This window comes from Lupinus angustifolius, chromosome LG15 (genome assembly GCF_001865875.1).
Source record: "Lupinus angustifolius cultivar Tanjil chromosome LG15, LupAngTanjil_v1.0, whole genome shotgun sequence".
NCBI lineage: Eukaryota > Viridiplantae > Streptophyta > Magnoliopsida > Fabales > Fabaceae > Lupinus > Lupinus angustifolius.
In genome coordinates, this window is record NC_032023.1 from 20099800 (window position 1) to 20238800 (window position 139001).

The following is a 139001-nucleotide window of genomic DNA, read 5'->3' on the forward strand; positions in this document are numbered from 1 at the left end:
GTATGGCTTGCTGCTTTATTGAGGATTTTTCTTTCTAATACTTAACTTAACGCATTAGGGAAACTCAGATTCTGTCGATGCAAAGAGGTGCACTTGGTTCCATGCCTGAAACAATTGATTTTCATAGTAGTTCTACATCAAGTAATGCTACTATGGATCAGCAGATTTTCTGGAATAATGTGCAGAATACTGCTGAAAATCAAATGCCTGAATATATCCTTTCTCCCAGTGATATTAACTCAGTTTATGTCAATTCTATAAACCATGAATGGCAAAATTTAAGTGAATGGAACCTAGGTGAGCCTAGTTCCAGTAATACACCGAATGAGATTAACAGTAATGAACAGAAAAGAGAGCTTGGATGGTCTTCACCATTGAATGCTGGTGCATTATCTGATCCAAGGCTAGAAGAAAGGCACCTTGAACCAACCAATGCTCTTTCGCTGGATAATGTCAATACAGGTCCCATATATATGTGTAGCTCCAATTCTCATTTAATCTCCCGGAATCTCAACTCAAATTCAGATATAGCAGATAATGGCAGCGATAATAGTCAACATCTGGATCAGCCTAACTTGCCCAAGTCTAGTAGATCAGTGAATGAACATATTCCACCTAGTAATGGCTTTTTGGCAGAAGATACAGACGGCAGGCCAGGTTGTTCTCTAGACACTCGTCGTGTATCTTGTAAAAGAAAGGCTGTTGAAGGAAATGCTGGACAATCTTCAGACGTTGGAAATTCTAGCTACACTCAGCATGGGGATGGTAGTGCTTGGCACCCTTTTCCCACCCAGGATAACGCTCAGAACAGTTTAAGGATGGCTATTTCAGCAGAACAGCTAAACGCAAGACTTGGCTTAGGCATGGGGGATGGAGCCTCTGAAAGTGTTCCCGGTTCATATGTTGCAGGAAGCTCAGAGAGTTTGCACAGGAATTTTCGTTTGAGGATAAATCCTTCAAACCCACAAAATTCCGTTCCTCCTGCTGCATTTATAGCTGAGAATGTGATTAGGCATTCTGGTGCTTTATCCTCTTCGACATCACAAAGGTTTCATTCTGTTGATAGTTCTCTGTACTTGAGGACAGCACCGCCGATTGATAATGTGATTCCTCCAAGCCAGCCACCTGTAATCCAGGCTCCTGCGTTGCCAAGGAATAGGCAATCATATAGATGGAATGGTGGTTCTAGTTCAAGAAACATCCTTTCATCAAACTCAATTATATGTCCAGACTGGGATAATCTACCACAAGAGGGTGCAAGCTTTGGAAGTATGTCTAGAAATGCTGTAGAACACCCAGTGTTTACACCTGCAACTGATTTAAGAAATTTGGCTCAACACCCAGCAATTAGAGGTTCAAGTTCAAGTATTGCAAATTTAAGCATTCCCGGGAATGTTGCTTCTTCTTCGCCAACTGCATTGAATTCAGCTACCAATCCTTCATCTGCTTCAACCTGGGCTTCGCGTCCTAATCCTCCACAGCATCCCCGAAGGTCATCTGACTATGTCCGTCGGTCCTTGTTTCCTCCTGCTTCTGAGGCTACTGGAGGTCCAAGCAGTAACCCTTCTTCCTTGCGCCCTGGTCCTTTTACATCTGAGCCGAGGGTGCTATCATCTGGGGCAAACCCGAGATCAGCTTTGTGGTTAGAAAGGCGAGGAGGTGATAGTGAGTTTGGAATACCCCCTTCTTTACGAACTCTGGCTGTCGCAAGTGAAGGAAGTAGTAGAATTGTATCCGAGGTCCGTGTCTCGTCTCTTGCATTTCAATAATCATCTTAGTTTTTACTACTACAAAACTTTAATGGTTTAGCGAGTGTATTAAGTGTATGATGGCATATAGCCTCTATGTGATTAACTCCATTTTCTTTCAAATTCAAGCATTTGTTCCATAAATTATTTAAGTGGAAACTCACCTATTTAAAAATTGTACTTTCAATTCCAACACATTTGGTTCACACTTCACACTATGATCATTCCTGATTATTTTAATTCAACCCCTAGTTGTTATTTCTTATGAACCTTGCCTGAACTTTCTATTGTTTTTGTTCTAAAAATGTGAACAATTGTTTGAGCTTCGAGGCACATGGCTGGATATGGTAGAGTTTTGAATATATGTATATAACTGTTATTAATGGTTTCTGTCAAGCAAACTAGATCTGAGTAAATTTGGTTGGAATTTACTGCTATGGCTTGTTGCTCTTGCTGAATCATCACACTATATCTGATTGCATCACTTTGGCTTTAACAGTCTAGTGACTCTAGTCTCAATCCTCCAAGGGTGTTGAACCTCAATAACTAAGCGTCTAAGCCTATAATGCTATAAGTGAAGTCTAAATAATGAAGTCGGGTCTATAAATATTTAACATAAAGCCACTGTCCAAAACCTTCCTCACAGACCATGGAATACTAAAAGATACAAGTAGCATGAGCGAAGAGGATTAAAATATTTTGGTGGCTAATAAACCACTATTACAACTTATGTTATCATGTAATCTTTAAGCCAGTTCTTCTTGCTCCCTTCTCCAAACAATGCTTTAACTACCACTTATTGTAATACTCTTGAAAGTTACATTATTTTATTTGTTCTCATTTTTTATAGGCATTTTATTTGCTCTCATGAATTGTTCTCCTTCAAATGACCTTTTATTTTTGGTGCAGCTCCGCAATGCTTTGGGTCGTATACGTCGGGCTAGGAACCTCCAATTTGAGGTTAGTTATTCAAAATTTAATTACGATTAAAATCAGTATTGCCATGATGGCTTCAAAGCTGGATCAGTTCTGATTCAGTTCTAATGCAAAAGATATTATTATTACTTGTGGATGTCTAACAGTAAGGGTTGAGTGAATGATGTTGATCGTAATTCTGTTTCCCGAAGATATATCCTGTTTACTTTTCAAGTATACTCTACTATAGAGCAATACTTAGTAAGAATCTTATGCGTTATATTTTGAGAAAATTGTCCTGCATCATAGAGATTAGAGTTATATGGAACTTTAAGTGTGTAAATCTATATCCTAAATAGAAGTTGAATTTTATCTATATTTTGATAGTATCACTTAAATAATTCTAGGGGTTGGTGATGCCTGTACATATATCCTATCATACCTGTTTTCTAAATTTGTATATGGTAGAATCTAATCCTGTGATTTTAATTTTAGGGCATTCAACTAATGTTTGGGCTGTGTTGCGAGAGGCCCTTTCTAAGCCGTTTCTTGTACTTTATTTTTTCAACTCGTGGGGGAGTGGGCTAAACTCCATTTTATGTAGTATCTGTATGGAAGTCTATCGAAATTTTTAACTTGTGCTGAGGGGGATCCCTTGCATTCATCCCTGGATGAGAATAGCGTAGGGTGGACTTGAAAGTTATAGTTTTCAGTGGTTTTCCACTGGTTTTGGGAACTCCTTCTGCAATCAACTTCAGACCCCCTATCCTCATATTAAAAAAAATCAGAATTTGAAGTTAGCCAAATATATGAATCTTTGTATATGAATTTAGATTGGCTATTTGCTATTTTGACTTAATATGCTGGTGGATATGGTGTAAGATCCATGCTTTCATTTTGTCACAGGATGTTATGATCCTTGACCAATCAGTATTTTCTAGAAGGGCTGATATTCACGACAGACACCGGGATATGCGACTTGATGTAGATAACATGTCTTATGAGGTAAAATCTCATTTCTAAGTTAGGGTACATAGATTAGTATGAATATATCCATACTAGTTTGTTCATTTTATCCCTTGCATACTTTTCAAATTGATGCTTCCTTTTAATGTTTCTTATATATTGTAACATTTATGATTATATAGGAGTTATTAGCTTTGGAAGAGCGCATTGGAAATGTAAGTACTGGATTGAGTGAGGAAACCATATTGAAACTTTTGAAACAGAAAAAGTATGTAGCTGAAACAGGATCTCAGCTAGATGCAGAACCCTGTTGTGTTTGTCAGGTAAATCTCACTAGCTGAATTCTGACCCTTACATGCATGTGCATGTGCACAACATGGGTCTTATGTCTTGAATCATGTTGTATATGCAGGAAAATTATGGTGATGGAGATGATATTGGTACACTCAATTGTGGGCACGATTTCCATAGCAACTGTATTAAACAGTGGCTGATGCATAAGAATATGTGCCCTATTTGTAAGACAACAGGCTTAGCAACATGAGATTATATAAAGAAAAATGGCACAATTTATTTAAACCATAAAAATAGCATACCTTGTTTTTCTATCTGTAGTTTAGTAAATTGCTCCTTAAACTGTAGCTGATTCTGACTAAAACTCCCTCTGCCCTTCCCCTAATTTATAATTATCATTTTGTTTATTTATCTAAGCCAATGGTTACTTGGTTTATATGATTCAAGTAACAATTATAATAAATTATTATTCTAAAGTAACAATCATGGGTATTGAAAACTGGTTGTGCTTGTCACGTAGGGAAGTGCTGTGTAGTGGTATCAAAGTTGTGTTATGATTAAGACAACAAGATCAAAGTTTTCATTGTACTCATTTTCATCTTTGAATCTCAACTATCAAATTTTTTAATTAATAAATCAATGATAGCAAAAGAATATTTCTTTATAAAACTATCTGTCTAAAAACTAACTTTGAAACCAACTTTATTTGCAATATGAGAAATTTGTATTTGAAGTTGCTTATTTCAACTATGCTAGAAAACTTTACATCTTCATGGTGCTGAATATTCCATGCCAATTGTTACAATGAATTAGATTACGTGACATAATGTATGACTTAAGTGAGAATAATGTTAGCATTAGCAGAAATGTTAACAGAAAATATAGCAGCAATTTTAGGCTCAATAATTTATAGACAACAAGAAATGAAAAAAGAATTCCTCAGCAAACTGAAGCAGGTGCATCATGATGAGTATAAATGCATTCGATTCTCATTTCTTTGGCACCATTTGTGTATCATAAAGCCTCCCAAGTTTCTATTAACCTTGTGAACGTTTTCCTTCAGCCAAGAATACACGCATTGCTCGTCCTTCTAGTTCCTGAAGTTTATAAAGAATCAATAAAATCATAATTTCATGATTGCACAAGGAGCAGTGTAGCAACACATTCTTTTATACTCATTCCAAATTTAGTGAGTGTTAAGTAAATTCCAACCAATAATAAGGAATGGATTGAATAGAGTGTACAATAGATGCACAATCAGTATACCACATCATTCAAGGATGCAAGAGCAGATTCCATTTCGGCTTTTGTCGAAAAGCAAACAAAGCCATAACCTCGCGATCTTCCGGTTTCACCATCATATAAGACCCTAGCCCCAACCACATTTCCATATTCTCATTGTCATCTACATTCTCTTCAACATCAACCTCAGCAGCCACAACTAGTTCCTGTTCTGCAACAAGTGCAGAAATTCTAGGCAAGCACAAGAATTCTAGTTTTGGTTTGGTGTAACTATGTGGAGAATATTGGTGAATCTTTTTCCTAATCATGCCATAGAAAGTGATGACAAATAGGAAAGTGAATATGCTTCGTCCATCATTATAACAATCAATTCTGCAATCTATTATTTTTATTATAATTATTCTCACCTCCTTCTCCACTTCCACCATATCTCCCACTGCAAAAAAATCCACCTCATCAATCTTAGTCCTCTCATATTCATGCCCCCTTTACCTTTTTTCCTCCCAAAATCTTCTTTATCTCTCATTCTTATCTTTATCAAAAGTTCATCTTATTAGAGTCAATATACCTTTTTAGGAAGGAAAGTACATAAAAACAAATGAAAAAAAGTAAAAGCTTTACTCTTTAAATGTAATGTCATACACTTTCACCTTTAAATGTAGAAACTAGGAACTTATCTCTACGGTACTAGTACTAGAAATGATTTTTTTCTTTTCTATTTATTAGGATACATAACTAAATTAGTTTTTAAATTTTGGGACTTACTACGATTATTAAAGACCTGCTTAAAAGTTAGTTTGAAAGCTGAATTTTGAAGAGAAAAGATGAGAAATGAAAGGTTTAAGGGTCATAAAATATACTCGTGAGATAATTCTCAAATCTTTCATTTCCTTTTTTTCCCCCCTAATTTTAACTTTCAAACAAACTGTAACTCTTAAGAAATTACTTACCCAAGTGATTTCCACATTGAATTCAAACTTTGTCCTTATGATATATAGGGTGATGTCACCAGGCTTCTCTAGGGTATGCTTCCTTCCACTTTGTATCACTGCTTCCTTTTTAATTTTCATACGTACTGCTTTGTTAATTTACTTTGGACTCTCCAATATGTATCTTTTTTCTTTTGCAGTTAAAGTTATTATTCCTTCTTTAACCTGAACCATGTAGCTAGTTATGCCCACACCTTCAGCTTTTGATGGATATTGCGCTCTTATGCAAAGCTTCCACCCCACGTAAATGGAACATTTGTTTTTTTGCCACCTATATTTTAAAAGATTTAATATATATACACTGACGTGTTTTTGATACTGTCAGCGAATCTCCACCATTCATACGTTAATTACCATTGACTTTTAAACAAAATTTTTATAAATCAATGGTAGATAATGTGCTGAGAGAGTAAAAAACTTTACACTGTCAGTGCATAGATGTTAAATTTTTATGCATAAATGGTACCTCGAGTATTCGTACGTGCATGTCCTTATCCTTTTTCTCCGTCTTATACTGTCAATTTGAGAATGACATGATTAATTTTCGTTTGCTTCTTGAAGTTGCACCTAGGGAAATAGTTAACTTGTATACTTAAATAATAACAATAAGCATCGGGCATTAGGTTTTATTTCAATTCTTCGATTAACTCAATTACATATACTTAAAATAGAAAAAAACTTAATGTATTAAATTAACAATGTATCCTTTCTTTACAAATTATTGTCTAAACAACTTATAGTTGTTTATGTTTATGGTGTTGAAGGATGCATAATCACAACTTAAGGACTGAAATTTATTTAAGAAAATGTTCAATGGAGAATTGAAGTATTGTAGTATTTTCCATTTTGGTTTTTGCAGTGTTGAGTAATGAGTAGTTTTTAGTTGTCATTTGTATATGATAACTTTAAGATTAAACTATAGGTTAATATTTTATATTTTAGATTGAGTGCCCTAGTGTTAATTGTAGATTGTTTGTACAATTAAACTATTTTGATTTTCTCTTATGTAATGAACTATATATATATATATAGTGTTGTGGAAAAAATAAGGTTGTAATTTGGATTGAAACATGTTTTTTTTATTCAATCCGATTGGTCCAATCTGACCCTTTATTTACTTGGTTGGATTTGACTTAAGGGCTAATATTGATGTCGCTCGATCCAACCTACTATACATTATGTAATTTATAAGCGGGGAAGAGAATTTTGAAAGAATAATCGCATTTGAGGGAAAACTTGAATTCCTGGTTGATCGAATAAGACTAGCATCACTATCGATCACTTAGCAAAAAGAATTTTATATCAGACATAATTGACTCAGCCAAAAGTGTTACTTTTTTCGGTGGAAAATTGGGTGGCAACTATATTTCTAGCATCACATAATGTTGGGTTTATTCAATAAAGTAATATGAGAGGATAAGTGAAATAGATATAAGTGGAAAAAATTAATGGCTAATAACTAAGGTTTTAATTTAAGTTGTAACTTTCTACTTTTTTTCATGTCTCTATAACAATAGAAATTCTCGGTAGTTGAAAATTTTCTACTCGCAGTTGGGTCCAATAAAATGTGAGTAATTCAATCATGTTTATTTTCTAAAGAAATAAAGAGGATATCAAAAATAAATTGTGGGCCATCAGTATGTATTTCATACTCAAAACAAACATATATTATGTTTTAAAAAGGATAAGTAATTAAGATAAGAGATTCAGGGAACTATTTATATAGTTCGAATCTATCGAACAAGGCTAATGATTTTCCGATCACAACATAATAATGGGATTGATTTGGTGATTCATTTTTTAAGTACTTCACCAAAATTTGATGATCATAATATAATGAGATGGGTTGGTGAGTGAGTTGTTACAATGAAGAATTAGAGATCAATTGTCTAAGAAACTTTGTTTCTTCCTATTTTTATTCAATCAAATTACATCAATTAACATAATTATATTTTTATGATTTTTTTATTTAATTGAATGACACATTATAATTGGTAAAGGCATCATTGATGAAACGGGTGCCATAAAACATGCAATAATCATGCATCATTGGCTGGCATCAGAAAAAAATGCCACTTTAAGCAAATGCCACTTTACAAAGTTATGGACATGAAAGAAGTGGGTCTTTCAACTACATGCATGCAATGATAACGTGGTGGACCATAACATATGAAGGAGCTTGAATATGTCATAGAAATCCCTTGGATTGAGGAAGATATATATGTGTGTTTGTGTATGTAGCAACCTTCAAACTGAGGAATATGGAATGTGGATGTGGAATTTACCATTCCCCTTTTATCCTATGCTTTTTTTTCTTGGCTAATCAACTTTATTTTTGTTTTTTCTCTTGATCAACCACAGTATGAAAAGAAGAAAAGGGGGTGGAGAAGGAGAAAAAGAATGTGACGTGCATGTGATTCAAGAGACTTTATGTTCCCCGTTATTTCCCACCCCTCTGCTTAACAACATTTTTTATCTGCAAAAACACAATTTTATTAAAGATATACATGAATGTAGTAAATATTACAAAAGACAAACAAAGATAAGAAAGTAAAAAAAAAAGGAAGTGCAAGGTCTGAAGGGGACGGAGGTTAAAACTAATTTAGAAGACAAACGCAAGGATTGATAACCCAGACGGGATAGGACATTGCTAATATGTTATTTTTCCGATAATTCAAAGCTAAGATTTTACTTTTGTTGCCTCTCACTTGCTACATGATCTAGAAGATAATATCTTTCCTAGCAAGTTAGATTGATCAAATTATTGTGAGCCAAATCATACTTCACAACTTCTGACGATTTTGTTGATTGGTATAATCATGAGAATAATAAAATTGTTTGTAACAATACAAATATTCAACCACTTCTATATTAGTTGCCAACTAAATAGGAAAATGTACTGTACACGAAGAGAAAAGGTGATAAGCAAATTCTGGTTGGAGTTTGTGTATTAATTGTAGCGGAAAAATATAATTGGGTCCCATAATTAGACATGCCAGGTCAGCCATGCATTTATGCATGCCAATGTGCTTTAATCATCAATCAAATTTAAAAGCTTGATTCAAACAGTGAACTTCTTATGCCTAACATCACATCACATGGATTATCTAACGCATCATTTTGCTTTTGTTCTAATATAATGAGAAAATTGAGTGTTTGGTTAGGTTGGTAGAATGTTCATATAATTCTAGTTCTATTCTTTAGTACGGAGAAAGAATATCTCATAATCTCACGTAATAGAATGATTTTTTTGGGTATAGAAGGATCTTTTTTATTTCACGTAGAAGTCGTATGGATCCATGAATTTAGGGTGCATCTGTTTCAAATTTATATAATCATCAGTAATCACTATTAAAATATTAATGACAAGTTGAAACTATTTCTCACATTTTTAATTGCACATTATAATAAAAACAAAAAAAATTAACTTAAATACAAAAAAAAACATTGTAATTATACAAAATTATATATATATATATATATATATATATATATATATAAATTGAATAATTAGTTGTATAAAATAGAAATTGTGGGTGACTCTTTAGTTTATTACTATTTAGATTATTTAGCATATTATGAATAAAATCATTTTTGAAGACTTGCGGTTAAACTATCTCTTGCAATGTCAATTCTAAAGATTTAATGGATAGAGACATCACTTGTTCACATAATTTTTTTATTTCTTCATTAGTAAAGTTTAATTGATGATCAAAACAAAAACTGAGTGGACATCCACAAAGTCCTTCTACACACTAGTTATGATAAATAATTTCACCCTACGATTCATATTCATATGTATAGCCCCTCATGACCCTCCAATCAAAGGAATATTGTATGAAACTGAATCCTTAAAGGGACTTTGATTATTTGAACTTTTTTTTAGGCACCTTCTTATTTACTATTAAAACAACGTTTATAAGTTATGGCAATTGACGCTCTAAATTGTGTAGGTATATTCTCAACTAATTAATCATAATTTTATTTTATAAAATTGCAATTAATCAATAAAGAATATATTTTGAAAGTGCTTACACCCCTAACGAATCTCTAGCTGTCTCTCTTTGGCATCCTCTATTTTTCTATTTTAACATGCATGTAAATATCTCTATATAAAAAATATGTTTTTTATGGAGATTGAAGAAGGGTCAGTGAATCGGACAAAAGAGACAGAAGAAAAACCTTGGTAGTTTTGTCGTATAGAAAATATAACTTTTTTTAGTTTTTAAGCGTATCTCTATATTTCTTCATTAACATAACATGTTGAGTAGCTTAAGATATGATCTGATACAATCAACGTTTTAGTGTGCAGAATTAAAGATTTAAATATGATGCATTTATTGTTTATCCATATTCGGTGGGGTTTCTGAAGTTGTGACTCCTTGAAATTCCCATTGAAGTTTTGTCCAATAATAACAAAATTGATTTTATTGAAAGGTACAGGGGTGGCCATGTGAAAGGAGGTGGGTTACTTCACTTTCACTGTGTTTTAGAAATTAGAATAGAATCTTCTGGTTCTTCAGCCAGAGAAGAGAGAGGCTTCTCAGTTTATTTGTCTGTTACGTGAATTTTGTTGGCAGCAATAAGTAAAAATAAAGATAGATATTATGGGAAAATGTAAATATTGTGTGACTCAAATAAAGATAGAATAATATTTGTTATTGCGAGAAAAAAATATATTATTCTTATTTTATGAAAAGTTATATTAAATTATAAAATAAGGTAGGAGACTCAAATAAGAATGAAGATTTTATTTGGTGTGTTAGAGATGTTGTAGTGACAAACATGTACATCTCTTGTTTTTCAATTGCAATCCTATTATTATTTGAATCTAAATTTTTTAATGGAAATTACATTTACCCTAAAAATTTAGTTTAATTATATTCATTAACTTTATATCTTAAACAAAACTCACTACATGGATGCATGTGTAATTAATGCATATAAACTAAATATTTATCTAATAGTTAAACAAAGAATCGTAATATTAGTAGTTTGTTAGGTCTAGGACACATGTATTATTTTTCAAAAGCAAACATATTTGAGCATGCAATATTCATAACCAGATAAATTAAAGCACACAATCTTAGTTAAGTTTTTTTATACATGATCATATTATGTGGGTAGTTTTACTAGACATCATGAATCATTTGAATATCAATATAATTTTTTACTATAGTAAATTTTGGATATCATAGTTGATTCTCCATATATTTATGATCATTTCTAATCAGTTATATCTAATCAATATTTGGTCAAATCTGCTTATAACCTTTTCTTTTAGCATCATCAACAACTTTCAACTCATAATATTAACCATCTTTGTGTGCTTTGGAAGTCAAAAACTCCCTTAAAAGTAAAAGCCTCTGCCTGGAGACTTTTTCATGATCGGATTCCCACTGTCGACGCTCTTCTCAAGAGGGGAGTCTCTATAACACCTGGAGCAGGAATCTTATGCCCTTTTTGCAATGACCAAGCTGAAACTACTCAATATATTTTCTCCTCTTGTAACTTTACCTATTCGGTTTGACAGCTTCTTTATAATTGGTTGAAAATTCACACAACTCTTCCTCTTCATCCCATTCATCATTTTAATAATCATATAGGCATAATATCACACAGGCGTTATTTGAATTGTTGGAATATCATTTGGTTAGCTACCATTTGGGCTATCTGGAGGTTTAGGAATGACTTTATTTTTAATTCTCTTCAACCCTCTCTTGAGAAAATTCTTGAATTCGCTAGGGTTAATTCTTGGTTTTGGATCAATGGAAAGATGGGCAAAGATCATATCACTTTTTCGGACGGGATAGCAAATCCTATTTCTTTTCTTGATACTGTGTTATAATGGCTTTTAGCCTTTTTCTTTCTTTCTTTTTTTCTCTTCTTTTTCTCTTATAATTATCTCTTCTTTTAATAAATCCTTCCCTTTTGCCCGATCAAAAAAAATCTTATTTATATATAACTAAGTAATTTATATAAAAAAATCAAAGATCTAGAAATGTTGTCACATGTTTGATGTAACATTACTGTAAACCATGATCATCCCAACGAGAGTATAAAATTTAAATGCAAGAACCCTAGCAAAAGTCCAAGAAGGATACATGTTCGTCTTACTAACTTATGAACCCTTTTTTCTGAACAAAAACCAGCAAATTAAATACATGCTTTACCATCAAAAGCTTCTCTTACTAAATAAAGGGTCAACACTAGACAAAATTCAAGGGACAAGAAGATTGATTAATCTAGATGCTTAATATTGACTGTAAAAACATGACAGCAAATACAACTTTCCATGTCTGTGAAATTCTTAATTTACCCGGTCCCGTTCTAAAGATATTGTCAGATTCTATTTAATTAGAAACGCAAACACTGTGAACACGTTAAATGATTTGATATATTTCTTGGTTGTGGTTCAGCAAGCTCAGTGAGATAAAAAAAATGATATACAAATTTCCACAGTTCCCATAAATAAGCATGTAACATGAAAAAGGGAACAAGGTGGTGGTAATAATTATATGGTATGATAGAGAAAAAAACAAAAGAAGAATCACGAGAGTTGTAAATACTCACAGATTCATGAAAGTAAAAACTAAAAAAGAGTAGTACATACACTACTGTGTCCATGTCAGGCACTGCTGCAATAATGCAGAAGAGTACAGCAAAAGAATCAGGAAGCATTGGAATTAAAGAAAAGGTCACAAAGCAACAGAAGAAGAAACAATAAGAAATAAGGGTGGCATGATTGTTTAAAACTTATCAGATAGTAGTTATCACATTGGTTTTGAACTTTTCATCCATTTCCTTCTCTTCTTTTTTCTTTGCATCAAAACTTGGGGGAAGAACGAGAAACCACTCATTCTCTATTCTCATTTGATTATTGGGACTTGAAGTTTGCCAGCTTTATTAATTAGCTGCAACTGTAACATTTTCTTTTTCCATATTTTAACCCTCACTCTAAAAAATTCAGAATATACTAGACACATGAAATAGATTTATATCTAAAGCTTAGACTTGTTCTGTTTTCAACTCAATATTTTTACATTATTTTTCACAGTGTTATTTTTATTTTAGAACTTTTATTCTTAAATAAAAATATTTTGTTGTTGTTATTAGTCAAAATAAAATAAGGAGAAAAATAGATGTAGAAAAAAGATAGATCTTGTGGGTCTCTAATAAAAATAAAAATGATGTTGTTATTATGAGAAAAAAGTAGATATTTTTCTTATTTAATGGTAATTTATAATAAATTATAAAATAATATATTTGACCCAAATAAAAATAAAAATGTTTGTGATTACTCTTAGTTAATCCAATTGTATATCACTATATTTCTTTACCGTACAAAAATAATCACAAATCTCTAACAATAACAAAATTTGGTATTCATAATAAGAATGATATGTTTCCTTGCACTAAATCTTTTAGGTGTATTTAATGATTGAAGTTATAGTTCAGAAATTCGCATTACAATTGTTGTAAGATTATACATTGTATAATTAATTCTTCAAAGAATTAGGTAATTCTAAATTTATTATTCGAATTTTTTTGTTGACAAAAGTAATATTATTAAATGCATTAAAAATGTAAAGTTAGTCCAAGAGCTTGATGGTTATTAAAGGATAAATACAAAACATTGTAAGGAATTTGAGACATAATTTGAGCAAGTTATTGAGGCCTTACCCTTTTGTTCATTGACCCATAAGGAAGATTTTACCCTCACGATTTCTAAGATTTGATGAAGAGAAGAGTATATTAATCAATTAAATATAATATTATTTCTAAATAACCAAATAACTAATATTGTTGCTCACCAAAGGAAGGTTAGGCATGTTATAGTTTGCCAAATCATGAGGCAGATAATGAGTACTAAATCACTTCCCAAAATCATAGCTTCCTTTGAATTGTTTTCAGTGAAGTACATTCTTCTTTTCCTTTTAAGATATTAATTATTTAATAGGGTACTTAACTACTGTTTAAGGAACACAAAAATTCAAAGTCAATTTAAAAAAATTGTACATTTAACAATTAAGATATACAATTTTTTGGTTTTTCAACAAAACTTTATAATAAAATACATAGTTATTAAAACCGTATCGTACCGGCCGGTTCAACCGGAAAACCGGTGAACCGGCCGGTTTATACACATATTTTTTTTTTTAAAAAAAAACTTAAAAACTTAAAAATTCATTAGAAGGTAACGCATCTTTCCAACCATTCTTCAACCCTTCAAGGCACATACTCCCAAGACATACTTAGATTACACATTTTGGTTCCTTACGTGACATTTGTGTAATCTTGAAGTACTGTAGGATTTTGTAGAAAAGTATAATATTCATATGAGACAACTTTGACTCATTGGTGTTAAATGTTAAAACTCCAAATTTATTTGTTTTGTAGAATGAGTTGTAAACTTATGTCATTTATTTATATTTTGCGGTTATTAAGTGATACTTTTGGTTTGATATATGTTTTTTAATTTAGACTTTGAATTTGTTAAAAACTTAAAGTTTTTTATTTAAGTGAATTTTGAGTACATTATAAATATTAATTATAAATTTGAGCTACCTATTTGGAATATTTTTTTGTTATAGGTTTATATATATATATAAATATAAGTAGGTATGTCCGGTTTATCCGACATGCGGTTTAATTACTGAACCACTGTACCACTATACCAGTACCCTGACCGGTTTGATAGTCGGTACGGTTTTAACAACACTGATAAAATAGTTTTCAACAATGCCTTGAGTATTATAAATAACAAAATCGTTAATTAATTAGTACTACTAATCTACTATACTCACGTTGATCCATGAGGATAGCGATGAAAAATGTAAAGTGAGAAATAATTACGATTTTGGTGGGGAACAGGGACACTTTTGCTTTGTTTTTCAAAAATTGGAATCATACATATTAAGAAAATAATTAGTCATCATTTTCCCACTTTTACTTTCACTTATTATTATCACATAATGGACGCGCTTCACATCTTAATAATTATTTGGATCCTCCACTATACTTTGCCATGGTTTTCAAGCAACTTTTTTTTACCAAATCCGATTAGACCATTTTATTTATGTCATAGAAATTGATGAAAGAAATTAACATGGTTATTTTAGGTTATTGTGATTAAAATTAGGTCTATTTTTACAAAGGTATTATTCATAATTATGCAACACTTGTTATCTTTTTGTTGATAGAAAATACAATTAAATGGGAATATTTTAGTAACAAATTTAACTTAAGTTATTCGAATAATAAGGTAACTTCAGATACCAAATACCTTACATGTATTATCTTGCTTATTAGAGTTCCCGTTTTTTCCTGAAAAGGTTGGTGCACGAGTAGGTCATGCATGCTGTGTGTGGGGATAAAAGCATAAAAACCAAAAGTAAAAGAAATCTTTTGTTTTGGGGCCATTATTATACAAAGTGTAATGGAAAAGCTGTTAAAAGTTTCCCAGTTATTTATGGGAACTTTTAGAGCCAATAATTCAATCACCTGAACACGGATGGAGATTTCGCCTATCTATTGCTATCCCCAAACCAATCAAAATATATTAATTAATTGAGAAAAATAAATATAAAAAATATAAATTAATATTTTATATTATTTTTAAAAAAACTATTAGTTGAAGACGTGATTTTTTTGGGAAAGAGACTTGAACATATCAGTAAAAAGAAGCCGAGCTGTTTATGGGTCTAAGTTGGAGCTAGAGGTACGAAGCTACGAAATAAACGGTGGAGCTGTGTTTATGGGTCTAAGTTGGAGCTGTTTATGGGTCTAAGTTATGAGCCTTCATTGCATTATTTCACTCATATTTCTCCATTTCTTTTTAATTAGTTTCAATTTAATAAATGATGTTATTTTAATCAATTTTTATATGATTTAGTAATTTCTTAAACTTTATTTATAACCTTAAACATCAAAAAATAAGAATGAAGAGAGTAATACACATCATTTATTGGAAATTTGATGTATAACTTATGTTTGAAAATGATTAATATGATTGATTGTGTGAAATAATACTGAGATATTTTAGTCAAAAGATATGATGTTTTTATATCATTTAATTATTTTTTTATCAACATCAATAACTCTAAACATTAACTTTTAAGTAATGGAGGAAGTAGTTAATTAGTTTTTTTTGGTATTATCAATAGTATCTTTCACTCTTTTATGTAAAGAATTAATTTCAGGATTCGTGGTTGTCCCTTCCAATAATGAAGTAATTAATTATGTGGAAAACAATGGATAAATAGTAGTTATTAGTTAAAACGGAAAACATATATTAATATTTTGAGTTTAATATTTATATACTAAGAATGTAAAAATTTATACACAGTTAATTCATTAGTCACTATTTATTTACATTATTTAAAAACTCTTACACTATTACTATATACATCTATTTCTCTAATAATATTTTTATATATTATCATTGTATCATCTAAAATTTATATTTAATCATCATTAAACCTTCAAAAATTATAAATGAATATATATTTTTATACCGAAAATATGCATAAATATTTCTTAAAAAAATTGCAAACAGAAAAAGGTAATTTTTTTCAATTTTGTACTCATTTATTGCGTTCCTTTTTTCTCTCACTTCCATTGTATCAAAAGATGCGTACGTCTCTACCACACACTTTTGAAGTTTGAAATAGTATACAATGTTGTTGTTATATGAAAAAGAAGGACGGAGAAGAAGAAAAAGGTTAAGAAAGATTATGATAGAAGCAACGGAAGGAAGAAATGTAGTCACCTAGAACAGTCTTTAATTCCTAGCACATAGTTTGATGTGTCCTTTACCCTTGTTGTATCTGATGGAGATTTGCAATAGAAAGATGTTAGGGATTCGAAATTAGTTACTGTTTTGATGTTGACAATAAATAACAAGAAGAAAGCTACAAAAGGGAAAATACCTCGATTACATAATTATTTAGTCATTATTGAAACCAAAAAGAGAGTCTTGTTATTATAGATCAATTCACAATTAAAATCGTGGAGAAAAAGACTGTAGTAGAGTTGAAGAAGGGTGGAATGGTCAATTTGTAGAGGATTGAAACATAGAAGCATTGCTGTGCAGCTTCATCGTCACTCTTGTGTGTGAATTGTAGGTATTTGCAGGTTATGATTCTCACGAAGAAGTACATCAAAAGTAAAGGAAAAAATAATATAATATGACATTTTTCCTTTAACATACAATAATATGATATATATCTTATTGAAGCTAAGTGTAAAATTAACAATTTTGATTTATTGACGGGATGAATGTCAGAACTGAGAAGCCTCCTGTATAACAAACACATATGCACACACAGAAAGAGAGAGTCACGGGTTTGTCTTGAAAGGCTCTTATTTTACAGTCCTAGAGACCTAGACAGACAGACACATATTCTCTCTTGGAACATGTTTTTTTTATTTATGTTCTCTATTATACTTCTACGGTCTCCCTATTTATAAATCACATTTTTTTAGAAAAATATTATTTTAAATATAAATAGTTATGTAATATACTAATATGTATATAAATAGTATTAAATAATTCATATCACATATCCCTTTAATAATTATATTATATATTCGAATCAACATTTCACTTTTCCTTAAATCGATGTATATGTAATTTTGAAATGTTTAGATAATTATTATAAACTTGAGAATAATAGCTATTTCTATTCATTTCTTTAATTTGCGTAAATTAGATAAAAATGATTTATAATTAAAGATATTGGGATTAATACTTTGCTTATGTTTCCTCATTCCTACTCTTAAAGTGGATATAGGGTAGAAATGAGGATCATATGTCCAAAAAAATTATACTCTCATGTCCTAAGCTAATTACATTTCATTAAGTAATGTAAAAAATATTTTATATTTTATGATTTTTTTTTAATTAAATGTCACTTTTTACTTTGATTGTGACACAAATGAAATACTAAAAGTTGGATTTTTAGTAGACTATTATCTTAAGACTTGAATCAATTCTAGAAATTATTTATTAACAATAAAATAACAATGATTTATTTTAAGTGTAGCTCTTAAATAGATATATATCACACTGAGTACTTGCTGTTATCCAACACAGTATAACACATACATTATATTCGAAAGGTGAAAATAGATTTTCCAAAATATAAATGTTCCTGAAGCTACCAGACAATGTCCTTCCACCCTATGAGACTAACTAAAGCCGAAATATGAAAATGTAAATAACATAAACATTTTTCTAAAAAAAGAGCATAACCAAACGGCATTATACATGGACAAATTAAAACAGCAGTACTAGTGTACTAATAATTTCAATTCTCTCTCTTCTCCACCAACCATATTTTTATCCCACACCAAACCATTCTCATTTTCACTCACACCTCTCACTTATTCTCTCCTTGGAATTAAGCAGCAATAGTAGTAGTAGTGAATCTGAATGGCTCTTCTTCTAGACAACAACAATAACTGTGAAGATATTTTACTCTCTCTTGATTCACACAAATCAGTTCCTGCACCCTTCCTCACCAAAACATACAACCTCGTCGATGACCCAAACACCGATCATGTTGTCTCTTGGGGCGAAAACGACACCACCTTCGTCGTTTGGCGCCCCTCTGATTTCTCTAGAGACCTTCTTCCTAACTATTTCAAACACAACAACTTCTCTAGCTTTGTTCGACAACTCAATACTTATGTAAGTTAAATACAAAACAACAACTTCTACCTTTTTTTTTTTCTTCTTCTTTGTTCTACTTTATAGTTTCTAACTTTTTATTTTGTTTCAAATATCATATAAACTAGGGTTTTAGAAAGATTGTACCAGACAGATGGGAATTTGCTAATGAATTATTCAAGAAAGGAGAGAAACACTTGCTATGTGAGATCCATAGAAGAAAAACAACGATGCCTCAACAAGTATCAATGAATCATCACCATGATTCTTCACTAGGAATCGATGTTCCTTCTTTCTTTCCCTTCACGAGTAGAGTCAGTATCTCTCCGCCCTATGACTCAGATGAACAACCCAATTGGTGTGACTCTCCGCCGCCCACTTCAGTCATGAACGGTGGCGCTGCTAACTACAACACTTCCGTTACGGCTTTGTCGGAGGATAATGAAAGACTGAGGAGGAGCAACAATATGCTGATGTCAGAGCTTGCAAACATGAAGAAGCTTTATAACGATATTATCTACTTTGTTCAGAACCATGTCAAGCCTGTGGCTCCTAGCAATTCTTATTCACCTTCTTCTTTCATATTTTGTAATGCACCACAACAACAACCATCGTCTAATGTTTCAATGGTGCAAAGGCCAATGAACCAGATTTTGGGTTATTATTCTACTACTACTAACCCTAAGCAATCATTTCAACCACAACATCAAGCACGTGTTCTTAACTCTCCCCCCAACACTTCGATGAGCTCAGTGACTGTTCTTGAAGGGCATAGTAGTAATACCTGCATGACAAAGCTTTTTGGAGTGTCACTACAGTCCAAGAAAAGGGTGCACCCAGAATATGGATCTAATAATTTCACTAACTCAGAGACCAACAAGGCTCGTTTGGTTTTGGAAAAAGATGACTTGGGCTTGAATCTCATGCCTCCTAATTTCTCTTATAAGTAGTTTAGTACTTAGTGCATCAATTGATTACTTCTTTTACTGGCTTTATTTATTTCTTTTTTTAGTATGTGAAATTTTGAGTCTGAAGAAGGCACAGATATTGCTTGAAACATCAAAACATGTGTGTGAGTGGTTTTGAATATTTGTGATTTTGTGTACATATAACTTAGCGTCGATTTTTATTTTATCTTTCTTGTTCCCTACGCTGATGATGGTGTAGGTGGGTTTTGGTTAGATTAAAGATGATGAATTTAATAGTAAACTTTAAATACTACAACTCCTCTTTCTGATAAAGTAGTTTTTCTCATTGTCATACTCATTGATGCATTTAATTGCTCTGAATTTTGTGGGATCATTCTTTTCGTTCTCTTCATCTTTTTTTGCTGTTTATGATCTCTGCATGCTTCAGTTGCATTAATGCAAGCTCAATTGAAATAGAGAGAGTATAATGCATAATGCTTCAAAAACCGATGAAAAGACGAGTGATGGTAAATTAGACTCATATTATAATGTAGCTGACAGCACATGACAGATTCATTTCATAAAAAATCCCATTATTAGAAGTGAGGATGGTTAACATAGTACTAAGTAAATATTGTTTAACCTTATCTTTTGATGTTTTGGTTGAGATAGGGTATAGTACTATGATTTCTGCAAAAAGAAGGTCATCATAGCGATTCATGGTGCCAGGTTAATAAATCTTCTTACAATTATATGAATTGTCAGTAGTGCATAGATGTAGGAATAAAATATTCAAAACAGTGAGGAAGTTTTATTCAATGAAAGGGAAATGTGAGTGAAACTGACTAAAAATGCAGTTTGAAATGTTGCTATCAAGGTTTCTTCTATGCCTTCTTCTCCTGAGGACAATAAACCTTGACCTTTCCCTACTTTATCACAGTAACGTTTTCAAACCACTCTCTACTTTGTGGCTAGTATTTATTTTTATTTTTTCACCCTTCTGTTTCTTGCAGAGTGTGATTCTTGAACGGTTGATAAACACAGAAAAATATATGTGCCTTTCCCTGCAGGTTCACGAGTCTTTGCTTTTTTGGGTTGAGTCTTGTTATTTTGTCCCATTATAAGGGTAAAGTGTTCCCATAAAGTTTGTCTATATGCATTTTCATATGCTAAATTATTCATGCGGAACTGTGGAGCATTAAAATGACAGAAACTGTGAGAGACATCAGAGAAAGCAAGATAAGAAAGATCTATTTTTGGGGTCTCTAGAGCAATAAAGAGGGGTTAAAGTTAAGAGGAATATAAAAATAATATAAAGCTGGCATATATAATTTGGTCTCATAAGAACCAAAAGGGTAAAAACAAAAAGACTTTCAAAAAGAAAAACCCCTAAAACCCTAGTTTAGACATGTGTACTTTTCTTCCATCTTTTGTTTGTGACCTTCGAATCATTTTTTTTAGATCATGTAGTTTGATGAGAGTTACACTTTTAGTAAATGCATTTACTTGTAGTCTTTTTTCACTTTCTAATCATTCTATTACTATTATAATATTTTGTATATTCAATTATATCTTTTATAAGATTATCTTTTGCTGATAAAAAAGTGTTAGAACTTAGAACGTATAGAAGCGTATAGGGGTGTGAATATCAAGTAAGATTTTGGAGAAGAGAAACTTGGTTATGGCCTTATGGGTTTCAAAAGACCCTTCGGGCTTAAGACTTTAGAGTATTTAAGATTGAGCTTTGCTAAATGCGAAACAGCAATAGTGAACCAGTCACAAAAATGAGATTATATCTGCTGTCTCACACTTTATATCACTCCATATGTAAATTTTAACTGTGTGGGATAACAGATCTGTACCCCACAAAAACGGGTTTCAGCTCATCTTTATTAGACCCAAAAAAGTTGTGGTTTGTGATTACCGTCAATAAGAAAATTTCTAATTAAGTTGACAGATTAATATTTATATTTTATCTCATAATTTTAAAAAATTACTCTTACTGCAACTTCTCACACATATGTTCACGTGTTTGCTTGTCCTAGTAAAAATTTGAAAATATTTCTTAAAAATATGTAAAAGAAAAACTTGGGAGTAACTTCTTACTAACATTAAGGTGACATATATAATTTAAAGTGTGAAATATCGCATTATAATATATATTATATAATTTGTAAGCTGATCTGAAAATATATTGTCTCATTCCTTTTTAAGTGTTTCTTTAGCAAAAACAAACATGTTCATATTTATATATCTCTTTATAAAATTAAGATAATACAGTAGTTAATACTTTATAATTATTATAAAGAGTAACTAATAGAACTAGAATAGGAAATACCACATAAACTGGGCGGGAATGATATACCAATTATCTTTACCCTAAAAAATAAGTACATATAAATAAGATGTTGAATTAGTAATATAAAGACATCAGAAAAAGTTATACATCTTAAAATAGATTCATTCCTTAATCATAGAATAAGGAATACATACAAAAAAAAAAAGATTGAATCCTAAATGGGGAATGGAAAGGAAAACGGGCCTTAACTGGGTGAGAATTGGGCCAGGCTTGAAATGCATCGGGCTTTCAATACCTCAAGCCCAATAATATTATTCTATTCGAGTTTGGCTGTGAGAACCTGAAAAAGAAGTGAGAAACATAGAAGTGAAGAAACCATGGAAGGTTATCGATTAATGGAAGAAAGTGAAATAGACGAACGGTCAATCCCTAACGCAGACGGAAACGAACAAGGATTTGCGAATTTCGATCAGCACCGAGAGTTCGATGAATCACCATACGAAATTCTCCAAAATAGTAAAGTTTCCGTTGAGAACATAATCTCTGAGATGCTCTCTATTAAAAGAGAGCGTAAATCCAAATCACAACTTCCAGAACTCGTTACCGAAATGTTCCTCCACTTCATCACTCTCCGCCAGGTCCTTATCATTTCTTCTTCTTTCGTTCTTTGGTTTATATGCAAAATTGTAATTAACAATTCATTTATGTTTTCAGGTGAATAGGTCTATTCTGATTGAGGAGGACCGTGTGAAAATGGAAACTGAGCGAGCGAAAGCACAAGTGGATTTTACGACTTTGCAGCTTCATAACCTTATGTATGAGAAAAGTCACTACGTTAAAGCTATAAAGGCTTGTAATGATTTCAAGTCCAAGTATTCTGACCTTGAACTTGTACCTGAGGATCAATTTTTCCGTGAGGCTCCCCAGGATACTAAGGATTCTATTTTGTCCAACGACATTGCTCATGATTTCATGCTTAAGAGACTCACTTTTGAGCTATTCGAGGTTAAAATTTCATCTACTGTATTTCACAGTGTGCAATTAGTTTTAGGTGGATTAGGAAATGACACAATATGTGAGAAAAAGTGTGCATTCCTCTTTATGTATGTAATGTTTGGCAAATTGATCAAAGATGACGAGCATAGAGAGGAACGAGACATTAATGAAGTTAATTTTGTTTTTAACATGTTTTGTTCTGTTCTATATGTAAAATGCTCCAAACATAGAATGTAGCACATACGTTGTATTTCTCACGGCTGTCAAGTAGCGAATGCTATCGTTGTGTGCCCTTGCTCTTGACAAAATGTTTTGTATTGATAAACTAGAAGTTGCTTCAGTTATAGTAAGTATGCTTATGATTCTTATTTATAATTTTGTAACAGCGCAAAGAGCTGTGCAAGCTTCATGAAAAGTTGCAACAGAAGAAGAAAATCCTTTTGGAGACTATTGCTAACCGAAAGAAGTTCCTGTCAAGTCTCCCTTCGCATCTTAAGTCTCTCAAGAAAGCATCCTTGCCAGTACAAAATCAACTAGGAGTTCTGCATTGTAAGAAACTAAAGCAGCATCATTCAGCAGAGTTGCTTCCACCAGCTCTTTACGTGATTTACTCTCAGTTGTTGGCTCAAAAGGAGGCCTTTGGACAACCCATTGACCTGGAGATCATAGGAAGCCTAAAAGATGCTCAAACCTTTTCTTGTATTCAAGCTCACAAGGACACTGGTAGTTCAGTGTTGATATGTCAATTTTAACATTCTTTGGATGGGTTTCTATGTTAGTAATACTGTTACAGCTGCAACTGTATTTTGTCTAATGACATAGGATTACGAAAATTATCTTTATTACTCCAACGTATCATTGAGGACAATGTTAGGTACTGAAAATTATAGTTAAATTTAACTTTTAATATTAACATTAGGATAACAAGTAAAAGATAGAAGGTTTATTACTTTATTACCAGTATTAAAGTACTTGCATGAGTGTCATGTTTTTTCATGTTCTTCAGTTCATGTTTCTTTGCCTCAGTTAAATGTATGATTAAATATTTTTCTTCTTTATACGCCCATACCTCACATAGCTTTAGAACTGCTTGAGAATTTGAATATTTCAAGCCTGAAGCCATCTTCAAATTAATTTCTCTATGTTTTCCTATCCAAAATACAAAAGTTTGTGGATTTACTGTGTTTCAATTTTATTACTCAGGTACTCCCACTAACGTGGATAGTTCCAAATTGGAAGATGATGCTCCTGATGAAGAGGAAGGTGATCAGAGACAGAGAAAAAGGCCAAGGCGGGTTCAAGGACAGGAGAGTGTTGATCAAGCAGGAGTATTCCAAGTTCACCCACTTAAAATCACTCTCCATGTGTATGATGATGAGGCTTCTAATACCATGCCTTCAAAACTCATTACTCTTAAGTTTGAGTACTTGGTAAATCTGAACGTTGTATGTGTTGGAACAGAAGAATCCAATGATGGTTCCAAGAATGATATCTTATGCAATTTATTCCCCAATGATACGGGACTCGAGCTTCCTCGCCAGGTTTGGGTGTTTTCTTTACTATCTATTGGCTTATTCTTCATTTATCTATATACATTGTTTATTTATCCCTCCAACTTTTTATTTATGTGCCGTTTCTTTTTATTTGAATGGTGGTGCAGTCAGCCAAACTCGTTGTTGGGGATGCAGAAGTGTTTGATAGCCAAAGAACATCACGTCCTTACAAATGGGCTCAACACCTGGCAGGAATTGATTTCCTGCCTGAGGTGTCTCCATTGCTTCTTACTGGTCGTGAAACTTCAGACAATGGTGAAGCCGTCAGGAGTGAAGATGTTATATCTGGTCTTTCATTATATCGTCAGCAGAACCGAGTCCAGACATTTTTGCAGAGAATTCGCTCAAGGAGAAAAGCTCAGCCGGCTCTTCTGTGAGTCACCACTGTACTAAGATTAAAGTTGTAGAATATGAAGATCCCTTCTTGTAATTCAATGAAGATAAATATCATAATTTGATCAACCCAAATTTTGCATTTGGGCGTTGCTCTGGTGTGGCTGGCATCTTCTTACTATTGTTTCTTTGCCTCCATCCATATGAATTTTTGTAGTGTGTATCTATGTTTAAGGCTATTGTTTTCAGTCCAGGTGGTGAGATTCCATTCTAGTTTTGAGGCTCTCCAATTATGTTGCTTATCGATCTGGTTGGGCATGCTTAAGTTCAAAATTGTGGAATTGCTTCACTGCCTTAGGAACAGGTAGATTCTCTTACAAAGCTTGAGTAGCCTCTTCTGTCCTTCAAAAGTGTTCCATGGGTTTAGCACACTCCTTTGTGCAATTTGAATGGTTGGTCAGCTATAAGAACCTTACCTGTAAAGATGAGCATGTGATAGGGTAGGCATAGGGTAGTAGAAAAGAGGTTTGTTGTTAGGAGTTGTTTGAATTAAATAAAGAGGGAATACCTATAATACCCTTATTAGTTAGTTAGATTAGTGTATTAGTTGTATAAATAGAGGATGGAAAGCTTGTAAGAGTAGTTTTTGGAGAAGTTGTAATTGGGAACTGATTTAGGAAATCAGTTAGGGAAGTTACTCTCTTGTGGAAGGAGTTCTTCATCATTGTATACACATTTTCAGCAACAATACAAGTTACTGAACAAGATCACATTGATCTTGCATCTATTCTTCTATTTTCTGTTTGTACATTCTGATTTGATACCAGTTCTAACAGCATGCTCCGGAACCAATGGATGTTGATGTAATTGAATGTTCTGGTGCTACAAAGCAAGAACTGGAGAGAGTATAACAGAAGATGGGGAGGTTCCAACTTTGCGTCCTAACATGTCTATGTTTGACCACTCGAAGCAACTGAGCTTAATTTCTAAACTTATTTCTCCTCCGCTCAATAATGTTAGATCACAAAGTTTTAAAAAGTCTGATGATAATTCTGACTCATTGCTTACCGAAAGTGATCTTGATGAGCCAGCACAAATTGAACAAGAAGATGAACATATATCTAATTAGTGTGTCCATATTGAGAAACTGAATTTCCACTTAAGATGTTAGTGTGTCAATATTGAGAACATGGCAATTTAGAAGTTGGCCCAACGATTGCTTGTCTCATAAATAACTGTTGTGGGTAGTAGTGGATGAAAGGAAAAAGGCATACAATGGAAAATAACTTGTCAACCTCTCACCGAATCAAATTCAGTGCAATGGCTATTGCCTACTGCACAATAGGACCAAACACTGGCCCCAAAAGAAAATAAAACATGGTACTTTGGAACATATTCTCATTGTGTTGTGCTAACCCTCACTAACACGATGCTCAAAAGTGAAGCAAGGTATTCAAACTATGTTCTAATCTAGTAATCTGTAAACTACAAGCACCTCAACCTACACAGGAATGCGTTTTTATATATACATAGATTTTAGATGTTGAATAATGATCCAGTTTTCAATCTACCATGGACCAGTTAGTGTTCTTCTTAAGCATTTCCTCTTGACTTCTCGCTGCAAATCTATCATTTCCATAACCTGTGTCATTATAAAATGCCAGAAAATTCAGTATTAAGTTGGCATCAATCTCTGTAACCCCTTGCATGAAATACTTTGAATTACATATTAAGGGAGTACAAAAAGAGTAAATTGTGTATTGAGTCGAAGCATATTACAGTAACAACAGGTAGAAGATGTAAAATTGAAGTAGCCTACACTTCAAGTATCACAATTTATTGTAGGAAGAATAGAGATACTAAAGCAGGTTTGAATTTAAAGAAGCAACACAAGTAAGACACAATTTCTATTAGCAGAGAACTTCAAGCAAAATCTTCCTCAGTTAAATCTCATTTTACTGTAAGCAGTTGATTGTATAGTATATTTTATGTGCCAAAATTGCTCTTAGTTAAGTATTACAAAATAGCATTCTATGTTTAGATGGTTAAAAAAATGATACATGACACAGCTGACCAAATAGTCATGAAGTGGAGCATAAGGACATGGCTCTCAATCCTGGGAAATGTTGTGACTTGTATAGTTAAGATTGATACAAATACATGCAATTACAATGACTTCAAACAAAGAGAAGGGAAAAGAACACAGTAAAAAGAATGAACCAAAGCTTAACTTACTTGATTTTTCTGAATTTCCATGATTTCTTCCTGCAGTATCCAAATAATTGTTGTCAATTATGAATTTAATGTAAGTGAAATTAAGCCATTTATGTTCATTTTTGCCTACATCTGTATGCAAGATACGAGAATACCAAAATTACCTGCTTTTTCTGAAGTTCTTGGTTCTCTTCTTTTAACTTTGCAATTTCTGCTTCCAACTCCATGGTATAAGCCTGAAAATAAGTGGAAAACAAAGTTTGAGACTGAACTTACAACACATATGTGAACACATTTTACAAAATTCCCATATGAGGTTCCTTCCCACATTATGCAACCACTAAAGTCACTTTAGGTGAAAAATATTAACTTATTATATGCTTTCGTCGATTTTATGATGATGCACAACTGTTAAGTATGTTTCCAAAATCAGATTTTCCATTACCTTGCAATACCCTGGACCTTTACTACTTCTCGTAACTGTAACTTTCTTAAAACTTTTCAACTTTCATCAGGTCAGATCCTATCATATTACCATTTTGCTGGATAACCTTGTATGGTATATACATCATGTTCACAGATGATACAATCAAATTGTCAATGGCTTGGTACTTTTGGTAGTATTACTAAGAGTAAAGCAACAACATGACGAAAATCATCATCATATACTTTTGATTCTTGAAATCGTTGCACATGTCACTATATCGTATTATTAGCACGGGTAATAAAATATACAATGTTCAGTGGTGGAGGTTGCAGTAGTAAAGATACAAGTTCGAGTTTTGATACACTTAGGGAACATGGCAACTAATATAAGGTAGATGTATTGTCTCAAAGTATGGTTTGAACATGTAGTTGTATTGTCTCGAAGTACCAGGACAAATTACCCATTACTTTTCAACAAAAGTTTCTTTTCCTATAAAAAAAGTACTAGTTCTTCTTAAAAATTGTTTTCCTTATGAATTAAAGTAGAGAGAAAATAAAGGTTTTGCTTGCATTCAAGTGCTTATGTTGAATAAGAGATGCAGGGATCTATCAGTACAAAATTTCCACGAGCTATTAATAGCAAGTCTACAAATCTTGAGCTTAAGTAATTTAAATAATCTGGCATAACTTTAAACTTAAGCTTGTTTATTTAGCTAAACAAATGAGCTTGATTGAAATTTTAAAAGTCAAACTCCGAATAATCTCAGAACAGTAATGATAATAAAAAAATACCAAGTTGAAGAACAAAAAATTACCTGCTTGCGAGCCCTTGATCTAGCAGCGGACTCTCTATTCTTTATCATTCTTCTCTGCCTCCTCTCAATCACTTTCTCTACAGCTCCACCGTTCTTCCTCCCTCGCAGACCACCATTAAATACATAAGGAACCGGTGACACCGAAGAAGTATCGCCATTGCTCTTTCCAATTTTATCACTGGTAGCTGGAGATCCAATAGGCACATGAACAGGACCAGGTTGCAAACCAACCATACCCTGCACAAGATTACCACCACCATTGATTCCTTGTTCTGCAGAAAGTCCCACAATTCCACCTCGCATTCCTTGAGTACTAGCCAGTGGCATCTGAGTAGCAAAACCCATAGGAAAAATTTGCTGCTGATGCTGCTGAGAATGTGAATTCTGCTGCATCTGTTGCTGTTGTTGATTTGATGATCTAACACCATTAACACTCAAAGGCAAATTAGTACTAGGAGACTGAAGGCGCGCCACCATTGAATTTGGATCATTATTATTCACACCACCACCACCACCAATCCTATTAGTATTATTACTCGTCAATCCGTTAACCTTATTCAGCTGCTGATGATAACCCATCCCCATTCCTAAGCCACCAAAAACACTATCATTCTGTTTTGCATTGAATTGTTGAGCATCTTCTCTAACAACACCAGCTCTCACCAAAAACTCCTCCAAAGTCATTTCCCCCAAAGTAGGCTGCTTTTCGGGCTGAGCCAAATTGGGAACCGCGCTTCCGCTACTGCCACCATAATCCTTTGAAATATCTTTCCAAACATCATCCACAGTTTTTTGGCTAAGGGTCCTTGGTAGAGTCAAAGACCCTTGCTTTTGCAAATGAGCAACACCAACACCACCAAGTGTACCGGTACCCGATTGAATCGCGGTGGCGGATCCCGTTGTTTGAACCTCCTCAGCAGTCCAAATATTCTTGAGCAACTCATCCATGTTCATTGACCCAAAATCCTTACCTGAACCACCCATAGTGGTCATGAACTCATCAAAGGTTAACGAGTACACAGAGGATTGCCGTGAAAGATAATTTCCCGGCGCCGGCGGCCTCCCCCCGGCGCCGTTATCGGAGCCACCGGGGTCGTTTCCGAAGCCCTTGAAGTTCATCTGAAGAGAAACACAATCAGAAGGTGAAATCAATGTTACAGTACAAAACAACAGAACCCCAATTTACAACGAAGCACAAATCTGAATTCCCAACTCTCAAAAATCGAACTTTGGAACAAAGATCCGATTTTTAATTCTGATTCTTATTCACTGTACTAGAAAGCTTTTTTAAAATTAAAAAAATATATATTCTGGAACAGAACTAATTGAATTTATGCTGAGCGTACAAGAATAATCAAGTAGAAAAAAAGGTTCAATTTTGACTATACATGTAAAAATTGTGATTACTTAACTATGAAACATCCTAGCTAACATAATTATAAAGTCTAGTTAAAATTGTGCACCAACTCTAACACTACAAATCAGATAGGCCTGAAATAATGTTCACAGTGAAAATAATTACTGATTTGCTTTTTAGTTTAAAGATTCAAAAAATGTCAACAAAAATAGTGTAGAAATATAAAGAAAGGGAGTGAAAAAAAGTTGAAAATAATAAGAGGAATCTGAAAGGGAAGAGATTTAACCTGTGGAGTTTGTTTTTATGGTAAAAGATGTTTAAATGGGAGGATGTATGGTATTCCTATTTCTTCTTGTTGTTGTTCTGTTAGAAAAGGGTGTGGCTGAATGCGCCAAGTGTCCAATGTCTACTTTTTTGCTTTCCCTTTTTTCAATATATATCATTACTGTCCACTTATGAGAGGAGAGAAGCTTCAGCTTTGACATTATATCTGAAAGTTTGTGTGAATAGTGTGTGTTTGATATAGTTTGTGGGAAAGTCGTGGACTAGGAATACGACTTTTCTAATACATTTTTTTTCTTCATAGAAGTCGTGTTTGTCTCAACGAGTTCCATTTTTTTTAGAAGTCGTGTACTTTAAACACGACTTCTATTGTACATTAATAACAAAATTATTCTCTACCCTAATGCTTCTTGGTTTACATAGTAACCTAGGGGTTATGTAAATCAACAACCATTAAGCTAAAGAGTATTTTTGTTATTAATATAGAATGAAAATTGTGTTTATGGTACACGACTTCTAAAAAAGTGAAACTCGTGGATAGGAAACACTACTTTCATGGAGGAGAGAGAATGTGTAAGAGTCTTGTGCTTTATATGCACGAGATTATAGGGAAGTCGCATTTCTGATCCATGACTTCCCCAAACTCGTGGATCTAATCTATAAGTTCCTAAAAACTATATCACTTCCATAAATATTTTGAAACATATATCAAACGTGTGATAGTGTAGTTTAGGAAACAAATTATATTACAACTTTTATTTCTATTATTATTATTATTATATTTCAAAATTATAATATTTAATTAAAATTTGAGAGAGACGTCGCAATTAATTTGTCGATATACCATAGAAAAAAAATAGGACCACATTAAAAAAAATATTGAGTATCAATCTAGTACTTTTGCCAAGAAAAAGTCTCACATCATCGTAATAAAGCAACCTAAAATTCCATAACTATAAAAAAAATGACATACATTATTTATAAATTAACACAAATCAATTTTACTTAATTTGAAAGCAACACGTGGAAGAATTTGTAGACAGTTTTATTATTTAATCAAAAGTTGGAATGAATTGAAAACTTAAAATAAATTGGGTTGAGAAAATAAAAATAAATAATTATTGTATATCAAATAATTTAATTGTATAATATTTTTATATATGATATTTTTTGGACTTGATTATTATTATATAATGATGACTTGAACTCAATATATTTTTATGTGATTGTCTTTTTAATGAATTGCTATATTTTTCTCACTTCAAGTCAAACCCTTAATTCAATTAAATATTAAATATATGATAGTATAAAATAAGGATTATTGCAACCAATAAATTAAGTAACTTTATGCATAGAGTAATAATAAAGAACAACACAACAATTTTTAGAAGAACAAAAACAATAGTACATTTATCATATAGAGATTAAATTAGTTTTGACATAAAAAAATATTTGGATTCCATTAATCATAGATTTTGTGTTGTGCATTTGTGTACATTTTCATAGGCCGGCCTTGTGAATATGACATATTACACAATTAAATAAGTGTAACTTACCCATATTGCACAAGGTAAAAAAAAATGAAAATGAAGTATAGTCAAACACGCTTCTATATCAGATTTTACTTTCTTTTTTATAAAAAAATAAGAAGTAAAAACGCAAAAGAATACACATCCCTGAGACTAAAAACTCTAATCTTATTATTCCGCTCTAGTCCCATAAAGGATATAATATTATTATTTTTCTATAAATCATATCTTATCATCTTACAGGTAAATAGTTAATTGTTTTGGAATGCTTGTGTATATACTAAGACTTTACACCCTTAAATAAATGTCATTGATAAATGATATAATATTTAATTAGGAGAAAGACACAGAATCATGGAAAGAAAGTATGGCAGTGCCGACTTGGAGACGTGTAGCAAAGCAGGACTGAAAAACTGAAAAAGGTATGGAGATAGAAAAAAACTTATATCGATACATATTTAACACGTCGTATTTAGAGATAAATGTAATTATATTTTTCAATATTATTATTTATAATTAAATTTTAATTGAACTTAAATTCTTAATGTGTTGACAAAGTTTTATTAGTTATGTCTACATATATATCTCTACGTAAGTCTTTCGAGTATGACGTCACAGCAGCCAATGAAATTATGGTTTGTGTGAGAATGAGAACCGTACACGTTTCTTTTAAAGGCATGGTCAGCCACAATGCTCCATTACTAATATAATATAATATGCTCCATCCACTCAACCCATTTCAATATTAACAATTCATAAAGGGTAAGGCCACCTGCTACATCTTCTTCTTGTTACAAATGTCAATTTATCTCCCTTACTGCACGTGATAGTTTTTTCTCTTTAATGTCGATTGTTTGAAAATACAATTTGTGTTTGTCAGAGAAAGTACTTTCTCACATGTTGATCCTACATAATGTAAGTAGGATTATGAATTGCCGCAGAAGTAATTGTGTAACTAATTAATTGGACTAAAGTCATTTTATAAGGTTATTTACTAGAACAAAAATGATGTCATAATACTTCCCTGTGACTCAAGTAAATTCCTTTTGGATAATATACTTTTATCTTTTATAGATTGTAAGAGATTTATCCCTTGCTATGGAAAAATATGTTAATTCGACAATAATAGTTTATCCAAGAGATTTATTCACAAAATAATGGAATATGTTATTTTCTATCCTTATCTTTTAGAATTATGAATAGTCCAAATATAATCTAGTATTTAATGTTCAAAACATTTAGTTTAACCTTTCAAAAGATAAGGTTTACATTGTTGGTTTTCCAAATCCTTAACGTGTTCTGCAGCCTTCGGATGAGAATTTGTTGTCCTCAAGTCTGTCCCAAACCAATCACAATAAAACAAAAATAAAGAAAATTATAAATATTTAATTTTTTAACTGATATGACATATTGTTATTGGTTTGGACAAACTTTACAATATGTTTTAGGACAACAAAACCAGCCTATTCCAAGTCCTTGAAAGAGCTTATTTTACAAGCTCTTGACATTATGCTAATTTCAAAGGTTTGAGCTACATTCCCACATTTATAAGCTAATTTTGGAGAGACATTTATCATACCCGATAGAGATGCTTTTCATACAAGCTGACACAGATGAAAAATGTTGGTAGTAATGTTTATCTTCTAAAAAATAAGATGCATCGTAATCTCAAATTTAGGTATTGGATGGTGATATATTGTCATTGGTGGGGGTTGCTATATCGAATTACGTATTGAATCCAACTTTACTTAAAGATAAGCACCTTTCTTATTTACGCGTGGAGGCCAATAATAATATCAACAACATTATATTATCTAATAAAGATTTATATTATAATCACTGTATTATTTACAAAATATTAGTATTACCTTTTTTTTTTGAAGAGTTAATAGTGATAAATATTATAGTAAATGAGGTGTAGAATTCATTGGACATGCAGAGTAATAATATTATAGTAAATATTATTAGTATGCCCATGCAGATGGTAAATAATTGGACACATGATCTTAATAATAATGAACTCATAAATATCTTGTTATATCATGGAATGACATAATATTTCAAAGGAAAACTATACACAATGCATTATAAATTTTAAAAAAATAGAAATAAAATATATATAAAAATCCTTAAAGAAATTAAAATAACGTGTGGCAAAATTTGATGAAAAGAGGATTTGAAAGAATTCCCTAACTTGACATTTTTTTGGCGAAAATATATAATATGAGTTGATTAGTTTGGATATTATTACTTGTTTTTAAATAAATTGATTTCATTTTTTATAAATAAATGTGAAACATTAAATTTTATATTAGAAGGTGGGCACGTTCAACATTTCGTTAGATTTGGATTTCCAACACTGATTACTCGATTTGTATTCTTTAAACAATATTTTTATATTATAAAAATAACCTAACATCGAAACATAATAATTTAGCATATCTTATGAGAAATATTTTATGTAAAACTTTTTGGGTTGAGAAAATAGTTGTCTTATTCCACATATAATATAACTGGCATCTCGTATATCTTCATTAGAGAAAGAGACTAGTTGATCTCATATCACCTCAATATTAAATCAAATTTGTTGTTTCGGAGAGGGAAGCAGAATATTTTTCTAGTACCACCAATTTATCCTTTTACAATTTAGATAAGAAATTAATCTCTTTCAAGATATCACGACCGAAACAATAGAATATATTTCTTCATCATGTTTGATGTGTTCACTTATTTCAATAGAATATACTTCTAGAAAGGTCCATAAAATTGGGAGTACAGCTCAACACTATTTGGACCAATGGAGAAGAAATGATAAGAACTAGATGAACTACTATAACAGGTGTCCGATGCAGAATGGAAAGACAAAAGGTGTCAAATATAGTAATGTTTCCAATACCACTTCCTATGAGGGAATCAAATCTTTATAAAACAGTACTATTATTATGAAATATGAATATGTCAGTTTGTCGGGGCCAACAAAATGGGAGGACACGTACACGTGTCCAACCCATAATATAATACACCTTGCTAAAAGTGCGCGCCACATGCATTAATCTCACTCTATGTATCAATAAATTGGTTATGATATATGTATCACGTAGCTCTTTATATATAGTGGGTATATTATGTAATGTTCATTCATTTATAATACTTATGTTTAATTCACTTGAAACGTTAATATTTCGTTCTCTTTGCAAGCAATTTTTCAATTATGAGTAATTAGTGAATTAATATGTATCTTATTTATAGAAAAAAATGTATATTCATTTAATGACTGAAGCTATGTGAAATGGTAATGGGTATGTAAATAGAGCAAACTTGAGAACTGAACTTTTCCCTCAAATTGAAAATTAATTGAAGTGAAAGGCACAATATTATTGAGATCTATATACACAATCTACATTCTCAAATTTTTAAATTACATTGTCAACAGCAGAATGGAAATCACTTCCCTTTCTTTAGCCTAAAAAATAACAAGGGATGAGTGGATCTGATAAGACTCAAGAATCAAACCCAGACTGCTAATGCTTTATTGGATTGATGACAATTAAAATGCTGTATGTACACCAAGAAAACACTTGAAACAATGAACTACAACACCAAAAGTTATAACTATTGGACTCAACAAAAAGAGATAGTCATATTGGAAAAAGCTTTCTGCAAATAAAATCAGTAAGCCTTCCCTGTCTAAAAAAGTGGTTTTGGGAATAGAGAGTAGTCATATTAGGTGTATTCGAGAGTGATTCTTACATGCAGTAAAATATCTTATAATAAAGAATGAACTGAGCTGTTTTATCCTGGGGACGGCGTATTTGATAGTCTGCTTGCACAATTTTAGTCGTACTACGAAACGTCTTAAAGAGATCGATTTGGTCGTGACTTAGCTAGTAAAGATTATCTCATGTCATTCTGAATTGTTGCGAACTATGGAGGCAACATAGACTAACTAGTAGTAACTAGAAAGTTGCATTTTTTTTTGTTCCCTCTTCCCTATCTGATGAAATGCTAGGCAATTAAACCTCCATTTGACATTTTGATCAAAGAAAAAGGACTGCCATAATGGATTCATTCATAATCTTATAATGTCTGATGTGTTCACTTATCTAACATTCCAAAAGAAAAAAGAACTTAGATTTTCCTTAACTCCCAAGTATATAATATGAATGGTTGAGAAGTAGAATGGAAATGGAAAGATAGAATAGAACTACTGCATCGGGTTGTAAATAGGAGCATGCTGCAGTGGTGTTATGGATAGTGAAATCATGTCTAAAAATATTGTCTCAATTATTCAACATGCTTTACTTTTCTTGAATTGAATCATGATATGTTGCCAGTAAAGCAAAAGAGGATACACTTTTTTTATTTGGTTTCCCACATGTATCCTTGCACTCGCAGTCGCACTAGAGTCAATCATGTTCCGAGCCCGTAACACATGCACATGAGGCTAACTCTCTCGCGGGGAATATTTTTTCGTCCGCAAGAGGGGTACACTTTAACCCAATAGTTGTTGGGCTGTTTAGCCAACTCAGAAATTTCTTCTACAACACTGGGCTTGAATGCATATTCTTGTCTTATCTATTTTTACATGTAAAAATAAAAACTTTTGGTAAGAAAAAAAAGTTTCACTTCCACATTCCTTTGATTTCCAATCCCAAATTCCAAAACCCCGATTCTCATTCGATCAGATTACTCCGTTGAGCATTGCTTCTCGCTAAACTCCGTTTTCTGAAATTTTCAGAGTTGAGAAAATGGCGCCATTTTTGTCCAGAGCACTATGGTCTTTATCAAGAGGGAAAAGTTGTGTGAGCCAATTGATTAGGCATAACAAAAACAGTGGGTGCCAATGCCTTACCACTATTTCCAAAAGAGACACTCATCAGATTCAGATTCAGATTCAGATTCAGCCCTTTGGTTCTTCACCCTTTATGAGAGGATTATGTAATATTAATAATTACAATTATAATTATGTTCAAACGAGGAAGTTCCTTGGATATGGAGATGGTGAAGAAGGTGTTCTCACTAGAAATTATGAGGAGAAACGCGTTTTGGGGTAATACCTTTTTTCTATGATTCCCATTGTGTGCTTATTTCTTTCTATTCGCATTGCTTCACTTATGATTTATGAAGGTTTCCCCAATTTAAGTTTTTTTTACGCATAATAATTACTTCGTTAGAATAACCCATTATCTCCGTAGACTAGTTTTTTTGATATAAACAAGGATATCCCCTCGACTTATGCGTAAAGACTAATCCTTTCGGAGTGGTTATCCCTATCAAGCGCCCGGTAGACTTGTTTCACTAGCTTATCCCGATAGACTTGTTGAAATAAGCCGAAAAAAAGGTGTAAGCTATTACCATCAACTTAATTTCATAAGTTATTCTTATAGGCCCAGATAAGCTATACTCTTCCAAATGCCAGGTAATGTGTTCCATCACCTATTTTTTCTTAATGAAACTCTACAGTTTCAATAGGTAGTGCTGTCTATTGTTGAATCTCTTCCATCATAACTTTTGTTAGCCTAGCCTTCTTGCGTGTTTTATTCCTCTCTTTATGGAAATAGTTATTATTTTCTGTTGTCTGGGTTTGTATCAGTTTTAACTGGTAAAGCTCCTATATTTCAATTCCATATAAGCAACACAATGAATTTGAACATATGAAATACTTTGGATGAACATAGGCATAAGAATCATCATTTGATCCTGGGGCTTGTAGGCATTGCTGTCAATAAATGTATTTACACATTTTCATTTTTGTATGCGGAATCTGAAAGGGAAGAGATTTAACCTGTGGAGTTTGTTTTTATGGTAAAAGATGTTTAAATGGGAGGATGTATGGTATTCCTATTTCTTCTTGTTGTTGTTCTGTTAGAAAAGGGTGTGGCTGAATGCGCCAAGTGTCCAATGTCTACTTTTTTGCTTTCCCTTTTTTCAATATATATCATTACTGTCCACTTATGAGAGGAGAGAAGCTTCAGCTTTGACATTATATCTGAAAGTTTGTGTGAATAGTGTGTGTTTGATATAGTTTGTGGGAAAGTCGTGGACTAGGAATACGACTTTTCTAATACATTTTTTTTCTTCATAGAAGTCGTGTTTGTCTCAACGAGTTCCATTTTTTTTAGAAGTCGTGTACTTTAAACACGACTTCTATTGTACATTAATAACAAAATTATTCTCTACCCTAATGCTTCTTGGTTTACATAGTAACCTAGGGGTTATGTAAATCAACAACCATTAAGCTAAAGAGTATTTTTGTTATTAATATAGAATGAAAATTGTGTTTATGGTACACGACTTCTAAAAAAGTGAAACTCGTGGATAGGAAACACTACTTTCATGGAGGAGAGAGAATGTGTAAGAGTCTTGTGCTTTATATGCACGAGATTATAGGGAAGTCGCATTTCTGATCCATGACTTCCCCAAACTCGTGGATCTAATCTATAAGTTCCTAAAAACTATATCACTTCCATAAATATTTTGAAACATATATCAAACGTGTGATAGTGTAGTTTAGGAAACAAATTATATTACAACTTTTATTTCTATTATTATTATTATTATATTTCAAAATTATAATATTTAATTAAAATTTGAGAGAGACGTCGCAATTAATTTGTCGATATACCATAGAAAAAAAATAGGACCACATTAAAAAAAATATTGAGTATCAATCTAGTACTTTTGCCAAGAAAAAGTCTCACATCATCGTAATAAAGCAACCTAAAATTCCATAACTATAAAAAAAATGACATACATTATTTATAAATTAACACAAATCAATTTTACTTAATTTGAAAGCAACACGTGGAAGAATTTGTAGACAGTTTTATTATTTAATCAAAAGTTGGAATGAATTGAAAACTTAAAATAAATTGGGTTGAGAAAATAAAAATAAATAATTATTGTATATCAAATAATTTAATTGTATAATATTTTTATATATGATATTTTTTGGACTTGATTATTATTATATAATGATGACTTGAACTCAATATATTTTTATGTGATTGTCTTTTTAATGAATTGCTATATTTTTCTCACTTCAAGTCAAACCCTTAATTCAATTAAATATTAAATATATGATAGTATAAAATAAGGATTATTGCAACCAATAAATTAAGTAACTTTATGCATAGAGTAATAATAAAGAACAACACAACAATTTTTAGAAGAACAAAAACAATAGTACATTTATCATATAGAGATTAAATTAGTTTTGACATAAAAAAATATTTGGATTCCATTAATCATAGATTTTGTGTTGTGCATTTGTGTACATTTTCATAGGCCGGCCTTGTGAATATGACATATTACACAATTAAATAAGTGTAACTTACCCATATTGCACAAGGTAAAAAAAAATGAAAATGAAGTATAGTCAAACACGCTTCTATATCAGATTTTACTTTCTTTTTTATAAAAAAATAAGAAGTAAAAACGCAAAAGAATACACATCCCTGAGACTAAAAACTCTAATCTTATTATTCCGCTCTAGTCCCATAAAGGATATAATATTATTATTTTTCTATAAATCATATCTTATCATCTTACAGGTAAATAGTTAATTGTTTTGGAATGCTTGTGTATATACTAAGACTTTACACCCTTAAATAAATGTCATTGATAAATGATATAATATTTAATTAGGAGAAAGACACAGAATCATGGAAAGAAAGTATGGCAGTGCCGACTTGGAGACGTGTAGCAAAGCAGGACTGAAAAACTGAAAAAGGTATGGAGATAGAAAAAAACTTATATCGATACATATTTAACACGTCGTATTTAGAGATAAATGTAATTATATTTTTCAATATTATTATTTATAATTAAATTTTAATTGAACTTAAATTCTTAATGTGTTGACAAAGTTTTATTAGTTATGTCTACATATATATCTCTACGTAAGTCTTTCGAGTATGACGTCACAGCAGCCAATGAAATTATGGTTTGTGTGAGAATGAGAACCGTACACGTTTCTTTTAAAGGCATGGTCAGCCACAATGCTCCATTACTAATATAATATAATATGCTCCATCCACTCAACCCATTTCAATATTAACAATTCATAAAGGGTAAGGCCACCTGCTACATCTTCTTCTTGTTACAAATGTCAATTTATCTCCCTTACTGCACGTGATAGTTTTTTCTCTTTAATGTCGATTGTTTGAAAATACAATTTGTGTTTGTCAGAGAAAGTACTTTCTCACATGTTGATCCTACATAATGTAAGTAGGATTATGAATTGCCGCAGAAGTAATTGTGTAACTAATTAATTGGACTAAAGTCATTTTATAAGGTTATTTACTAGAACAAAAATGATGTCATAATACTTCCCTGTGACTCAAGTAAATTCCTTTTGGATAATATACTTTTATCTTTTATAGATTGTAAGAGATTTATCCCTTGCTATGGAAAAATATGTTAATTCGACAATAATAGTTTATCCAAGAGATTTATTCACAAAATAATGGAATATGTTATTTTCTATCCTTATCTTTTAGAATTATGAATAGTCCAAATATAATCTAGTATTTAATGTTCAAAACATTTAGTTTAACCTTTCAAAAGATAAGGTTTACATTGTTGGTTTTCCAAATCCTTAACGTGTTCTGCAGCCTTCGGATGAGAATTTGTTGTCCTCAAGTCTGTCCCAAACCAATCACAATAAAACAAAAATAAAGAAAATTATAAATATTTAATTTTTTAACTGATATGACATATTGTTATTGGTTTGGACAAACTTTACAATATGTTTTAGGACAACAAAACCAGCCTATTCCAAGTCCTTGAAAGAGCTTATTTTACAAGCTCTTGACATTATGCTAATTTCAAAGGTTTGAGCTACATTCCCACATTTATAAGCTAATTTTGGAGAGACATTTATCATACCCGATAGAGATGCTTTTCATACAAGCTGACACAGATGAAAAATGTTGGTAGTAATGTTTATCTTCTAAAAAATAAGATGCATCGTAATCTCAAATTTAGGTATTGGATGGTGATATATTGTCATTGGTGGGGGTTGCTATATCGAATTACGTATTGAATCCAACTTTACTTAAAGATAAGCACCTTTCTTATTTACGCGTGGAGGCCAATAATAATATCAACAACATTATATTATCTAATAAAGATTTATATTATAATCACTGTATTATTTACAAAATATTAGTATTACCTTTTTTTTTTGAAGAGTTAATAGTGATAAATATTATAGTAAATGAGGTGTAGAATTCATTGGACATGCAGAGTAATAATATTATAGTAAATATTATTAGTATGCCCATGCAGATGGTAAATAATTGGACACATGATCTTAATAATAATGAACTCATAAATATCTTGTTATATCATGGAATGACATAATATTTCAAAGGAAAACTATACACAATGCATTATAAATTTTAAAAAAATAGAAATAAAATATATATAAAAATCCTTAAAGAAATTAAAATAACGTGTGGCAAAATTTGATGAAAAGAGGATTTGAAAGAATTCCCTAACTTGACATTTTTTTGGCGAAAATATATAATATGAGTTGATTAGTTTGGATATTATTACTTGTTTTTAAATAAATTGATTTCATTTTTTATAAATAAATGTGAAACATTAAATTTTATATTAGAAGGTGGGCACGTTCAACATTTCGTTAGATTTGGATTTCCAACACTGATTACTCGATTTGTATTCTTTAAACAATATTTTTATATTATAAAAATAACCTAACATCGAAACATAATAATTTAGCATATCTTATGAGAAATATTTTATGTAAAACTTTTTGGGTTGAGAAAATAGTTGTCTTATTCCACATATAATATAACTGGCATCTCGTATATCTTCATTAGAGAAAGAGACTAGTTGATCTCATATCACCTCAATATTAAATCAAATTTGTTGTTTCGGAGAGGGAAGCAGAATATTTTTCTAGTACCACCAATTTATCCTTTTACAATTTAGATAAGAAATTAATCTCTTTCAAGATATCACGACCGAAACAATAGAATATATTTCTTCATCATGTTTGATGTGTTCACTTATTTCAATAGAATATACTTCTAGAAAGGTCCATAAAATTGGGAGTACAGCTCAACACTATTTGGACCAATGGAGAAGAAATGATAAGAACTAGATGAACTACTATAACAGGTGTCCGATGCAGAATGGAAAGACAAAAGGTGTCAAATATAGTAATGTTTCCAATACCACTTCCTATGAGGGAATCAAATCTTTATAAAACAGTACTATTATTATGAAATATGAATATGTCAGTTTGTCGGGGCCAACAAAATGGGAGGACACGTACACGTGTCCAACCCATAATATAATACACCTTGCTAAAAGTGCGCGCCACATGCATTAATCTCACTCTATGTATCAATAAATTGGTTATGATATATGTATCACGTAGCTCTTTATATATAGTGGGTATATTATGTAATGTTCATTCATTTATAATACTTATGTTTAATTCACTTGAAACGTTAATATTTCGTTCTCTTTGCAAGCAATTTTTCAATTATGAGTAATTAGTGAATTAATATGTATCTTATTTATAGAAAAAAATGTATATTCATTTAATGACTGAAGCTATGTGAAATGGTAATGGGTATGTAAATAGAGCAAACTTGAGAACTGAACTTTTCCCTCAAATTGAAAATTAATTGAAGTGAAAGGCACAATATTATTGAGATCTATATACACAATCTACATTCTCAAATTTTTAAATTACATTGTCAACAGCAGAATGGAAATCACTTCCCTTTCTTTAGCCTAAAAAATAACAAGGGATGAGTGGATCTGATAAGACTCAAGAATCAAACCCAGACTGCTAATGCTTTATTGGATTGATGACAATTAAAATGCTGTATGTACACCAAGAAAACACTTGAAACAATGAACTACAACACCAAAAGTTATAACTATTGGACTCAACAAAAAGAGATAGTCATATTGGAAAAAGCTTTCTGCAAATAAAATCAGTAAGCCTTCCCTGTCTAAAAAAGTGGTTTTGGGAATAGAGAGTAGTCATATTAGGTGTATTCGAGAGTGATTCTTACATGCAGTAAAATATCTTATAATAAAGAATGAACTGAGCTGTTTTATCCTGGGGACGGCGTATTTGATAGTCTGCTTGCACAATTTTAGTCGTACTACGAAACGTCTTAAAGAGATCGATTTGGTCGTGACTTAGCTAGTAAAGATTATCTCATGTCATTCTGAATTGTTGCGAACTATGGAGGCAACATAGACTAACTAGTAGTAACTAGAAAGTTGCATTTTTTTTTGTTCCCTCTTCCCTATCTGATGAAATGCTAGGCAATTAAACCTCCATTTGACATTTTGATCAAAGAAAAAGGACTGCCATAATGGATTCATTCATAATCTTATAATGTCTGATGTGTTCACTTATCTAACATTCCAAAAGAAAAAAGAACTTAGATTTTCCTTAACTCCCAAGTATATAATATGAATGGTTGAGAAGTAGAATGGAAATGGAAAGATAGAATAGAACTACTGCATCGGGTTGTAAATAGGAGCATGCTGCAGTGGTGTTATGGATAGTGAAATCATGTCTAAAAATATTGTCTCAATTATTCAACATGCTTTACTTTTCTTGAATTGAATCATGATATGTTGCCAGTAAAGCAAAAGAGGATACACTTTTTTTATTTGGTTTCCCACATGTATCCTTGCACTCGCAGTCGCACTAGAGTCAATCATGTTCCGAGCCCGTAACACATGCACATGAGGCTAACTCTCTCGCGGGGAATATTTTTTCGTCCGCAAGAGGGGTACACTTTAACCCAATAGTTGTTGGGCTGTTTAGCCAACTCAGAAATTTCTTCTACAACACTGGGCTTGAATGCATATTCTTGTCTTATCTATTTTTACATGTAAAAATAAAAACTTTTGGTAAGAAAAAAAAGTTTCACTTCCACATTCCTTTGATTTCCAATCCCAAATTCCAAAACCCCGATTCTCATTCGATCAGATTACTCCGTTGAGCATTGCTTCTCGCTAAACTCCGTTTTCTGAAATTTTCAGAGTTGAGAAAATGGCGCCATTTTTGTCCAGAGCACTATGGTCTTTATCAAGAGGGAAAAGTTGTGTGAGCCAATTGATTAGGCATAACAAAAACAGTGGGTGCCAATGCCTTACCACTATTTCCAAAAGAGACACTCATCAGATTCAGATTCAGATTCAGATTCAGCCCTTTGGTTCTTCACCCTTTATGAGAGGATTATGTAATATTAATAATTACAATTATAATTATGTTCAAACGAGGAAGTTCCTTGGATATGGAGATGGTGAAGAAGGTGTTCTCACTAGAAATTATGAGGAGAAACGCGTTTTGGGGTAATACCTTTTTTCTATGATTCCCATTGTGTGCTTATTTCTTTCTATTCGCATTGCTTCACTTATGATTTATGAAGGTTTCCCCAATTTAAGTTTTTTTTACGCATAATAATTACTTCGTTAGAATAACCCATTATCTCCGTAGACTAGTTTTTTTGATATAAACAAGGATATCCCCTCGACTTATGCGTAAAGACTAATCCTTTCGGAGTGGTTATCCCTATCAAGCGCCCGGTAGACTTGTTTCACTAGCTTATCCCGATAGACTTGTTGAAATAAGCCGAAAAAAAGGTGTAAGCTATTACCATCAACTTAATTTCATAAGTTATTCTTATAGGCCCAGATAAGCTATACTCTTCCAAATGCCAGGTAATGTGTTCCATCACCTATTTTTTCTTAATGAAACTCTACAGTTTCAATAGGTAGTGCTGTCTATTGTTGAATCTCTTCCATCATAACTTTTGTTAGCCTAGCCTTCTTGCGTGTTTTATTCCTCTCTTTATGGAAATAGTTATTATTTTCTGTTGTCTGGGTTTGTATCAGTTTTAACTGGTAAAGCTCCTATATTTCAATTCCATATAAGCAACACAATGAATTTGAACATATGAAATACTTTGGATGAACATAGGCATAAGAATCATCATTTGATCCTGGGGCTTGTAGGCATTGCTGTCAATAAATGTATTTACACATTTTCATTTTTGTATGCTGATACACTTACTAATTATTAGGTACTCTCCGGAGCAATTATTTGATGTTGTTGCAGCTGTTGACTTCTATAATGGTTTTGTCCCATGGTGTCAAAGGTCAGAGATACTTAAACACTATCCAGATGGATCGTTTGACGCTGAGTTGGAGATCGGATTTAAGTTTCTTGTTGAAAGCTATGTCTCTCATGTTGAATTGGAGAGACCAAAGTGTATAAAGGTATTCAATCTCCACTTGTCTATGCTAGTTACCTTTATCTTGCATTCAAGAGGATCATAGTTATCAGTGTTCTCTTTTTATTCCTTCCCAAAATTGACAAGATCTGTATATTCAAGCCAAGGTTTTTTGATACCTTCGATTTTACTTCCATTTTATTCAGAAAAATAGTAGCTTTGGCATTCAGTAAAACATTTATTCATCATTATTCACTGCTGTATTATGGTATCGTATACTAACTTCAGACAATATTTTACTCGTTGTTTTTAACTTAAACTTTAATGCATATTTAGTCAGACTCTAGTATAAATAAAAGCTGGATTCTGGTATTAGCAATGTTCTTTACATTTTTCTAGAGATGGGTCTAGCCAAGTGGACCACTTGCCAACTCAGTTAGGCTCTTTTAATATAAGAGGCACCACAGACTAAGCTTGTTTATTAAATAAGCCTAAATTTGAGCTTGACCTTTGTCATCAGTTTGGTTTCTATACCTAGTCTATATGAACAAACTCAAAACTAAACTATCACGAATTCACGAGCCAATTATGAACACGGTTCACATATGCATGTATACAAACTTTGTATAATGCCATCATATAAACAATATGTTGTTCTTGCTTTATTTTCACACAATGTATTCGCGATCCAACCCAAACCAAGTAATAAAATTCTTGACCTTGGCTCATTCATTAATCAGTTGCTCACTTATCTCAAGATTGGGTCATTTATTATGAGTTGAGTCAAGTCAAGCCCAACCATTTTTTTCTTGCTAATTTCTTGCAGTATCTTTCCTGTGTAACCTTGAATAAGGTGCAGCAGTATCATTTGTGTCTTATTCTTGTGCATGCATGTTGCTTGAGCATCATGTGGTCAATCCATGTGTGGCATGCAATAAATTATTTGTGAAGTGTTAAACCCCATTTGGAATAAGAATTGCTATAATCAAGCCACCATGATGTATGTGCTGACATAAGCATTGGAATATGAGATAAAGATTTGCACAACTCGATTTAGCACTTATATCCCCTGCGATTGTTCTGATGTTATATCACCATGAGTCCATGACATATGTGCTTACATGAGCATTGGCATTTGCAACTGGGTTTAGCACTTATATTCCTTGTGATTTTTCTGATGTTAATATCTTTATTTATGTTATGTGTGTTCAAACTAGTTGATTATGAAATGGCTCTTCCATTATTTGTGTTGCTTTTTATCTTTTGGATAATTGCATTTTGCTCTTCATTTCTACTGTTTGATAATGTGTTGTATTTATAGTATATATTTCTTGTGTTACCAGACAACTGTGTCACAGAGTAACCTGTTTGACCGTTTGATAAACATATGGGAATTCAGTCCTGGCCCAGTTCCAGGAACTTGCAATCTTTATTTCTTGGTGGATTTCAAGTTTCAGTCCCCACTTTACAGACAGGTATTGTCCTGTATTATGTATCTATTCTCAACTTCCTTTTTTGGTGTCTTTATGCTTATTTAGGGAATCAGTACTATACTCTCACTTTTATTTTCTAGCACTGTACTTTGCAATGTCCTTCATTCCCTATTTGGTAAAGCCTTAATCAGTGGATACATGTGTATTTTAAGGATTAGGAACATGTACTTTTTCTGATCAAATACTGCCTAGTAGCATTATCAATACCAGTATCTTGGCATGGCATTCCCTCCTATACAACAGCATTTGTGTTCAATATTCATGCACAGCCCATGCTTCATCCCATCAACACTATTAAGAGTTGCGACTATAAAGGTCGTGATTATATTTCGTGTTTGTCTGTTAATGACTAATCAAGTGTCCTCTTCTTTGTCAGATTGCATCTGTGTTCTTCAAGGAGGTAGCCTCGAAGATGGTTGGTTCATTTACTGAGCGTTGCAGGTCGATACATGGACCGGAAGTGCGAGTCCTTGAAAATTCATATATGGAGAAATGAAGTAGTTGTTCTCTATATTAGTGTGTCTTGATCATAACTCAGCTTACAGTTTCAGCAATATTGGGGAGGTTTTTTATTGTTTGCCGCTCAATGCTGAATGATTGGTCGTTTATCTTTCTAATAGTCATTGATCTTTGTACTTTATGTAGATGAATCCTAGTATAACGTGTACAACCTTGAAAGTGAAATGAAATTAACCTCATTTTTTGTTTGTTATTATTTCAAAAAGAATAATGTTACTCCAAAAGATGGCAGCCCTCCAAAAACATGATTTGAAAGCTTAGAAATCATCACAAGATGACCGCCCTAGCACTTTGATTGACTTGGGATAGAAAAATTGGATATCATTTGAGACCGACGATCGCTGTCCATGATTGTATAGATGAGTAAAAAAAGAAACATGTCTATTCATGATTTCTAAACTAGTGATCTAGAGTTTAAAATCTATATGCTGATAGTGTGAAGATTTTTCTATTGTTAGTACATCATCCAAAATTAATTTATATTAATTTTGTTTGAGAGTTAATGATGGTTAACCTATAAATAATATATAATTTGTTAACGGTGAAAAACAATTATATCGTCATATATAAATTCAAATAAAATTTTACCAACTTTAAATATGGTGGATACCAAGTGTGACATTGGTAGGACATTTGAAAGTGTGGAGAATATTGAACATCACTATTATTTATGAAAGTTTGAGAAAGTTAAGTAGTTTAAGTGAACATGAACAATAATCTTCTCCAGAGTTTAGTGTTTTTTTCCTTAAATGCAATTTCACAATAAATAAGAGGATAAAAATATTATTATATATTATATTTTGTATGTTATTTTATAGTTTCTCAATTAACTAAGATGATGATAAATTAATATACGATGTTTAAAGTCAAATCAGCATGCAGCTTTTAAGGGCCCACTTTGGAAAACCCTTCACCACATTCTCAGCAGGAAATTTCTGTACATAAACCAAGTAGTGGCTCCTCCCTTAGCTCAAAATAACTTGAAATACAAATATATACTAAGAGAGAGAGAGAGAGAGAGGCCATTAACAAAAGGATTATTACTTTAGTCAAAAGCACAGAGAGGATGAGGGTTTGGGAAACAAAGATGGCTATGAAGAAGGGCCTTTGTGTCGTGGTTATTGTAATGCTTGTGATGTCAACGCAGCTGTGTTTAGTGCATACCCGTGTTCTTCCACCGGAGATATTAAAGGCACAAGACTTTAAGGTTTCCGAGTTTTATGATTATCTCGATTCTCCTTCGAAAACCAACTCGCAAAAAAATACTAATGAAAAGGAATCTTCTCTTAGAATGGTGTCATTTGGTGTTTCTTCTAACAACTCAAGCACACGTCCTTCAAAACGTAGCTTGGCATTTAGACTAGCTTCTGGACCCAGCAAAAAAGGCCGTGGACATTAGCAGCTTCAAATTCAGTTTCTTTCATTCATTTTCTTTGATTTTTAGTTGTTACAAACGCTATTTTTTTCTTCTTCTTTCTAGGTTATAGATATATATTGAGTCTCCTGAAGACAACACTCTTATGGTTAGAGACACTGATCTTATACGTGTATTTAGTTTGCATATTGCTCCTTATAAAAAAAAGGTGTAACTCAATTCTGCAGACAATTATGATGTCCCTTATGTTTATGAAGAAAGATTTGTTGTCCCAAACCAATCATATTATAATATGTCAGTTAAAAAAATTAAATATTTATGACTTTATCAATTTTTGCTTCACTGTAATTGGTTAGAAATAGATTATGGGAAAAGTTTGGAGACGGCAGATATATCAGGGCAGTAACTATAAGACTAACTCTAAGATTGGGATTGTAGTTATGTAACCCTTCTTTAAAATTATTACAACATCAGACTTTGAAACCTTAACTTCATCATTATATGCAAAAATACATTTTAGTAATGCTAAATTCTGCCCGCAAATACAAGTATTTAAATTCTTAGAAATACAAAAAAGGAATTAAAATTGAATGTTTCATATATATTACACTAATAAGGTTATTAAACAAATTCATTAAGATATTTAAAAAACTCAAAGTAGGTTCATATATATTATACTAATGGTAATGCATATTATTAGGGTATCCACTAAGATTATTAAACTCTAGCTTTAAGTAGGTGGTGTAATAAATTTTTTTATATGGAATCTGAAATTACATTACCTAAACACCCAAAACAATCTTGTTTTGCCTCAGCCTTCTCTCTAGTATTTGTTAGCATATTCTCTCTGAGTCACGACTTGGACTTCCTTCACCTAATGTTCCAAGTGTAACTATTATTGATCACGATATCATACATGACATTGTTCTCTTCTTTAATTTGTATAGGTTACAATAATGTATATTTTTTTATTACATATGTGATGTATTATTATCTATATATATTACGTTTATACACTATATAAGATATGAAAATGTGTTGTTTGTTATATATGCAATATTAATATATATTTTTTAAATAATGTAAACTCATACGAATTTGAGAGCAAAGTCAGAGTGTGTGTGCAGAGGTTACAGACAAATGAGACAGTTTACAAGCCTCACCAACCCTCTTGAATTCAAGTCAAATTTTCAAATTTAAAAAACAAATTACCGAGCCCTTAAGTTTATCAAAATTTCATCATGTACATCACTGTTCCTAGTTCCATGTTTCCCTATTCCAAACAGAATTTGATGATTTTTCATCCAAAAACATTATAAGTCAAGTTTTTCTGCGGAAATCCTTATAGATAATAATCTTTTATTTTAAATGAGTCAAAGTAAAAACAACGAGTCAAAATGAAGCCAAAAAATTAAATAAGAATTGGCTGTAACATCATGCGAAAGTCGAGGATGAGTTGGGAAATAGTTGCTTCCATCATTCATAAATATTGTCCCAAGTTCTTTTACACAAACCGGGAAAATCGTTATTTTTTTAACAATATGATCATTGTTCTTTCTATTACATCCTTTATAATTCTTCTCATCACTTTACTCAACTATTATTTTGATTTTTATTCACAATAATGGTAAAAAGTATAATTGATAAGAGGGTAATTAACAATATCTTATACTTTTAGAATGACAGGTAAATAAGATTATTTTTATTTTTTTGAAAAATGACAGTAGAAGCTTTAACTATAAATACTTAAATAGGATCCATACACGAACAAAGACCGGTCCAAGTCCAAGAAATTGGCCGACCATATAGGAAGGAAGAACAACTCTCTCAACATTTTGTTCACATGCAAACTTGAATCGACCCTAGCTCCCATACCCAAACATGCAGCCTCAACGTATATAAGTTTTATATATTATCACTGTATTATCAACTATTTATATTTAATAATTTTTAGAGAATATTAATTCCAAGACAAATAATGTATGGATTGTATATATATCTATTGATTGTATAAATATTTTTTCACTGACAGTGCAATATTACACTCATCATTTAACTATACATGTGAACATTTTAAGTCAAACATGTTATTCATATACATTCACCATAAACCCTCCTTGATGAGTGAGGTCTGATATGTGGATCATATAGTAAAAGCAAGTATTATAATAAATTCAATTCAAATATGCCTGAATTTTTAGACCATATTCACTCGTGAAAAAGCTAGTAAGTTATTCCTCACAATGTGTCACCGACAGATTTTAAAATAAAAGAAACTGTAACAGAAAAATCAATGATCAACTTCCAAAATTTAGGATCCGGTTATAACAACCATTCTCAATAAGGAATTAACTTAGCTACAGAGTATGAAAGCGACTATCAAATACATTACAGGGAAAAGTCTAAAACAGCAACACATACGGGAACAAAATCAAAGATGTCAACACGAAATCCAAAACAAACCTAACAATAACCAAAATCTAATCTCACTAGGTAGCTTGAGTCCATTATATGAATCGAATAATGCTTTATTATGATAAAATAATACCAGAACAAAAATCAAAGGTATAGGGATCTAAACCAAAAAATATATTATTTAACTACATTAATACTTGTTGATTAAAATTTAAAAGCAGGGATATCACGATGTCACGGATGGTCAAAAGGCACGAGCAGTTGAGAGCTCTACCTCTACATTGCTATGACTCAGAATAGCATAAAACTGAAGCGATTTTGTCAAGAAAAAATGGTTAAACACTAATAGTATAAACATAATTTCATTTGTCAACATATCATCCATCATTCACCTCTTAAATATATTTATGAATGATAGATGGTGCTCCAATTATTCAACAGACATGCAAGTACAACCAAGGGCCAAAGGGAGCATATTGTCTTGGGTGCAGAACATGCCTTGCAACCACTTTTTTCTCTTGTTTCATTTCTTAAAAAGCAAAGGGGTTGAATTGAAATCCCTATTTGGTTAGTTATTTATTGTCCTTGCGTTATCTTATCCACAATCTTCTCCATAAGCATTAAATTACACAAATGCTTCAATAGAACACTCATCATCAGCAAAAGCAAGAATCAATCATGGCTTAAACTACATCTCCATTGAATATAGAGAAAATGTGGAATATCCAAATCCCAAAACTTTGAATATATAATGAATAGTGCTGGGACAAACCAAATAAAATTGCTACGGACTAAGTGTCATTCCTAACATGATGTTAATATGTAAATATGCATGTCTGAATGTTACCATGTTAGCATTGTCTTTGGGGTACATGTTGGTTTCCAGTTCTAGGTCTGGGCTGAGATGACTTCCTTTTCACCAACGTTGCCCTTGATGATGATACCACCGAAGCCCCAGTAGAGAACAATGCAGCCATGGAGGAGTCCATCATTAACAGCATGAAAAGTGTAGGCGGGTGGATCCGGGGTGTTACCATTTTCAGGAGAAATTGAGAGAAAATCACAGCTAATGTTATGAGAGAAAATGAAACACGAGAGAAGGGACTCAATGGTAACCCATTAGTTTCCTCTTTTGAGTCTTCTCCACACACAACCTAACTTAACATTAAGAGGGTGAGACTCCGCGGAATGGTAAGGAGTCCAATCATGGAAACGTCTCCACTTACATCTATCATCCCAGGCCGAGTAGTAGGAGCCTCGTGTATTTGGGACGCATTTTTCAACCTAAGTTGACTCATCAACAAATGGTCGCAATGACTAGCAAGTGTTCATAACTAGGGGAATCCTACTCATATGATTCAGAGAACGCAACACATAGTGAGAAAAAGAGGCACACGAATAATGCTAGAAATTTAAAACACAAAACATAAACAATTTTCACAATGTCTAGGGCAAACGATCACATGAAAATGAATAACACAAGTAAGTCAAACAAAACAAGGTTAAGAATATTATATAATAATAATAAGATAATAATAAAATGTGATATAAATCCTCAAAGCTCAAACAAACCCTAACATATTATAATCGAAAGGATCAAGCGTCAGACTCGGCTGCAGCAGTAATGGGATCTTCATCGGTGGAAGATGAAGGCGGAGCCTCAGAGGCAGCGACACCGTTATCAACGGCGGAGGAAGGTGTATTAGCTTTGGCCTTGACGATATCAAGCATCCGTTTGCTGATCTCCTTAGAGTACACTTGGAGGATCTCAATGCCGTCTTCCTCGGAAGCGGCGGAAGCAGTGGTGAAAGCCTCATCCTCGATCTGACGGGCGGCGGCGGCGGACTCGTCGGAGGAGAGGGTGCCGTAGCGCTTGGAGAGGACAGAAGGGGAGGATAGGGTTTGGATTAAGCGGTTGATGACGGCATCGCGGGTGCGCTGGGTGGGAGGCCATATGCTGAATGAGGTGGTGGAGGGATGTTGGTCGTGGTTGCTCTTTGGAGGTTCGGCGGAAGACGGTGGCTCCGATGGAGCAGCGGGTGTGTTTTCTGGGTCGGACATTTTGATTTCTGAGAAGAGAGGGTTTGGGCTTTGTTTAGGTTTGTATGAGCAGGTACTAATAAGCAACTAAGTAGTGTGAAGTGTTCTCTCCCAGAATCAAACAAGGACAATTATGTGTCATATAACTAATAACAAATAAGTACATTATTGGCTTCTAACACATGTCATTTGTTAACCGTGTTGGTTCATGTACTAATATTTTATTTTCTTTAAGCAATGTTTCGGGCTCGAGTTTTATAAATAGAAAAAAACTTGATAGAAGAGTTAAAATCATATACATATAAATGTTCTCGGTTCGGATATGATTGTCTCTAATATAAAAATAGTATGAGAATTAAAAAACATGTCATTTCTTGTATACAAGAGGAATGAAACACTGATTTTATAGAAGAGAATGATTTGAATTATTTTGATGTCATTTTTCAATGAAGAATGAGTAAGGAAAGGAACATTCATCAAATAAGAATTATTATTTATTCCATCAACTCTAAATATTAATCAGATTATTTTTTGATTCTGAAACTTGCTATATAGTTGGAAATTAACTTAATTTGACCTAAAAGTTGACTAGGTCAATTTTTAACCTCAAACATGACCTTGATCATATTTAAATATAATACACACTTTTAGATAAATGTATTTAATATTATAGAGATACAATTTAATATGTAAAATGATATCCAAAAAGATAGTTTAAGTTAAATAGATATCATTACTCTATACACAATTGAACATACATCTACAAACATAATAAACTTGTGATCATGGGTCAGGTCAGACCAAATCATGTTTGTCCCTTACTCAATCATAAATGTTGATTAAGTCTAATTTTTGAACCCAAACTTTTCGTAAGAACCAACATAACCCAATTATATTTGCGTATTATCATTATCAGACCAAATCAGGTGAACATGAAGACTTGTTCCCGCTCACTCGTACTTGTGTTGTCGATCATTTCCACGCATGGGCTTAAGAAGTTTCTAAATTAATATCGTAAAGAAAGCCCAAAAGGAAAAGTAGAAGCAACCAATAATAATGAATAACCGTGATGGTTGGGGAAGTTCTATGATTGGGCCTTTTGATGTATATACTTGGTCCCAACCCGAGTAAGTATGAACTCTAAACCCACCACTACTATTACCTGTCGTATTAAACTGCATTTATTTATTTATTTATTTATCTATCTCTGCAATTCTGTACTTGAAACTTCACACTTTAGCCTCAAACTATTGATCCAACACAATGATCTCAATCTCTTCCTCTGAACTCAACTACTTAGTTTTCCGTTACCTTCACGAATCAGGTTCATTTTTTCTTATCCGAACCCTTTTCTTTTTGCTCATGCATTTTATTTTTATTTTATAAATAATTGTGAAAACGAAGACATATTACGGAGAAGTTAAGAACTCTCCTACATTGATTTTTTTTGTCTGCATGTTGATCGGTAATAACAAATTTATTAACAAAAACCGTATACTTGTTTATTTCTTTGGTCGTGTTATTATTTATTCGAAAACCATGGTTTAGGAAATCTGCAGATTTAATAATTTTTTGGGCGTTATTAATGCAACGGATATGATTTTGGATTCTTCATCCGTTTCTGGACACAAGTTAAGAAAGACTAGAGACAAGTGTTATGAGTCATTTCGTGAACCTAATTGCTGCTTTTATTTTATTTTTAAAAAATAGTAACGGATGCTTCCTTAATTACAAATCTTATTGTTGTTCATTGAGAATTTATGAATTTAATTGGAAAATTTTTGCAAAAATATTTTGACAGATCAAAAAATATTGTTTTTTCTTTTTATTAACGGACATAGCATAGTAGTTCAATTAATTTTATACAGAAAAAGAAGAACTGGTTTTTATGTTCTCTCATAATACTGCACCCAATTCCAATATATAATATTATAGTAAGGGGTTAGCATAACCATACCCGCTTCTAGATTAAATTTAAAGTATATTATATTATATTAATAATCAAATCTAAATTAAATCTTAGTTGTTACTTTTGAGAGTATATAAGAGTTTCTTATAATTGATATTTGCACACTATGCTTATTTTGCTCCCCCTCCATCTCCTATATTATTGAAGTTCAACTGCTTGCCTTGTTTCAGGTTTTACTCATTCGGCATTTGCATTTGGGTATGAAGCAGGAATAGATAAAAGCAGAATCGATGTTAATATGGTCCCACCAGGTGCGCTCGTTACTTTTGTACAGAAAGGAATTCAATATCTTGAGCTGGAAGCAAATTTTAGTGGTGTAAGCATTTTAATATATCTCGTTGTGTTATTTCATGTTCATATCATTGCTATTAACTCTCGCATGATGTATACTTGAGGACCTTAAGCTGATTGTGTCTGTGTTAGGTCTTCAGAGCGATGCAGACATGGATGAGGATTTTTCATTTATACAGCCTCTTGATCTTATCACAAAGGACCCAAATGAACTACACAATATGGTCAAAGCCAAAAAGGAAAATCTCCGTCAACATAAGATCGAATCAAATAAAACAGTGAATGAGGACAATACACGAGAACATCATCAGGGAAAAGAAAAAGAGAGGAAAGAAAGGGAAAATGAACTTGGAATGGAAAAAATAAGGCTAGAAAAAGAAAGAGAGAAGGAAAAAGGTGTACTTGAAGTTCCACACCCTGATCAAAACCATGCAGAGAACCATGAAGATAAGATTGTAGTTGAAAATCTAGAAAATGGAGCGCAAGGAGGTAAATATAAATGTTTTATTTTCTCCTTTTAGCCAATAATATTTTTGGATATTATATCAGACAAGGAAAAAAGTATAAGTTTTATGGTATAGGGCCTGAGCCAATGGAGATCTCCCAAAGCCTCAGTTCACTGTCTAACAATATTCCATCCAGCGATGTAAAAATTTTGGAAGGCCATGCGTCCGAGGTTTGGTCTTGTCTTTTCTCTTTTCTTCCTCACTACTTGCTTTTTCTTCCTCACTACTTGCTTTTTCTTCCTAGTGTGCGGCTTATTGATAATTCTTTGCTGGCAGGTTTTTGCTTGTGCATGGAATCCATCAGCCCCCCTTCTTGCATCTGGGTGAGTACATGTAACTTTGCAAAAGAAATCACATTTTTCTAGAAGCTGTTCAGCCTTTCTAGTTTGGATTAAGATCATGATTCCTTTTCTTTCTGTTCATTTTATTGCCTACTTTGTTTTTCTGATTCATGTGTTGCTGCTTGTTTAAAGTTTTTAAGCAAAGCTTTTTACTAATTTGGTTCCTAACAGTAACCTCCAATGCAGGGATACATCGAGTACTCTAGCCATCGAGGAATATGAAAATTTATTTTCTAAATGTTTGCAAGGCTAAAGTAGCAATTGTAGCCTGGTTTTGAGGATTATATTCTCTTGATGTTGAGCATGGTTTGTGCTTCAAATAGATTAGAAATTGCCCTTTCCTCTAATTTTTATTTTTTAGGTTCGGTGTTGAATTTGTACCATATTTCATACTTCTATGCATAAAAATAAGTTCTACATGCTCCATATGGTACACACTATATCTTGAATCTGCTTAGGAGATGTAGAGTATGACAGCATAACTTGGCTTATGGGTACACTTCAAACTGTTTTCTATTACATTTTAACTTAACGAGTATGTTCTGTATTAAAACAATCAAAATGGTCAATTGGTACAGTTTCTGATGTTTGTTATGCAGGATCAACAAGTAGTAAAGAGGATTGACTGTAATACTTTTTTTCCCACTTGACCCACTTCAAGTTGAAACTTTAACAATATCCTTTTCATTTTACAATTCTAGATCTGGAGATTCAACAGCTCGAATTTGGAAAATTGCTGAAGGACCTTGTGACTCTAGTGTGCAAAATGAACTGGTAAATGTTGTGGTACTGAAGCACTTTAAAGGAAGAACCAATGAGAAAAGCAAGGATGTGACAACACTTGACTGGAATGTGAGTCTTTGTAGCATTATTGTGATGACATACTAACCATGCTTCTCGGTAGAGTTAACTATTCTTCAGTAGATATCTTCATAAGTCCTGCATCCTTCAGCTGAAAACTTTTAACTTCATCTTCCTCTACTTGTGCTTTAGTCCTATTTCCCCAGCTGGTATGTTCCACTTATGCTATTTTATTATCCAGGGGGATGGAACATTATTGGCAACTGGTTCCTACGATGGGCAAGCAAGAATATGGAGTAGAGATGGTGAGCTATTCGACATTTTATTGTGCAAATATGCATTCATGTCATGAGATATACATAAACTTGTAACTATAGGTCTTGCATTTTGTGTTGTTTATGTAAGTCTTGCTTATGAGGTTCTTCAGGAGAGTTGAAGAGCACATTGAACAAGCATAAAGGTCCAATCTTTTCTCTGAAATGGAACAAGAAAGGGGATTATCTTCTTAGTGGAAGTGTAGATAAAACTGCTATTGTATGGGACATAAAGACTGGGGAATGGAAACAACAATTTGAATATCATTCTGGTAAGTTTGTTTTTGTCTTATGATTTGGAAACACTTCTCTGCATGTATGTCCTTATAACCATAATCATTCATAAATTGTTTCAGCCCCGACTCTTGACGTTGATTGGCGAAACAATGTTTCATTCGCAACATGCTCCACTGATAATATGATATATGTATGTAAAATTGGAGAGAATAGACCAATCAAAACTTTCTCAGGGCATCAGGTATATCTTCCCAGTCAGCTGTTGTTTTAATACACACACACACAAACATTTAATTGGAGATGGCTTGATGACTTTCCATCACATGATAGAATGATAAGTTTATTTATCATCAGCTTTGACCTGTGAGGAATGTTTGATCATTGCTTTAACTTTTCTCAATTGTGGTGAAATGCTTTTATTTCAGGGTGAAGTTAATGCCATTAAATGGGATCCAACGGGTTCTTTGCTGGCTTCCTGCTCAGATGATCACACTGCAAAAGTAATGAGCATGAATTTATCGATTGTATAGTTTTGTTATCATATATACAATAAAGACATACAAGTGGAGCACACATTACGTGTTCAAAAGATTTATTTATAATAATGGGATAATGGAAAGATAACAGTTATAAGGGATGTGGCAGCATTTACTAAAAGAATATTTATTTTTTATTTGTTAGATTTGGTCTTCTGTAATTCATAGAACAAAAAAGTGAAGTAATTGTGAATTTTTTGGGAGCTTTTTAGGACAAAACACATAGATACTAAAGTGTGCCTCTGGAAGTGTAAACCTGACTATCAATTTGCTTTTTAAGTATTTCGTGAGCATCCAATTGACTACTCATGAAACTATGTTGCAGATATGGAGTCTAAAGCAGGAGCAGCATTTACATGATTTAAAGGAACATGCCAAGGTGTTCAAGTGGAACTATGTTGCGATGTGTACTCTTTTCTTTTTATTTCCCTTTTTCCTCTAAGTTCTAACAATGCAATGATTCTTCAGGAGATATATACAATCCGATGGAGCCCTACGGGACCAGGTACCAACAATCCTAATCAGCAGTTAGTGCTAGCAAGGTAAATATGCATCCTCATTGATATAAAAATTGTCCATAAAAAATATGGAAATAGCTTCTTTCAAAACATGTTTTTAAATTTTACCCTGTTTTGCATTCCCCTTATAACTTGAATAATTGTTCTATTAAGCAGTGCCTCCTTCGACTCCACGGTGAAGCTCTGGGATGTGGAACTTGGAAAAGTACTCTACAACTTAAATGGCCACAGGTGCTAAAACTAAATCAACCTGCTTTACACATTACAAACAAAAACTGGGACACACACATTTATATGTCTAAGAACTATGAATGGATGCATGCATTTGTTATTGCTAATAATATATGATATATGACACCCTTTATTAATAGGAAATAAGGGTGTAATGGATAAATGGATGATTCTCCATTGCTTAGAATTTAGTAATTGTCAATGTTCCAACATGTTGTAAGGAAAAGGAAGAAGCCTAGAATTTGTCTCCTTAAATGGGTCTTTCCGACCCGACCTGGATATGTCGGAGTTCCGCCTATGGTATATTTAGATTTTTAATAGATTGTTTTTTGTTGAAACTGTCAGGGATCCTGTATACTCCATTGCATTCAGCCCTAATGGTGAGTATCTGGCTAGTGGTTCCATGGATAAATGCATGCACATATGGTCTGTGAAGGAAGGCAAAATTGTGAAAACATATGGTGGAAATGGTGGAATATTTGAAGTCAGTTGGAGCAAAGATGGTGATAAAGTTGCTGCTTGTTTTTCAAACAATATAGTTTCTGTTATTGACTTGCGAATGTAAATATATGTTAAAATGTTAAATTATTGCTATTTTGTTGAGTAAATTTCTTGTACTACCAGTTACCACTATTTGTACAAGGGCCTCTGCTACAATTTAATGTTTCTAGTATACCCAGCTTTATTTGGCGATGTGGTGTTGGATATATGCATGTTTATTCCTATTGAATTTATCTTCGCCAACTCAGTTTTATTGTCAAATTAAATATAGAAGGGTCAAGGGGAATATAATTTAATTTGTGACAACTTTTTGGTTTTTTTCCCTTCATTGTGCTATATCTCCTGCATTATTGATTAATTCTGTCCTTTTGTTTTTGTTTCTCTCGGACACATGACATGAAAAACAGGCTCGCAATCTGAAAACAATGCTTGGAAAACAGCACTTTTATCAATGCCTTTTAACAGAGAGAAAAATATGTACACACCAATTGTGTAACAATGTTTTAGGTTGTTAGTGCCTCATTTTTCATTAATTTTTAATTATCATTGATTTTAAAAAAAAAAGTAATCTAAATGAACGATAGATGATGTATTATCTATGTATGAATATTTACTCTGTTAGTGCATAAATATTACACATTTAAATAACATGCAAATGGTTTCAAATGCAATCATTAGCATCTATAAATAAAACAAGTATAATATTTATTGGCCTAAATGATTTTGTGTTTTTTTTGTATAACTAAAGGTATCTTAAAAATAAGGAATTAATTTAGTATATGATTGTTTTTCTTAACAAATATTTTGCCTTTAAAAATTGAACTTTTAATCTTTTTGTAGGATCCAGAATGGTTAAAAGGTTTATATGCCAAATATATTGTAGTACTTTTAATGATGGTTAAATATGACATATATTTTTCTACTCGTAGGTTATATTATATGTTTAGGCGAACTACATTGGATTCCAAATTTTGATGATGTTGATTTCATATAGGCGGTGGCGTGGCGCGCTATTTTTTTCGCGTCTGCTCGAAAATAGTCGAACTTGAAGATTAAATCATTCCCTCGTTTTGATCTTCTAAGTTATTTTTATTTACATACACTCAGATAGATATATAAATTTAATATGTATATATTGATAGTGTAAATTTTTTATACTATATGTGAATTATTTATAATTAATTTATTAATCATCATTGACTATAAAAAACTACTCTAAATTAATGATGAAAGATGTATGGAAAAAAATTTACAACAGTCAATCCATAGATTTTGAACTTTAGCTATTTTTATTTAATTCATAGCAGGTAATTTACTTTTATTTAATTCATAGCACAAACCAAAAGATTTTTTTTTGAAAAGAAGTGAAACTAAAAAATATATTATACTTTCCATGGACAAATGATACATATAGGAAATAATATATCTAATTGAAGTAATTCTTTTTAATTCATAGCAGTAACCAAAGAATTTTTTTGAAAAGAAATGATAATAAAAAATATACTATACTTTACATAAACAAACGATAGGTAGATATATTTAGTAGATAATATATCTAATTGAAGTAATTTTTATTAATGTATATATAATTTTATTTAATTCATAGCAGTAACCAAAAGAAAAAATTCAAAGTCATGGTGGCGGTAAAAAAAGAAGGAGCTGTTACACCCGCCATAGAAAGGAACATTTTTAACACTTTGATTTTAATTTTGGAATCAAATTTGCCAAAACTTTTAGCAAACTTTATTAGCGGCAATTCAAAGTGTTTTTTCATTTCATTTTCACTGCATCTTCTAATTTAAACATTTCTATAAATTATTCTCACAACACTTCCCAATAATCTCACCATTTTTTCTTCTTCTCTCTCCTTTTCCTCACTCTCTCGGTGTTGTTGTTTTCTCTTCCAACTTTGTTATTTCCGAGAGAGTGAGAAGATATGGAGACACGCGCCGCCAAGAGGAAAGCTATCGCCGCCACCGTTTCTGATATTCACGACCAAAACGTCAAGAAGCAACGCGTTGTGTTGGCTGAAATTTCCAACTTGCCCAGTTTTGATGAGGAACCCAGATGTGTGAAGAATCCAAGGATCAAGAGGGTTGCGGCAAAGAAGAATCTTTCATCTTTTGATTTCGATTTCGAAGATGAGAATAATAATAAAACAGTTGGTAATAGCAGTAATGCAAAATCAAACACTAATGCCAAGTTCAGTGACCCAAATAACTGTGAACCTTTTGTTGAAGATATATATTCGTATCTTTGCAGAATGGAGGTAAATTGCTTCAAAAATCGTTCCTTTTTAGTTTTTATGATAATGGGGTGTTTGAATATATACTGATTCAAATGATTTTTTTTTGTTTTCTCAGAGGGAGGGAAAGAGAAGACCAATGTTTAATTACATTGATAAAGTTCAGCATGATGTTACACCTCATATGAGAGGGATCTTAGTGGATTGGTTAGTTGAAGTTGCAGAAGAGTATAAGCTTCTCCCAGACACTCTTTTTCTTTCAACATCGTACATTGATAGGTTTCTGTCCCAAAATCGTGTCTCTAAGCCAAAGCTTCAGTTGTTGGGAGTTTCATCAATGCTCATTGCAGCGTAAGTCATCATCAATTGCTTTCAATGTTTTGTTTATGTAATTGTATGCAACAACATAACATTTTTGTGTGTTGATGTTCAGTAAGTATGAAGAAATAACCCCGCCACATGTGGAAGATTTTGTGTTGATCACTGATAACACTTATGACAAGGCAGAGGTAAAGATTCTGCTTTTTTATTTTATTTTATTATTTTGTGATATGAGTTTGTTATTGTTTGTGATTCCGTTTTGTAATGTAGTTAATGATAATGTAGGTAGTGAAAATGGAAGCTGATATACTCAAATCCCTGAGTTTTGAGATGGGTAATCCTACTGTTAAGACTTTTTTAAGGTAATAATGCTGATCTTTGTTCATAATGAATATGTCTTTTTTTATCAACCTCAAAAGGTTATTACAACACAGCTTTAATGATTGTGTGGAATTTTTCGTGAACTTTTTACTGATGCAGGAGGTTTGTTGGTATTGGTTGTGAGGATAACAAAGTAAGTTCAACTGTTTATTCTCTTTTCATTTCTATTGCTTTTTGAAATAGAAACTTACCGATTTTTTCGAAATAATTTCAGGCTAAAAAATTGCAGTTCGAGTGTTTATGTAACTATCTTGCTGAGTTAAGTTTGTTGGAGTATTGTTGTTTGAAGTTTTTGCCTTCTTTGGTGGCTGCATCTGCTACATTTCTTGCTAGATATATCATGTGGCCAAAATTGCATCCTTGGGTGAGTGTATGATGTTTTTTTGGATTATAACTTAATCTTTTATATAAATGAAGTACCAATTTAAGATCAATTATTGAAGATACTTATGAAGTTGAGTGTTTGTTGCAGACTTCAACCTTGTGTAAATCCACTGGGTATGATGTAGCTGAGTTGAAAGAATGTGTTCTAATCTTACATGACTTGTACTTAGCAAGAAGGGGAGGTTCCTTCTCAGCAATTAGGGAGAAATACAAGCAGCACAAGGTGGGTGATTGCTTTTTACTTTTCTTTCGGTGCATATCTTTTATTTTTATTATGGCTAGTTGAATGAATGTTGTGATTTTTATCAATTGTTGCAGTTGAAAAAAGTGGCACTTCTACCTTCCCCTCCACAGGTGCCAAATTCTATCTTTGAAGAAGAGTGAAGAAGTTAGACAGAAGTTAGTATTAAGTTTTTGAAGTGGTTTAATTTGTTAATGGGCTTGTTTTCTTTTGCATGATGACTTACCTATAATGAGGATGAATATTAAGATGTGGCAAATGTTGCTGTATGTGATGCAGAAGAAACAAAAGTAGAATAGGAAGAGAGGGAGAAGTTTTGCTTGAAAATTAAAGCTGTATTTAATCTATCTCATTAATATTGAAAGATTAACTTATATACACTTTGTTCATACATTTATCTAAAGTTAATCTAGTCCTAGTACAAGTAATGAAGTGTATCTAATTCAGTGTAGCTTTCCCAATTGGAGGGTAGCCACCCACTTTCAACATTTTTTGAGTTTGACAATGGCTAGATTTATGAGATGTAGACTTTTGAGTATGACATTGTTGATATCAATTTGGCAAATTTGCTATAAATTATAGCAGTGTAAGTTCAACTAAATTTTAATATTACCTGCAATTCACACGCATCTAAACCAAAAGATTATCACTCATTGAGAACAAATTATTGCAGTAGTTGGCTGAGGAATTGCACAGATTTTCAGGTTCTGCTTATTATCATTCAGTTTAAGCAGTGTCTAATACTTACCTAGAGATCATGCATGATGCTGATTGTGATCAAGTAGTTGTCTTTCCCTCCTCTCTGCAATTAAAAAAGTTCCACCCCCTTCACCTGCAATGTTGATCATCCATTGTAAAAAATATTAACTATGGCTTCAAACCTATAAAGCTTCCAGATTACAAGTTTTAAAATTGTGATTATGGTCATGATTATTGAAAATTTTGGAAAAATGTAGCTGCTATGATTATAAATAAGGCCACGATGGCCACAATCGCACAATATTTCGACCAAAATTGAGTTTAATTAAAGTAATTTGACCATCCTGGCCCATGTTTGCAGAGTGGAGAAGGGTAGAACTTGTTGTTAACATATCAGCAACATTACTATGTGATGTTTGATCTCGCAGGTTCATAGGCATTTGCAAAGTTCAGAATCTGAATATTTGGATCTTCATGTGGAAACCAATGTGTGTTGTTTGTGTTTGTGGTTTAGAAAGAAAGTTAGTTGTGAAAACACGAAATGTTGCTATGCATATATAGTCAGTGATGTAAGATTATTATTCAAATCAAAGCTTATTGAATAATGAAATTAATAACAACCCAAACTAAGAACTATAGAACATACCTAGAGGCTTGACATATTTGTTCGGCTTCAGCTTTCAACTTAATAATCACCTTTTCAATGTGCTACATATAAAACATGAAAGTTTGTGTGCTACGGAAGATGAATATATCGTTCTAAAATGTTTTCAATGCTTCAAAAACAAAAGAGTGATATAATTTATGAGTTATAATATTTTTGAATGAATAACATATCAAATGAAGGTTTGAGTGAATGGAATTATGGAACCTTGTGTTGGCAGAAAAGAGAGTGAGTTTGGCAGACGGAGAAAACATGATAAGAGCAACATCAACATCAACATCAACATCACAAAGTACACAAAGTTCATAAGCTTTCTTGATTAGTCCATTTCTCCTCTTTCAGAAAGTGACTTGTCTATTTGTTATGTCAGGCCATTAATACATGGTGACGCCAGAAAGCTAAGAAAGAAAGAGATGGCGGTTTATGCATATATGTAGATAACTTATGAATCCACACGAGTGACGAGTCTTGTGTATTCAAATTAGTATTATTCTACTGAGAAGATACTGATTTAGTGGTGTAAGGCTCGTTGGACTCCAAGGTTGAGGTTCGATTATTTCTAAAAGTTATACTTATTGGAATAGACAACCACAAAGTCTAAAAGAGATTAGTTCATTACCCAGAAAGCTAAAAATACATGATAGATGCACACAGTAGACAGTATTCATGACAATACTTGCAATTTAACTAACTTTTCAAAAATGAAAGACTTAGTCCAACAAACTTCATTAATACTCACTCTCTTAATAGACGTTCTACAATATTTTGAGGTAACTTTTTATAATACATTTGCCTTTATTATAAGTAATGACTATCTCTATTTTTTGCCATTAAGACCGTATAATTATTAAATATTTCCAAATTATAATATTAGAATTTATTTTTAAAATCAAGAAAAATAACTAATTTTATCAGTACATAAAATATAATATATTTTCTCTGTTTTATAAAAGAAATATTCTCGATATTATTTATTGTTATGTATAAGTAGTTTGATATATGAAATGAACCTTTGAATATGTGTTGTATGGTGAAAAAATTACAGAATCAATGTCATATGGAATAATATAGTTGAGTGTCCTAAATTACTAGTGAAAGCAATTAAGGAACATTGTTAAAAACGAGATTATAGTGGTAGATATGTTGTTGAAGTTAAGTGTACTATCTATTATGAACTAAAGAGATGTTATTACTCACACAATTAAACAAACACATAAACAAAACTCAGGGATAACAAAACTCAGGTTGGGACGAGTAAGGGGCAATCCTTACTCAATTCTGAATATTGAGATCAATTATATGATTAAATAATATCATAATATGTTTTTATAATAAATCATGATCATTAAAAGAGTATTAATATGTGCATCTTTGCTTATTGTTTTGCATATAATTTTATTTGACATCACTCTTTGCTCTAAAACTTGGATATGTGTGAGATAGCCTAAAGAAATTAAATTTATGCCTCAGTTCGACCATAAATCCAATAAAACCCGACTATACGTAGGTTTAGTGAATATCAAATCAAATTTAGGGAATAATAGGATAGAATCATGCTTACCTCTAGTACTTAGATAAAATTGTCTCCATTGAAAGAAATTGTTATATAGTCTAAGATTAATGATATATTAATCATATAATCGCGTGTAATACCATTACGTGTAATACAGTATTAGAATGATTTAAAAATGAATGAATCATAAAAATATGATTGTTACCATTATACTTATAAGGATATAATAATTGCTAATATGATGAGATAAATGACACATAACTTATAATTAACATGAGTATAAACATATACTTAAGAAATGAGAAGTATAAATAGATATTTAAGAATTCAATTATATCTCAAATCACTTGTCATTCAACTTTCAAGTACCTACCATTCAAACAATAAAACCGTTGGTTGAATAATTTCAGCCCTTCCCATGGCTAAAGAAATGCTTCAACTACCCTTTCCTAACTCTACCATTCTCTTCAATTCTTTCTTTCTATTTTCCACTAACTCATGCATACTCTCATTCAATACCAACAATGATACGAGCCATGCACACGACACAGTGGCGGCTACCCCATACCCCACCATCATCTCAGCCATGCCACCAGTTTTGGCCCAACATGCTGTCTTCTCTCACCGTTTGGATTTTTGGCACGTTATGTAAATTTTCATCTTTTGTTATTGTAACCCCTCCTTCTATTCATTTCTTTTTCTAAACCATTGCTCCTATTATTTCTTTGTTGTTTTGCAGTTTCAGCTACTCTCAGATATGGGCATTATGGAGATTCTCATCTTCTGCTTGGGCCTACCTCATCGCGTTTGATCAAGACAAGTTCTATTTTTGTTAAGCAAATTCAAGTATCAAACAAGTTTAATAATCAAGTTACACTTCATGCTTTCAATCAGAAGCCTCACTTAAGCTCCCAAACAAATTGGACTTCCTCAAATTTCTACCTTGTTGCACCACATAGTTGCAAGGTAACTTTATCTATCATAGGCATAAATTTAATCTGTTTAGGCTATCTCATAAATATCCAAGTTTTAGAGCATGATACCAAATTAAATTATAGACAAAATAATTAGAAAAGATATAGAGATTAATATTTTTTCAATGAACATGATTTATGTTAAAATATATTGTTTGATTAGTTAACCAATCTTAGATTAAGGTTTTGTTACTGTATCACATTTATAAAGCTGTTCATAAAAAATTTCTCGTGCAGGGAATTTCTGTGTGGTTAAATAAAGGCTCCACCATCCGTATGATGTGGAAATCACGTTCTAGGAAGAGTTTGAAACAGGTTCATGGGATTGTGGTCAAAGGTTTTCTCTTCTTCTTGTTCTTTTCCCGAGTAAAGTTTTTAGGGTTGTTTCATGAAAGATATGTTATTGTTCATAGGAGAAAGGAACTTCGAAAAACTGCAGCCTAAACAAACAAGATTCACCTATCCAATTTTAGTTCATGAGACTGCTCGAGGTAATTGATGGCAAAAAATTACTCCCATGGGGAAAGTGCATTGACAATAGTTTTGAAACTTTGAATGCTTGTCATGTTATATATATGTCTAGCTATAAATGACATTGTTTCGTGAACATCAAAATAGTGACACATGCATTGTCCTTTAGCTTTTTTCTATGTATTCGTGTATGTTGGACCAAAACCAAAAGCACAAGTGAGATACTACGTCTTGAACAAAAACCTTAAGACATTAGTTTCATGAGCATTTCCTACTTGTAAATTCTTTCACTTATTCCTGCATATTTAATGTGGGACTTCACAATTGAATAAACCCAATAGTGTACACTTGAATAAACCCAACAACAATGTGTATGAAGAAAAAATAAATGTAATAGACTTAGTTAACATAACTGTATAAAATATTAATTACACTAAAATAGTCTTTTACTAGTGTATGATTTTTATGGAATATATCCAATTATCTCAGAGATTCTTTTGTTATCTAAAAATGAGTTTTATAAAGGAAATTGAATATTTTGGAAAAATCTTCTCTCTCTTTTTTCTTTCCTCACTTATGTTCCACTTGTCCATCTTCATTTTTTTTTCATGTTTATTATTCTTAGCTCTATAATGTTCTAAATTCAAATTAAAAATCAAAATTTTATCAATTAGAAAGGGGACTTTGGTGATAATATACTATATTTTTGTTTCTACAAAAAAAAAATACTATATTTCTGTAAAATCAAACCAAATTATATGTTGAAAGGTAAAATTGACAAATATTAAAAAGAATTAAAGTTACACATTTTTCATTGGAAATGAAACCTAAAAACAATGTCAAGGATATAAATAGTATTTTAACCAATTAATTATTCTCTCTTTTAAAAAATTTGGTTTCCAATTCTATTCATCAACGTACACCAGATCGATACATATGAGGAACATATCTGAACTTTTTGAAAGGGACAAGGTATTTGTTTGATGTTGTGGACATTATTGCTAGGTAAAGAAGCTGAATACATGGTTGAGGAAGATAATACATACAATATTGGGGTTCTAAACATGAATGCCAGGAACATAATATTAACTATGAATGTTAATATTTCGGCAAAGGTATATGATATCACCAAAGCCAATAACATATGCTTTAGTGCAAATGGATCGTGCAGACTCAATTTTATCTTCCCAAAAACGTATTACGTTATTCTTACAGCACCCAACAGCGTAAGGCATTGCTAACCTTAGTTGACAAATATTTCATTATAGACTTGTTTCTATTGATCTTCATTGAAGAAATGATCAACATTAATTGTTCTTGCAAATTGTATAATTGCAGCTAGATGGTGATGAATGGAATGTTGAAGTTTATTTTGTGTCTCGTGCCCTAAGCTACTCATTACTTTTAGGTACACTGATCATAATTTATTGTTTTAGTTTAGTTATGTTTTATACTAAATAATAAATATGCTTCATTTTTTTCAATTTCTAGGATGTACCATGATTGTTATTTATCTGATAATGAAAGTCCTTAGAGTCTGTGATGGTAATGAAGGAGATACAAATGAGATAATAGCCATCACAAATAGAACACGTAATAGTGTTGCAACAACTCAAACTGAAATTGAGCCATTTGGGGTGTCAAATCGATCATCATATGGAACAAATGAAGAAGATGATGAAGAATCTGAAGTGTCAAATAGCTCTTCAGATGAGTTATATGATGGAAAGTTATGTGTCATTTGTTATGATGAACAACGCAACAGTTTCTTTGTTCCTTGTGGACATTTTGCAACTTGCTATGATTGTTCACAGAGGTAAACACTGCAGAAGATTTTCATATGATTTTTATGCAAAATGTTTTTTATTTTAAATTCTCATTAGAATGTTTATGCAGGATTTTCGATGGGGGGAGTAAAAGGTGTCCTATATGCAGAAGGGTTATTGATAAAGTACGAGTATTAATTTATAGTTAAGCTAGTGAGTAAATTTGAAAGGAACTTAGAAATTTGTATAAAAGTTTTGTGAAGGGAGTGAATGATGTTTTTTCCTGTATGCTACCCTTTCCATACCTCAAATGTGTACTTCCATGGCTCATAGCTATCTAAATTTTGCATCAAAGATGCAAGGGGAAAATTTAGTAAACAGAAATTTTAATCATCCAAGTATTATTACGTGTAATATTGTTGACTTTAAAATCAACTTAATTTTTATTTAATAAATATTTGTTGTTCCTACCCGGTTAAACCGGGTACGTTATTGTTTCCGACTATCGCGTTGGGCTACTCTAGTCCGACGAGAGGAAGGTGTTGCATGACAATTCAGTCACTCCGGATTATCTCAACTTTTTGAGTTAGGCCGAGAACATCAAAATGGGCCTATGGGCTTGGCTCCAAGGCCCAAATCAATGCCACTTTGGTCTAGCACGTGGAGAGCTCGTGCGTCGCCACCGACCGCCCAATCTGATCAATGGGCAGCCTACATGTCAACGGCAGCCACATTGGTTCTATAAATAAGGAAGTATTTTATTTCTAATCATTTTATCTCTCTATTTATACTTTTTCCTCTCTATCTCTCTCCAAATCTTTTTTAACTTGAGTGTTGAAGAACATTTTCAGGTACCTCTCCCGACGGACCTACAAAAACAACCAACACTAGATTTACCTTTTCGTTATTAACTCACTCAGATAGTCCCAGATCATCCGGTTTTCCCCGTTCCTATACTAAAGAACATTTGCCAAAAGCTAAAGTGAGAGAATTAGTGGCTTGAATGGAGTTGTAACTATTCTCATGGACTATGAGATGCCAAAATTTGAGTGCTCCCTCGCTGGGGTCCAACAGGGTTGAGTGGAGAACAAAGGTAAAGTGTGGCAAGTGATTCACACTCAGAGTCATAGCAATACAATTTTGTTGAATAAAGAGTACCATTAATGGAACCAGTGAAAGTGTTTAGGATGACCCACAATACTTTCGTACCAAATCCGTTGCTGTAGGAAAAAAGTTCTTTAACTTGTTTAAGACTTTGTGTTAATTATTTCACTATTATACTTATATCTTTTTTCTACTTTTATTTGAGAGTTTATGGTAATTAACATATGAATTATCATACACTGCTGGTTAATATTACCGAGGAGTTAGTCTACTAGTTTAAAAGTTCATTAAATCCCTAAGGTTAAAAGTTTAATTTCTGAAAGTAACATTTATTATGATGATCAAACATATGTGTCACTTGTTGATCTACAAACTGAATGGTGTGAGATATTTTTTTGTAGTAGAGAAAATACAGTGATAGTTAACAAATTCCTACATTATCCAAATAACATTATTATTTTAGAGTGTAAAATATATGTGTTATATGTGTATAGATTTATAAGGAGACAAAACATTATTTCCCATTCATTTTTCATTATATTTTTTAAATAATAAATGGTAATTAAACATGAATAATTAATGATATAGTGACAATATATAAAACACATACATTTTGTATACATTTTTTTCATATTATTTTATTATCATCATTCCACTTTCTTGGATTGAAGTTATTGGACACTTTATTGGAGTGAAGTTATCGGACACCGTTCTTCAGAAAATGCGCGGATCAGTTATTGGTGACAGAGTTTTAAATCACAAAGTGCTTAATCTTAACTACTTCACATGGCTGGGGTAATGCAACATTTATTACTTCAGCTTTTGAGCTACGCATTGTAGTAGATTTTGGAATTGTTTTCAAATACCCTCAAGAGACAAAAGTAGAGTAGTAAAGCCAAACAACTTAGTAGTTTCCCTCATTTATTTCATACATATTTAAGGGAAATGTTGATTTTGAGGGGAGTGTTCATATAGAAAAAAATAATTAAAAACCTATATATACTTATAAAAAACTTAAATATTTTTTTTTCGGTTGTAATCTTTGGACATTTACTTTTTTTTTCAGTCCTTACATTTTCTAAACATTTTGTATTTGTGTTTAGTTTTGGATGGAAAACACTGACAAACTTAACTGAGATTAGTTAATGATATCATTTTACTTTCCACATCATTTATCTAGCTTATTATGTTTTATCTTTAGTTCAGATAAATTAATTGATTTTGATTTTAGTCTAGATAAATTAATTAGTTCTATATTTTAGTCTCTAATTTTTTTTTGTAATTGAATAGAATATACCAGAAATGAAAATGTTTGTTCATTGGTTAATATGATCATTGCCACATTTTAAATGGAATAAATAGATTCTAAAATATAAGAACGATAACATTTAAATAATATAGAAACAACTGTAAATATAGTACATAGGCAAATCCTTATGTAAACCATGTTTAACATACACTATATGACTATAACATGAATATTAAAATAGGGTCAATATGCTAGTATGCACACAAAAACATTAATACAACCATTAAAACATATGAAAAACAAAATTACAGCAATAAAAAAACAAAGATTTAATATGTGTACAATGATAGTGTGAATATTTTTTATACTATAAACAAAATCTTTATCATTCATATAAGTTATTATCGACTTTCAAAATAAAAATATTACAAATTACTATCGGTGTCTATCATATATTTTAAACTCAAAAAACAATGTAACCAAATTTGATATTCTAAGAACAAATAAAACGACTATAATAAGTTAATAACTCTTGAGAGGTTTTGAATACTAAAATAATCGCTTTCAATAAAATAAAATAAAAAAGTTGATGATGGCAACAATGACACAATAGACGCCATTAGATAGTGCCAAACGTCTCGTAGTTAATCAATCGCAAAGTGACATCAAATAGACGCTATGACGAAAGTAACCCTACAATTCTTACGTGTCCATTTACCATTGGTGTAACGCATTCGATTGCACCCATAAGCAGAGCATAGAGTAACTACTACACACCCATTTCATAGAGATCTATATAAGTAGCAGATTCTACAGCTCCACCATACACCGACTCAAACGGCGCAGAACCGCTCCATCTCCGCCGCATGTGCACGCCGGAAAATTAAATTCCATAACTTCCGATTTTAAATAACAAAAATTTTCGTCGCGATGAGTAGTTCTGAGTCGAGAGAAGATGAATCGAAAGAAGAAGACAAAGACAACGAAGCTAACAAACTCCTACAACATCATTCATCATCAACATCATCATCATCGGATAATGAAGAAGAAGTTGCATATGAATCTGGAGATAAAATCACGATCGTAGATTTCGATTATGTAGACGGTGATGAAGATTCAAACGTAACTCCTCCTTTCTCATGGAAAAAGCTATGGATGTTTACGGGACCAGGGTTCTTAATGAGTATAGCGTTTCTGGATCCAGGGAATCTAGAAGGGGATCTTCAAGCTGGAGCAATTGCTGGTTATTCTCTGCTATGGTTGTTGATGTGGGCCACAATTATGGGGCTTTTGATTCAGCTTCTATCAGCTAGAGTTGGTGTTGCCACTGGTCGCCACTTAGCTGAGTTGTGTAGGGATGAATACCCTAATTGGGCGAGGTATGTGCTTTGGTTTATGGCAGAGTTGGCGTTGATTGGTGCTGATATTCAAGAGGTCATTGGAAGTGCAATCGCTATTCAGATTCTTAGCCATGGTGTGTTGCCGCTTTGGGCTGGAGTTTTGATTACTGCTTCTGATTGGTATTCCTTTTTTTTGTTATTTTTATTTTTGTAATTTTGTGATTGGTTTCAATTATACAAAATTTAAGGAAAACTTACTTTTTTTATTATGGGTCGAAGTAAATTTTGGGAAGGTGTTTACCTAGTAGTTGGGCATGGATGATTTTGTGGAGAAAAAAAAAATGGGACTGTGGGTTATCAGTTATTACCGTTGGGCCATCACTCTATGTACCACTCCTTTGTGTCAGTCCATGTGCCAGGATATATGATAGGTCAGTAAAATATTTAATAATTGTAATTTTAACTTAAAGAATTTTTTCAACCATTCAGAAACGATGGTACATAGAGAGATACAAAATGTGAGATAACATATGTGCTCCCATTACTGATATAGTGGCACTGCAGTCTTAGTATAATCATGATTAGAATTACATTGGATGAGAACTTTGCTTACAATTTGAAGCTGTAGGATGAAGTGCTTATAAGTAGACTAAAAACTGTGTTTGTGAGGGTGCACTTTTATTTCCTTAAGCCAAGTGTTATCTGCCGATCTTCTGCAGTCACGCTAACCCCACGTAGGCGATGTTGGCGCTCAGTGACCAATGGAAGCAGCATTTTGGTTTGGCTAACATGATTCATAAGTAGTGTTAGAAATCGAGAAACAATTGACCATATCCATTTCATGGTACATCAAAAGTACAAAAGGTTCATCTTCTTTATACGCCAAAGTCAGGCGATTAAAGGAATCATAATATAAGTGCTCATTATGACATTCTCAATCCTAAAAAATATAATAATTACACAATTGTAACAATGAGAAGTGAGAACTCAAGCAGGCTATGTGAAGGATTTCCTGCCCTCAAGTTACAAGGAAACTTTAGGCTGTTACTGGTCATGGGTTGATAACTGGAATTGAATTCTGAGATTAAATTTCCTGTTGTTTGTTCATAGCTTTATGATGGAGCAGTTGGCTGATAATTGATTGTTTGTAGGTTGTGCAATTGCAGAAGTACATAATAGGAGTAATTATATATGCATAACTAGTTTACATGGTTGTTTGCTAATTTGCTTTGTAGATATTATAACTTTCTAATGTTTTAGATACTTTTGCTGTATCTAGATTCTCTCTAGGCCCCACATTTAAGGCAAGCCATGCTAATAATTTAGTCATGTCAAGGAACTTGCTCTTAAATTCATTCATATACATATCAAGCTTTTCCACTAAAATTTTCATTTTCTGACATGATATTATTAAGCCTTTTCTTACGGACTCTGTACTAGGATGAATGCTTCTGCTTTGTTGTTAATTTTGGAACTTTATTATCTTTCAACACTGTGTGGTTTGTGAAATCTTCAACCATGACAGCCACATGCTTAGTGCTATTTTATTATGAAATTTATCAGAGGACCATGTATAAATCAACCTCTTTAAAACATTTACAGGTTTCATTTCTTTATTTCAGTTTTTAACTCTAGTTTATTGCTATGTTTTTAATTAATTGCTTGGAGCCTTCCAACTTTTCTTGTCAAATACATTTAACTATAGTTTATTCTCTCTGTTTTTGAACAGTTTTTTCTTTCTATTTCTTGAGAACTATGGAGTGAGGAAGTTGGAAGCTGCTTTTGCAGTTCTCATTGCTATTATGGGTCTTTCTTTTGCTTGGATGTTTGGTGACACAAAACCTAATGGAAAAGAACTATTGATGGGTAAATCTTATCAACGATATAGCTGAAATATCAAATTTTTATATGAATTTCTGTGTTTTTTAATAGCTTGCCCCTCTCTCTGGCATTTCAAAAACTGAAAGATATGTCCTGTAATAATCCTAAGGGATAATCGCGTCTGTTACTTCTGGTAGGTATTTTGCTGCCAAGACTTAGCTCGAAAACAATTCGTCAAGCTGTGGGCGTTGTGGGCTGTGTCATAATGCCTCACAATGTATTCCTCCATTCTGCTTTAGTGCAGTCAAGAAAGATTGATCCCCAAAAGAAAGGCCGTGTGCAGGAGGCTATCAACTATTATTCGATTGAGTCATCGGCTGCACTTTTTGTCTCCTTCATGATTAATCTATTTGTCACAACAGTTTTTGCTAAGGGGTTTTATGGTACGAAGCAGGCAAAAAGCATAGGACTGGTGAATGCTGGGCAATATCTTGAGGAAAAGTATGGTGGAGGACTCGTGCCCATTCTCTATATATGGGGAATTGGGTTATTAGCGGCAGGACAGAGTAGCACCATCACTGGCACATATGCTGGGCAATTCATAATGGGAGGTTTTCTCAACCTCCGCTTAAAGAAATGGTTGAGAGCATTGATCACTCGAAGTTTTGCAATTGTGCCGACTATCATCGTAGCTATTGTTTTTAATACATCAGAATCCTCATTGGACATTTTAAATGAATGGCTTAATGTGCTTCAGTCTATGCAAATTCCTTTTGCATTGATTCCCCTCCTCACCATGGTCTCCAATGAGCAGATAATGGGGCCCTTTAAGGTTGGGCCTGTTCTTGAGGTGAGTTAACCATCTCACTGTTCTCTCATTTCATCATTTTTTTTTTTAATCATAAGATCTCTGAAGCAACTTCCTGCATGGTTCAAATTATGTTTTTCATCATATTACATTATTTGATGACAATGAAATGAGTGGTTAAGAAATGAGATTGAAGTTTTCTTATGTTTAGCTTGTCTCTGCAGCTATCAAACTTTTTCTATTGTTAATATTACTTGTCCGTCTAAATTAATGTGCAGATTTAATCTTATAAACAAATGTCATGTTTTTTAAGATAACTATTGGCTATTCAATCAAGAATCTGTGAAATTTTGCTCGGTAAAAATAGGAATTGAAATGTAGTAATATAGATGCCATGCACATGAAAGTCATTGAAAGTGCTAATTTTTTGGCACAGATTGTTTCTCAGATCATGAATGTTCACTGTATTAGGTGAAGATGCTTAAATTTCAACTTATACTGTTGCTTGGTGAGTTCATTAAGTACTAAAGCTTCAAGGAATTGTCTCATAACATTTAAAGGAAAATGATTTTTCGCTTGTTGCACATCAATTTCTGTTTAGATACCAAAATCATGCACAGATTTTTTTCCTGTACTCATTCACTCACTTGTGGACACATTGTACTAGTTCTGGGGTGACAGAAGCAATTAACATAAACATAATGTGGTAATATAAAATCCACAAAATGATCTCCAGTTATCAAAATTATATGTTTTCTTTGTGACTAATTTTTTGTTTTTGCAGCGGGTAGCGTGGACTGTTGCTGCACTGATAATGGTAATCAATGGGTTTCTGTTGTTTGATTTCGTCCTTTCTGAGGTGAAGGGCCTGCTGTTTGGTTTTATAGTCTGCTCCTGCACAGGTGCCTATGTTGCATTCATCGTATATTTGGTTTCACGAAGCGGCGCTCTTCCTTCCACTTGGGCTAATCGACTTCCCAAGGGATTTTCTCTTACTAAAAATTAACTCAACAAATTCACACATTAGAATCTGGAAATAGAACTCTGCAAACTCCACTAGACATTTTTTACATGAGAAAGTTTTGCTTCATAGACATTCAAGGAAGTTTAATGGACATTATCCAACCATGCAACCTGCATTAGAGGGAGCACAAGGTCAGATGTTGAAAAACATATGTATTTAACTGGACTTCATTTTTGCAAGAGTTACAGGTTACCTTCCATGTGTAAAAAATGGAAATAATTACCTTCATTGGAAGATGTGGAGAGAGCATTGTGAACTTGCAAGGATGCATAACTTTCCTGCATGCTTTATTCTTTTTCTAACAAGGTGTGAATTTCTCCATTATTCTTTGATTAAACAGTTTGTATTTAACATAGTCCAATTGGGATGTGTTGCTTTCATGAAGGAACCTGTGGAGTATTTGTGTAAGGCAACAGAGTTTAGTTTTAGGGATTAATCAATAGTGCAATGTGGAGTACATTTTCCAAATTATTATGCTTTTTCATTTTGCTTGTTCTCTAATTGGTTATGATCTCATGTGAAGGTGCTATTCAGTTTAGCAAGACTAGTGAAATAATTAGATTTTAGAACCGAAATTTGTTTAGCCTAAGTTACAAGCTTGTCAATAATTCAAAGGCCTGTATACGAAGGACATGTCAAGGGACACCCAATGATGGAGCAACGAATATATATGAAGATATAATTTGATCCTTAAAAAAATTTCGAAGAAAATAGAAATTTCATTTTAGAAAAATTTAAACCGAATTCATGTTACTTTTCCCGTTTAATTTATTAATTGACTAATCAACACATTCATATATATTAAATTTATTGCATCTCAATCCGTACTTCTCAAAAAGAATGGAAAAATAGAAGTATATTTTAGTATTGGCGGTTTTATAGTATTTTGAAGTGTGATTATGGCTACAATGGGTTTTTATTGTAATTTATGAAAAAATGCTGTAAAATATGACCTATGTAGTCATAATTGCAGTTGCAATGATGACTTCAATAATTGAAATATTGTGATCAGAATATTTCAATTATGATAGTTGTTGATTTGTTGTTTTTTCCCCTTTTTTGAAGGGATAGAAATGGCTGAGTTTAACATTCCTCATATTGGTATATATCTATCCATTTATGTATGAAGTAATAATATCTATTTGATAAAAAATATTATTAATTCTATAATAATAGACAAATCGAATCCATAACCTGATTCTCAGTCCTAGTGTTAAGACTTAGTGTGGTAATAAAAAAAATGAATTTCCTGATAATAATAACACTACAATTAATTTGAAAATAAAAATGTGTACATTAATTCGAATGTGACGTACACTTATTTTTGATGTACAAGTATAAATATCCAATTATGACCATATGTATTTACTCAACAAAAGAATGATTGAATAATAAATGGGTTTCTTAATCTTAGCTTTTGTGGACTCTCTTTCTTTATATTTCCCATCTCATATATAAGATAAGCTTATCACCTCTTTCATCACCCAATTCAATCAATGAGTTGGTGGTGGGCTGGAGCTATTGGCGCTAATAAGGTATACCCTTACTTCTTTCACTATTTTCATCAAACTGAATCTCCTCCATAATAGTAACATGTGGCATTCAAAAAACTGAGGATACAAATAATTTTAAACAGTTTTTTTTTGTTTGAATCATCACAAGAATCTAGCACATATTTCACTACCACGCTCTTTAGCACGAGATTTTGAGTCTCGCATGTCTACCCATTTCACCAGGAAGGCATCTTGAAAGTTAATCGTATTCCATGAATATGATATCATATGACATGGGTGGACCTTTCCATTAATGATAAGTGTTTCACTTTACATGTGTTTTTAATAGTAAAAAGTTTTACTATATTATTGTTTTTTGCAGTATCTTACCTCTCGATTAATGGAGACTATACTTACTCTATTTTAGTGTTTTAAATTACTGTTGTGGTCGCGGTTACTGCAATTGTGGCCATTGCGATGCAGATTGTGGAATTATTTTGTGACTAAAAATATATTTTTGACACGTTGATGCGATCTGATGCGGCGGCTACATTAAGTCATGTTATGGTTGCATCATTGTGATTGCAGTGTGATGTGGTTGTTTGTGTGGCAATTGGAATTTGATACAATACTCAATTTCATTTCCACAATATGATTTCCCTTATAATTATTTTCTAATTCAAATTTTCAGAAGAAATCAAATGAAGAAGAAGAAGAGCCACCAACCTCATTCAACAACGTCGGATTAGTTATCGGCGTCACAGGCATCGTCGGTAACAGCCTAGCTGAAATTCTACCTCTCGCCGACACACCTGGTGCTCCATGGAAACTCTACGGCGTCGCTCGCCGCCCCCGCCCTCCCTGGAACTCCGGCCACTCAATCAATTACATCCAATGCGATATCTCCGATCCCGACGATGCACAATCCAAACTCTCCGTCTTAACCGACGTTACTCACATCTTCTACGTCTCATGGTCCCAGCAACCTACAGAAGCTGAAAATTGCAACGTTAACGGCGCTATGCTCCGTAACGTCTTAACCTCCGTTATCCCTAACGCTCCAAATCTCCGTCACGTTTCACTTCAAACTGGTGCCAAACACTATTTAGGTCCATTTGAATTGTTTGGTGAAATTAACCCTCACGATCCACCTTTCACTGAAGATTTACCTCGTTTAGAAGTTCCAAATTTCTATTACACACAAGAAGATATTTTATTTGAAGAGGTTAATAAGAAAGAGAATTTGACATATTCTATTCATAGGCCACACTTCATTTTTGGGTTTTCACCTTATAGCTTTATGAACCTCATTGGTACCCTTTGTGTTTATGCTGCAATTTGCAAGCATGAAGGGTTACCCTTAAAATTTCCGGGAACTAAAGAAGCATGGGAATGTTACTCTACTGCTTCGGATGCGGATTTGATTGCTGAGCAGCATATATGGGCCGCGGTTGATCCCAATGCACGGAACGAAGCGTTTAATTGTAGCAATGGTGATGTTTATAAGTGGAAGAATTTGTGGGAGGTTTTGGCGGAACAGTTTGAGATTGAGGAGTATGGGTTTGAAGAGGGTTGTGATTTGAGGTTGGAAGAATTGATGAAGGATAAGGGTCATGTGTGGGATGAGATTGTGAAGGAGAATGAGTTGTTACCTACGAAGTTAGAAGAGATTGGTGAGTGGTGGTTTTCTGATCTAATGTTGGGGATGGAGCCAGTGTTGGATAGTATGAATAAGTCCAAAGAGCATGGCTTTTTGGGATTCAGGAACTCTAAGAACTCCTTCATTACTTGGATTGATAAGAACAAGGCTTATAAGATTGTACCTTGAATCTTTAAATTTCTTTTTTGTGTGTTATGTTGGAACAAATTAAACTCTAGGGAAAGGTTGAAAGTCTGCGTTTATGTTTATCATTGTGTTTTTATATTTATGTTTTATATTTCCTGTTTCTGTTTATTGTACTTTGTACTATGTAATAATCCTTATTATTCTGTAGTAGGAAATGAATTTATCTGTTTGTAAATGATATTGTCTTTGCAGCTATAGTGGGTCTCATTAAGAATGCTCTGATGTTTCAACAATAATTAATTTGCCATTGAGATAAGAGAAGTTGCCAGAGTCCTGAGTCAAGTTGCATTTTATTTGGAAGTGTTGCTTTGCATACTTGTTTGTTCTTATTGGTGCAGCATAATTGTTTATTGATAATTTATGTTCCACAGGTTCCCATTTGATCAGCCATTTGTAGCAGACTAATAGTGTACAATGCAAATTACAATCTTGTCAAGTTTTGGTGCTGTGCAGTTAAGGTTTTTTACTCATGAGTTTATGGGGTGCTTTGGGTACCTTAAAGACTGTTCAAATATTGTCCTAAGCTTATTTGAAAAAATGATAGGAAGGATACTAAATCTTACTACTATCATATTATATTGTATTGACAACTACATATTCAAGAAGGAACAACCTTTTAACTATCCTAAGACAGTTAAACTAAAAATGAAGGCTAAAATATATACTATCGTATTGTAATTTGCATAAAAATCACTTTTTTTTGTCTAAACAAAAATCACTTGCAAATTATTATTTTTTGTTCTCCTACATGTACCAGTTGGAGAAGTTTGTTGAAGTCACTCAAAAAGGTCCAGGGTGTGTCACTCAAAAGGGTACTGCAACACTCATGTTAATCAAATACTCATAATGAGGATTGAGAAATATATGACTTAATATCTTAATATAGTTATTATTGATGGTCATTAAATGTAATCATGAAAGACATGAGTATAGATGTCGGTTACATGAATCCTCTTAGCTAGGGCCACAAGAGCCTGCCAGTGTAGTGTTGGGTCACTCATGTCTGCCACTCATGTCTGCCACTCATGTCTGCCATTGTAACTTTATTATCTCAAGTCTACGTTTAGTATCTTAATACTTCAATAAAACTTCTCTTTTCTGATTAAAAAAGAAATCTATGAATACTAAGCAATAATATATTTACTCGTGCAATTTTTTAAATTATAATTTATTTCATTTATTTGTTTGATTTTCCCCCCAGTTTTTTAGTAGTAATTAGGGCTGGAAACATGTTATTTCATGTTTTTTTTATAGATGGACATGTGCATAATCACTCTAACTTTAATAAATATTGTGCTGGCAGGGATAAACAAGTCAAACAACTGCCAAAAGAATAAAATATCTCCTCATACAAAAAGATAAATTATCTCTTATCATCACTAAAATGATAACACGTGTTATATTTAATTATTTTCTACAAAAAAAAAAATTATAAAAACTAGAGGAGTGGTTCTCATTTCATAATTTATATCCTGAGGATATATTATATTCTCTTTTTTCCAATACTATTTAAAATAACAAATATGTAATAAGCAATTAAAAAATGGCTGATTTGCAAGGGTGTGGAATTTGAGCTTAGGATCCAGGTCCATTATAGGATTCGATATGGGCCTTTCATTCAGTTTTAACACTTCAGACTAGTCACTACTCACTAGTGTGTGTGTGTGTGTTTACAGAGAAATGGTTATCACAAACTTCAACGGAACTGGTGTTGGATTTGGTATGTTCTTTTCAGTTTCATCGATTTTTCTCATTTTCCCCATTTCTCAATTCATTCACGCTTCTACTATTTCTCATTCTTCAGGTTTCGGTGTTGGTTGCGGTTTCGGTATTGGATGGGGTTTCGGAGGTTTATTGTTTCCTCTTCCTTTAATCATTTCTGATTAACTTTCATTTCTAATTTCTTTTTTGAATTCAATCATTCTTCACAACGTCACACATTGAAATGAAATCCATCAATTAACCTTACTTATCTCTCTTTGTAAAACTTGCGTTTCCCTTCACTGAATTATTTACTTTCACATGTTCTGCTGAAATTGTTATTATTCGCCTTAATTCCGTTGATATTGGAACTATGATTTATTTTTAAGGTTGTTACTTGTGCCAATTTCGTTAAACATGGTAGCTATTTCAATTGGATGGAATGGGAATGTTTCACATGTTTGGTTAGGTAATTGGATTCAGAATGAGCTTTACAACTATGGAAATAAGCATTTAAGTTTCAATTACAAAACAGCAATGTTATTCCTATATTCCATTTCACCGAAATGTAGATGTTAAAAAATGCAGAATATAGTGTTTTAGGCTCAGAGAATTGCCCAGACCAAACATGATTGTATATGGCATAGTCCTGCCCAAAGGATTTTGTTGGCCTGTATCGTTCCGAGCCATTCCATTCTGTTTCATTCTCACTCCCATTCCTGATTTCCTATTCCCACTCCCATTCCTGATTTTCTAATTCCGTTCCCGTCCGTCACACCAAAAACATGATTGTATATGGGTCTTGGAGGAGAGTCAAAATAGAGTAAGTAACTTCCTCTCATACTTACTCTGTCAGATTACTCACTGTTTTTTTCTCTTATACTATATTAATAATTGATGGATAAGAGATACCTGGATACTTTTTTTTGGAGTCAATATACAAGATTAGAATACATGATTAAGTGATAGGTCTCTGCGTTAAATCTAAATGACTAAATATATGGCAATTGGCAAGAAACATGGTTGATTTCTTTGGTTCAAGGGTTGTAGTTTATGCATAGAAATAATCATTCATGGGTATTATTGTATTACAAATGAATAATTTTGAAAGATTGATTTCTTTCATGGGTTTCGAATTATGAATAGAAAGTCAGTATTTTTCTTTAGGCTACCAGGAATAGCAGCAGTTATGACTTGTGTCAATAGGGATGGTTGCTATTGGTATCTCTTACCGTGAAGTGTTCACTTGGTAGTTCAAATATTGTACCTACTGTTTTTACTTGTTTTATTTTCTCTTCCCTGCATTTGTGAGAGTAATTGCAATGCTGTTGGTCTTCCCTGCATTATGTTATTTTATGAGTCAGAAACCAAGATTAAGTAAACATCATTTACTATTGCATTTGGCTCATCCTTTACAATTTTGGCAACTTGATCTTTGAAATTTGATGGCCAAATTCTCCACTCTACTTTTTGTTTATCCTTTGAAAATATATGCAAAGTTAGATCATCTGGATGAAGAAAGTGTAGTGAGTAGTGATATCTTTGTTTTGTTACTCCATTCTCCTCTAAATCTAGGCGTAATCTGCATCTTTTGTTTGTAGTTTCGGTCAACTTTATCTTAGAAACCGCTCAAGACCTATCTCGTTAATTTTCTTATCATCCTTCTGTCACTGATGCGTTATCTTTGTCTGTTTCACAGGTATGCCATTGAACTTCTTGGGTCTTGGTGCAGGTATAATACTCATAAATCTTGCTTCCTTGTCTGTTTCTTAGTTTTAATTCAGTATTTAATGGCAATAGCTATTGTGTGGGTAGGCTTTCTTTCGAAGCTTTTATCTTACAGGATAAAATCAATTGTACATGACTTTATAGTAATACCATTGTTAATATTAATCCTTCTGGTTTTGGTTATTGGTATTATATTGTATATGATTTTGAAGGTGGAGGTTGTGGCGTTGGAGTAGGACTTGGTTGGGGGTTTGGTACTGCTTATGGCAGCAAGTATAGGTCATCACGGATCACTTTTCAAGGGGTGGAATTTGACAATAAGGAGAAAGGTAACATCAATGAGTTCTCTAAACCCAGCCCACAAGTAAAAAGTTGATGGTAGTGTCTCTTTCATTCATTGTGTGCCTTCAATGTAGAATATATAATGCTACCTAAAGCTGGCCAGCCTTGTTATTTGTAATAACAATAAGCCTTTAGAGATACAATAGTGCCTGAGTTTATGTAAATGGAGTCCCTTTGAATTATTGCACTGGACTGCCAATTACAGCCACAATTTGTGAAATTATGGTTAATTAGTTGTCTTTTGAGTTTGGACATTGTCATCCTATCTGTTTAATTTCAGCTTCCTTTTCTGCAAATGTCTTTATTTTGTATGTTCAAAATAGTCAATGGTGTCTATGATGGAGTTAAGACTAATATAGAGTAAAATATGATGTCTTGAAAAGTTTTCCTATTATCATAGAACAACAAAAAACGTTAACATTGAGTCATTACTTATTCAAACTGATCTTGAATATACTTATTGAGCATATCCAATAACTGTATCACAATGCATGTTTTTTTGCGGATGATATTGTTCTAATTAAACACTTAAGATAGGAATTAAATTGGAAACTGGAGATATGGAAACAGGCTTTATTATTTGAATAGATTTCATAGAAATTTTGCAGACAAGGTTTAGTGTAGCCATAGTAGATTCTTCCCTATTGAACCTTCATCCCAGAGAAAAAAGGTATAGCTGTCTGTACACAATTGCTTATATCCACTTTATAAATGCATAAAACTTTAGATTATAATTCTTACAACCGACAGAAATGACTGTAAAAAATAACAATTTTATGGTGTGTGGATATGGAACAGAACAAGTTCATGTTGTAGGAGAAAAAAAATCATGTTTCAAGAAAACAATTTCTTGAGAAAAAATGACTGCGAAAACAATCAGAATCCTCCCATGCTATCATGTGACAACTTTTACTATAATCAGTGAGCTCGATAACCAATCATGATGTCACATTTCAGGTTAACATATCATCCTGAATTTGCATCAAGAAGACAATACACATTACATTGTTTAGTGCGTGTAGGTAGATACAATTTGCCATCTGCATCTTAGAGTACAACAGAGACACTCTTCATGGGATCATTTTGAAATGGGAGGGACATAAATGAAAAATACATACCAAAAACATAAAGAAGAAAGTCCTGCTACTAAGGCTTATGCAATATTCTAAATAGTTAATATGTTGACACCACCACAAGCAAGGACCAGAAAAATCCTCTTGCTTGCTTGGGCGGTTTTATCCGATGCCCGTGCTGCCGCAAACCGTTAATAGATGACGTATCTAAATCTTCCCTTCTACATTGCGCAAAAGGCAATTAAAACTGCAGAGAAATCAAAATGGCAAACCAGTGTTTATATTTAATAGAAAGAGAGGGAAAAGGGAGCACTGATTTAACAAACATCCATATAAGCAAAGCAACAATTGCACAGAGCATCTAGAATTGACAATTTGTCGTAGCTTCTATTCTATGCCTACGGTTTAAAAATACAATAACAACAAAATCATGAACAATGAAATCATGCAAAAAATAGAGAGCAAAAGGAAGTAGCATTTACCAACAAAGGAATGGGAAAAAATAGAACAGTAAAAATAAAAAAGAGATTCACCAAGAAAAAATCTAGCAATTTCAAAGTTGTATGAAGCAGTTCATAAGGCTAAGAAATTGCAGAGCATGAAAATTCATACATTTTTTGTCGGAACACAGTTTTACAGAGACCCACAAAAAAAACCCAGAGCTTACCAAGCAAGCAAAGGAGAATAATAATCCAGACAGTTATTTGAGAAGGACGACTGTATTGCATATGGTATTGAGATCTTTGAAGCTGTCTTTGGATAGCCCCATACCACCCATACAGTTGCTTATCATAACATTCACCACAACTATCAAGGTAACTCTTACTTCTTTCATAGTCTGTGTTGAAGTCCTTTTTTCAAACAAATAAGAATAGTATTAGGGATTCGTCATATGCAGTAAAAATAATCACGCATTGGTCCATTAATTGAGAACTCACCCTATTAAATTGAGTAGTAGGTAGTAGCATATCATCTGTTTCTTCATGATGATTTACTGTTTGCAGCTTCCGATAACCATTCTTAGGCCACTTCAACTTAGAGACAGATTCCATAGAATTAAAGAATCCAGAGAGACTAGAAACCTTGTGCATAGGACCAGAAGAATTATTGGAGGAATTCTGGATTTGCACATCACCAGAAACAGCAATTTTCCAAGAAGGAATATTAGCATCAGCGCTAGCTGTTCTACGATGCCCATGTGATTTTACCTCCATTGCTTCATACGAACCCTGCCCAGACGAAACACGCACATTGTCTGAAAATTTGCTGAAAGAATCTTTATCGCTTGATTGTGGATTCTCACTTCCACTGCCGATACATTTACGGGGACTTTTGCCTTCATGAGAAGGCATTCCTGAAAGAAATAACGCAAGTTCATCGCATTCTCCTTCATCCAGACGCACCCATGTCGGATGCGCCTTACCACCTGAATGAGCAGACTCACGTAATGAATGCTCGATTTGTGCAATCTTGTTCTCAATGGCAGAAATAAAATCCCGATGCCTAATTATTGCATCTTCACTTGAGCTTTCACTATAACTTGAACCAACCGCACGTTGGAATTCGTCTAGCTGCATTGCCAACATAATGCAACCACATGATCATTATGATTATACAACAAGTCAGATATATATTCATACAATTCATGCATTGTTGTTGGTGGTAACTGGGAAGCAAACGAAGCAAGAAAGGTTACCTGCCATTTAGCAGTACCAAGGGCAGTATGTACATCTCTGCAGAGTTCGTCATTGTTCCATGGGCTTAAAGGATCTTTCTCGGCGTGAATCCATGTCCTATATGCAGATTCCATCCTTCATAACAAGATAACAACACACCACAATTCAATAACAACAGAATGTGAGTGGTACAAATTATAAGATTGTGCACACAAATGAACTTCAAAATCTCAAATTTTGCTATCTTTCAATTCAACTGAGTACAAAAGGTAGCATATTTAGCAGTTGCATCTGTTTCCTCAGCAATGGATTTAAAATAATTCCAAATTATATAGCTTAAAACCTAACCCCACATTACAAAATTATTAGAAAGAGCAAATTACAAATTAAAATAACAAAAAAAAAAAAGAAAAAGAAAAAGAAACCCTAATTGGGATAATGGAAGGTACCTGTCTGAAGATTCCTGAACTTCTTCGGCGGCGTTAAAGAAAGGATCTTTTTCCCAGCGGTCGAAGGTAGAAGCCATGGATAATGATTATTAGAATACAAAAAGGGGAAAATTGAAAAAACAAGAAACAATGACGAATCTGAAATATGAATAGCAGAAAAATGTTGGATCCGAATAGTTGATACACAAGGAAGGGTTGCTATTATCTCATTTTTCTACGTTTTCACTTTTCATTCAATACGGCGTCGTTTAGTTCAATGCTATTATTGACAAACAAGCCACATGATATTAAGAGCTTAAAATATATACTGTGTACACATTAAATCCTGTAGCCTGTAAATACATAAGAACTAGCTCATATGTTAGTGTTCCTTAGATGAAGTTTGTAATTTTTCTTATTTTTTTAAATAAATTTAAAATTGCAACACAAATATTATAAACTTGACTTATTTTTATTGGAAAAAAGAAAAAAATTGAAACTCATCCATCATGTTTACTTTAAAATTAACTTATTTTTCTATTGAAATACATCTCATTTAATTTTTTATTGAGCTATATATTAAAAATATGGGTAAGGTTAGTTTTAAGAACTGATATTCATCTTCATTAGATTCTTTATTAATTTTTTAAATTGAGCGTTAGTATAATGTATATGTATATCTAATTTTATGAGTATGTAATTTAATCATTGAGTTACTTGTTAAACTACTTTACTATTATATAAATATCATGATCGACTTAATGACTGATATGATATTAATAACACTGATTTTAATTTTAATTATTTGGAGATAATTAATATTAAATATGTGATGTGAATAACCATTTTTTCTTAGAAATGTATTTATATTAAATTAGTATATCACTAAATAAAACTTCTCTTTTCTGATTAAAAAAGAAATCTATGAATACTAAGCAATAATATATTTACTCGTGCAATTTTTTAAATTATAATTTATTTCATTTATTTGTTTGATTTTCCCCCCAGTTTTTTAGTAGTAATTAGGGCTGGAAACATGTTATTTCATGTTTTTTTTATAGATGGACATGTGCATAATCACTCTAACTTTAATAAATATTGTGCTGGCAGGGATAAACAAGTCAAACAACTGCCAAAAGAATAAAATATCTCCTCATACAAAAAGATAAATTATCTCTTATCATCACTAAAATGATAACACGTGTTATATTTAATTATTTTCTACAAAAAAAAAAATTATAAAAACTAGAGGAGTGGTTCTCATTTCATAATTTATATCCTGAGGATATATTATATTCTCTTTTTTCCAATACTATTTAAAATAACAAATATGTAATAAGCAATTAAAAAATGGCTGATTTGCAAGGGTGTGGAATTTGAGCTTAGGATCCAGGTCCATTATAGGATTCGATATGGGCCTTTCATTCAGTTTTAACACTTCAGACTAGTCACTACTCACTAGTGTGTGTGTGTGTGTTTACAGAGAAATGGTTATCACAAACTTCAACGGAACTGGTGTTGGATTTGGTATGTTCTTTTCAGTTTCATCGATTTTTCTCATTTTCCCCATTTCTCAATTCATTCACGCTTCTACTATTTCTCATTCTTCAGGTTTCGGTGTTGGTTGCGGTTTCGGTATTGGATGGGGTTTCGGAGGTTTATTGTTTCCTCTTCCTTTAATCATTTCTGATTAACTTTCATTTCTAATTTCTTTTTTGAATTCAATCATTCTTCACAACGTCACACATTGAAATGAAATCCATCAATTAACCTTACTTATCTCTCTTTGTAAAACTTGCGTTTCCCTTCACTGAATTATTTACTTTCACATGTTCTGCTGAAATTGTTATTATTCGCCTTAATTCCGTTGATATTGGAACTATGATTTATTTTTAAGGTTGTTACTTGTGCCAATTTCGTTAAACATGGTAGCTATTTCAATTGGATGGAATGGGAATGTTTCACATGTTTGGTTAGGTAATTGGATTCAGAATGAGCTTTACAACTATGGAAATAAGCATTTAAGTTTCAATTACAAAACAGCAATGTTATTCCTATATTCCATTTCACCGAAATGTAGATGTTAAAAAATGCAGAATATAGTGTTTTAGGCTCAGAGAATTGCCCAGACCAAACATGATTGTATATGGCATAGTCCTGCCCAAAGGATTTTGTTGGCCTGTATCGTTCCGAGCCATTCCATTCTGTTTCATTCTCACTCCCATTCCTGATTTCCTATTCCCACTCCCATTCCTGATTTTCTAATTCCGTTCCCGTCCGTCACACCAAAAACATGATTGTATATGGGTCTTGGAGGAGAGTCAAAATAGAGTAAGTAACTTCCTCTCATACTTACTCTGTCAGATTACTCACTGTTTTTTTCTCTTATACTATATTAATAATTGATGGATAAGAGATACCTGGATACTTTTTTTTGGAGTCAATATACAAGATTAGAATACATGATTAAGTGATAGGTCTCTGCGTTAAATCTAAATGACTAAATATATGGCAATTGGCAAGAAACATGGTTGATTTCTTTGGTTCAAGGGTTGTAGTTTATGCATAGAAATAATCATTCATGGGTATTATTGTATTACAAATGAATAATTTTGAAAGATTGATTTCTTTCATGGGTTTCGAATTATGAATAGAAAGTCAGTATTTTTCTTTAGGCTACCAGGAATAGCAGCAGTTATGACTTGTGTCAATAGGGATGGTTGCTATTGGTATCTCTTACCGTGAAGTGTTCACTTGGTAGTTCAAATATTGTACCTACTGTTTTTACTTGTTTTATTTTCTCTTCCCTGCATTTGTGAGAGTAATTGCAATGCTGTTGGTCTTCCCTGCATTATGTTATTTTATGAGTCAGAAACCAAGATTAAGTAAACATCATTTACTATTGCATTTGGCTCATCCTTTACAATTTTGGCAACTTGATCTTTGAAATTTGATGGCCAAATTCTCCACTCTACTTTTTGTTTATCCTTTGAAAATATATGCAAAGTTAGATCATCTGGATGAAGAAAGTGTAGTGAGTAGTGATATCTTTGTTTTGTTACTCCATTCTCCTCTAAATCTAGGCGTAATCTGCATCTTTTGTTTGTAGTTTCGGTCAACTTTATCTTAGAAACCGCTCAAGACCTATCTCGTTAATTTTCTTATCATCCTTCTGTCACTGATGCGTTATCTTTGTCTGTTTCACAGGTATGCCATTGAACTTCTTGGGTCTTGGTGCAGGTATAATACTCATAAATCTTGCTTCCTTGTCTGTTTCTTAGTTTTAATTCAGTATTTAATGGCAATAGCTATTGTGTGGGTAGGCTTTCTTTCGAAGCTTTTATCTTACAGGATAAAATCAATTGTACATGACTTTATAGTAATACCATTGTTAATATTAATCCTTCTGGTTTTGGTTATTGGTATTATATTGTATATGATTTTGAAGGTGGAGGTTGTGGCGTTGGAGTAGGACTTGGTTGGGGGTTTGGTACTGCTTATGGCAGCAAGTATAGGTCATCACGGATCACTTTTCAAGGGGTGGAATTTGACAATAAGGAGAAAGGTAACATCAATGAGTTCTCTAAACCCAGCCCACAAGTAAAAAGTTGATGGTAGTGTCTCTTTCATTCATTGTGTGCCTTCAATGTAGAATATATAATGCTACCTAAAGCTGGCCAGCCTTGTTATTTGTAATAACAATAAGCCTTTAGAGATACAATAGTGCCTGAGTTTATGTAAATGGAGTCCCTTTGAATTATTGCACTGGACTGCCAATTACAGCCACAATTTGTGAAATTATGGTTAATTAGTTGTCTTTTGAGTTTGGACATTGTCATCCTATCTGTTTAATTTCAGCTTCCTTTTCTGCAAATGTCTTTATTTTGTATGTTCAAAATAGTCAATGGTGTCTATGATGGAGTTAAGACTAATATAGAGTAAAATATGATGTCTTGAAAAGTTTTCCTATTATCATAGAACAACAAAAAACGTTAACATTGAGTCATTACTTATTCAAACTGATCTTGAATATACTTATTGAGCATATCCAATAACTGTATCACAATGCATGTTTTTTTGCGGATGATATTGTTCTAATTAAACACTTAAGATAGGAATTAAATTGGAAACTGGAGATATGGAAACAGGCTTTATTATTTGAATAGATTTCATAGAAATTTTGCAGACAAGGTTTAGTGTAGCCATAGTAGATTCTTCCCTATTGAACCTTCATCCCAGAGAAAAAAGGTATAGCTGTCTGTACACAATTGCTTATATCCACTTTATAAATGCATAAAACTTTAGATTATAATTCTTACAACCGACAGAAATGACTGTAAAAAATAACAATTTTATGGTGTGTGGATATGGAACAGAACAAGTTCATGTTGTAGGAGAAAAAAAATCATGTTTCAAGAAAACAATTTCTTGAGAAAAAATGACTGCGAAAACAATCAGAATCCTCCCATGCTATCATGTGACAACTTTTACTATAATCAGTGAGCTCGATAACCAATCATGATGTCACATTTCAGGTTAACATATCATCCTGAATTTGCATCAAGAAGACAATACACATTACATTGTTTAGTGCGTGTAGGTAGATACAATTTGCCATCTGCATCTTAGAGTACAACAGAGACACTCTTCATGGGATCATTTTGAAATGGGAGGGACATAAATGAAAAATACATACCAAAAACATAAAGAAGAAAGTCCTGCTACTAAGGCTTATGCAATATTCTAAATAGTTAATATGTTGACACCACCACAAGCAAGGACCAGAAAAATCCTCTTGCTTGCTTGGGCGGTTTTATCCGATGCCCGTGCTGCCGCAAACCGTTAATAGATGACGTATCTAAATCTTCCCTTCTACATTGCGCAAAAGGCAATTAAAACTGCAGAGAAATCAAAATGGCAAACCAGTGTTTATATTTAATAGAAAGAGAGGGAAAAGGGAGCACTGATTTAACAAACATCCATATAAGCAAAGCAACAATTGCACAGAGCATCTAGAATTGACAATTTGTCGTAGCTTCTATTCTATGCCTACGGTTTAAAAATACAATAACAACAAAATCATGAACAATGAAATCATGCAAAAAATAGAGAGCAAAAGGAAGTAGCATTTACCAACAAAGGAATGGGAAAAAATAGAACAGTAAAAATAAAAAAGAGATTCACCAAGAAAAAATCTAGCAATTTCAAAGTTGTATGAAGCAGTTCATAAGGCTAAGAAATTGCAGAGCATGAAAATTCATACATTTTTTGTCGGAACACAGTTTTACAGAGACCCACAAAAAAAACCCAGAGCTTACCAAGCAAGCAAAGGAGAATAATAATCCAGACAGTTATTTGAGAAGGACGACTGTATTGCATATGGTATTGAGATCTTTGAAGCTGTCTTTGGATAGCCCCATACCACCCATACAGTTGCTTATCATAACATTCACCACAACTATCAAGGTAACTCTTACTTCTTTCATAGTCTGTGTTGAAGTCCTTTTTTCAAACAAATAAGAATAGTATTAGGGATTCGTCATATGCAGTAAAAATAATCACGCATTGGTCCATTAATTGAGAACTCACCCTATTAAATTGAGTAGTAGGTAGTAGCATATCATCTGTTTCTTCATGATGATTTACTGTTTGCAGCTTCCGATAACCATTCTTAGGCCACTTCAACTTAGAGACAGATTCCATAGAATTAAAGAATCCAGAGAGACTAGAAACCTTGTGCATAGGACCAGAAGAATTATTGGAGGAATTCTGGATTTGCACATCACCAGAAACAGCAATTTTCCAAGAAGGAATATTAGCATCAGCGCTAGCTGTTCTACGATGCCCATGTGATTTTACCTCCATTGCTTCATACGAACCCTGCCCAGACGAAACACGCACATTGTCTGAAAATTTGCTGAAAGAATCTTTATCGCTTGATTGTGGATTCTCACTTCCACTGCCGATACATTTACGGGGACTTTTGCCTTCATGAGAAGGCATTCCTGAAAGAAATAACGCAAGTTCATCGCATTCTCCTTCATCCAGACGCACCCATGTCGGATGCGCCTTACCACCTGAATGAGCAGACTCACGTAATGAATGCTCGATTTGTGCAATCTTGTTCTCAATGGCAGAAATAAAATCCCGATGCCTAATTATTGCATCTTCACTTGAGCTTTCACTATAACTTGAACCAACCGCACGTTGGAATTCGTCTAGCTGCATTGCCAACATAATGCAACCACATGATCATTATGATTATACAACAAGTCAGATATATATTCATACAATTCATGCATTGTTGTTGGTGGTAACTGGGAAGCAAACGAAGCAAGAAAGGTTACCTGCCATTTAGCAGTACCAAGGGCAGTATGTACATCTCTGCAGAGTTCGTCATTGTTCCATGGGCTTAAAGGATCTTTCTCGGCGTGAATCCATGTCCTATATGCAGATTCCATCCTTCATAACAAGATAACAACACACCACAATTCAATAACAACAGAATGTGAGTGGTACAAATTATAAGATTGTGCACACAAATGAACTTCAAAATCTCAAATTTTGCTATCTTTCAATTCAACTGAGTACAAAAGGTAGCATATTTAGCAGTTGCATCTGTTTCCTCAGCAATGGATTTAAAATAATTCCAAATTATATAGCTTAAAACCTAACCCCACATTACAAAATTATTAGAAAGAGCAAATTACAAATTAAAATAACAAAAAAAAAAAAGAAAAAGAAAAAGAAACCCTAATTGGGATAATGGAAGGTACCTGTCTGAAGATTCCTGAACTTCTTCGGCGGCGTTAAAGAAAGGATCTTTTTCCCAGCGGTCGAAGGTAGAAGCCATGGATAATGATTATTAGAATACAAAAAGGGGAAAATTGAAAAAACAAGAAACAATGACGAATCTGAAATATGAATAGCAGAAAAATGTTGGATCCGAATAGTTGATACACAAGGAAGGGTTGCTATTATCTCATTTTTCTACGTTTTCACTTTTCATTCAATACGGCGTCGTTTAGTTCAATGCTATTATTGACAAACAAGCCACATGATATTAAGAGCTTAAAATATATACTGTGTACACATTAAATCCTGTAGCCTGTAAATACATAAGAACTAGCTCATATGTTAGTGTTCCTTAGATGAAGTTTGTAATTTTTCTTATTTTTTTAAATAAATTTAAAATTGCAACACAAATATTATAAACTTGACTTATTTTTATTGGAAAAAAGAAAAAAATTGAAACTCATCCATCATGTTTACTTTAAAATTAACTTATTTTTCTATTGAAATACATCTCATTTAATTTTTTATTGAGCTATATATTAAAAATATGGGTAAGGTTAGTTTTAAGAACTGATATTCATCTTCATTAGATTCTTTATTAATTTTTTAAATTGAGCGTTAGTATAATGTATATGTATATCTAATTTTATGAGTATGTAATTTAATCATTGAGTTACTTGTTAAACTACTTTACTATTATATAAATATCATGATCGACTTAATGACTGATATGATATTAATAACACTGATTTTAATTTTAATTATTTGGAGATAATTAATATTAAATATGTGATGTGAATAACCATTTTTTCTTAGAAATGTATTTATATTAAATTAGTATATCACTAATTTATAAAATTATTTCTATTCTTTATATTTCATATAGTTATGTGTTCCCTAATTAGATTATCAAATGTTGCTTATATTTAATAATTAATTATTACTAAATATGAACATATTTGATATAATCATCGTATACATAAAAGACTTCTACATAACATTATACACATAATTTTCTCTTTATCTTATGTGGAAAAGGGTGGAATATGTATTAGTCATTTGAATGAATAAATCATTTATGTTGAGTTGCTTCGGTTTAAGCAATCACATTGCCCCATAATGGCTCACATTCCACCACTACCACCCACATATTATAGCCATGCATTTAGGCCAAGGATCACTTATCTCCAACTATGTTTTATTCTGTATAAGCCTATCATATTTTGCTATATAAATAAAAGAAAATTTTTAAAATAAAAAATAATAAAAATTAACATTTTGATTGGTTTGGAATACAAAATGGACACCATTCAAGAAAGGGTCAATCCATGCATTTATGTCTTCTACATTGTCCATCACCACCACCCAAGTAGTAATATAATCATGTAATGTTATATTCATTAGCAGTAACTCCTTTCTGCCATTGAAACACGATTCATCATACCCATGCCCCCCTTTATTTATTAGGAGTATTCACTTAACCCACATTTAATGCTTCCTATTATTTATATTTCAATGACCATATGGGCCTACACCTCCTCTTTCACCTCTTATCTTTCTTGTTTATCAGATGCATTTTGATGACAACACAAGGCACAGGTCAGTACTTCTTTGCTTTATAGTAGTTGCCTGAGAAGGATTTAAGGAGTGTCACATTATTTTCTCAACTTGAGTTTTTGTCATAAGTTAACATCATGAAACTTTCTGCCTTTTGTGCTTTGTTCTTTGTTGTTGGGGCATCTTTGGTGTTTGTTACATTTTCAACTTCCATTCTTCATGCTTCCTGGTTTCCTGGTAAGACTAATATTTTTCTGTCTCCATTGTTGGATTTCAATGCATGCAACTAACTCTTCATTTCATTGGCCAAGGTAAGGTTAAAAAAGAACATGGACACATTGGTGGTGCCAGTTTTTATCTCCCTTGTTTTCTCTTCCTTTTGTAGAAAGACTCGTAACTTTTAACTCCTCGTGCCATTTTTTTTGTAGTTGAAACTGTGTTCATGTTATTTTGTTCCTTGTCACAGCCAGCACTGAGTTTAAAACTACATTCATCAGTTGATCTGCTTATTAATTTAAATAAAAATTTAAAAGATGACAAAACAAATGAGAAACTCACCATGAGATCTGATTTATTGTTTGTATTTGTTAAAATAGTGAGTAAAAGTTGTTGATGTGAGTTCCTCTTAGCCTCTTCTAAAAAATTCATTCAGTTTAATCCACTTAAAAATTACATGCATGCATCATTGGTTTGACAAATCAGGTCAAAGCTTTAAGCCCGCACTTGTTATAATTTGAGTTTGATTCTCAGATCTACTTCGTTGCTAGACAGCATGTACATTTCATTGTAAATTCTTGCTGATCTTACTTTAGTGTAAGATATAAACATGTCTTCCCTTGTCTCAACTTTTCGTGACATAAAAAAATGCATTGCATTAAAGAAAACTAGATGCGTGCTCTTTTTCTTAGCGTCTCAAAATAGAAAGTTTTCAGTTACTTACACCAACGTTTTCTAATAATGTCATCTCAGATCTGTTTGCTACCAACTATGGTGAAAGAAGAACAGTGATTGCATTAGGCAGGAAACTAAAGGTATTGATATTTTAAATCAAGGTGTTTTAGCTCTAGCCTCTGAACAAGATGGTTAAATAAACAATAAGTGTAATCATGATTATAAAATATGAGAAATATATATATACATGACAGTAGAAGAGTTATTTAGGTTGTGACTATATCATTGTAAGTGCATAGATATTACTCTCATAAAAGATATGGTTTATATTTTTGTTAGCGAATTATACGTGTAATAAATGTTACATTTTGTGAAAATTTCAGGAAAGTGGGAGAGGTATTAGTAGTAGTTATAAGGGTAATATGGGTTCAGTGACCCTTGATGATTATAATCCGAGTAATCCAATGCCAGATGCAAAGAACTATGTAAAAGGTGGAACTATTGAACATGACCAGCCAATAGGGCCATATAAGCCACAACCTATGCCTCCTCATGGTGATGGTGATGAATCTTAATTCAGCTATGAAGTTATTATTGATTATGCTCAAAACTTGAAGGTAGTAGGCTTTAGTTTGAAAATGTTGTTTCATAAGTTTTTTGTGCGTTAGGCAAGATTAATTACCACTCTAATCTACCACTGAATGTATGTTTAATCTGAGAATGCATGTTATCTTATTATTATGTGTGCTTATATTGATCATTAGCAAATTTATTTTCATTAGGTGAATACGTGAAAAAGATAGTTCTATGAGAAAATAAAGTATACTAGTATAAGAGAGTGATATATGTTAATATTGGGTTTTTTTATCAGCAATAAAAATTTTATTAATCAAGAGTGCTTGAATTAATGTTATATGGAACACACCAATTAAATCTTTGATTCAACACATCTTCTTTGCCTTATTCCTTTTTTAGGATTTTAAGGGTAGGTGTCAAGAAACCAAAAGAAATGGGAATGGATATCACATATCTTAAAAGTATAGTATTAGCTATGTCTTAATCCAATGAAATTGCATCACATAATAAAAATTAATATATATTTTTCACTACTCAATAGAAATGATGTAATTAGAAAGTAGAAAACTTTATTCCTAACCAAACAAAACAACTTACTTGTTGTTTATCGAATAAGTTCACATACTATGTTGACATTAAGAATGTTCAGTAATTCGAACATCGAGTAAAATTCATTACAATCAAACTTTACAATTTGTCATTACTTGCATCCATAGTTTTACATCTGCAAGTAGTATCTGTTTGACATTGCTGACTATACATTTTTTTACCATAGTGGATATTTGATATTAAATTGGGGAATTTATAATCATATATATAACATTCATTGAATCATGACTGAACTATATTTTTTATCATGATCATATGTTTGATGAATAGAATTTCATGGAATTATTTATTGAAATCGCCAATTCAAAGGACTGAGCAACTGAATAGTAGGTGACCAATGTCAAAGAGCATCTACTATAAATATACGAACTTCTATATATCCAACCGACATAATCAGACCAATATATATAATGGGTTTTATTTTGATCCTTTTATTGGCTAAGGATATGATACATATGTTTTTATTTGTGCGTGGATGTGAATATGAGAGAGCGAATTGAAAAGGTAAAGAGAGGGAATAGAAATATAGCATGGCATACCAAATGAAAGACAAAAGCATGTTGTATATATTATATTGCATATTTAGTGGTGGCCACTGAAATCACATGGATGCAACTGAGTATGTATACATTAGAATACTTGTTATACCGTTAGTAAATCATCACCCATCAATTATTATTGGCTTTCATACAAAAGTAATAAATATTAATGATAAATGATATGTTGATTGTGTAAAAAACTTTATAATATCAGTACATAGGTTTTATACTCATTGTGTAAATATTATGGATAATAGGTATTAATAAGTTAAAATTAAAAAATTTATTGCAAATCAATAATAAATATATAATTTATATGGTTGATACTGATTTTATGTAATTTTCCCTACAGTGGGGCCAACAACTAGGCCTCAGCTGCCTCAACATCACAACAGCAATATAAAAATATTCAGATTTATGTTTGACACAAATTTATTTTCATATGGTTGTAATTTTAATTTTTATATGCTAGTAAAGTATCCTTTTGTATGCATGGATACTTTTCTAATATAAAAATGTAGAATAAAGTAAAACTGGTTGAACATTTAATTCATATTTTCAAGTTTTTTTTTAATTTAATTTATTTACATAAATATGAATATTTTTATATAACTTAATAAATTTAAAAGATGAAATATTTAATAAAAAATGATTTATAATTAAAAAAGATGACATGTTACTTAACATGCTATTTATATAGTTTAATATTTATAAATCGTGAGTAAAAAAATTATACCGTCAATAATTAATTTATTTATCATTCATATTATACTGTCAATAATTAATTTATCATTCATATTTATCATCTTGGATTTTATTTGTTGATTAAATATTCTATTTAATCTAATTTTTAGCAAATCCAATAAATAAAAACAGGATGGTAATAAGGTTTCAACTTGGGGATATATTTTTTTTCCTTATGTATCATCGCATTGGAGGCAATATTGTCCGAGCCGAGAACATTCATAGGTACATGGGGCTAACTCTTTTAGCGGACATTTTTTTCATCCACAAGACTCGAATCCAAAACCTTACTTAATAAGAATCAAATATGTACACTTGAACCAACGCTTTTCGAGTGTAATATAATCAATATCTAACTTAGCCCAATATCCAACTTAGCTTAAACCCAATATCCAAAGCATTAAGTCGTGGCCCTTTAGCAATTAGGAAGAACGAGATTCGAAGAACCTGGACAAGGTAAGAATATTCTGCTGTGTACTTTAACTACACTAGGAAAAAAACAATTCAGTTTTCAGTAATATTTGTTGTTCCCATCTATCTAAATATCTTCTTAACCATTACAAAAATATAATAATATTGTAGATGGCATGTTAATTCCAGTGATATAATTCTTTTTTTGTTGTTGGGATTTTGTGCTGATTCGTTTTGATAATATAATTAATTTTAAAAATATAATACATTTTCATTTTTAATTAAAAAAATTATTTATGTAAATGATAACATGCTTTAAGAATGTATGGACTCATTCATACACTCTTATTGCATTATTTAAAATTTGTATTTAATTATTATTGTTTTTTCAAAAAAATAATATAAATGATGATGAATGATGTATTGATTATATATAAATTTGTAGGTTGACAATACATATAATCTTTTAGGTATATTTAGGGTGTTTTTATATTAAAGTTAGAATGATGAGCTTATTAATAAGGAAAAAAGTCGTGTTTTAAAATGTACTATTTTGGCCAAAATCATGTTCACACACAAGCAACTTACGTGTGAGGTTAATATCATTTGAGTTAGTCGAAGTCCTAACCATGAAGGTGATGTCAATGTTATTTTTTTCGCATCAATATTTCTCAACTGATAACTGAATTGAATATCATCTGAGTAAGGGCCGTGTGAATTTTTTTGTCCGCTATTTCAGTAAAGGGCTATGACCTAATAATCATGAAGATGGCATCAACGCATGTGATTTTTTTTCTTTCATGTCCTAACCCTCTTAAAATATATAAAATCTTGATTTAATATATTTATACTAATGAAAGTCATACATATAATAATGTAATGTAATTCAAACCCTACGTTACAACCTTTTAAGGTTTAATAAGAAGTATGATCTCATAAAAGCTAAATAAATAGGTAACATTAATCACCATTCAATTGATTCAAGAAGTGGAAAATCTCAAACGTGTAATCTACAATTAGTAAACATGTACAATAGGCCGCGTAATGACGGGTATAGTATTATATTATTATTCCAATGAAAAGAAACATTCTAATATGAACGCTGATTATTGTTCTTCCGTGGATTTTTCCCTCACACGCAAAGTTAGATGGTAGATAAAGAACATGGTTCATTGAACACGGACACACTTTCTTAAATAAAACATAAGGTAATGAAGAAGATGAATTTGAGATACATTGTGCTTAAAACGTACTCTTGCAATTTGGTCCACTATGTAAAGAGCTTAGAGAATATCATCATTCTCATTGTATCACACACATGTCAAACGACGCTTGATTCATTATTTGAATGTCATCCACGTGTAAAACACACAAAAATGTATCTAAATCAAACCAAAACCTCCTTGTTTATTAAATTTGGTCTTTAGCAACCTTAGGACCATTCAACTGAAATGCTCGAAAATTGAAGTTTGAGTATGTTCTTCTATCATCCTATATATATAAAAGTATAAAACATTAACAATATAAGGAAATAAGTAATTAATTCCACGCGGCGTTCCTATCACAACGTGTAAAAGGCCAAACCGCCAAAACCCAAAACCTTCACTCTTATCCACCAAACACGAAACAACCCCGTGTCATGAACCCAGGTTCCAGCTCCTACTTTATATCTTAATCATTAAGATAAAAAAAAGTAACTTTTTTTTTTTTCCTTTTTGGAGAAAGCATATCCTAAGTTAAATACCCATAATGGGAAGTACTGAAAAAAACATTATGGTTGTGTTATAATGTATTAAAATGTTGCGGGCGAAAGAATAGATAAGAGATTAATTAAAGTAACATGTACTTTGGCGTAAAGTGACTGTAGCTGGTTACAGTTGGTGTGAAGTGTTGAAACCACAAAAGGCATTACAGCCACTTGTTACAGCACCGATCACGCCACTCTGTTGTTTCATGATGTCTGTTCCGCCACATTCTAGATTACAAGTACAACTAACATCAACCAAGACTCCTCTCCATTAATGGAGAGACAAGTTAAAAAAAAATGCACTAAAAACTTAATAGACAATTGCATTTATAACCTTTATTTTTCATTGAAATTACAACTTTGGTCACAAAAATACACTTTTGTATAACTTGTCTCTCCGTTAATGGAGATGAGTCTTATTCATACATTAATTACCCGTGATATATCATTCATTTTTTTATATAACCAAAAAAATCGATACATGCATTTCAGATTCATTTATTCAATTTTATAAATATGATGGGATTTGGATAATTTAAGGTCATATTAATATATTATCTCTTGAAATAAAAAAGAAGTGAAAAGTATGTTTACTTAATGTGGGCTTGGTAAGGTAATGAAAAATCATAATCTTCATATACTAATTAATAATTAAGGACGAATGCAAAACTAGATGATAAAGGCAAAGTTAGATTGCAACAAATAAAAATTAAATAAATGAGTAAATTGAATTGAATTGAATCTCCACTGTGAAAGTACAATCTAGTATTCTGTATGTATAGCAGAGAATAAAAGTCTACGTACTATGTATGTACAAGAACAAAGTAATCTAAAAAATGCCCACATAATTGAAAATAAAAACTAAACACTGATGACTACGGATCTAGGTATGAATGTAATTGAATTTATTAGAATTGAGAAATTTGAATGCTGGGAATGGTTAAAAGACGAGGCTTTTTCAAAGGGTGAGGGCTTGAAACTTCATCCTCCACCAAGAACTTTGTTGGAAAATCTGGAAAAGCAGGAAGATTAAGATCAAAGTCACGCTGGTGGCTATGACTCACGGTGTGTGTGGACCCCACACCTTCAGAGGCGGTGACAACGCTGCTGTTACCGGCACCACCGTCATAGTGGCAACGCTTATGTCCTCCTAAAGCTTGTCCAGTGGGGAAGGACTTGTGACAGATTGAACACTCGTGTGTCTTGTTTCCTCCTTTACTAGATGCGGTGGTGGCAGAAGTGGTGGTGACGGCGGAGGAGGTTGGCTGATCTTCACCGCCGTTGGCTCCAGCGAGTTTACGGTGGCTAGCTTTGTGTCCACCGAGTGCTTGGTATGAAGGGAAGGCTTTGTTGCAAACGGAGCATTTGTAACTCAACTTGGACTCTTCTGTAGCTAGCGGTGGTGATGGAGCAGGAATAGTGTGAGTCTTATCAGCAGAGAGCATGATGAGGCAAAGAGCAAGGTACTCCTCCTCAGTACACGAACGGTGGTGGTGGTGGTGGTGGTCCATGCGGCTACGCTTTGAACGCTTTCTCTTAGCCCATGGTGCTGATTCTAGGTAGTGAAGATTGTCTTCGTCAAATTTGAGGGGTGAGGTGGTGGTGGCGGTGGTGGTGGCGGCGAAGGTGGGTGATTTGAGAGCTTCCATAGCCATATGGTAATTGAAACTTGGAGTTGTGAGAAAGAGCGAAGAGGTTTTGTTGAGTTTGGTTTATAGTGTTGTTGATTTATGCGTTGGAGTGAGAGTGAAGAGAAGTGGGTGGAAGCTTTATATAAGAAGAGAGTCAGAATGTGAGGGAAGTTGCGTGATGAGTGGTGAGAAAGCAGGTGCAACCTAGAAAACAAGTTGTTGTTTTTACTTATATTTTCAACTACAAAAATATAATTTCATGATAAATAAAATAATAAAAGTGTTATTATATATTGTTTTTTGTGTTATTGTATGAGCCTTATCTCTCTATTAATGAAAAATATACTTAGAAGAATAGTGAATACAAGTGGAGTTGAGCTGAACCACGTTTTTAAAAAGAAAAAATATAGATATTATGACAAATGGTTTGCTAGTGGAAACTGAGTCGGTCAAACAAAGTGTCACTCAGACACCACACGTTGAGAAGAACATTCTTAAGTGAAGTCTAGGGAAAGACCACTTCCAAGTCAAAATCCGGATAAAGATTGGGTATTATTACCTGCATAGAATATTTATTTACTTATTTTTTTAATTAATGAAATATAATTTTCATATTTTAAAATACTCATTAACTTAGAAAGTACTATTTTTTCACTTATGAAAGAGTTTTTCAGTTATGAACAAGTACTGAATTTAATTTAGAGTTCCACGCAGCCGGTGGCACCAATGTCCAATGACTTTTCCTTATTCAATAAAGTACTATTTTGGGTCCAACCATAAATCTGTTTGGCAAGTTGGAAATTAGTCATTCCTTCATATCATTCGTTAACCATCCACATCGTTCACCCCTCATTCAAGGTATCAGATGCAAATTTCATGATATAATAAGATATGTATAATAATTGAATGGGGGCACCAGCATATGGTTAGTTGTGAAGTTGGTAATAGATAGAAGCAATAGACAAAGTTCACATGGGAGACTTTGATATACCCAGTGAGGTATCTACTAAATTTTAACCTTATTTTTTTGTTTTTGGGTTTCACTCTTGTTTAGTTTTATTTGTTTAAGTCCCTAATTTCAAGAATATTATAGGATCAGGGTCTAAAACTACAATACTTTTCATAAGAAAATTAATAAAAAGGAGATGCAGCTCAACAACGACAGTGGGGTCCTACATGGTTTACCCAGATTGAGCATACTAGTCCAAATCTTCAACCACAAGAAAAGATGGGATGAAGGGAAGGACATAAGTCCCTAAAAGTTGTCTTATTTTCTGTCTCGTATCAATTATTTATTATAATATGAATAAAAGAAAATTTTTTGAAACAAAAAATAAAAAAAAGTAATATTTTAATTGAGACTGAGAATATGACATCATTAAAAACGTGTGATATTTTTTCCAAAAGTAGACAAGTTCATCTCCTTTTCTAGGAATGGAAAGCTACGCGAAGCATCTAGGTAAGGGTAATTCACACGTGCATTTGTCAAACCATTTTTCTATCATATCTTTATTTCTCAGCTACTCTCCACTAGTCAATCCCCTTGAATTTTGTCATATGTTCAACGGGCCAAATTAGTCTAATTAATATAAAATAAAACAAATTGGGGTAGCATTCAACACATCCTAATTTTCTAGTCTGACTTTTTTTTATCAAGTGCTTTAATCTTGATTTCCATACAGTATATTTTATCAGTTTTTTTATATATAAACAATGAATTAATATACATATATCCATAATATGCGAGCATTTTATTCAACATATATATTAATTTTATTAAATTTTTATAAAAATAAATCAATAGTGATAATGTATTAATCATATAAAAAATTTATAATTAAAGTATATAGATATATAAATTGAGTTCACAGTCAATTCAGTTGTTCAAATCTATCTATCATATTTGTGTTTTAAAAAAATCTGTAATAAACTTTTAAAGGATCATCATAGGGGATATGTTAGAATTTGATTGGTTACATTAACAAAAATACACAGACTTGATTTCACACTGCTTTGCTGGTGAGGTATTTAACATTTATTTTACCCTAATCAATAAGTACCTCTATCTCTCTAAGCTTTCCTGTTGGCGGTAATAATGACAAAATAAGTATATATTTTTTATTTATAAAAAACATAAATTATTTTATATTTTATTAATTGATACTAACATAAACCATCTTCATAGTAATTCATTTAATTCTTGTTTTGACTATATTTTTTATACTTAAATCTGAAATAAACAACACTTGGTGTTGGAATTGTATTGGATCATACTCTCTTGCCAATAAAAATATTATGTCAACAAATATTTTTTAAACATTGTTTTTTTGCTTAATTATTATTAAACATTGTTAACAGATGCATGCATAGCAAAGGGATGGTTTGACCAAAATGCCCTTCATGGTTACCCACTTGATTTGCACTCTTGTTGAAATGATGCAAAAGAGAATTTAAGAGATTTATACACTCCACTCTCATTGCAACTTGCAAGAATCCCTTAATTATTTTTCCCTCTTTTGTTAATTTAATTTATTTTACGAAGAAGAATAAGGTAATAAAGTGCTATAATAAGTGATACATAAGTATAGTAAAGAGAGAATGGTGCAGTGGAATATTAGTGTTTGCTCCACCAATACCTTGTTTGGATCTGCGTTCACTTCTATTCTTCCTTCCTCATATCACAGTTTCTCACTATTCCCAAAGAACCCTAATTTAACATTATCTCCCTTTTCCCTATCACCATTCATTCGCTTACAAATTTCTCCATTTCCACTTACCTCTCTGCGATCCACTGGTAAATTAAAAAAAAATCACTTTTTTCCCTCTCTAATCTTCAATTAGTAAGTGTTATTATCTTATCATACTAACTTTCCTTTTGTCTCTGATTGAACAGCTAGTTACTCACCCCAAATGGCTTCAAACGACGCTCAAGACCCGCGTTTAGCTAGAATCTCCTCTGCAATCAGAGTCATTCCTAATTTTCCTAAGCCTGGTTGGTTAATTAATAATAATACTCTTAGGCCTTGTTTGGGAGTGATGTTTATGAGGGAAAGAGAATGAATGACTTTGAAAAGTCTTTTCCTTGTTTGAGAGTTAGACTAAGGAGCGGGTAAGGTTTTGGTGGGTTTCAAACCATTCAAAACCCTCAATTGTCTATTTTTTATTTCCCCATTTTTTTAGATAAAATGTCAAAATATATAAATATGTTTAGTAATAATATATAATTAAGTACTAGAGAAATGAAAAATAAAAAAATATTCTTACAATATTATTAGTTCATTTGTCTAAATTTTATACTCCCAAACAGTGAAAGAATTTCCTTCTTTTTCCCTTCCCTTCATCCCTTCCTTACCCTTTGATCCATCTCCTTCCTTTTCCCTCCTAACTTCTATACAAAGCCTTGGTCCATTGATTTCATTAGTTAATTGATATTATTATACTTTTCTGTGGATCAATATATGAACTTTATGGGGTATAAGATATGATATGATATGGTTGAGTTGCATTATTTTTGTGGCAGGTATTATGTTTCAAGATATAACTACGTTACTTCTTGATACAAAGGCTTTCAAAGATACTATTGACTTGTTTGTTGAGAGATACAGAGATGAAAATATTTCTGTTGTTGCAGGTACTCTCTTACACTTTGTGTTTAGTTCTTGTTCTTTATGAATTCCTTTTCCTTCATGGCCCCAGGTTTTTATTTTAGAATTTGGGTTAATGGGAATGCTGTGCTGGGGATTTAAGTACAACATGGTGAAAATGAGTGTCAATGTTATGTAAAACACTTGATATTATGACAATGAATGCCCCCTCCTTTTTATTCCAATTAACAATTTCTGATCTGCAATTTGTGATCACTGTCGTCGTTCTTTCATTGCCAGACGCCAATGGCCACATTCATAATTGATTCTTTCTTTTGATAAGTTTAGAATAGAATGTTAATGGTTATTAGAGTGATCGAGTAACTCATTCATGTCCATGACTCAGTTCCATTTCTTCCTGATTCCAACATCAGAAGCTAGTAGAAATGAAATTAGTTTTACATATAATTTAAGATGGTTCATTTTCTTTGTTTTTTGTATTTTTGAATTTGGTTATTATTGATAGAACACAATGGCATCTTTTGAACCATGTAGCCAACTTCGCCGGTGGGAAAAAGGCTTTGATTGTTGTTGTAGTAGTAGTAGTAGTAGTTTTTGAATCTGCTCAAAATAAGTTACTAATTGGCGTTTGATAGCTTCATTTATGACATAATGCAGGCGTTGAGGCAAGAGGCTTTATATTTGGCCCACCCATTGCATTAGCTATTGGAGCAAAATTTGTTCCCATGAGAAAACCCAATAAATTGCCAGGTAAATGTTTTGCTCCTTTCTTTTGAAAGTGTTGGATGTAACGTAATAAAAACTCCTAGTTAGAGGGTAATTATGGTTTTAAATCTTTGATTCTCTGCATGGTATGTTCAGTCTTCTATTTATAAGATTTGTCTGCTTCACACTGTGCTCGCTTTCTGTAGTTGAGAGCTCCTCAGGTTTCTATATGTGGAAGATCTTTGATTTGATTGAATTGTTGTATTTCGATTATCCTTTCAGGGGAGGTTATCTCAGAGGAGTATTCTTTGGAGTATGGAACTGACAAGATTGAGATGCATGTAGGGGCTGTACAGCCTGGAGAACGAGCCTTAGTCATAGATGATCTTATTGCCACCGGGGGAACTTTATGCGCTGCAGTTAATCTACTAGGTAAACTTGTAAACATGAATGTTTTATAAGGAAAAATACTAACTTGAAGTGGGTAAAATTATTTCTCTGCCTCTTTATGGCTATGCATGATTGGGTTTTAACCTGGTCCTAACCTAGATACAGCACTTCCTTGTTTGGTTTCAATTTCATATGGTGGGGTATTCATCCTTAAAGATAAGTACTGTGAGAAGGAGGGTTCATTGTGTATATATCAGAAGGAGAAGTTACGGATTTGTTGTGGACTAAAATAGTTGCCAGAAGTTGTCAAAATAAGCAAATATTGGGCTTCAGTGTTGGATCTTCTCAAACAAGGAAACGAGATCAACCTATCAGTGTTTCACATCCTTCTTGGCTTTATTTTTTGCTTTTTACTTGTTTATATATTCTGACAAATAATGCATGCATGAACTTAATAGTATCATTTTGATCTGCCACTAGAACTGTGTGTTCAAGTGAATCTTTTACTTGGAAGTGTGTCTTTTATAATAAATTTTGTTTAATTTTCACTTTAGCATTTATATACGTTCTTAGTTGTTCTGTTATTCTCTTTTTTGCAGAACGTGTTGGGGTGCATGTTGCTGAATGTGCTTGTGTGATTGAGTTACCAGAGTTGAAGGTAGGGGCTTAGACCTTTAAGCCTCCTTACCTTGGTTAATTGTTTTGCTTAATTTATTTCTCACATCAGATAACTATCACAACATTTTTTTATTCAATCAACACTGGAATCTGGAAGCTTTATCTTCCCAAGTTTAAGTTACAGTTTGCATTTTAGGATCTCAACTAGCGAAATTGAAGAACAGTAGTAAAAAACGTCTAAAAGTTGCATTATATCTTTGAAAATTTTGTTTCACATGAGACCTTAGTCTAATCTTTTTGCATAGACACGTCGTACAAGCTAAGTATTGAGTGCCTTGAGCTAATGTAGAATGGTTTGGTTTTACGTTTCAAATTTGGGTAGCGCCAAATAGGATTTGCCAAGCTAACTAGATTTTATTGGTCTAGTGTCCAAACTGAATGCATCACATCTATCCAAGAATGTTTCACTGGTCCCTTGCATTCTACAGTGACTGTTTCGGTGAGAAAAGCAACAAACACAGAAATTGTTTGGACCTTAGAGGTGTCAATTGTTTGATTAGAAATTACATACAGTGCAAATCTAGCTGGACCAGAGGAAGTTACATTGCCACTAGAACTCTTATATTTTGGACACTGGTTTGACTTTATGGTTTATTAGAGCTTCTTATTTCTTACCCTTGAAGTATTGGCTATTGCACTTATGATTCTTCATGTGTTTTGATGTAGTTTTTTTAACAAAGGCCATAGTTACCTTTGCTTGATTTCTTTGAAAAGTTGAACTCCATTAACAATGTATATGGCAAAAACTGCCTGAAAAGCTAGTTTAAGGCAACACAAATTATATGAACGCTCCTAGGATGTTGCAAAACACACTATATATTATTCACTAATCACTATGTCATATTCTTCTAAGTGCATTACATGACTTCTTTAAATCCAAGGCATGTGTTGCCACTAAAAATTCATTGCCATAAACTATTTTCCTTTGTCGGCTTATTTCAGGGTCGGGAAAGGCTGGGAGACAGGTCGCTGTTTGTCTTAGTTAATGGAGCTTGATATGTGTTTAGTAATTATTGACCATTTGAGCTTATTGTTGGTAGGAGCTTTATTAATGACTGCTTATATTACCTTATATATTTTGGTGGGATTTGCTGCTGAAAGCTCATCTTCTTCTGCATAAGTATTTTTTTGTTGCAATTTTAGAGTAATATGTGTTATTTTATGGCGAATAACCAATACAGAGCTCGGGCATTTCTATTTCTACTTTAGTATTTACATTAAGCGTTACATGTCATGGAATCAAAATATTAAGGTTAAATAACAATGGAGCAGTTTTTCAAGAAGTTTTATCACATAGATATGTAAATATCATAAGTAGCAGCAATGCAGAGTAAAAGGTTAAAGGTGCATAACAGCAATACAATCTATAATGATTAAGTGGAGTTGATATAGGAGACAAATGCAAATTGAAAACTATATTAATGAAGCCCATTATTGAGTGCGTGTTGTAGTCCATGTGATCCCAGCAAAAAGAATCTAAGGCCTGAATCCTACAACATACATGTACCACAACATGGTTTTCATTACTATAAAGATATAGAATGTGGAAAAACAGATCATTTCAAAATTAATGTGTATATAAATATTCAGAACCTGTCAGTTGGTTCAATCATTGTGTTGCTGTTCCCTTTTTCTAATTACATTAGCTTCATTTAATGTACCCACAAAAAATTACTTTGATTAAAGATGTTTTAATGTTATTCTGCATCCACTTGGGAAAAAAGGAAAAAATATTTTTGTCAGTAACAAAATATGTGTATGTCTATGTACACATATCAATATATTAATAGTTATTTAATTTATTTTTAATTTTAAAAGCAACTAATTTCACTAATATTCTTAAAGATGTAGCTATTTTTTTGGTATCTTCTCACTTTTTTATGTAAGAAATTAACCATTTTAGGTTTCATAGCTGTCCCTTACTTACAACAAGTGTTGTTCCCAGGAATCGAATCATCGATCTTAGGGATCTAGTAAACCGTACATTATTAAACCAACACCTTGTTGGTAGACGTATCTATTTTATTTCACCTTGCAAGGGGCCTAGATGGCCAAAGAAATTTGGGATGGAGAAGATTGATGGAAACTTTTGGACTCTCACTTGCATGTTCTCAGCTGTTACCAACTTGAGATATTGTGCAGAATATTTTACAATTTACTTTATTTGTAAAAATAATTCCTAATCCAAACATATTTGAACATTATATGTAGAAGAAGTCAGACAAAAGAAGGGTGAAGGCACCAATGAGGGTTCCACGTTTGACATGGGAGATGGAACGTGCACATAAACTGGATTCCCGGTTCGGAACAAATAAATATTAATATCCCCAATCCATTTCATCCACTGCCTAATATATATCACATATAAAAAAAATGAGATTTTTATATTATCATTACATCATTTCTCATTTATTTTCAATTATTATTGACTCTTAAAAAAATAACCTAAACCGATCATAATTAATGTTTCAATTGTGTATAAATCTTTACACTACCGGTACATATATTTTACCTCTATATCCTCGCAACTTTAATTTCTGCCTAAGTGCCTAACCTTACCTAATTACATGCGAGGTCTATCCTTAGGAAGTGAGTACTTATTTTTTTTTTCTTTTATTTATCCTCTTTTACTTATATACGTATTTAATGAAGATTATTAAAAAAATTACATCTCAACTAAAAATTACAGCTAATTTATTGTAAAACTAACACTTTTGTGAGGAAAAGGCTTTGCCATACTAAATTTAAAATAGATTTATCCTAATTAAGTGTATGAGTTATTCTACGTAACAATATTGTATAAAATAATATTTTAAAATACTATTTAAGACATATGTTACTTTCATTATAACAACGTAGAGGAATGTCTAAGTTAATCTTATGGGAAGATGTCACTACTTATATAAGCATATAGTTCAGTGAATTAAAATCTAGGTGAACTTTATGAATATAATTTGTGAGAAACTCACTTCAACCCGACTAAGAAATAATGATCCTCTCCATTAATAGAGAGATAAAATATTGTTTTTACTCATATTTTCAATAACAAAAATGTAATTTTACGATAAATAAAAATATAAAAATATAAAAATGTCATTACACATTGTCTTTTTACGTTTAGTAGCTCACTGTCTCTATAGCATGGCAAGGGTGTCTTTGGGTTAGTGAAGTTGACCAACACAGTCTTTCATTTCTCAACTTTGAATCTTTTCCTCTGCACTTTCAAGCTTTTGTATGTTGCCAGGATCTTACTCTCTCTTTTCATTCATTTCTATTTACTCTGTCTTCCCTTACTTACTACACAAACAATAAAGAACTCAAAATACTTAAATCTAAGTCGTTTAAATCAATTCCATAAATCACTCTAAGTTTTTAATGCTTTGGTTTGAGTTTGTGTGAAAGCAAAAACAAGAGATGGAGGGTTACCTGAATGAGAACTTTGGAGATGTGAAACCGAAGAACTCATCGGAAGAAGCATTGCAAAGATGGAGGAAGCTCTGTTGGCTTGTCAAGAACCGCAAAAGGAGGTTTCGATTCACTGCTAATCTATCCAAGCGATTTGAAGCTGACGCTATTCGACGCTCCAATCAGGTACTTTTCTTTTTAGATATGATTTACGATAGAACATTATAACGTATTTAATCCATGTAGTCCGATCTCATGTAGTGGAGAAATGTTCGGTTGTTATTGTTGTTGCTGTTTCTCTTGCCAGATCAAAATAAAACTGCACTGCTAATCGATTTAACTATGTTTCATGTCCACAAATCTTAGTGTATTTTAGAATCTAAAAGTGGCAATCTGAAAGTATTTATAACTAATATGGTTAATTAGTTCATTTGATGTGATACTCATAAGTCATAACATCACTGCTCCATTTAAATGAAAGGCTGATCTAATCTCGAATCTAGCATTTAATTAATGGAATCCAATGATTAAATATTCCTTATTAGGTAGTTTAGTTCTATGTTTGGCTTTTCTGCTTGATTGTAATAATCTGGATGAAGAACCCTTAACTATACTACTAGGAGTATCCACAATATGAGAACTGCTAAGTTATCCTTCACTTAACCTTTGTCTGCAAAAGAGGGAACGAGAATGAGAGGAATGAATTCATACTATGGATCTAAACACCATACATGCATTAATCCTTTCCTTTTCCTCCTTACTGCATTTTCAATTCTAACTCTATCTAGCATATTATTGAATTAGTTTTTGAGGTTCTATTAGGATTGATGGGCAAAAGTAGTATTTACTGTTATTATTGTGTGGAAATGATTAAACAGCAATGAACAGTGTGATGAACTATAATCTTCAGTTAAGGGAAAGCTTTAACATCATGCTTTGTTGGGACTTGTATCATATCTGATAAATTACTACATTGTGCTGTACTTGAATTCACATATAATATGGCCAGCTATTCTTAACACATTTTGTCAATTCTATTTAAGTTTGAGATGATAACATTTTGAAATCCAAGTCATTGATTTTATGGAATTAAGAATTGAATCATGGAAAGATCGGAACATTTGTCTTCTCACTGTCACCGTATGTTGCTAGGTTACTCAGAAAGCTGTACTTTCATTGCAAAATGGGGTTTGAATGTTTGATTACTTAAACATTGTGAAAGTAATTCTTGAATCTCATTATTCCTGTCCTCAAAAATACCTTGTAGGAGAAATTCAGAGTTGCAGTGTTGGTTTCACAAGCTGCGCTTCAGTTTATCCATGGTAAGTAACTCAACCTACATTCATTTGGAAATTATTGTAATGGTTTAACTTTTACGTTCTAAGATCTTCAATTCCTGCAGGCCTAAATTTGTCTAGTGAGTACACTGCACCAGAAGAAGTCAAAGCTGCAGGTTTTGAAATTTGTGCAGATGAGTTGGGATCGATTGTTGAGGGACGCGATGTGAAGAAGTTAAGAATTCATGGTGGCTTTGAGGGTATTGCAGAGAAACTCAATACTTCAGCCAGTGATGGGATATCAACATCCGAGCACTTGCTGAATAGGAGAAAAGAAATTTATGGAATTAATAAATTCACTGAAAGTCCGGTCAGGGGTTTTTGGGTTTTTGTATGGGAAGCCCTTCAAGATACAACCCTCATGATACTTGCAGCCTGTGCCTTGGTCTCATTGGTGGTTGGCATCATAATGGAAGGGTGGCCTAAGGGTGCACAGGATGGAATTGGTATTGTTGCGAGCATATTACTCGTAGTGTTTGTCACTGCCACTAGTGATTATAGACAATCATTGCAGTTTAGAGATCTTGATAAAGAGAAGAAGAAAATTACTGTTCAGGTTACGCGAAATGGTTATAGACAAAAGATCTCAATATATGATATACTTCCTGGTGATATTGTCCATCTTAATATTGGAGATCAGGTCCCTGCAGATGGGCTTTTTGTGTCTGGTTTCTCTGTGTTGATAAATGAATCAAGTTTGACAGGAGAGAGTGAACCAGTGAATGTAACTGACCTTAATCCTTTTCTTCTGTCTGGAACCAAAGTTCAGGATGGATCATGCAAGATGCTTGTGACTACTGTTGGAATGAGGACCCAATGGGGTAAACTAATGGCTACTCTAAGTGAAGGGGGAGATGATGAAACTCCCTTGCAGGTAAAACTCAATGGTGTGGCTACCATTATTGGGAAAATAGGCCTTTTTTTCGCTGTTATAACTTTTTCTGTATTGGTCCAAGGACTGTTTAACCGCAAGCTGAAAGAAGGATCCCAGTGGACGTGGTCTGGTGATGATGCTATGGAAATTGTGGAATTCTTTGCTATTGCTGTTACTATTGTTGTTGTTGCTGTTCCTGAAGGTTTACCTTTAGCTGTAACATTGAGCCTTGCTTTTGCCATGAAAAAGATGATGAATGATAAGGCACTTGTCCGTCATTTGGCTGCTTGTGAGACGATGGGATCTGCAACTACAATCTGCAGTGACAAAACTGGCACACTCACTACTAACCATATGACTGTTGTAAAAGCTTGCATATGCGAGAATATTAAAGAAGTAGACAGCTCTATGGCTTCTCCCAATTTCTTATCTGATCTTCCTGATTCTGGTCTTGGAATTCTACTTGAATCAATATTCAATAACACTGGAGGTGAAGTTGTCAAAAATAAAGATGGTAAGATTGAGATTCTGGGATCACCAACTGAGACTGCACTCTTGGAATTTGGGCTATCACTTGGTGGTGATTTCCTCAGGGAAAGACAAAAGTCAAAACTTGTGAAAGTTGAGCCATTTAATTCTCTAAAGAAGCGAATGGGGGTGGTTCTACAGCTTCCTGATGGGAGCTTCAGAGCACACTGCAAAGGTGCCTCTGAAATAATTCTAGCTGCATGTGACAATTTTTTGGACTCAAATGGTGAGGTTGTTTCCCTTGATGAAGACTCCACCAATCGCTTGAAGGATACAATTGAAAATTTTGCTAGTGAAGCTCTCCGAACCCTTTGTCTTGCTTACATTGATATTGGTGATGAATATTCAGTTGAAAGTCCTATTCCTATTAGGGGTTTCACATGTATAGGAATTGTGGGCATTAAAGATCCGGTTCGTCCTGGTGTTCGAGAGTCTGTCGCCATTTGTAGGTCAGCAGGTATTGTTGTTAGGATGGTTACTGGAGACAACATAAATACTGCAAAGGCTATTGCTAGAGAATGTGGAATTTTAACTGATGGTCTAGCAATTGAAGGCCCTGAGTTCCGTGAGAAGAGTGAGGAGGAATTGCTTGATATCATTCCAAAAATTCAGGTACAGACAAATAATTAATTTTTTTGTTTTATTGACACTGTTTTAAGAACTAACTGCTTTGCCCAGAGTTTGACTTTGGAATGCAGGTAATATGGGGGTAAAATATGATTGCACTTGCTCATTGAATTAGATATTGTTATATACATGCCATAACTGTTAATGGAAATTCTCATCTGAAGTTTGTTTCCTTTTGCAGCCTATGCAAAATTGTTGTTCAGCATATATTTCATTTATATGTATTGCAACTCACAGTATATTGATTTAATACTGCCAACTAACTAAATGTATGCCGATTACCATTAAAACTAATATACTGATAGTGAAAAGACACCAAGGATGGACCATTATAAGATACTAGATGATTCTTGAAGCTTGAGAGTGAGAGTTTGGTGGTCTACGTTATCGTGCACTGAGAATAACTTTTCTCACTACCAACAAGTGATATTTCTGCTGCAGGTAATGGCTCGATCTTCACCCATGGATAAGCATACCCTGGTAAAATACTTGAGGACAACATTTGGAGAGGTTGTTTCAGTTACTGGTGATGGTACAAATGATGCTCCAGCACTTCATGAAGCAGATATTGGACTTGCAATGGGTATTGCTGGAACCGAGGTATGCCAGCCAACTCCATTGGTTGTCTCAGTAAAGGTTTTATTTTATTATAAATTTCAAAATTGTGAATCATTTTTGCTTGAGATATTCAATCCTACTTTTCATGGGCAATTAGACATCTCGGTATAGCGGTTATGTTTTACCATGCTTATTTTGCACTATTGAAGGTGAAATGTTATGTATTTAAGATAGAAAATGGCACTCTTTAATTTAGTCCATACAACAATTGGCTATATGTCAGGTCCAAGAGATGCTTACACTGCATTTACGTCACGCATTATATCAATTGGTTAATATGAAATGTCTCTCTATGATACTATTTTGTGCTAACTGTGTACTTTATGATATATTTCATAAAGCTGTTTTTTGTTGTTGACAATTTCAGGTAGCAAAAGAAAGTGCAGATGTAATAATACTTGATGATAACTTTTCCACTATTGTGACTGTGGCTAAATGGGGCCGTTCAGTCTACATAAACATACAGAAATTTGTGCAGTTCCAGCTAACTGTAAATGTTGTTGCTTTAATTGTCAACTTCTCTTCTGCCTGCTTGACCGGTAACCATGATGCTGTCCTTGTTTTTGTCATTCTTATCAAAGTTAACCTTCTTTGGCAGTATTTTTTGTCCTGTGTTTTTCTCATTCTTTGTATGAATTCCTAGGAAATGCTCCCCTCACTGCGGTTCAACTTCTATGGGTTAACATGATTATGGATACGCTTGGAGCACTTGCACTAGCCACTGAACCTCCTAACGACGACTTGATGAAAAGGTCACCTGTTGGAAGGAAAGGGAACTTTATCAGTAATGTAATGTGGAGGAATATCTTTGGGCAATCCGTATATCAATTTGTCGTAATCTGGTTTCTCCAGACAAGAGGAAAACTAGCTTTTCAACTTGATGGCCCTGATTCTGATCTGATATTGAACACTCTCATTTTCAACTCATTTGTGTTCTGTCAGGTGAACTAAAACCCATCATGACTCTTATCTTTCTTGTTCACCAATTAGCTGCAACTGAAATAACAGAAGTTGCTTGGATAGAAGTTATATGCATGAGCACATTCAGGGATGGCTTTAGACCTTAATTTTTTTGAAGCTGCTGGCTTCTTATGCTTCATACATTTTTAAGTGGTTAAACACATATTGAAGCAAAATGTGAACTCTGTTCCATCTGCATTAGTTGCTCTGTGGATATGATGCCATTTTCAGACTAGTTTGTTTTGCTTCTTCTCTCCCATCTTTCTAGTTAGTACATAGTAGAAATCTGTTTTTCTCTTTGTCAATGATATAATGGTCTGACTATGATTCTTTCTAACGTGCTCTCGGATTGTGCTTTTTGATTAAGTTCTCTGTTATTCAAATGTCTTGTTAGGTTTTCAATGAGATCAGTTCCAGAGATATGGAGAAGATAAATGTTTTTGAAGGTATACTGAAGAATTATGTGTTTGTAGCCGTCCTCGGTTGCACTGCCATCTTCCAAATCATAATTATCGAATTCTTGGGCACCTTTGCAAACACATCTCCCCTTAGTTTGAAGCAGTGGTTTGGTAGTGTTTTCTATGGAGTCGTTAGCATGCCAATTGCAGCAGCTATAAAGATGATCCCTGTAGGATCTACCTAAATTAATTCAGACAAATTAGGAACAATCTTTCTCATTTCTATGTTCTTACACGTAGGGTCTTGCTTGTTTCTCATTTCTATAAAATGTTGCCAATTAAACCAAGAGTTTTCTTGGTGGAAAGCTTTGTAGGCTAAGAAGTTCAGAGGCTAAATTTTGTACTTGTTGCTGTTTTTGGAGGACAACATGTATACATTTTTGCATGAGTTTCATCACATTTCAAAGTGCTTTATGTTATATAAACTAAAACCTTTCATTTGATGAAGAAAACTTTCAGTATACCTGCTGTAATTTCTATTAATTAGAATGATTTGTTTGAGTTTGTTATTGTTGTGAATTATGATGATCACCTAAAAGTTTCTTTCAATTTATTCTCTATGAAGTGAGAGATTAGTTGTTTACAACATGTTTTTTGTGTTTCTATACTATCATGCTAGCTTTTTGGGTTGTGGGGTGCATGTTGTGTTTGAATTCCTGATTGTGGCATCAAACTTTTCTTTTGGCTGGACTTTAGTATAAGTGTTAAATCATAATCAAAGCTTTTAAAATAGGAATTATCTCAATGAATGGTTATTATACTAATTCATGGGCATATTTAATAGGAAGCTTGACCATAATGTGTGATGATCATTCAATTAAAATATGTAGTGAGATAAATGTAAATTCAATGGTTTAGGATTTAAGCTTTTCCTCTTTCCCCACTTCTCTTTTCCTGTTCAAAAAAGATGCATTGGGTAACAAGGATATAGAAAAAATAAAAGTATTACATCTATATATAGATTTATATGTTGACAAATTAACCATTATAATGACATAGTAAGCAATTTATTAAGAGTTTAATGGGCATAATCTAAAAGTTTACGTTAATGATGTAACGTTTTTAACATTTAATCGTCCATCATCATTTTAAGTTCGTGATATTTAACACACTATGATATGGTTATCTATTGACAAACTAAATACTCTATTTGTACCCAAAAAAGTAAATAGTCTATTAATACACAGCTTTTTTTTTTCTGAAAAATTAATTTATTTAATCGAAGAACTTATGTGGTTATGGAGTGTCCCATAACATGATAACTATATCTCATCTAAATTTTATTATTTCCTTTTAATTAAATATACTTGACAAAATCGGTTGTACACCAATAATGTAATAATTAACTCTTAAGTAAATATAGGTGAATAATAATTAACTCTTAAGTAATTGATGAATGTGTTTTTGGTGTAAAAACTTTATATTTATTAAACTCAATATAGATTAGACATCTTTTGTAACTTGTGTTACATTTATTTATTATAGTGAAATCCTATGTCAGCAAGTTTAATCTATTTGAGTTGTTTTGGGTAATCTCCAATTTTGCTTTAACAAGAAATTCCTGTTAAGAGAATTCAAGGTTAATGTGAAAACTTACACGCAAATAGTTTTTAACCTGTAATGAAACATTGTGAGACTAACATTATATAGCATAATATATTTATTACATAAATAAGATTTTAAGGTAAAATATAATATTAATCCTTTAGATACAACAATCACAGGTTGATCGAGAAAAAAATGATTACCCCAGTTCCACATTTTAATCATGTAAAGAAATATATAAGAGTTTTATATATAGTATTGTATCATTCCATTTATATTTAATTATTATTAAATTTTCAATGAATGAATGATAATTTATGTATAAATGTGTATAAATATTTACACTAATAATAATATGGTATTGCACCCTTATATGCACGTGAATAATGCTTTTTAGAATCATATATATTTTATTCCTATCCTCATGCATTCTTTCTAGTTAGTACCATCAGTGGTCACCAGTATATAGGATGAAGATATATGCTAACGTAGTATAATATTTGCATAATCAAATACGTCACACGTTCCCACTAAGTTACGTGTCCACGCACCAATTATAGGAACCACAAGCATACCAAATATCCACACCCCAATTTGCACTATTAAATTCGTAGAAGCCTCTCTCTTTCATGTTCTTCATGAATAATAATAGAAAAGCAATTCACTTACTCTAAGATAAGTTTTGTACTCTAATAATTTCTCAGTCCCTCTAGTTTGGTGGGCGCCGGCCAGTCTTTCGACCAGATCCCCCTAAAAACCGTACGTGCAGGCCACGTAGATAGAGACTAAAACTTGTGCGGGATAGGGGCGGATGTAGCCAAGTGGATCAAGGTAGTAGATTGTGAATCCACCACGCGTGGGTTCAATCCCCGTCGTTCGCCCATCAATAAATGGACCATTTGTTACGGAGACACAAGACAAACCTAGAAAGAATTTTTTCTTCAAGTAATCTCAAGGCTTTCAAAGGCATCCAAGCAATGAAGCTGACATAGCTTTAGCCATTGGACTACATCCATTTATCCTACCTAAAGATGATAACTCCACTACTTAATTGTGCTACTGGATGCTTCTGATCAATAGAACAGGAACAGGAAGAACGAGGGAAAAAAAGCTTATGATGAGCATCTATTTGAGTTGAGCTCGGGCTATCGAAGAGGGGACCGAGAAAAAAAGTATCAGTAACAACTGGGTTTATTGCGGGACAGCTCATGATGTTCATATCGATCTATTATGCGCCTTTGCATCTAGCATTGGGTAGACCTTATACAATAACTGTCATAGCTCTAGTGAACTTTTTTTACTCTATATCCTAATTATCTATTCTTGAGAAAATTCAATGGTTTAGATTTACTTACTAATTTGAACTATTAAATTTTTTTAAAAAATTAATGACTAAGATGTAGAATAATTTTTTTTACTTACTCATAGAATAAATAGATCGCTTACCATAATAATAATAAGGGTTAGAAACCGAAAGGAACAAAAACAAAATAATAATTAATTAGAACACATATTCTAACTATAAAATATGTCTTATTAGTTAAAAAAATAATTTAAATTAAAGTTTAACTATTAATATTTTTTAGATAAGCAATGGATGGAATGGAAATGACATATTTAATAGGGCAATCCTTCCATAATTAATATGGAGAAAGAGAGAAGATATTGGTAGAGGAGTCATAAGTAAATATATCATTAAAAACTTATTGTGAAAAATTACAAATAATATTAAACTAATATTTATAATTAAATATTTTTTGAATATTTTTTTTACACAAAACTATTTTTTTTGTTTAACTAAAATCAAATTATTTTAGGATGTTAGACATTTTGGTTGATATGTAAATTCTATTAAGTCTTATGATACTAACTCAATACATGGTTGGTAACTAACTTTTTAAAAGATATTGATTAAACATAAAAATAAATAATTTATTATATCCTAATATAAATAGTTAATCTAAAAGAATCTATTTAGTCGGAGATAAATGTTACATATGAATAACCTTGAATCTCTCGTACGATTTCTTCCAAATTTGCATTCCCTTCCCTTCGATTGTGTTTGTTCTTGTCTCATACCTACTCAGATTTCTATTCCATTCCATTAATGTAACACCTTTCTCCTTTATACTTTCAATTATATCAAATCGAAGCGTTATCATGGGAAAGCGTAAGCATTTTCCCCTTTTCTTTTCCTATTTCATATTATAATTATTATATTAGGGTTTCTTCGTATTCATTAAATTCAATTACTGGTTTTGTTATGGTTATAGGTAACTCTCAACGGAAAAGTGCTGCTGCTGCTTCTGCAATGTTTGATAGCGATGATGATAGTAGCGTCACTTCTTCTTCAACTGCACGCTCTGATCTTATGTCCCTCTCTGGAACTGAAGATGTTCAATTTGATCAAGATTCTTTGCTTGATCAAGCTCTCGATGCATTAGATGAGAAAAGGTTCTATTTTTTACTTTGATTATATATTTATCAACACAAATTTAGATGAGAAAAGGTTTTGTTTTTGTTGGTTAAGGATGGGGTGAATTGTTTGTGGTTGTGGCCTGTGAATGGGGGTGTAGGTGTTTTTGGTGCGAGTGGGGTTGGTTTGTGGTTGGTACTTTTCCTCATAGAGTTTGGCTAAGGCAACAGCCCTCCCTAATGCCGAGGGTGCTTGTACAATGACCTCCCTGCGAATATCCTCTTTGAGTCCACTAATAAAGCAATCTAGAAGGGCTTCAGCACTGACCCCTATCACACGGTTTGCTAAATTGGTAAACTCCGAGTTATACTGCGTGACCGACTCTGTTTGAGTCAATTTAAAAAGCATGGAGTGAGGACAATCAAATAGTGAAGGTCCAAACTGGGATTCAATAGCTGAGACCAATATAGGCCACGTTTGGAATGGAGTGTTTTTGTTAAGCAATTGAAACCAGGGAATAACATCACCTTCCATGTGCACAGCAGCAATAGTAATTCTATCCATGTCAGGGGTGTTATAGTACTCAAAAAATTGGTTTGCCTTAAAGATCCAATTTAGAGTATTAGTGCCATCAAATTTGGGAAAATCTAACTTAACCGTTCTTGGCTGAAAAGGGATTCGGTTACCGTTAGAGTTCTGCAGATTTGAGTTCGTCCCTAAGGCGGCGATGCGTAAAGCCTCCATGTTCTGCATCAGATTGTCCATTCCAGAGGTGAGTGAAGACATGCTGTGATCTAACCTGGTAAAACGAGCCATGTTTTGGTTGTCCCGTTGGTCAGATTGAGCTATTTGCATGTCCAAGGCATCAGAGATTCGCTTCACCTCAGCTGCTAGATCCTTCATGCGTGTATTTTCCGCCATTAGAGAGTCAGTGAAAGCACCAATGTAACAGTAACCTTCATTGAGCTTAAAACAGTAAAGTATTTAAGTAAACAATGGAGAAATACCCATAATGGGGTTTGATTGTATTGATAATTGCAGTACTTTAAAGAAAAATCAGTACAAGGAAGAAAGCCCAGGACAGAAAGGGATTTCGGAACAAGGGGAATATCAGAGGGAAGAAGGTTCATACATCATGCTGCCTCCTATTCCTACCCTGTGCTACTAATATAGATTTTGCACAAATCCCTCTAGCATGCGGTTGGGCCACCTTTCTCTCTTGCTTTTCCTCACTCCCATGTCCTTAATTTCAGCATCTGCTGCCACGTGTTCCTGGCCCATAACAGAATTCTTTATGGCATTGTCTATTGTGTGTCCGTTTGTATTATTTGCCTCCTGCACCTTCGTTACACTGAGTTTTCAGCTTTTTTTGATAATTTTATGGTAATTATTTTTTTTGTTTGGAGGAATATAGGAGTTCAACGAGGGAGAATGCTTTTTCATCCATAATTGAAGCATTCAATAGCAACATGCAGCATCAGTTTGTGGAAAAGAAGTATTTATCTCTTCTCTTGTTCTATCTTTTTGCTTATGTTTGTTATACCTTCATATTTCCTAAATTATATAGAGCTGGGTTGGTTAAAGTGATAAACAGCTTCATTAAACTGTTATCAAGTTTTTTTTTAAATAGGTTGTGAAGAACTTACTAGCATTAGTTTCTCTGATAAATTATGTAGAATAGTTAGGCATAAGCTATTTTTGTAGCTTATGACTGCTTTCACTAGCTATGTTTTCATAAGCTTGTTTCCGTAGGTTTCTAACCAAGTTATCAAAAAAATCAATATAATTTAAGATGTATTCATTCCAATTGCAAACATTTGTGTAACCGTGAGGTGTTTTGGTTTATTAGATTTGCTACCTTGTTACATCAATGTCTTGCTTCAGTCAAAAAGGGATCCAAAAAGGCATCTTCCAAGGAAATAGCTTTGGCTGCTCATGCCATTGGTAAGATTTTCAGTGATGTAGACTTATTCTATGCTGCCTTCACTTTTTTGGCTATTTAATTTAATATGTTCTGATTCCTTTGTAGGTTGTTTGGCTTTGACTGTTGGATGTGGCAACAATGCACATGAAATATTTGAAGAATCAATACGTCCCATTGATGAATCTCTAGCATCTAAGTCAGATGTTTCAAAGATGCCATCTGTAAGTATGGAAATATTACTGAGTCTAATGATTACCTTTTTCCTTGTGATTCTTTTGAGTTTGATACTGAATCTTCTATGCTCAATGCCATTTATTTCATAGTTACTGGAGTGCTTGGCTATAATCACTTTTGTTGGAGGCAATGATCCCGAGGAAACAGAGCGGTCAATGGATATAATGTGGCGAGTGATCCTTCCTAAATTAGGCTCCAATGTAGGCACTTCTTTCAACTATACTAATTGTTTTATTTTCTGATCACCCTTGTTAGTAGGATCGACTCCAAATTTGAAGACAATAACCCTTTTTATTTCTATATTCATGTATCAAATTTGTTTTATTTAGATTTATTCGCCAATTGTTTCATTGTTTAGGTAGTTTCAGTCAAACCATCTGCTCCATTAATAACTGCTGTGGTGTCTGCGTGGGCTTTTCTTCTCTCTACCGTGAGCAACTTGAAGCTAAATTCAAAAAATTGGCAAAAGTAAGCTCATTTTGTTCTTGTGTGTCCATTGTCATTCTATTCTTGCACTAGTTTTATGTAATGTGCCAATATGATTTCCATGCATCTTGTTAAGCCTTTTTAGATAGATAAATTATTTGTCTAATTAATGCTGTAGATGACCTTGGACCACTGTTTCCAAAACACTTAAGAGCTGTCTATTCACGGTCTAAATTGTTGTAATAGTGACCCCAACTTATTGATGCCTTCATTTGTTTGTGAATTACAATAGAGAGAATGAAAAAAGTTGGGAAGTGTATATGATTAATTACAATAGAGGGCAATCTTATATTTTGATGATTCTGGCATTATTTTGCATGAATTATTTAAGGGATTTATTTATTTTAGGTAACTTTAACCTAGTTATGGTAGGTAATTTGGAGTCCCCAGATATAACTTATTCCTTTTGTTGTTGGTGACTTGATGCAGTTCAATATCCTATTTATCTACTCTTCTAGACAAGGAAGACCGGTCCGTACGTATTGCTGCTGGTGAAGCACTGGCTTTAATTTTTGAGATTGGAGTTATAGATAAATATTCTGCTGAGTCTAGGAGTGCAAGTGTTACAACTGAAGAAGAGATCAAACCACATGAAAGTTACATATTCTTACAAGGATTGAAAGGGAAGGTCATAAATCAATGTAAAAGCCTTGCTATGGAGGCTGGTGGAAAAGGCTCTGCTAAAAAAGATCTCAATAGTCAGCGGAATTTGTTCAGGGATATCTCAGATTTTTTTGAGGTATTTGTTTTATTGTTTAAAAATAATATTATCTTAGAATGGAATATTTGTTGCTTATAGAGCAGAGGGTTCTGTACTGATCTTACTTTGTGATACTAGTATGGCTACTCTCCTGAAATCTCAATGAAGATTGGGGGTGATTCACTGCAGACATCGTCATGGTCCCAAATGATACAGGTTTTTCATGCATTCTCATAATTTCATTTGCAAGATCTCTTCTATCATATCAGCGTTTTAACCTCTAGATTTCTGCAGTTGAATTTTATCAAGCACTTCCTTGGGGGAGGGTTCACTAAGCATATGCAGGTTTGGCTTTCTCTTGCATCTTTCTTCGGCTAGCTTCTAATTTTGAAAAGCTTACAATATTGGTGATCACATATTTCTCTTTTTCCCTTGTCAAATTAGGAAAATGAGTTCCTTCATGAGGTCTTTGATTTCACACCAAAGAGGAAGGGTCTGAATAATGTACATAGGATGTCTGATCTTGAGAAGGTAAAGTTTGTTTGAGTGATTTTGGCCATTATATTGCATTGTTGTTACTGACTATCATATTATCTGTTGACTTCTTTATCCTCTCTTCTGTCTCTTTTACTTGTCATCATTCACTGATCTGCCTCATTCTTGCAGAGAATGTTCAAGTCTCCAAATTCGGCACTGAACAAGGCTAGGACCCAATTACTTGATAAGCAGAGGATGTTAACTGAGGTTGGCATCCTTTACCATATAAAAGAATACTCGCTTTTATCTTCCTGTTTTAATGCTTAATTAAAAATAGGGTACTTAAAATACTTATTTGAAATCTTGATAAATATGATAAAGTTTTTTGCTGCAACAAAGAAATGGATTTGATGTTATATATGATAGATGAATGACATTCTCCTATATGTGTGCACCCTGTAGCTGAGGCTCTTTAGCATGCATTTAGCATGACAATCTTATAGTAGTTTAGTTTATTGACTTGGTCAAATAACTTTGTAGACTGTGCATTATAGCTTTTGGAAGTGGAGATTGCAGTTTTTGGAAAATAGCCTTTAATTTTTCCAACCCAATATAGCATTAAGCATCCTTTTAAGTACTTTAACAAAATTCAGCAAGCCGTGCAATTGATTTTGTCAAACTGTCTGAATTCATCCAGCTAATTATAAAACTGTAAACATTCAGTTACAGTAAATTTAAGCTACAATATCACAATCCCCCAGCCATAAGCTATAAGTGAAGTTTGCCTAACAGATCCTAATTTCAAAATCAGTGTTTTCCCGCAGTTTCTATATTTGGTCCTACTTATAAGTAGCTTTGTTTAATTATGTCATGTTCTTACACATAGTAGTTTAGCTATAATTGGCTTACATACACTGTACTGATGCTTACTTCAATTATTTCTTCTGTTAAATTCATTACAGGGCAGAAAGGTAGGCCATTATGCAGTCAATATGGTTGATGACGAGGCGTGAGTTTGAGTTCGAACAACAATCATTTTAGTTTGATTTGGAGATTCAATGGCTCATTTACTATAATATTCATTGCTTATGCTCTGCAGGTCTTTTGACTTGATCAATTGTAAACTAGACCCGCGAGACATAAGATTTATAATAATGTGATAATATCCTTAAAGGGAAAAAATAGTATGTTATACATATCTTTATAGCATCAAGAGAACTCTGCATTTTGTCTGCGTATTTTAATGCAATAAACCAAAATCTGTTGAGAAAGAGTGAATTGTAGTTGCACTTTTGAAACCGGCGAGGAAAAAATAGGTAGCTAGCCTTATGATAAGAATATGCAAACTTTTCCAAGATTTTTGGGAGTCAATTGTTATTGCAGAAGCAAATTCAGTCAGCTATCGGTTGTTGATATTGTCAAATTACACATTGAGAGGATTATACATATTAATTACAAGCTGAAAATTGAAAATTAGTAAGTTACTATAGCAATCTATTTAATAAATAGGTTTTCCACTTTTTATTTAATAGAATTAGCTCACTAAACATGAATGATGTGAAAATGAATTCACTATTTATATATATGTGGCAAACACTGTTTATATTTATATATCAATCATCCTATCAGCATAATCAACAATTGATATTACATAATAATATGGAACATAAACACAATTAATATCTTAATGAAAGAACAACAACTAAAATACTACTGTATGTAATCAAATATCATAAAATAAAATATATAATATAAAAACAGAATGAAATCTCAACAAATAGAATAAAATTTGTTGATACAGATGAGGTTTACTCAAAAAACAAAATATGGTGATAATGATAACAAAAAAAAAGGTGATAATGACAGGTTTTTAAGTATTAAAAATGGGTCATGGCTCCTTCAAAAATCTTCAACACTAGGCGCAATTAGGATACTTACATTGAAACTTTCTTAGCAGAAAAAGTTTATTTTCTTCATGACCATAAACAAGAACAAGTTTGGTGCCAAAAGGGTTTCATTAACTTGATGGTGAAGGCTCACACTATAGAGGTTATTAAACCTGAATATTGCTCTCAAGCTGTGCTTGATTGGTATGAATTCACAGGAGGATCACAAGTTTACAATTACAATGGCAATGCTAAGAATAAATTTAAGGAAGAATAAATTTGGGTTGGACTTTTTTTGGTATGCTGATAAGAACAACATGAAAGAAATTCGTTACAAATCACCCAATGGCAAGAGTTATATCTCAAGAGTTTATGGTCAGAGAGTTGCAGAAGTACCACTTGTTGCAACAAGGTAGCAGTTTAGAAGACAAGGAATGTGTAGAATCTTGATGAATTTGATCCAGAACATGTTGAATCAGTTTGGAGTAGAGAGGTTGGTTTTACAAGCTGCTCATAATGTGTTAGACACTTGGACAAAATCATTTGGCTTTGCAATGATGAGTAATGCAGATAAGTGTCAACTAAGGGAATATACTTTTCTAGAATTCCAAACCATTGAAAAAACCTCAAGTGGAACAGAATATGTATTGAGCAGGAGAATATGCATCTTTTGTTATGGTTAGTTTGGTTAGTTGTATCACTGATTGAGACTATCAATTTGTTCTTTTGTTTACTTCTATAGATGTAGTTGAAATACTAACACTTAAATGGCAGGTACTTCCCTTAATGCTTTGCTTAGTTTATCACCATTCCATCAATAATCATAAACACCATCAGGATTATTCTGATAACTTAAATCATTTTTAAATATTTGATGAGATCCTCAAAGTGTATTATTTTATGGTAGAGATTACAAGATATGCACAAAGATGGATGCTGGAAGCAGTTTTTGTTTACTGAGAGTAATACTATATAAGATTCTTCATTTCAAAACTATTCTAAAAGCACATTTTGAATTCTATGCAATATTCTCTACTAGCTCAAAGTACTCACTCAAGGCAGAATCAGAAAACAGGTTCATGTTCTTATCTTAAAAAAAATTAAACCGGTCGATGCGTCCTGTTTTTTGCAAAAGAAAATGGAGTCACTTCAATGTTAAGCAAGGGAGAGAGGAGGGAATGACACCAAACTACATTCTCAACTTAACCTTTGTTTCTTTTTACACCAATAACTATTTGCAGTTAAAAAGAATGTTTCTTTTTTGCATCAAAACAGAATATTTATGGGTCTTGAAGACAACAATTTTGTGTGATGATGATACAATTGTAGTAAACAACTGGTTGTTCTTTCATCTTTGGAACAAGGGAAGGTGGCATTGCAGAGAATTTGATGCACCTATACTTAATACTGCAAGGCATGAAAAGAAAAACCAGTTAGACAAATGATCTTCCAAATATTTTAGTTGTTCACAGAACAAGGCATGAAATTCTACCTTAACACACAATTCAATTTGTTACAAGCATAATACTCTCAGGAGTGGTAATGATCTAACAATATGAAGAAATTAGTGAAGTCGGTTTGGATTTGTCTATTTTATAAGTATATTTAATCACTTTTTCATGTCAACAATAGGAATGTGGCATTTTGCAAACATTGCATATGCTATACATGAACAGAATCCAAGAAAAAAAACTTTGAATTTAGCTACATAAATATCACTATACCCCAATAAATTGTTTCTACCAATTGCTATTACAGTTTTTTTTACTAAGTGAAATGGACTGCATGAATATAAACTTTGTTTATGCATCTTTACCAAAAAGAAAAGGTAGAACTGAAGCAATTCTTTGTTTTTCAAGAGTTTGGTTTGTTCCAAAATTTGGTTTAACCCAAAAGATTGAAGCAAAAACTAGGGATGGATTCAAACCAATCCAACCCATGTTTGCCTTTTTTAAAATACCCTAATGAGAGAAATATTCAACATAATGTACACAATGTGAAGCATGCATTTGTTTTCATGAAACCTAAAGTTAACAAAAATACCTACCAAGAAACAAAAGCAATAACCTTTACATGTAATAAACAGTTGGCTGGGACAGACAAATTGCCTAACCTCAACCCATCTGTCACTGCATTAACAAATGAAAACGTCAAACATATATTATATTTACATATATATATATATATACATATATATATATATATATATATATATATATGTATGTATTGTCTATAATATGCATCCATTTGAAGTTTATTAGCCAAAGGGCAGGGCAACAAAGAATAACATATAAGGGAAATATAACCCTTTTAAATTTTAAAAAAGATGCAATTCTAATCAAAATGCTACGTGATCTCTCTATAATTGTTTGATGATTTAACTCACCATATATTTAGTATAGTAATGTATTGTGTACCATTTCCCTTAGCAAATAAAACAATATATTAATACTTTCCATAAATTAAGTTACCTCGTGAATCATTAAACTTGTACAACGGGTTCAACATTGTTATTGTTTTCAGATTGGTTTTCCGTTTCTGGTTGTTTAGCCTCTCCTTGTTGCTCTTTCCTGCAATGACAATCAACACTTTAAAGTTAGTCTACATATATATTCAACACCTTACAGCATTTTATGTATGTTAAACTTTTCTGCAATTATGTTTCATGTATGTATCTATACGCATGATGTTTTTCCATCCTATCCATAACTTTTGAATATTGGCCACCATATAATAGAGCAGAATTGCATGACTATGCAAAATGATCAAGGTTTTAATTTAATCAATGTCCACGACAATTGAAATTGAGGCTACAACCTTCTAGTTTTGTATAGTTTTCCTAATCGATCACAACCACATTTTCCCACGCAATAGTTCATAATTATGATAAACCTAATATAACCATCCTCACAATCACACCCACATTTCAAAACCTTGACAATCATTCACCATGCTCACAATTCTTTGCATATTAATGTATTACGTCAAAAGATGGATGACAAAAATGACAACAATAAATAAAATTCCACAAGTACGATTAACAACATTCAAATTAAAATATGATAATGAGAAAAAGAATATAGAAAAGGGGTTAGAAGAGAGAAGAAATTATGAAAAATTAGAAGCGTGCATGCATGCATGCATGCCTTTTTTGGTCAGCTTCAGCAGCTCTAACACGTGCTTCTTCAGAGGCCAATCTTTCTTCCTCTTTGGTCATTCGCTTGTTACCCCCATCAAAGCAACCAAAGCATAACCCCATAATCTCTCTCTCTCTCTCTCTCTCTTTCTCTTTGTTCTTTCTCTCTCTTCTTCTTCTTCTTCTTCTTCTTAAGGTATATTCATATTTAGATATTAATTAACAATAACGAAATGAGCTACGTGCTTTGCATGTTCATTCTTTCATATCTGTAGCACCATTCCGCGTTAAATTTGTGGCACTCACTTATATATTCCTATTAGTTACGATAATCTTGCTGGCTGGTTAATTACCTAAACAGATAGATACATACTAAATTCTATCCGAATATTCTTTAATCATTAGCAGCCACACAAAATGTATTACTATAAAATTATATTATATCTACTAAATCATAATAAACCAAACTTTCCCTCATTAGTTACAATGTGTTATATGGATCTTAATTTATTCTTTAAATTTCATCTCTAATTAAGTATTGTGTTTGATACACGTACCGTTTCTTTTAAAAGCTTTTATTTACATAAAAAATGACAATAATTTCAATATCCTTGGTAACTATTATGCAAAAAAAACATTCAACTTTTTAGCTTACAATTTTTTTTTTTTTCCACAAGCTTCGAATGAGGGCGTACAATTATTTTATCAAAGTTACATCTATTTAAAGAAGCCTTCTATCAAACACAATTAATATTGGGAGATGTTTTAATTTAAATAAACAAGTGACAACAAAATTGTTAGATAGCCAAGTTTATTTCAAGCACAGAGTTACGAGTTAGTGTATGAAAAAGGTTTTGTTGGTACAAACAAAGTTCACCTTCTTTATCTCGATATCTTGAAAGAGATTAATCTTCACTTGCCCATTAAATAGTATATTTTTCCTTACTAGAGGAGTTATTAATTAATATAATTTTAGTAGTTTTAAAGGAAATATAATTTAATCCTAGCTACTATTATTAGTCACAAATAATAGGGGCATTACATGCAAGAAATAAATAGGGATATAGATTATACAAAGATGTTCATTTTTTTTGGATAGATGATGCTCCTTTTTTTAACTCGCCACAAACCGTTGCATATTCTGCTGAACATTAAAATTTACTTGGCTTAAAGTGCAAGATAAACGGAAATACGTTATTTCTTTCATGGTAGGTACTGAAATTTGTTTTCGCATTTATCCCTCCAGAAAATATGTGCTGTTATTTGAAGAGTTAAATTCGATAATGAAAGTAAGCCAGCTAGATGTTGAATGATGCAGCGCTAGCAAGCAGTTGGCATTGCAATTTTTGTCGGTTTCTCAAGTATCTTTGCACGATAGGCAATTATGTCTGAACTGGGAACATTTATAGATATGTGAAGCTAACTCTTTTAAGCGGGTATTTTTTTATCCGTAAGACTCGAACCCGAGATTTTGCTTAAGGGGAATCAAGCTGTACTACTTAAACCAATACTAGTTGGTAGTTGGCATTGGAATTTGGAAACCATGGAACCCCACACCAAACACTTGCTCTCAAATAATGTAATACTTGTTGTTATTCATCAAACCAAAATATCTAATTAAGAATGGCATGGCTTACCTATTGACTATAATTTATACTAATTAATTAAGGACTTAGTTGAAGGCCTCACTCATTTAATTTGCATAAAACACATTTCTAATGAAACAAGGGGAACACATATTCTACCTACAATATTGTGTCACTCTATGTGACATGAACTATGATTAGTCAAAAAAATACTTAATAATTAAATTATTAATTTAAATATAAGTACTCCCTAAAATAACATGTAGAGAGGGCTTTAGAAAAGTTTGAGTCAAAATCAAGTGAGTTCTTGTTGGCAGGTTCATAACTCCCACCTACCTCAAATCTGTACCAAATTATGGATCTCCATGTTCCAAATTAACTAAATAAAAAGGTGGCCCACTAGGCCAAATGGATGAAGTTTATGTCAATGATGTAAAAACCGTACCGGTCGATTTAACCAGAAAACTGGTTAATCGAACCCTTAATCGGTACGGTACAGATGTTGAACCGACTAAATATCAAAATCGGTCAAAACAGGTGAACCGACCGATATTTGATTAATATACACATTTTTTTTTTGAAAAAAACTTAAAAACCCATTACAAGGTGACCCATTTTCCAACACTTCAAGGCACGTGCTTCCAAGCCATACTTAGACTACATCTTTTGATTCCTAAACATTCATGTGTAATCTCAGTGACATATGTGTAATCTTGGCGTACTGTCTGAACATAGGATTTGGTGGAAAAATATAATATCGATATGAGATAACTTTGACTCCTTGATATTAAATGTTAAAACTCTGAATTTATTTATTTTGTAGAGTGAGTTGTGAACTTGTGTCATTTATTTATATTTTGCGGTTGTTAAGTGATACTTTTGGATTAATATATGTTTTATAATTTAGACTTTAAATTTGTTAAAGACTTAAAGTTGTTTGTTATGTGAATTTTGAGTAAATTATGAATATGGATTATAAATTTGAGTATCTACCTATTTGGAATTTTTGTTTGTTATATGTTTATATATTTATAAATATGAGTAGGTATGTCCGATTTAATTACTGAACCACCGATTAAACCACTATATTAATATGCTGACTGGTTTAATAACTGGTACAGTTTTAACAACACTAATTTATATTACTACACGTAAATATACATGACCTTATTATTATATGTGAAATATTGCTTAATCATGTTACAAGACAAATTAACTCACCCTCTTCCAATCTAAATAAATAACGCATCATATTTATTCTTTCCAGTTTTTCATTTGTGATCAATTCTCCCAACAAATCATTTTCCTTATCTCATCATCATTTATATCCTCTCTTCCTCTGTTAGGGACAACTCTATGATCTATCTATATTCATAGAGAAACACAAACTCAAATACACAAACATCATCATATAATATAAGCTTTTTACACCTTGATAAGTTGAGACCTTGAGAGCAAAACAAAATATGGCATTTGCAGGAACAACCCAGAAATGCATGGCTTGTGACAAAACAGTTTATCTTGTTGATAAATTGACTGCTGATAACCGAGTTTATCATAAAGCTTGCTTTAGGTGCCACCACTGCAAAGGAACCCTCAAGGTCTCTCTCTCTTTGTGTGTGTATATATATATTATATGTTTCTGTTCATTTCTCATTTTGTATGTTGTCTTAATTTATGTTTCCAAAATTCACCAGAATTTCATGTTAGTGAATTATACTCTACCTTGTGAAATTAAAAATGAATAACTATGTATGAAACCTCAGAACACAACAATCCATTCAACTATTAGAAAATCTATCTATTACTCTCAACCATTTTCTTTTTTGTTTTGTTTTGTAATAAGGTGGATCCCATTCTGCCCCTCCCTTTTACTGTTTTCTAATTGCACACATGAAATTGATTTTGCATTTATCTCTTAAGACATGGTACGAGATTTAAGTAAAGTTGCTAAATTTTGGTTTACTGGAATTTTTTGTGTTCATGAATAAGTTTATTGACAGATTAATTTATCTGCAGCTTAGCAACTATAACTCTTTTGAGGGAGTTCTTTACTGCAGGCCACACTTTGATCAATTGTTCAAAAGAACTGGAAGCCTTGATAAAAGTTTTGAAGGTAACAATTAACAAAGGATAAAAAATCTAATTGTTCAATGCTTTTACTATTTTTTTTCTTCTACTTTACTCATCCAAACTTTTATCTGATTAGGTACACCAAAAATTGCTAAACCAGAAAAAGCAAGTGATAATAGGGTAATGAATTTCTAGATGATTGTCAATACAGAACAGAACAATTAATTTTCTAATATTTGTCTAATCTTTTAGCCATGTTATCAGAAACCTGCAGCAACCAAAGTTTCAAGTATGTTTGGTGGAACCAGAGATAAATGTTCTGGTTGTCAGAAAACAGTGTATCCAATTGAGAAGGTAATATATTACATTTCACTTTCCACATATTACAGAATGAATGAAAACAATATAATATTTTGTGATGATATAGGTTACTGTGAATGGAACTCCTTACCATAAGAGTTGCTTCAAATGCACACATGGAGGGTGTGTTATAAGTCCTTCCAATTACATTGCACATGAGAGCAAACTCTACTGTAAACACCATCATATCCAATTGATCAAGGAGAAAGGGAATTTAAGCCAGCTTGAAAGTGACCATGAGAAGAATGTAACTCATGATAAAATTTATGGTCAACAAATTGCTTCTGAGACATAAATCCTTGAGTTTTTTGAGTCTGAGAATATTTCTTCTTTTCAAGTACACCATATGTATTATGTCATTTCCTCTTCTTTACCATTATCTGGAGTTACAGTTTCTTGGAGTCTAGAAAGCTTTTTGCTTGTGTTGTGACAAATATGATATTCCTTGTTTTTTTTTCAAGTTGGTATGTGTTGATCTTCATTATTTGTTTTCGGTTGTGGATAATATATTAATATCATATACTATAATGAGACTTCAGAAAACAGTGCTAGTGAGCTTCTGATAACTTTCATTCATATTTGGGTTCCTTTAGATTTCATAAATAAGTTTCTCTCCATTAATAGAGAGATAAATACATGATTTTGTGTTTGTTTTTAGTGATAAAAGTATAATTTCATTATAATTAAAAGGATAAAAGTGTTATTGGAAGTTATATTTTTCTTTGTTTTTTTGAAGCATTTGTCTTCACATTAACAGAGAGGATCCTAACTCCTATAACAATCCGTAAGTTTTAGGATGGGATCACCCGAGCATGTCTCAAGCTTGTCACAAACTAATCAAAGTGAAACAAAAATAGACAAAATCATAAATGTTTAAATTTTTTAACTGATGTGACATATTGTGATTAGTTTGAGACAAACTTTAAGACATAATTGGGAATAGCAGATCATTATCCAAAGTTTTATTTGACAGCTACAAATGCAAAGTCCTCCCTCTGAATCCACATGTCACGATAGTTGCATATATGATTATTTTCTTGCTACTTGCAAAATAAAAAGAGAGAGAAAAAGTTTAGTACTCAATCATTTATAATTCTTTATGGGATCTGGACTAGACTCTCCTGCATGTAGTTGCTTTCTTTGGGCTTTGCACCTTTTGTTTATAAAACTATATATCTTTCAAATTTTATTTTTTCAATTAAATTTATAAATAGGTAATAAAAAGTATTATAGATGATTGAAAGTATCAGTAATAACTAATAAATATAGAACAAGGATCATCTTCATTAATAAACAAATAAAAATTTAATTTTACATGTATTTTCAATGACGCACTTATGAAAAACTCCAATATTGATCTAAAACTCCTTTTTCTTATATTTCTTTTAGGTACAACATTTTATTTTTCAGTATGATATAATGATGTTCATGAACTTGTTAATTTATACATTTCAAGGTTTTATGGATGTCATAGTTCTCAGCAGGGACTTACAAAATATACATCAAATGGAGATGAGTAATATCAAAAGGTGATATGTATCAACAAAAAAAATGGACATACATAAACCTCGAACATAAGCAATTGATATTTGAGTTTGGATCAGGTGTCCAATTAAAAATCACTAAATTTCATTATCTCCTCATATTCTAATACATGATAGAATCTCAACACTTATATTTATTCGCTTCATTATATAAAAAATCCTCTGGACACATATAGATTGAACCATAAAATGATATTAAACTAAAATTAAAACAAGTTATTTAGACAAGGCACTTATATCATCAATTCTTTAGCTGATGAAAATCAACAACACATCTCTAGGCAGCAGCAACAACCCAGCATCGCAATGCTACAACACAAAATCAACAAAGTAAATCAATCTTTCATTTCATAATGAAAATATCAATAAAACAAACCCATTAATTTTCTTTTGAGATATATATGTTATCTTCAACCTCTTAACGAACCAACATAAAAAATATTTCATTGGGAATAAATTAAGGTTGATTTATAGGAGTATATATATGTTATCTCACTCTTTTACGTCACTCAATGTACCAGAAAAATATTTAATAATTTTAATTTTAATTTAAATAATTATTTTCTAACCAACCACATGTAATAATAATACATTAATAATGTACAAAAAGTGAGACAACAGATATATTCCCAATTTATAGAGGTGGTTTAAGAAAAGAATGAATAATGAAAAGTGATTGTTGAGTATATTAAAGAGATTGAAAAGGGTACCCACCATCCAGTTAGAAAACCTCCACCGCCAGATTTTTGTTGCTCCACAATCACAGGTGGAGCTTGAGTCACAAAAACTTGAGGCTGTGGTGGAGCACCTCCTGGATAACCCGGTTGCGGTTGTGGATAACCCGGTTGCGGTTGTGGATATCCTGGTGCAGGATACCCTCCTGCTTCACATTCAAAAATATATATATAATATAATTAAGCATCCATATCAATAACCATAGTATTTAAAAATCACTAAAAGCAACATTAATATATATACTATACGTTTGCATGTAAATGAAAAAATATTAACAAGGTTTTGATGTATTTGTTTGAGAACCTAGTGGTGGTGGATTTTGATTGTAGTAACTCATCTCCCTTGAGTGTACCCTTTTGGACTTCTTAATCAAATCAAATTTGAAAGTTGAAGTGAACCTAGAGTAATGTTGTGCAATCTATACTAGCTATGTTCTGTTTATATAAATCTCAGTAGTTGGTAGTTAATAGATGAGTTCCTCTTGAGTATTGAAGAGTCCACTAAATAGAAAACGAGGAGAAATAAAAATTTATTAATATTAATTTTTTAATGAAACTTATTTTAAATCATGTTTGTTAAAAATTAATTTTTGATATGTGTCACAATCTCATGGAATGTACATATCTAAAACGAAGGAATGACAGTAATTTCATTAGAGGAAACGCGTTATTTTGTGGCTAATAAGGAAACATGGTTTCTTTTAAATGTTTATCTCCAAAATGGAAAGTTATCAAATGAGAATCTTTCCAATTAATTTTAGATTTTAGTAATTTCTTAGGGACTAAGCAAAAAGTTGAAAATAAAATTCATAAATTATGTATTTTCCAATTTCATGAAATTAATCTTGGATGTGGAAGAGTTCAATATATAATTGACGTCTTTCAACCGTGTATCTCATTTTATAGTAAGATAAAAAATCAGTTGTTGTCGGAACAGTTGGATATTTATGCAATAACAGTTCAAGAGATTTTTTATATATTATTTGTTGTTGATATGTTAATTATCGTTACATTCTTGAATAATCACTGTACCGCATAGCTTAATAATAGCGACTCAATGATATAGTGATTATTTATTTTACAAAGAGAAAGAAGAATTATATGCTTAAGCATCTAAACATAAGTTAAAATTGTAAAAGTTTAATCTTAATTGTAATAAGCAATATGATAGACAGATGAACTTTATTGGCCCGTCAGGCCATCCCGGCCCGTCTAAGAAATAGGCTTCAAAAACGAGTTGAATACAGACTTTTGGGCTAAAACCCTCAGCCCGGTCCGTTAAAAACACTTATCCAAATGGGCTGGCCCGTCAAGCCAAGCCCATTTTGCCATCCCTAATCTTTATTATTTTGTTATTTACTTAGTGTTTATTCATATTTCTCATTAACTGATGTGCTCGCGAATAGATAAGTTTTGTTAATTAGTACAACTTACAAAAAAGTTTCTAGGCAATAAAAACAAGAATTTCAATTAGGAGTGCATATGGATATGCCAGGCCCAATCTATCCAAACTGAACCAACACATTTTTAGGCAATAAGTTTAGTCCATTGGATTGGTTCGAGATATTTTAGATTCAACTAGGGTTGGTTTTATTTCTGAGTTTGAGTTTAGTTAGAATTGACTCATTGGGCCGAACACAAAATACCGAAGCTATGTGGGTCAGTTAAGTCTTTATTATTTATAGTTTAATCAGCTAAATTATGAGCCATATCACATTTTTTACCCTTGCTTCACCACACCTAACAATTGCAGTCTGTGCAAAAATCACCAGAAATCGGTCAACACCATTTTGCACTTCTAAATACTCATAATATTGGTAATAGTGTTACAATTGGCTTGATATATTTCTTGTAGATCTATTTGCAGATGCAAAGAGTCGTTTCTTAATGCATTATGGGTTGTTGAGGAACAAAAACTACAGAGAAAATGTGATGTGTTACATGCATGTTGTTATTATTAAAATATTAGGAGAAATTGACAAATCCTTTTTTGAGAGCATGACAAAAACACATAATTATTGCATGATAGTTTTGTTTATAGTATAAATAAAATAATAATATATTCTCATATTAAATCTTCGTACAAATACCTATAACAAGACAATATATCAATTGTAAACCAATTATTTTAATAAATAAAACATCAAAATTAGACTTATTTTCAGTATTGGAAATGAGAGTTGTATTAAAAAATAAAGAAAACACAAAGTGAAATATTTTAATATATATTTTAGTTATGATGAGATTACATTTTTATCTTTAAAATTTAAAGAAAAATAAAACTTTCCTCTCTAATTGTTCCTACTGTGATGTATATCACTTTCTTATACAAATGAGGATTTAATAAAATGATATATTCTTTTTCTCTTCTTATTAAAAATGTAGAGTTTACAACATAAACAAATATTTTGACATGTGGAGTGAAACTATTTATTGTGATAAGTTTTGTACCATGGTTTATTTAGGGTTATAATATTCTTTTTGAAAAACAATCTATAAAATATTTTCTATCCCGGATTAACAACGACACATAGGATTGTTTAAGTGCCACATACTCATAATTTTTTAGTCAAATAGACATTGATTCAAGATGAAAGATAGAAAGACTATCAACATTTAAAAATTGCAAAGACTAATTAAAAAAATTCTTTCTAATAAAAAATGGGAGAGCAGAAATATGGGAGTACATTATTTTAGGCCACACCTCCACAAACTTTGGAGTACATTATTTTAGGCCACAACTCCAAAAACTTTGAAATTAAAATCATGAGTTATAAAAAATAAATATAATATGTATGCATCATTAATATAAAAGTTTGTATACAATAATTCTAATATTTATTGTTTATTTGAATTATTTTTTAAAAAGTCAATAATAATTAAATATAAATATAAATAATGAATAATATAGTGACAATATATATAATTCATTCATTTTTCTCTATGAAAATTATCATCATAACCGGATAGAATGCATGCACAACAGGAATATTGTAGAAAGTACACTCGGTTTTAATTAATTGTTGTGCCTAGTATTAATTACTTTTTTGTTCATTACTATTAATATGGGAATACTTGAAAAAATTATTTTTAATTAAAAATCGAAGTTTATTAACTCACAAATTATAAAATTCTTCCTTTTCCAAGACAACTACATTTTTTATCATGTTAACAGGTGACCTTAAGACACGACTTAATTAATATTACCTTATTATTGTTATTACTAGTTATTAATAAACCAATGCTATGGTGTGATCCATAAAATGGTAGAAAGGGACAAACACCATATATAAGGGTGAGGATCCTTAAACCAATGCGATTGTTATTAGTGTTAGGATTCTTTTCCCATATATAAGGTCCTTAAGCTAAGTGGCAGGAACCATGCAACGAAATGGTGCAGATATTAATTACAATGGTTCTAAGTATGGATATAATAGATCCTAAAATTGGACCTGATTATTAATTCACCAGATTAAAATTTCGTGTGAAGTGTGAACGCATCAGATTCCTATAGCCTAGTCTTACCTGTCCAAGATGGCACCCACAACCATGTTCTCTTTTGCACTTGATTAATGGATGGGGATCATATGTTTGGTGTCTCGTTCTCTGTCCCAAGTCAATCACATATTGACATGTGAATAAAAACAAAATTGTAAAAAGTAACACTCTGATTGATTTGGGATAGAGATTGAGCACCATATGGGACGAATAATACTTGTCCTTGTTTAATTTCTCCATCTATATATACCTCTATCCCGTTGCTTGTGTCCTCCACACTCCAATATTACAACTCATCCTCCTCCTTCTCATACACCTTTTACTCTTTCTTACTTTCTTTTATTAAGCTCCATATATGGCAGATAATCAACCACGCAACCATGTTACACTACCCTCTAGTGAAACCAACCCTTCATACATGTCAAACCTTGACATGGAAGAAGGACAAATAGACAGTAAAGAAAATAAGGCTAATATTATTGACTATGCAAAAAGGGCACAGTGGCTTAGAGCTGCAGTGTTGGGTGCAAATGATGGGTTACTCTCAACTGCATCCCT

General features: G+C 32.5%; 23 protein-coding genes and 3 long non-coding RNA genes across 38 annotated transcripts in view; 17 read left to right on the plus strand and 9 right to left on the minus strand.

Annotated features, from left to right (window-relative positions):
* LOC109328473 (probable E3 ubiquitin-protein ligase RHG1A) overlaps positions 1 to 4792 on the plus strand; it is a 5780-nt gene extending 988 nt beyond the window's left edge. For both annotated transcript variants that reach the window (XM_019561955.1, XM_019561956.1), the window contains exons 2-8: positions 1 to 1739; positions 2658 to 2708; positions 3570 to 3668; positions 3812 to 3952; positions 4042 to 4177; positions 4240 to 4468; positions 4658 to 4792. The exon at positions 1 to 1739 is cut by the window's left edge and continues 14 nt beyond it. In XM_019561955.1, the coding sequence (XP_019417500.1) occupies positions 78 to 1739; positions 2658 to 2708; positions 3570 to 3668; positions 3812 to 3952; positions 4042 to 4173 (2085 nt within the window). In that variant the 5' untranslated portion in view covers positions 1 to 77 and the 3' untranslated portion in view covers positions 4174 to 4177; positions 4240 to 4468; positions 4658 to 4792. The remainder of the gene's footprint in view (positions 1740 to 2657; positions 2709 to 3569; positions 3669 to 3811; positions 3953 to 4041; positions 4178 to 4239; positions 4469 to 4657) is intronic.
* On the minus strand, positions 4685 to 5412 carry LOC109328475. Its single transcript, XR_002105439.1, has 2 exons — positions 5190 to 5412; positions 4685 to 5020 (listed from the first exon to the last, which is right to left on the minus strand). It is a non-coding gene; the product is annotated as an uncharacterized LOC109328475 (long non-coding RNA).
* LOC109328186 (heat stress transcription factor B-4-like) lies at positions 18442 to 19959 on the plus strand. Of its 2 annotated transcripts, XM_019561517.1 has the most exons (3): positions 18442 to 18848; positions 18956 to 19651; positions 19706 to 19959. In XM_019561517.1, exons 1-3 carry the CDS (start codon positions 18591 to 18593, stop codon positions 19775 to 19777), a joined length of 1026 nt encoding a protein of 341 aa, XP_019417062.1. In that variant the 5' UTR covers positions 18442 to 18590; the 3' UTR covers positions 19778 to 19959. The 2 variants fall into 2 exon arrangements, with proteins under 2 accessions (XP_019417062.1, XP_019417061.1); XM_019561516.1 differs by having other exon boundaries at positions 18956 to 19959.
* On the plus strand, positions 22335 to 25200 carry LOC109328184 (THO complex subunit 5B). Of its 2 annotated transcripts, XM_019561513.1 has the most exons (6): positions 22335 to 22441; positions 22472 to 22672; positions 22749 to 23039; positions 23417 to 23753; positions 24234 to 24571; positions 24691 to 25200. In XM_019561513.1, the coding sequence occupies exons 1-6, from the start codon at positions 22412 to 22414 to the stop codon at positions 24958 to 24960; spliced, it is 1467 nt and encodes a 488-aa protein (XP_019417058.1). In that variant the 5' UTR covers positions 22335 to 22411; the 3' UTR covers positions 24961 to 25200. The 2 variants fall into 2 exon arrangements, with proteins under 2 accessions (XP_019417058.1, XP_019417057.1); XM_019561512.1 differs by having other exon boundaries at positions 22381 to 22672.
* Positions 26174 to 30122, minus strand: LOC109328185 (ABSCISIC ACID-INSENSITIVE 5-like protein 5). Of its 2 annotated transcripts, none has more exons than XM_019561514.1 (5): positions 30015 to 30122; positions 28372 to 29490; positions 27295 to 27366; positions 27152 to 27181; positions 26174 to 26558 (listed from the first exon to the last, which is right to left on the minus strand). In XM_019561514.1, the coding sequence occupies exons 2-5, from the start codon at positions 29488 to 29490 to the stop codon at positions 26484 to 26486; spliced, it is 1296 nt and encodes a 431-aa protein (XP_019417059.1). In that variant the 5' UTR covers positions 30015 to 30122; the 3' UTR covers positions 26174 to 26483. The 2 variants fall into 2 exon arrangements, with proteins under 2 accessions (XP_019417059.1, XP_019417060.1); XM_019561515.1 differs by lacking the exon at positions 30015 to 30122 and adding an exon at positions 29784 to 29989.
* On the plus strand, positions 43482 to 46948 carry LOC109327837 (coenzyme Q-binding protein COQ10 homolog B, mitochondrial-like). Its single transcript, XM_019561009.1, has 4 exons — positions 43482 to 43899; positions 44631 to 44826; positions 46124 to 46255; positions 46650 to 46948. The coding sequence occupies exons 1-4, from the start codon at positions 43598 to 43600 to the stop codon at positions 46767 to 46769; spliced, it is 750 nt and encodes a 249-aa protein (XP_019416554.1). The 5' UTR covers positions 43482 to 43597; the 3' UTR covers positions 46770 to 46948.
* LOC109327320 (MFP1 attachment factor 1-like) lies at positions 51908 to 52745 on the minus strand. Its single transcript, XM_019560411.1, has one exon. The coding sequence runs from the start codon at positions 52641 to 52643 to the stop codon at positions 52179 to 52181; it is 465 nt and encodes a 154-aa protein (XP_019415956.1). The 5' UTR covers positions 52644 to 52745; the 3' UTR covers positions 51908 to 52178.
* On the plus strand, positions 53808 to 59186 carry LOC109328550 (F-box-like/WD repeat-containing protein TBL1XR1). 2 transcript variants are annotated; one of them, XM_019562058.1, is made up of 14 exons: positions 53808 to 53946; positions 54762 to 54907; positions 55023 to 55371; positions 55464 to 55558; positions 55665 to 55711; positions 56431 to 56581; positions 56772 to 56835; positions 56958 to 57116; positions 57201 to 57322; positions 57507 to 57581; positions 57943 to 57996; positions 58086 to 58159; positions 58292 to 58366; positions 58712 to 59186. In XM_019562058.1, the coding sequence occupies exons 1-14, from the start codon at positions 53886 to 53888 to the stop codon at positions 58929 to 58931; spliced, it is 1692 nt and encodes a 563-aa protein (XP_019417603.1). In that variant the 5' UTR covers positions 53808 to 53885; the 3' UTR covers positions 58932 to 59186. The 2 variants fall into 2 exon arrangements, with proteins under 2 accessions (XP_019417603.1, XP_019417604.1); XM_019562059.1 differs by lacking the exon at positions 53808 to 53946 and having other exon boundaries at positions 54791 to 54907; positions 55015 to 55371.
* LOC109327425 (G2/mitotic-specific cyclin C13-1-like) lies at positions 60707 to 62813 on the plus strand. The gene is made up of 8 exons (XM_019560567.1): positions 60707 to 61136; positions 61231 to 61463; positions 61546 to 61621; positions 61719 to 61795; positions 61914 to 61947; positions 62029 to 62178; positions 62287 to 62421; positions 62517 to 62813. Exons 1-8 carry the CDS (start codon positions 60804 to 60806, stop codon positions 62580 to 62582), a joined length of 1104 nt encoding a protein of 367 aa, XP_019416112.1. The 5' UTR covers positions 60707 to 60803; the 3' UTR covers positions 62583 to 62813.
* LOC109327849 lies at positions 66000 to 68744 on the plus strand (the record flags this gene model as incomplete). Its single annotated transcript, XM_019561024.1, has 7 exons — positions 66000 to 66281; positions 66527 to 66626; positions 66703 to 66780; positions 67766 to 67986; positions 68099 to 68168; positions 68252 to 68576; positions 68657 to 68744. Coding segments are annotated over 7 exons (1155 nt in total), but the record flags the coding sequence as incomplete, so codon positions are not given.
* LOC109328534 (metal transporter Nramp2-like) lies at positions 71644 to 76362 on the plus strand. The gene is made up of 4 exons (XM_019562040.1): positions 71644 to 72399; positions 73949 to 74085; positions 74238 to 74890; positions 75633 to 76362. The coding sequence occupies exons 1-4, from the start codon at positions 71810 to 71812 to the stop codon at positions 75852 to 75854; spliced, it is 1602 nt and encodes a 533-aa protein (XP_019417585.1). The 5' UTR covers positions 71644 to 71809; the 3' UTR covers positions 75855 to 76362.
* Positions 77295 to 79408, plus strand: LOC109328348 (3-oxo-Delta(4,5)-steroid 5-beta-reductase-like). 3 transcript variants are annotated; one of them, XM_019561775.1, is made up of 3 exons: positions 77295 to 77407; positions 78057 to 79217; positions 79278 to 79408. In XM_019561775.1, exons 1-2 carry the CDS (start codon positions 77369 to 77371, stop codon positions 79191 to 79193), a joined length of 1176 nt encoding a protein of 391 aa, XP_019417320.1. In that variant the 5' UTR covers positions 77295 to 77368; the 3' UTR covers positions 79194 to 79217; positions 79278 to 79408. The 3 variants fall into 3 exon arrangements, with proteins under 3 accessions (XP_019417320.1, XP_019417319.1, XP_019417321.1); XM_019561774.1 differs by having other exon boundaries at positions 78057 to 79406; XM_019561776.1 differs by having other exon boundaries at positions 77321 to 77407; positions 78060 to 79406.
* On the plus strand, positions 80838 to 83261 carry LOC109328349 (protein TRIGALACTOSYLDIACYLGLYCEROL 5, chloroplastic-like). The gene is made up of 4 exons (XM_019561777.1): positions 80838 to 80931; positions 81016 to 81060; positions 82612 to 82644; positions 82853 to 83261. Exons 1-4 carry the CDS (start codon positions 80892 to 80894, stop codon positions 83014 to 83016), a joined length of 282 nt encoding a protein of 93 aa, XP_019417322.1. The 5' UTR covers positions 80838 to 80891; the 3' UTR covers positions 83017 to 83261.
* LOC109328756 lies at positions 83861 to 86406 on the minus strand. Its single transcript, XM_019562361.1, has 5 exons — positions 86181 to 86406; positions 85752 to 85866; positions 84994 to 85626; positions 84723 to 84906; positions 83861 to 84302 (listed from the first exon to the last, which is right to left on the minus strand). The coding sequence occupies exons 1-5, from the start codon at positions 86255 to 86257 to the stop codon at positions 84277 to 84279; spliced, it is 1035 nt and encodes a 344-aa protein (XP_019417906.1). The 5' UTR covers positions 86258 to 86406; the 3' UTR covers positions 83861 to 84276.
* Positions 87593 to 90016, plus strand: LOC109327409 (protein TRIGALACTOSYLDIACYLGLYCEROL 5, chloroplastic-like). The gene is made up of 4 exons (XM_019560543.1): positions 87593 to 87686; positions 87771 to 87815; positions 89367 to 89399; positions 89608 to 90016. Exons 1-4 carry the CDS (start codon positions 87647 to 87649, stop codon positions 89769 to 89771), a joined length of 282 nt encoding a protein of 93 aa, XP_019416088.1. The 5' UTR covers positions 87593 to 87646; the 3' UTR covers positions 89772 to 90016.
* On the minus strand, positions 90616 to 93161 carry LOC109328211. The gene is made up of 5 exons (XM_019561564.1): positions 92936 to 93161; positions 92507 to 92621; positions 91749 to 92381; positions 91478 to 91661; positions 90616 to 91057 (listed from the first exon to the last, which is right to left on the minus strand). Exons 1-5 carry the CDS (start codon positions 93010 to 93012, stop codon positions 91032 to 91034), a joined length of 1035 nt encoding a protein of 344 aa, XP_019417109.1. The 5' UTR covers positions 93013 to 93161; the 3' UTR covers positions 90616 to 91031.
* On the plus strand, positions 94383 to 96151 carry LOC109328214. Of its 3 annotated transcripts, none has more exons than XM_019561569.1 (3): positions 94383 to 94748; positions 95481 to 95542; positions 95786 to 96151. In XM_019561569.1, the coding sequence occupies exons 1-3, from the start codon at positions 94649 to 94651 to the stop codon at positions 95975 to 95977; spliced, it is 354 nt and encodes a 117-aa protein (XP_019417114.1). In that variant the 5' UTR covers positions 94383 to 94648; the 3' UTR covers positions 95978 to 96151. The 3 variants fall into 3 exon arrangements, with proteins under 3 accessions (XP_019417114.1, XP_019417115.1, XP_019417116.1); XM_019561570.1 differs by having other exon boundaries at positions 94383 to 94553; XM_019561571.1 differs by having other exon boundaries at positions 94665 to 94822.
* Positions 100765 to 101780, minus strand: LOC109328213 (zinc finger protein ZAT10-like). Of its 2 annotated transcripts, XM_019561568.1 has the most exons (2): positions 101640 to 101780; positions 100765 to 101606 (listed from the first exon to the last, which is right to left on the minus strand). In XM_019561568.1, exons 1-2 carry the CDS (start codon positions 101681 to 101683, stop codon positions 100937 to 100939), a joined length of 714 nt encoding a protein of 237 aa, XP_019417113.1. In that variant the 5' UTR covers positions 101684 to 101780; the 3' UTR covers positions 100765 to 100936. The 2 variants fall into 2 exon arrangements, with proteins under 2 accessions (XP_019417113.1, XP_019417112.1); XM_019561567.1 differs by having other exon boundaries at positions 100765 to 101780.
* LOC109328212 (adenine phosphoribosyltransferase 1-like) lies at positions 104243 to 108114 on the plus strand. 2 transcript variants are annotated; one of them, XM_019561566.1, is made up of 8 exons: positions 104243 to 104290; positions 104321 to 104453; positions 104553 to 104651; positions 105180 to 105290; positions 105922 to 106014; positions 106252 to 106401; positions 106959 to 107017; positions 107980 to 108114. In XM_019561566.1, the coding sequence occupies exons 1-8, from the start codon at positions 104258 to 104260 to the stop codon at positions 108031 to 108033; spliced, it is 732 nt and encodes a 243-aa protein (XP_019417111.1). In that variant the 5' UTR covers positions 104243 to 104257; the 3' UTR covers positions 108034 to 108114. The 2 variants fall into 2 exon arrangements, with proteins under 2 accessions (XP_019417111.1, XP_019417110.1); XM_019561565.1 differs by having other exon boundaries at positions 104243 to 104453.
* Positions 110294 to 116344, plus strand: LOC109328315 (calcium-transporting ATPase 1, chloroplastic-like). Of its 2 annotated transcripts, XR_002105422.1 has the most exons (8): positions 110294 to 110628; positions 111710 to 111764; positions 111845 to 113793; positions 114250 to 114408; positions 114794 to 114965; positions 115070 to 115368; positions 115781 to 116095; positions 116151 to 116344. XR_002105422.1 is itself a non-coding variant. In XM_019561726.1 (7 exons), the coding sequence occupies exons 1-7, from the start codon at positions 110452 to 110454 to the stop codon at positions 116027 to 116029; spliced, it is 3060 nt and encodes a 1019-aa protein (XP_019417271.1). In that variant the 5' UTR covers positions 110294 to 110451; the 3' UTR covers positions 116030 to 116344. The 2 variants fall into 2 exon arrangements, 1 of the variants encoding a protein (XP_019417271.1); XM_019561726.1 differs by having other exon boundaries at positions 115781 to 116344.
* On the minus strand, positions 114851 to 115105 carry LOC109328316. The gene is made up of 2 exons (XR_002105423.1): positions 115013 to 115105; positions 114851 to 114982 (listed from the first exon to the last, which is right to left on the minus strand). It is a non-coding gene; the product is annotated as an uncharacterized LOC109328316 (long non-coding RNA).
* Positions 119391 to 124920, plus strand: LOC109328599 (interferon-related developmental regulator 1-like). The gene is made up of 13 exons (XM_019562140.1): positions 119391 to 119559; positions 119663 to 119843; positions 121220 to 121300; positions 121655 to 121749; positions 121835 to 121950; positions 122053 to 122163; positions 122322 to 122431; positions 122879 to 123188; positions 123288 to 123365; positions 123444 to 123494; positions 123594 to 123680; positions 123816 to 123893; positions 124589 to 124920. The coding sequence occupies exons 1-13, from the start codon at positions 119550 to 119552 to the stop codon at positions 124637 to 124639; spliced, it is 1359 nt and encodes a 452-aa protein (XP_019417685.1). The 5' UTR covers positions 119391 to 119549; the 3' UTR covers positions 124640 to 124920.
* LOC109327857 lies at positions 126692 to 128084 on the minus strand. The gene is made up of 2 exons (XR_002105354.1): positions 127984 to 128084; positions 126692 to 126919 (listed from the first exon to the last, which is right to left on the minus strand). It is a non-coding gene; the product is annotated as an uncharacterized LOC109327857 (long non-coding RNA).
* On the plus strand, positions 131520 to 133148 carry LOC109327551 (LIM domain-containing protein WLIM1-like). Its single transcript, XM_019560734.1, has 6 exons — positions 131520 to 131632; positions 131693 to 131835; positions 132254 to 132350; positions 132444 to 132487; positions 132572 to 132661; positions 132735 to 133148. Exons 2-6 carry the CDS (start codon positions 131701 to 131703, stop codon positions 132960 to 132962), a joined length of 594 nt encoding a protein of 197 aa, XP_019416279.1. The 5' UTR covers positions 131520 to 131632; positions 131693 to 131700; the 3' UTR covers positions 132963 to 133148.
* Positions 134340 to 135391, minus strand: LOC109327931 (cysteine-rich and transmembrane domain-containing protein A-like). The gene is made up of 3 exons (XM_019561106.1): positions 135250 to 135391; positions 134926 to 135091; positions 134340 to 134520 (listed from the first exon to the last, which is right to left on the minus strand). The coding sequence occupies exons 1-3, from the start codon at positions 135281 to 135283 to the stop codon at positions 134475 to 134477; spliced, it is 246 nt and encodes an 81-aa protein (XP_019416651.1). The 5' UTR covers positions 135284 to 135391; the 3' UTR covers positions 134340 to 134474.
* Positions 138700 to 139001, plus strand: part of LOC109327567 (vacuolar iron transporter homolog 4-like) — a 954-nt gene continuing 652 nt past the window's right edge. The window contains exon 1 of the mRNA XM_019560750.1: positions 138700 to 139001. This exon is cut by the window's right edge and continues 652 nt beyond it. Within this exon, the coding sequence (XP_019416295.1) occupies positions 138799 to 139001 (203 nt within the window). The 5' untranslated portion in view covers positions 138700 to 138798.

Coding starts and splice junctions, on each gene's coding strand:
- LOC109328186 (XM_019561516.1), top strand. CDS start 18,591: ATGGCTCTTCTTCTAGACAACAACAATAACTGTGAAGATATTTTACTC. Junction 18,849..18,955: donor TTCGACAACTCAATACTTAT/GTAAGTTAAATA, acceptor CATATAAACTAG/GGTTTTAGAAAGATTGTACC.
- LOC109328184 (XM_019561512.1), top strand. CDS start 22,412: ATGGAAGGTTATCGATTAATGGAAGAAAGTGAAATAGACGAACGGTCA. Junction 22,673..22,748: donor ACTTCATCACTCTCCGCCAG/GTCCTTATCATT, acceptor TTATGTTTTCAG/GTGAATAGGTCTATTCTGAT. Junction 23,754..24,233: donor TCAAGCTCACAAGGACACTG/GTAGTTCAGTGT, acceptor TTTATTACTCAG/GTACTCCCACTAACGTGGAT.
- LOC109328185 (XM_019561514.1), bottom strand. CDS start 29,490: ATGAACTTCAAGGGCTTCGGAAACGACCCCGGTGGCTCCGATAACGGC. Junction 27,367..28,371: donor GATCAAGGGCTCGCAAGCAG/GTAATTTTTTGT, acceptor ACTTATTTTCAG/GCTTATACCATGGAGTTGGA. Junction 27,182..27,294: donor AAGAACTTCAGAAAAAGCAG/GTAATTTTGGTA, acceptor TGGATACTGCAG/GAAGAAATCATGGAAATTCA.
- LOC109327837 (XM_019561009.1), top strand. CDS start 43,598: ATGGCGCCATTTTTGTCCAGAGCACTATGGTCTTTATCAAGAGGGAAA. Junction 43,900..44,630: donor GAGGAGAAACGCGTTTTGGG/GTAATACCTTTT, acceptor ACTAATTATTAG/GTACTCTCCGGAGCAATTAT. Junction 44,827..46,123: donor AGAGACCAAAGTGTATAAAG/GTATTCAATCTC, acceptor TTGTGTTACCAG/ACAACTGTGTCACAGAGTAA.
- LOC109327320 (XM_019560411.1), bottom strand. CDS start 52,643: ATGTCCGACCCAGAAAACACACCCGCTGCTCCATCGGAGCCACCGTCT.
- LOC109328550 (XM_019562058.1), top strand. CDS start 53,886: ATGATCTCAATCTCTTCCTCTGAACTCAACTACTTAGTTTTCCGTTAC. Junction 57,582..57,942: donor CAGATGATCACACTGCAAAA/GTAATGAGCATG, acceptor ACTATGTTGCAG/ATATGGAGTCTAAAGCAGGA. Junction 57,997..58,085: donor ATTTAAAGGAACATGCCAAG/GTGTTCAAGTGG, acceptor ATGATTCTTCAG/GAGATATATACAATCCGATG.
- LOC109327425 (XM_019560567.1), top strand. CDS start 60,804: ATGGAGACACGCGCCGCCAAGAGGAAAGCTATCGCCGCCACCGTTTCT. Junction 61,464..61,545: donor TCATCAATGCTCATTGCAGC/GTAAGTCATCAT, acceptor GTTGATGTTCAG/TAAGTATGAAGAAATAACCC. Junction 61,796..61,913: donor ACTGTTAAGACTTTTTTAAG/GTAATAATGCTG, acceptor TTACTGATGCAG/GAGGTTTGTTGGTATTGGTT.
- LOC109328534 (XM_019562040.1), top strand. CDS start 71,810: ATGAGTAGTTCTGAGTCGAGAGAAGATGAATCGAAAGAAGAAGACAAA. Junction 74,086..74,237: donor TGGAAAAGAACTATTGATGG/GTAAATCTTATC, acceptor TACTTCTGGTAG/GTATTTTGCTGCCAAGACTT. Junction 74,891..75,632: donor AGGTTGGGCCTGTTCTTGAG/GTGAGTTAACCA, acceptor TTGTTTTTGCAG/CGGGTAGCGTGGACTGTTGC.
- LOC109328348 (XM_019561775.1), top strand. CDS start 77,369: ATGAGTTGGTGGTGGGCTGGAGCTATTGGCGCTAATAAG. Junction 77,408..78,056: donor GAGCTATTGGCGCTAATAAG/GTATACCCTTAC, acceptor TCAAATTTTCAG/AAGAAATCAAATGAAGAAGA.
- LOC109328349 (XM_019561777.1), top strand. CDS start 80,892: ATGGTTATCACAAACTTCAACGGAACTGGTGTTGGATTTG. Junction 80,932..81,015: donor CGGAACTGGTGTTGGATTTG/GTATGTTCTTTT, acceptor CTCATTCTTCAG/GTTTCGGTGTTGGTTGCGGT. Junction 82,645..82,852: donor CTTCTTGGGTCTTGGTGCAG/GTATAATACTCA, acceptor ATGATTTTGAAG/GTGGAGGTTGTGGCGTTGGA.
- LOC109328756 (XM_019562361.1), bottom strand. CDS start 86,257: ATGGCTTCTACCTTCGACCGCTGGGAAAAAGATCCTTTCTTTAACGCC. Junction 85,867..86,180: donor GTTCAGGAATCTTCAGACAG/GTACCTTCCATT, acceptor CTTGTTATGAAG/GATGGAATCTGCATATAGGA. Junction 85,627..85,751: donor TTGGTACTGCTAAATGGCAG/GTAACCTTTCTT, acceptor TTGGCAATGCAG/CTAGACGAATTCCAACGTGC.
- LOC109327409 (XM_019560543.1), top strand. CDS start 87,647: ATGGTTATCACAAACTTCAACGGAACTGGTGTTGGATTTG. Junction 87,687..87,770: donor CGGAACTGGTGTTGGATTTG/GTATGTTCTTTT, acceptor CTCATTCTTCAG/GTTTCGGTGTTGGTTGCGGT. Junction 87,816..89,366: donor TATTGGATGGGGTTTCGGAG/GTTTATTGTTTC, acceptor TCTGTTTCACAG/GTATGCCATTGAACTTCTTG.
- LOC109328211 (XM_019561564.1), bottom strand. CDS start 93,012: ATGGCTTCTACCTTCGACCGCTGGGAAAAAGATCCTTTCTTTAACGCC. Junction 92,382..92,506: donor TTGGTACTGCTAAATGGCAG/GTAACCTTTCTT, acceptor TTGGCAATGCAG/CTAGACGAATTCCAACGTGC. Junction 91,058..91,477: donor TATTCTCCTTTGCTTGCTTG/GTAAGCTCTGGG, acceptor ATTTCTCTGCAG/TTTTAATTGCCTTTTGCGCA.
- LOC109328214 (XM_019561569.1), top strand. CDS start 94,649: ATGAAACTTTCTGCCTTTTGTGCTTTGTTCTTTGTTGTTGGGGCATCT. Junction 94,749..95,480: donor TCATGCTTCCTGGTTTCCTG/GTAAGACTAATA, acceptor ATGTCATCTCAG/ATCTGTTTGCTACCAACTAT. Junction 95,543..95,785: donor CATTAGGCAGGAAACTAAAG/GTATTGATATTT, acceptor TGAAAATTTCAG/GAAAGTGGGAGAGGTATTAG.
- LOC109328213 (XM_019561567.1), bottom strand. CDS start 101,683: ATGGCTATGGAAGCTCTCAAATCACCCACCTTCGCCGCCACCACCACC.
- LOC109328212 (XM_019561565.1), top strand. CDS start 104,258: ATGGTGCAGTGGAATATTAGTGTTTGCTCCACCAATACCTTGTTTGGA. Junction 104,454..104,552: donor TACCTCTCTGCGATCCACTG/GTAAATTAAAAA, acceptor CTGATTGAACAG/CTAGTTACTCACCCCAAATG. Junction 107,018..107,979: donor TTGAGTTACCAGAGTTGAAG/GTAGGGGCTTAG, acceptor GGCTTATTTCAG/GGTCGGGAAAGGCTGGGAGA.
- LOC109328315 (XM_019561726.1), top strand. CDS start 110,452: ATGGAGGGTTACCTGAATGAGAACTTTGGAGATGTGAAACCGAAGAAC. Junction 114,409..114,793: donor TGGGTATTGCTGGAACCGAG/GTATGCCAGCCA, acceptor TGACAATTTCAG/GTAGCAAAAGAAAGTGCAGA. Junction 114,966..115,069: donor CTCTTCTGCCTGCTTGACCG/GTAACCATGATG, acceptor ATGAATTCCTAG/GAAATGCTCCCCTCACTGCG.
- LOC109328599 (XM_019562140.1), top strand. Junction 121,301..121,654: donor CATCAGTTTGTGGAAAAGAA/GTATTTATCTCT, acceptor TTGGTTTATTAG/ATTTGCTACCTTGTTACATC. Junction 123,681..123,815: donor GGATGTCTGATCTTGAGAAG/GTAAAGTTTGTT, acceptor TCATTCTTGCAG/AGAATGTTCAAGTCTCCAAA.
- LOC109327551 (XM_019560734.1), top strand. CDS start 131,701: ATGGCATTTGCAGGAACAACCCAGAAATGCATGGCTTGTGACAAAACA. Junction 132,351..132,443: donor CCTTGATAAAAGTTTTGAAG/GTAACAATTAAC, acceptor TTATCTGATTAG/GTACACCAAAAATTGCTAAA. Junction 132,488..132,571: donor AAAAAGCAAGTGATAATAGG/GTAATGAATTTC, acceptor CCATGTTATCAG/AAACCTGCAGCAACCAAAGT.
- LOC109327931 (XM_019561106.1), bottom strand. CDS start 135,283: ATGAGTTACTACAATCAAAATCCACCACCACTAG. Junction 135,092..135,249: donor TCAAAATCCACCACCACTAG/GTTCTCAAACAA, acceptor AATGTGAAGCAG/GAGGGTATCCTGCACCAGGA. Junction 134,521..134,925: donor GGAGGTTTTCTAACTGGATG/GTGGGTACCCTT, acceptor TTTGTGTTGTAG/CATTGCGATGCTGGGTTGTT.